The sequence below is a fragment of the Phocoena phocoena genome, chromosome 13 (genome assembly GCF_963924675.1).
Source record: "Phocoena phocoena chromosome 13, mPhoPho1.1, whole genome shotgun sequence".
Classification (NCBI taxonomy): Eukaryota; Metazoa; Chordata; class Mammalia; order Artiodactyla; family Phocoenidae; genus Phocoena; species Phocoena phocoena.
The window spans coordinates 70,442,514-70,583,590 of NC_089231.1; the positions used below are offsets into that span (position 1 = coordinate 70,442,514).

Here is a 141,077-nt window from a genome sequence, read left to right on the forward strand (position 1 = left end):
GAGGACTCAGGAGGTTTCTCTGTGTCTCCATCCATCCATTTCTCAAATACCTAAATCCCTATGACTTGCCAGTTTCTGAGCAAACAGCTGCATCTTTATCTTTTTGTGTGTGATGTCATTGACCCCTCACAAAGACCCATGAGGCAGCCATCAAGAGGAGCCCTTATTTGGTGGAAAGATAGGGCTTTTGGGTCAGACGCACTTGAGTTGGCTCGTGCACAAGCTGTGAAACCTTGGGCCAGCCCCTTCCCCTCTCTGGGCCTCAGTTTCCTCACCTGTAAAATGGGGATCATATTAGTGACCATGTCTTGAGTTCCTGGCACGATTATAGATAAGGTTATGTGGTGCCTGATGCGTAGACATGCTCAGTAATTCACAGCAATCAGGATTGTGTTGTTCACCCATTTTATAGATGAGGAAACTGAGACTCAGAGACGTTCAGGGACTCTCTCCACCGTATCTTGCTCCCTGGCTCTGTTCCTATTGATGTCCGGGCAAGTCTGCAGATTCAGATACTCTCCAACAAGGTCCCAGGCCCCCTCAGAGCCCCAAACCATTTTCCTTTAAGGAAAGGCCATTCACTCACTCTGAATCTGGCTTCCAGAAGTCAGTGGACTGTGAGGAGACGGTTCTCCTCATGGGTTCCTCCCTTTGATTTTTGAAGTGTTCTTGTTCTGAGCAGCTCTTGAAGCTCTTTGAAATTCTTTCTCTTCCACCTGCTTCAGGAGCACGTGAGAGGGAGGAGGGTCTCCCAGTCCTGGGCTGTGTTTGTCCAAGAGGGAAGCAGCAGGGCAGGTTGATGTCCCAGGAAACTAGATTCCCAGGGATGTGCTGCTTGCAAATTGTGCTCTTAAGACCCCCACCCAAATCCCACCCCTGTCCCCTGCTCAGATGCCCTAAAGATCACCTGGACGAAAGACCTGTCTTATCTGGGAACATTACATCAGCAAGTATTTATTATCCGCCTGCTTTGTTCTTGGTCAAGCCTTTCTACCTTTTTGGCTGTCTGCCACTGCAAAACCTCTACAACAAAGAAGTGCAATCAGAAAAGCCATAAACTACAATTAAGGGGCAGGGGAAGGGGGAAGTTAATCAAAGACTTTCTAAGCATGAAGTATCAGAGCAACTTTCTGATGTCTGGTAAGGATATTCTCTGGTTAGTTTTGCTTGAGGAAAACTCAGATCCACACCCTTGGGGCAGAAGTGAGAGTGGTTAGCTGGCTCCAGCCATCACTGTGAGTCTTCAAATAAGACTTTGGAAATCAATGTTGCTTAGATTGTCAAAACAAATTTTTTAAAAAGTCATGCTAGGGCCTGGGAGAAGACCACTTGAGTGCTAAGTGTGCAAAGGTCAAAAAGAGCCTGTTATGTGTCTGTATCAGTTGGCTTTGAGTGGTAAAATCCGAATTTAAAATAGTTAAGGTGAAAAATAAGGGCATTTATTGAGTCAGGTAAATGGTTAAGTCCAAAGGTAGACTGCCTTCAGGTACAGCTGTATCCAGGTACTCCACTGTCTCAGAGCGCTCTCTCTTTTACTCTCAGATGGGCTTTCTTCTGTGACGGCTTCTTTCTCAGGCGTGCTCTCCCCAGTAACATCTCCAGGCATACATCCTGCTAATTTAGCTATCTCAGCTATAAGAGAACTATTTCTCTAATAATTCTTGCAAATCCTGGGATTGATTCCGATTCATCCACCTGGAGTCTCTTACCCATCCATGAGCATCTGTACCCTCTTACTGACCAGACCTCAGCTGCTGGTCTTGGGCATGGGGTCAGCCCTACCCCAGTCACAAGGACAGATCCCAGAAGACTGGAGAATGCATTCTCAGCAGGCAGGTTGACAGATGCCCACACCAGTGGTGGAGCAACAATGAAAGGAAAAGGCAGGGTTTATGTCCTGGGGGAGAAAGTGGAAGCAGGCACCGCCCTTAATGGAGTATTTAATCTGCTCCAATATGGTATTAAAGCCTTTATGTGTATTTAGTTGCTCTCCTCTTTCACAGGTAAGAAAATGAGGCTCAGAGAGCTTAAGTGACTCACCTAAGGTCACAAAGCTGACAGGTGGAGAATTTAAACTCACCTCCATCTTCCTGCAAAACGCATTTTTTTTCACAGCTCCCTGATACCTGGGGAAACTTAGTAACCTGCAAAGTGAGCTCAAAAAATAAAATATGAATGCCTTTGGGTGGGCCAAGCTCTGTGTTAAGGTTGGGAAGAGAAACAAAAAAATTTTTAAGACTGCAGGACCCCTCAGTCCATGAGCTCCCGACATTCAAGGAGGTGCAAACAGCAGTTATCATAGAGAATGGTAAGGGGTAGACAATGGTAAGGGGACCGGGAGACATAGTGGAGTGCTTACTACAGGCTGGGTGTTCAGGGAAGATTTTCTGGAAAAGGTGATGCTTAAGCAAAGGCAACAACAAACAGGCCAAGGTAAGGATGAGGAGAGGGTACGTAGGTACCAGTTAGTTGGGGCTCTTGAGTAACAGAGACAGAAACCCAGTTTCCATGGAATTAAGCAAAAAAGTAAATTTATAGGCTCATGTAAAAAGTTGAGGGGTAGTGATGGCTTCAGGCATGGCTGGATCCAGGAGCCCAACTAATATCAGTGATTCATGTCTCTATCTCTCAGCACCACCTTCTTGGGTTGGCTTCAGTCTCAGGAAGGCTCTGAAGTGGTGACTAGAAATGGCCCTGGACCCTAATTGATTCGCCTCCCCAGAGGATCTTGCAAGAGTCTCTAGCCAACTGCCATTGACCTAGATTGAGTCATGTATCCATCCCTGAACCAGTACTGTGACCTGGGAGCAGAATGCTATCATTATCCAGGCCTGGGTCAGGTGTCTGCACCTGGAGTCTAAGGTAGACTCAGAATGTGGATAGGAAAATCAGGTGTGCGTGCCAGCCTCCGGGCTGATAGTAGTTCTGTTTGGCCAGAGCTCGGGGTCAGATGGTGAGGCCCCCATAAGCCATGTGAAGAATTACCTCCTGAAGGTAGTGGGGAGCCTTGGGGAGTCTGAGCAGTGTCGTACAAGCAGAAAGTGACAGGCCCGCTGTGTAGAGATGGGCAAGAGCTGGGGGCCAGGTTTGGGGTGCTGGACAGGGCTGAGTGGTGAGCTGGATCAGGCTCATGGAAGGGAAGGGGTTCACAGGGATCTTGTTCGACAGGGAGGCCTGGAAGGGAACCAAGGTCAGGAGATAACATGGTGAGTTGAGGTCGCCCTGGGAAGTTGGGTATTTCATGATTGCTGTGCAGAGAGGGGCCCGGAGAGGGGCCCACGGCGAGAATTCTGTTCAGTAAGTATTTAGTGCTAAGTATGGACTATGCTCCACTCTGGCGAGCAAAGCACTCAAGGACCCCAGACAGTTAAGTATGGGAAGTCGGTTACGGGCCGTGTTAGCTACTGGGAAGTGCTGGGGAGGAAAGACAAATGGTGCAGGTTAGGGGGGTCTGGGGTGCTGTGTTGTTGGGGGCAGGTTGCAGTGTGAAATGGGTGATGGGGCGGGGGCATGAACGAGGACAGGAAGGCCAAGTGGATGTCTGGGGAAAGGGCATCCGGGCAGTGTGCGTGTGTGTGTGCGCACACGTGTGTGTATGGAACAGCAAGGGGGCCGTGTGGCTGGCGGAGAGCGAGGCAGGGCAGGTGCGGAATGAGGACAGAAGGCAGTGGGCAGGGTTGAGCCTCCAGAGCCTGTGGGCCGTGTGGGGACTGGCTTCTCCCGCGTGAAGTGGGAGCCATGGGAAGATTCAGAGCAGAGGAGGGGCCGAGACCTGATTTCCATGTTCATCCAGTCACTGGCTGCTCACTGACAATGGACGGAGGAGACTAGGGCGGCATCAGCGAGGCCAGTTAGGAATTAGGCAGACAAGAGACCTGGGTACCTTGGTCCAGGGTGATGAGACATGGATACACAAAATACAAACGCCCAGCAAGTGTGAGTGATGCGGAGCAAGTGGGTTCTGGCTCTGGTTTGGTGGGGGGGGGGGGGGGGGTTCTCTTTTTTTATTGTGTTGGAATACGCACAACATAAAATTTATCATCTTAACCATCTTTAAATGTGCGGTTCAGTGGTATTAAATGTCTTCACATTGCTGTTCAACCATCACCACCATCCATCACCCAGTAACTCTTTCATCCATCTTGTAAACTGAAGCTCTGTACTCATCAAACACTCATTCCGCATCCTCCCTCCCCCAGCCCCTGGCAGCCACCATTCTGCTTTCCGTCTCTATGAATTTGGCTGCTCTAGGGACCTCATGTAAGTGGAATCATCCGGTATTTGTCTTTTTGTGGCTGGCTTATTTCATTTAGCATAATGTCCTCAAGCTTCATCCATGTTGTAACATGTATCAGGATTGCCTTCCTTTTTAATGCTGAATAATATTCCATTGTATGAACTACCACATTTTGTTGATATATTCACCTATCGATGGACACTTGGGTTACTTCCACATTTTAGCTATCGTAATACTGTGAGTAAAAATACCTCTTTGAGACCCTGCTTTTCAATTCTTTTGGGTAGATACCCAGCCCTGGAATCGCTGGATCATATGGTAATTATGTTTGTAATTTTTTGCGGACCCTCCATACTGTTTTTCACAGCGGCTGTACCACTTTACATCCCCACCAACAGTGCACAAGGGTTCCAGTTTTTCAACATCCTGACCAACTTGTTATCTTCTGTTTTTCTGGGTTTTGTTTGTTTTTAACACTAGCCATCCTGATCCGTGTGAGGTGGCATCTCATTGTAGTTTTGATTTGCGTTTCCCTGATGAGTAGTGATGCTGGGCATCTTTTCACGTGCTTTTTGGCCATTTGTATGTCTTCTTTGGAGAAATGTCCTTTCAAGTCTTTCAGCAGTTTTTGAATCGGGTTGCTTGGTTTTGGTTGTTGAGTTTTAGGAGTTCTCTATAGATTCTGGATGTGAATCCCTTATCAGTTGTGTGATTTGCAAATATTATTTTCCCGTTCTGTGGTTTGCCTTATTACTCGGTGGATAGTGTCTTTTGAAGCACAGAGCGTTCTCATTTTCATGAAGTCCAGTTTGTTTATTTCTTTTCTTTTATTACCTGTGCCTTTGATGTCAGATCCAAGAAATCATTGCCTGGCTCTGTTTTGAAGGTGCAGTTGACAGGATTGGCCGCAAGGTTGGGTTGGGTTGGAAGAGACAGAGAGGGGTCAGGCCTTCTTGCTGCCTCTGAGGCTTTTGGCCCCGGGCATAATGAGCTGCCCACAACTGGAGTGGAGTGAGTTAGGGGGAGAAACGAGAAGATTAGCTTTGGATACGTTAAGTTTGAAGTCCCAGCTCAACGCCAAGTGGAGGTGACGCGGAGTCAGTTGCTGGCCAGGTCTGGTGTCGAGGAGAGAGATTTGGGCTGGAGGTGACAACACAGGAGTCATCATCCTGTGGGGAGCAGAGGAAAGCCTGGCAGGAGGGAGGGAAGACGGTGGCAGACAAGTAGCAGAGTACGAAACCTTTCCTACCTGTGCCAGAATGACCGGGATTGGTCCAGCATAAGGAAAAAGCCTGAAAACTTTCTCGCACCAAGCGGGAGAGAGAGAGCAAAACAAGCAGACATCACCTCCTTGGCCCCTGATCAGAAGCCGCCCCGGCCTGGTGGTTCATTTTTTGCGTGTGGGTTTGGGGCGTATGTGTGCCAGGCACTGGGGTGTGAGTGGCAAAATCGGGGGCCGAGGCTCAATCCACTTTTCTGTCCCTGGCACCTGGCACCAAACCGGGCCCCGGGAGAGTGTCTGGCAGCCAGAGGTCCTTGAATGAATGAATGGAGTCCTGTGTGTTCCTCTGGAACAGACAGGAAAGGTGTGGGTGGGAGGATGCCCAGCTGCATTTGGCAAAGTGTGATTCTTTAAGGCTATTTTTATTGAAGTCAAGCAGACGTACAGAAATGTGCACACATCATAAGAGGACCGCTCGATGAATTTTCAAAAGATAAACATGCCCTTGTGTACCCAGATCAAGAAAAACACATGACCGGCACCCGCCCCCAAGACATCTGTGCCCCCTCCAGGCTCCACAAAGGGTGACCACCATCCCAAAGTCTCCTACTAGAGATTAATTTCACCTGTCTTTGTACTTTATTTACATACAAAGTGCTTTACATACATAAAAATGCTTTACATACATAAAAGCTTATGTTCTCTTTTGTACTGGCTTTTGGGGCTAATATCTCAGCATAATATCTGAGCGGTTTACCCATATTTTGTGAAGTTCTGGCTTGTTTTCTCTCCTGGCTGTTCAGTATGGATGGATTTATTTGTATTTGCTTATTTATCCATCCTCTTGTTAGTGAGCATTTGAGTGGTTTCCGGTTGAGGGCGGTTGCAAATAATGCTGCCAGGAACATGACATGTGCTCTGCGGTGAACAGTTAGATGCATTTCTGATGATATATCCTTAATGGTGGAATTGCTGGTCATAGGGAAGGTGCAAGGTCAGCTTTTGTCTCTTATGCCAAAGAGTATTTCCAAAGAGATTGTGCCAGGTTACTCTCCCACCCGTGGAACATGAAAGCTCTGATCGAATCACATCCTTGCTAACACTTGGTATTATCCTCTTTTTTTTCTTTTTTTAAACCATTCAGAGGTATAGTGGCCCCACGTTGTACTTTTATTTTGCATTTATTTCCCTGCTGGATAATGAGATTGAGCACCTTTTCACATGCTTATTAACTATATAGGTAACATCTTGGATGACGTGTCTCTTAAAATTTGCCCCTTTTCCTAATGGGTTGCCTTTCCTGTTCTTATTGATTTCCCAGAGTTCTTTATATATTCTGGATACAGATATCTTGTTTGCCATATATATTGCAAATATCTTCTTCCATGTGTAACTTCATTTGATCAGTAAGAGGTAGAACCAGGAGTTTTGAGCCTCCGAGTCACTGATTTGAACACAGGTCAAGCGCTCACCGGTCTGAGCCTCAGTTTCCCTCTCTCGACACTCTGCTAGGCTGGAGTGTTTAGCCTAGTGCTTGGTGTGTAAACAGAGCTGGGACTGTTATTAGCACCTTTGCAGGGATGAAAACCCTGAACTAAAACAGGCAAAACTGGCCCGATGGGGCTTTTCAGCATAAGTCATCCCTGTTTCTTGGGTCAGTTCTATAAATATTTATTAAGCATCTACTATATACCAGTCGCCGAGCTAGGGATTGACAGTATGGCAGTGAACAAGACCCAGTTCCTGCCCTCGGAGGAGGTTGCACCAGGGTGAGTGCGGGGGGCTGTGGGCGCCCAGAAGAACACTAACCGGGCTAGGGCATCATGGAAGGAAGGCTTCCCAGAGTAGGCGAGCTTCATAGTGGAGTATACTTGGGTAAGCCTCTTCTGTTTAGGTGCACGCTTGGGTGCCTTCTGTGTTCCAGGCACTGGTTTCCAGTCAGGAGTGATTGTGTCCCCAGGGGACACTTGGAGATAGTTTTGGCCGTCACCACTTGGGGAGGGGACGCTACTGGCATCTAGTAAGTAGAGGCCAGGGATGCTGCTATACAATGCACAGGACAGCCCCATAACAAGAATTACCTGGCCCAAATGTTGATAGTGGTGAGGTTGGGGAACCTCTAGATGGCCAATGCCGATGCCACGTGAAATTATTACAAGGGGGATTAGCAGAGGGACCGGGAATGTGATCTTGTGCAGTGGATGTCCGAGAGGGCTTGAAGTGCGGGATGCCGAGGAAGGACGCGGATGAAGGAAATGGAATTGGCAGGAAATGGGGGATGCCGAGGAAGAATGCGGATGAATCACGGTGATGGGAGCTCAGGGCATGCTTGGAGATTCCACTCGTGTCTAGGCCAGGCCTGGAAAGGAGGTGTGAGAGGGCTGTGGGGACCAGACAGTTAAGGACTGAACCTGTGTGTCTGCTTCGGGAGCCACAAGCCACGTGTGGCTGTTGAGCCCTCGAAAGTGGCTAATGCAGCTGAGGCACTGAATTTTCTATTAATATAATTTAAATTTAGATTTCAAAACAGATACTCCATTCCATTCTTGGCAAACTTTTAAATATGTGTAGAACTATTCGGGGATGTGGATGTACTTTTCCATCTGTGAATTTTATGAACTTTAGCTACAGATTGGGTATTTCTACTGACAAGTTGATCATCCAGATTGAGATGCATTGACGATAGAAGATACAGCCCCAATTCCAAAGAATTAGTACTAAGAAAGCAAGTAAATTGTCTCATTAATCATTTTTATATTGATTAATAATATTTTGGGGTATACTGGGTGAAATAAAATCTATTATGAAGTTTTTAAGTTCACCTTTTTCTTCTTACCTTTTTAATGTGGCTGCTGGAAAATTGACTTTCACAGTGTGGCTGACCTTGAACTTCTACTGGATGTTGCCGTTATAAACCGTGGGGAGGGGCTGCAGCGTCGTGCCGAGGCTGGGGGCTCATGGAAGGGTTTAGACAGGGGGGGACATGGTCAGGTTTCCATGGCAGCGACACCGTCTGGCCACAGTGGTGAGAGAAGATTCCAGATAACAGGTCAAGACCAGCCATAGGGAGGCCGAATAGCCTGGAAGGCCTGAGCTCTGGCTGCAGAGGGAAGCTGTGATGTCCCAGACAGGTAGTGTCCACTGCCAGTCCATGAACAGGTGGCCAGGCTGGGCCCCCAGGGAGGAGGAGTGTTTGGGGAGAAGCGGGCACGTCCTGGGACTGACCAGTCCTTCAAAGGGGCCTCACTGCTAAGAGCCGGTAGGAGAGACCTCGGCCGGTACAGGTCCACCTGTTCCTGGTGGCCACCGCTCCAGACACCCACCAGCCCCGGCCTGGCCTGCACCCCTACGCTGGCTGCTGCCTGCACCCCGCTCAGGTTGGATACCCCGCCTCTTGCTGCCTGGCCCTGCTCTCCACTGCTTACCAGTTGTGCGACCCTGAGCGGGTAGCTTTCCCTCCCAGCGGGCCACCAGCTCTGCCTGACCTCACCCACGTTGTACAGAGAGTACAGGAGAGATTATAGATGCTGACAGGTGACGGATCTTCCTGGGCTGGGTCTTTTGGGGATGACAGCATGGAGCCCGGGGGGAGGAACACCTTGTACGTTCTCCAGTTTGCAGGGGTTTCCCATCTCCGATCCCTGCACTACGTTCCCATTTCACAGCTTTGGCAGCTAAAGCTCGGAGAGGCGAAGCAGCTTGCCCCGTGTCACACGGCACAACAGAGGCAGGATTCTTATGAGGAGTCTGACCTATAAGGTCCACGGCCACCGCTCTCATGGCCATAGCTCAGTGTGTGATGAAGGGCAGGGTGCGGCACCTCTCTGAGCCTCCGCCTCCCCATCTGTCAAGTGGGGAGGATGGCGATGCTGAACACAGCCGACTGCCGTGTAGCGGTAGTAAGTTGAGTGCAGCACCGCAGTGCCAGCCCAAGGCAGGGCTCTGGATGGCGGCTACTATTTGGTGACTGATCTGCACGTAAGTCCTCTCGGCAGCTCTCCAAAGTGAGTGGCATGAGCCCATTTTTCAGGAGAGGAAACTGACGTGCAGCTAGTGAGAGCAAAGCTGGGGTCCCCACCAGCTCCTTGGCTCCAGAGCCCTTTCCTTCCCCCATCCTTGCCCTTATCCCAGAGTCCTGGCGTCACCTCCTGTGCATTAAAGGGCAGGTGGGCACCAGGATCCAGCTGGTCCTTTGTCCTGGATGACTGGACATGAATGGGCACAGGGCAGCCTCCCCAGTGGTATTTTCAGAAGCTCCCCTTCCCTCTACAGAGCTGCTCTCCCGCAGGATGTTTTCCTTTGCTAGGTAAGCAGCTTTGCTCTCTGAGGGCCAGAGTGCTTGGGAGGGAAGCTGGCATGGCACATGCCCAGGATGTGGCCAAATCCTAAAAGCCAGAGATGGCAGAGGCCTTAGAAGTCATCAGCCCCGGGGTTTGGTTGTCTAGCCTCAGTCTGCACATCTGGAAAATGGGAGGAATCGGCAAAAACAGTAACATCTGACAATACAGAGTTGGTGCAGACGGGGAAATTGCAGACCGTTGGCAGGAGGGTCTTTGGAAGGCAGGCACTTCTGCTGAAACGTAGAGGATGCCTGGCCCCCAAGCCAGCCAACTGCTTTTAGGTGGCTACTTAGAGTGGAGCCACGCTTCTCAAGTTTTAATGTGCGTGGGGATGCCTGGGGGCTGGGTAAAATGCAGACTCTAATCCTGTACCTCTGGAGTGGGACTAGCAAGCTTCCAGGGAACCCTGCTGATGCATTATCAAGGCCGTGGGGTGCCTCTCACTCACGAGCACAAGGAGGCATGTCCCTTTGTGATAGGGCATGTTGCGTCAAGATGGAAATAGCCTAAAGGTCCATCAGGAAGGCTTTGGCCAAATGAATGGTCAGCCATCCCTGCCGGGGATGCTCTGGAGCAATTAAAAAGAGGGAGGGAGACCCACTGGGGTCCTGCACATTGATGTGTCTTGTCTCCCGAGAGGATGGCCAGGGCTTTGCCTGTGTCATTAACTGATGTGGCCCCGTGCTAGAACAGGGCCTGGCGCACAGTAGGTGCTCAGGCAGTGTTTACTGAATGACAGAATCAGTATGCTGACATGGGAAGATCTCCCCAACCTGGTGTGGAGTGAACCGAGCCAGTTTCAGGTTACGTGTGATCCAGGACCTCTCAGCCCTAGTAGCATTACCGACATTTGGGGCTGGATGGTTCTTTGTGGTGGGTGCTGGGCATTGTAGCATCCCTGGCCTCTACCCATCAGATGATCCCTAGTTGTGACAGCCCAGACTGTCTCCGGACATCGCCAGTTGGCCCCAGAGGGGCAAAATCAGGCCCAGGTGAGATCTGCTGTGTGATAGGACAGTATGTGGCTAGAAGGAGGAAGGGTGAATGGAAGGACGAAAGGATGGGTGGCAGGGAGGGTGGGAGAGAGGCCTTATGTGATTTCCATTCAGATGTGATTTTGGCTGTAACTTCATAGAAAGCAGGTGTGGGGGGCTCCTCCCTAAGCTGATAGACAGCGGTTACCTCTTAGAAATGAGGCAAGAGGACAAGACTGGAGATTTTGCTGCAAGGAGACTTAAGCCTTTTCTATTATTTTTAAATATGGAGGTTATAAGTGTGACTTGAGTAATTAAATTTAAAAAGAGGGATGGTCCAGGGACCCACTTCTAGAGTGCAGGGATTTAGTGAGAGTACACACCTGAAGCGCTCAGCGCAGCGCCTGGCACCTAGCAGGAGCGCAGTCGGAGGAAACCGTCGTCGTTTTATTGTGTTGCATCCCTCTGGAACGCAGTCGGAGGAAACCGTCGTCGTTTTATTGTGTTGCATCCCTCTGGAACGCAGTCGGAGGAAACCGTGGTCGTTTTATTGTGTTGCATCCCTCTGGAACGCAGTCGGAGGAAACCGTGGTCGTTTTATTGTGTTGCATCCCTCTGGAACGCAGTCGGAGGAAACCGTCGTCGTTTTATTGTGTTGCATCCCTCTGGAACAGTCGGAGGAAACCGTCGTCGTTTTATTGTGTTGCATCCCTCTGGAACGCAGTCGGAGGAAACCGTGGTCGTTTTATTGTGTTGCATCCCTCTGGCAGCCCCTAAGCATACGAAGCAGTTAAGCTCTTCTTTCCATATGGGCAAACTTGAGCTCAGAGGATGGGAAGGGACTTTCCCAAGGTCACACAGCAAAGTAGGAACTAGGCTTGACTGAAAATCGGTCTTCATGGCTCTGATGTAGGGGCCACTTCTCCTCTGCCACCCTGTGTTCCCTGCCGGGCATCTGGACCTCCTGATCATCACATGTGAGGCTGTGTGGGCTGCTTCAAGTCCCCCAGCTTGTTGATCGCTTGATGTTCACCAGCCCAACTGGCACCCAGGAAGCGGGCAGGGCCGGAGGTGGCAGGGCTGTAGCCTGTGGCAGTTGCACTGTGGTTTGGCCCAGCAACTCTGGGAGGACTGCCAAGGATGTGGAGCCTGTGATGGAGGACCTTGGCGGAGACAGTCCCTGTCAGTGGGCGCTGGCTGCCAGCCCTGTGCAGCTGCAGAGTCATACTGCTCCTCTCCTGCTCAAACACCTGCCATGGCTCCCTAGTACCCAAGTCGAAATTTCCTTCCTGTCGAGTTAGCATTCCATGCCCTACAAAAGATTCTCTATGACATTGCTAGATTCCAAATACTAATACTGGTAGTAATAATAATAGTAATAATAATAATAATAATAATAGGGCCTAGAGTACCTACTGTTTGGTAGGCATGGTACAAAATGCTTTTCATGCATTATCTTATTTAACTCTTACAAAAGCCCTATGGCACTGCTGCAAGTCTGATTCTCATTGTACAGAGGAGGAAACTGATGCCCACAGAAGTTAAGCGTCTTGCCCAGGGTCACGTAGCTCATGGCCCCGCCAGGATCTGCAGCCTGGCTCCAGAGCCAGGCTCTTAACCAAGAGGCCAGCCTATCTCATCTTACTAGGAGAATGAACCAGCATGATGCCAGCAGGGAGGAGCCTGGGTCAGGGTGTCTGGAGAGCTGGGCCCAGGCCTGGCTGCCCCATGACCTTGCTGTGTGACCTTGGCCAGACTCTCTGGGCTTTCACCAGGCTTCCTCCAAGGCCAGCTCTACCTTCCGAGGCTTCAGGTCTCAATATTGTGCAACAAACCTAGAAATCACCCAATTTCTTTTTTCCATTCTTTTATTTTACATCACACCATTGATAAACATCCACTGTAGAATAGTTAGAAAATCCAGAGGGAAAAAAGGAGAAATTAGTGGAGCTCCAGTTAGCAGTTTAGGGTATACCTTTCTGGAGTATTTTCCCAACATAAATGTCTACCAGAGTGGAATCAGATAACCTTTTTATCACCTAACATCACATCCCAGATGACCCATAGGGTAATGAATCCTTTTTTTACGGTCGTATCCGTAAAAAATAACAGGTCTGTTATCGTTGTACCGTGGAATATTTAACTAGACACTAGGGTGTCTAGTTAGAGATGATGATAAATTAAGAGCTGACATTTACTGAAATCCTCCTGTCGGGTCCTGCCCTAAGCCCTTGCCTCAGTGGTCATCACAGCAACCCTCTGAGGTGGGCAGTTCAGCCCCATTTTACAGAGGAGGAAACTGAGGCTGTTGACGTTAACCAGGCCCAGGTCTCCTGGCCTGTCCTTGGCAGAGCCGGATGCGGCCCCAGCCCCTCCCGAGCCCTCCATGCAGGCCCTTAACCACTGGGCCTCCCTGCCATGTGCCTCACCTCCCGTGTTCTCAGATGCCCTGTGTCTTTGAGGTGGGTGCGCTGTGACTGTCCAAGGAAAGGGAATGAAGTGGCTGCCCACTGAGCCCAGTGTGTGGAGAGGTGACACATGACGGATACAGCCAGAGCTCAGTAAATGCTCATCTCAAAGCAGAAGTTGCAGTAGGATTTCTCAGGGCAGGTGGAGACAGAATCACTCCGGGAGGAGTGGGGCTTTGTGGGGACCCATTTCCACCACTCCATATGGATTTCCTCCAGGGACTCCCAGCAGCCTCTGCTGTCAAGGTCGGGAGTGTTTTGGGGGGTGTCCCAAGCTCCCCGGCTCCTGGGTACAGTGTGAACAGAACTGTGTACTCCATTTAGGGTTGCAGATACCCGGGTTTAGTCTGGAGGGATCCCAAGACCCAGAGCTGAGATTAGTAAGGGAGTGAGTGCCCCAAAGCTCAGCCATCGAGATAAATACTATTTTAATGCAAATTAAAAAAAATCAAAACCAGCGGGTGAACCTTGAAAACATTATGCTAAAGGAAAGAAGCGAAAGACCCTGTTTTATGTTATTCCGTTTATATGAAATGTTCAGAAGAGGCAAATCCATAGAGACAGAAAGTATTGGCTTGGCCATAAAGTTTGTTCGGGTTTTTCCCTAAAGTGTTATGAAAAAACTAGAACGAACTTTCTGGCCAACCCAATAGATTAGTGGTTGCCAAGGGCTGGGGGGAGGAGGGGAAGGGGGTGTAGCTTGAGTGCGGGGCTTCTCCGTGGGGTGTTGAAGATATTCTGAAACTCATCGTGGTGATGTTTGCACAGCTCTGTGAATGCACGAAAAACCGTTGAATTGTACACTTTAATTAGGTGAATTTACAATATATGAGTTAGAGCTCAGTAAAGCCGTTAGCAAAAAAAAAATCTAAATGATGAAAAAATATCCATGATGAACAATGTGTCCACATTTTAAACAAAGACAGGATCAGCATTACTGATTTGTTTCCCTCTTGCCTCGGGCTCTAATACAGCTTAGCATAGCGCCATTATTTATCCTATTTAAAAATGTGATGTTTTGTTCGTCATTGTTTTTGGGCATTCGTTTTTAAACGTTGCATTAAAATGTTATTGATCTTGATTACTGAGTTGGGGGCACCCCCTTAAATTTTGCGGTCAAAGCCTCATCATCCCGACCCTGCCAGGCAAACCTCTCGCTCTCCGTTGGGTGGCCAGGCGCTCCCTGGCCACTTTCCCCCTTCCGGCTCCCATTGGGCAGATGAGGCTGGTGAGGCCCATGGCAAGAAAGGCTGTGAGTTTGCCTGGCCTGAGGCTAGAGTGGGGTCTCTGTGTCACCTCCTCTGGCCCAGAGCATTTGGCCTCTTGGCCACCTTCTTCCCTCTGTCCTCCGTCTCCTCTCCTTTGAGGTGGTCCCTGGATCCCCCGGCACCTCTCACCTGGCCTCCAGCCCTCGTCTACTAAGCCATCCTACACTAGAAAAAGCCGTGTCCACCCCCAGAGCCCCAACCTCACCAGCGCTCACCACTTCCCACTGCCCCCAGGATAACGCCAAGCTCCTTACTTACAGCCTGGGCCCCGCCAACCTCCTTTGCCCACCCTCTTGCCCCCCCATTGCTGACTTCTGTCTCACATGTTCGTGTGGAACCCATATTTATCCAAGAGCTACAGCATCAGCCTCAGCCCTATGTGCTTTCTCACAGTTAAGCCTCCATCTCACTTAAATCCTCGCCGCAGCCTTGCTAGTAAGAGTTGGTGGACCCATTTTACAGATGAGGAAACTGAGGCCCAGGGAGAGGAGAGGACACTGCTAGGGGCCTGGAGCGGAGGCAGGTGTAGACCCGGGCCGACTGACCACATACCTGGGACTCTGTCCTCTGCTGGCAATGGAGGTGCACACGCCTTGTTCTGCTTCCCCTCAGGGCCCTGTGTGCAGTGTCTGAGGCCAAGGTCACCCCCACTCCGGTCCCTGATGTCCTCCACCCACTTCTGACTGGAGTTACTCTCCAAGGTCACGTGCTGGCGTGTGAGGCCAGCATGGGTGGATGTCACATGCCTTTCATAATAGTTCCATTGTCTCTGATTTTTATTTATTTATTTTAAATATTTATTTATTTATTTTTTGCCCGTGCCACACGGCATGTAGGATCTTAGTTCCCTGACCAGGGATCGAACCTGGGCCCCCTGCAGTGGAAGCGCAGAGTCTTAACCACTGGACCGCCAGGGAAGTGTCTTTTATCTTTTAAATAAAATCAAAACGGCTAAACCACACCCCAGAATATGCCATTGAGCTTTTCCTGGTACACACCCTTCCCATGCTCTCGTTTGATGGTGGAGCGAGGAAATGGGCAGGGTGAGGGAGGAATGGGACCCAGGGCCCTCCTGAGGCAGGGGTGCAGCTCTTGGCTCCCCGAGTCACAGTCTTTGTTTCCCAGGGGCCCGGGAATCTGGATAGGAAAAAAAAATGACATCTTTATTTATACTAATTAACATCTCCAGGCATCAGTGTAGGTGACAAATGGCAGTCATATAGTAGCAGCAGTAGTTGGGCCTTGGTCACCAACAGAAACCGTATGTATCTTCATATCATATTCCTGTTGCCGCAGACACCTCTACCCGTCACGACACGCAAATGACGGTCGTTACGAGGCCCACCGCTCGATCTGGTTATTCATGGCTCTAATCAAGCAGCGTATAGGTGACAGTATCACAGCGTCTTCATCAGTGTGTTCTTAGCCGGACTCGACTATAAATGGTTTCCTTTTACTCTTACGTAATTGATTCCATTTAAAAACACTCTTCTGGGAAGGGGTCCGTAGGTTTCACCAGATGGCTGACAGGGTCCATGGCAGCAGAAAGGTCAAAGACCCCATTGGGTGTGGGTTCGAGTCCTACCGCTGCCCGGCACCGCCCTGAGAGCATGTGCAGCTGCTTCCCTAGTCTGCATTTCTTATTTGTGCCCTGATCAGAGAGGTGCTTTCTCCCTGTGGGTTGTGGGAGAGTCAGTGATGGTGCTGGACGCTGCCCTGTGCGGGGTCCGTCCGGCTGACCGTTGGGTGTGGCCCTGGGAGCTCTAGCACCCGGATGTGCACGCTCCCTGTCCTGGGGTCCATCCCCCTCTGGGTGGCTTGTCTGTCTGTCCTGTGTCTGTTGCCCTGACACTCCTCACTGGCAGACCTGTGTCTCTCCTAAGAAACGATGTCACTTAAGCTCACGCTGTGTGCCAGCCTCACGACGGCCCACCAGGCGGGTGCGCTTTGCACTCTTATTCTGGAGAGGAGGCAAGTAAGACCCAGAAAGGAGAAGTCGCTGGCTCAGGGTCACACAGCTAGTGGGTGGGTGAGCCCAGATTGCACCTGGGCCTGTCCGGCTCTTGGCCTCCATGCTGGGACCACTGCAGTCCCCGAGCCTGGCCAGTACATAGCCCTCAAATGCTGAATTCAGTGCCCCACACAGTGTTTCATAGCTCAGGGGGAGGGGCAGCGCTCGGTAAATGCAGATCCCTGGGCTCCGTCGGGGAACTTCCAAATCAGAATATTTGGGGGCAGGACCCAGGAATCTGTCTTTTAAGAATTTCAGGTGATTCTGATGCGCGCAGAGGTTTCGAACCACCTTAAAGGGGAGAAATAACAGTGATACAGTAACAAAGCTCCGAGCGCCATCCGCTCGCGTTAGCACCCACAGATGAGAAAACTGAGGCACAGAGAAGTTAGGTAACATCGCTGTTTACCTCCCCTGCTCCAACCAAGGCTGCATTGCTGGTAACCACCAGAACCGGACTCCAAGCCCAGTGTGTACAGCTCCCACTACAGTGCTCGTCCCACCCCCCAACCCCTACTTCTGGAAGCTTCTAGACAGAGGAATGGAGACAGGTCGTGTGTGTGTGTGTGTGTGTGTGTTGTGTGGCGTGGGTGAAGGAAGCCCGGGCCTTGCAAGGTCACCCTGGCCTTTTCCTGTTTACACTCTTGATCAGGAGGGGCCCGTGTGTTCCCGAACAGGAAGCCCAGAGGGAGGGCTGCACCAGGCGCTGGGGGCAAGGCTGGGACGTGGGAGCCAAGAGGCTGAGCCGGTTACTGCCCCGGGGAGCTGCAGGACCTTGGACAGGCATCGCCCCCACCCGTGAGTTGGGCAGGGTAGAGGTTTGGGGCTGATGGTTAAAAGCTTGGCCTCTGGCATCAGACCGAGCTGGGTTCCACTTCAGGCTCAGACCGTTCCTATCTGTGTGACCTCGGGCTGCACGCTTCACCTCTCTGAGCCTCAGCTTCCGCCTCTGTCAAACGGGGCTAATAAGCGTGCCTCGCCCTACTCCCCGGGTTGTTAGAGGCAAAATGCACAGCAAAGTGCCAGGCACACACAAGTCTCTGCTTAAATCTTTACTTGGCAACAGGCCAGGCACCGGATGATTCTGTGTGCACACATGCATTTCTTTTTCTAAAAAATATCAAATATTTTCCCGAGTTGTCCATTTTTCTCACCAGAGGCCGGCTGCCTGAGTCCTCCCACTAGGCCTTCTGAGATTGGGCCCAGAACCCGAATATGCACCGGCTTCCACGGTCACTCACGACATTTGCATTTTGTGAGTTTGTCCTAGTTCCCCTGGGAGCTCATACGGAGCAGGGGCCTGGCCCGATGGCCTGAGGGACGCATCGAGGTTGCCGCCTGACTTCGTTAATAGTCTCGCTGGAATCCAGCCGTGTGTGTTACTGGATGTGCTGTTTCTGGCTGTTTTCACGGTGCAGAGGCAGAGTGGGTAGCTGTCACAGACCCTCTGACCCACGGGGCCAAAATCATCGGCTTCCTGGCCCTTCACAGAAGTTTGCCAACCCCGCCTCACCGGGCCACTGGCTTCTTCGTCTTCGGGTTCCTTCCAGTCTTCATCCACGTGCTGTGATGACAATTATCATAATACTCAGTGCTGACGTTTTTGCACGTCCGTGCTGGGCACAATGAAGTTGTGGAATTCCTCATGACTCTATTTGTCCCAAATGTTACTCCCATTTCTCAGATGGCAACACTGAGGCTTGGAGAGCTGGATTGACGCAGGACACCCAGCCTCTGAGTACAAGAGCCAAGAAGTAACCTCCGCCCTCATCACTCCCTACCCTGAGCTTGTGCCAACAGGGTGCTGAACTGGGCCTCTGAGAGGGAGGCAGGGTGGCACGTGGGGGTCCAGCTTTGATCATTTTAGGTTAAAAAAAAAAATGCAATGCTCATCAGGAAGGAGAGATCTAGGAGCATGGGCTATGGAGAGAGAGGAAGATTTGGGTTTTCCTTTCACTTCCCTGCTTACCAGCTGTGTGGCCTTGGGCAGGTGAACCTACTTCTCTGAGCCCCAGTAAAGAGATGGTTAATAAGGGGGCTTCCCTGGTGGCGCAGTGGTTGAGAGTCTGCCTGCCGATGCAGGGGACACGGGTTCGTGCCCCGGTCCGGGAAGATCCCACATGCCGTGGAGCGGCTGGGCCCGTGAGCCATGGCCGCTGAGCCTGCACATCCGGAGCCTGTGCTCCGCAGCGGGAGAGGCCACAGCAGTGAGAGGCCCACGTACCGCAAAAAAAAAAAAAAGATGGTTAATAAGGGAGAGTCAGATGGGATCATGGACAGGGTAGTGAGGACAAAATTCCATGATATATGTAAAACCCTTAGTTCAGTACCTGGTGCACAGAAAGTGCTTGGTAAGTATGAGCTAATATTTCTAAGGCCGCGCTCCAGCCTGGCTTTTCTTCTTTCCTCTTGAGCCACCCCATGGTGCTTCTTACGCTCAAGAGGTTCTTGGGAACCTCTTGATCTGCCGAGCTTGGAGAAATCATGCAGAATTGGAAAGTTCAAATGAGTCTGACCCCTTAGGGCATGTCTTCCCCTCCCACGGAGGACATTACACAATCACAGTCGGGATTATCTGATGTGCTGGTTTCCTGGATCCCCACTAGAACATCGTCTCCGTTAAGGGCAGAGGCCTTGGCGTGCCGCCCTTGAGGTGTTCCAGCATCTACTTCCAAGCATAGTACGTTATCAGTAAACATTCGGGGAATGAATGAATCCGGCCTAAGAGCATCTTGAAGACTGACCAGCCCCCCTCCCCTCCCCTTCCTTCCAGTGGCCATTCAGGGCAGCCCATGGGTCAGTGGGAAGGGAGCGAAGTCCTCTCCCATCCTCTCCTGCTGCCCCCATTTTATGAGCCACGTGACACGAGACAAAGGATGTTATTGTTAAGACAGAACCAGATTTGGAAACTGGGTTTCCCTCTTAGTAAGGCACACTTGCTATGTGCCAGGTTCTGTTCTAACACGTTCTAACATTTATACTTCCCAATACTCATATGAGGCTAGTCCCACATTTACACTGGCCACATTTCTAGTGCCCTGGGGCCGTACATGAGCCTCCTAGGAGGTATTGTTGTCATCTCCATTGTACAGAAGGAAACTGAGGCTCAGAGAGGTTAAGTGACTTGCCAAGATCACACAGCCAGTAGCTGGTGGAGCCAGGATTTGAGCCCAAGCAGTCTGACCCCCTACTATGGCTGGCATACAATTCAAAAATTACTAGCCATTTTATTATTATATAGATCAAGGTAATATAACAACACCATGTGTTCTTTTTTTTTGTTTTTTTTAAAAATAAATTTATTTATTTATTTATTTTTGGCTGCGTTGGGTTTTTGTTGCTGCGCAGGGGCTTTTCTCTAGTTGCTGTGAGCGGGGGCTACTCTTCGTTGCGGTGCGCGGGCTTCTCATTATGGTGGCTTCTCTTGTTGTGGAGCACGGGCTTTAGGTACGCAGGCTTCAGCAGGTGTGGTTCGCGGGCTCTAGAGCGCAGGCTCAGTAGTTGTGGCTCACGGGCTTAGTTGCTCTGCCGCATGTGGGATCTTCCCAGACCAGGGCTTGAACCCAGGTCTACTGCATTGGCAGGTGGATTCTTAACCACTGCGCCACCAGGGAAGCCCAACACCATGTGTTTTTAGGAGAAAAATATTATCACCTACCACCCCTGTGGCATTTTGAGTCTGTTCTCTTCTCATTTTTCGTACATGGGGTTTGTGTTTGCCGGTTGACTTGGTGGTTTTGCTTTTTGGCACAGTCGTGCTTACCCTGAACCCCCACGGGGCTTTGTCATCCGTAAATTGGAGAACCAAGGCGCCCCCTCCCCCCTCCGCCCTGCCATTGAGTTATTGTGAGGATAAAATGAGGTAGCGGTGTGGAACTCGCTTGGTCAGGTGTTAAATATGCAGTGGTGCTTAATAAATGCTGATGTTCCTCCTGCAAGAAAAGGAGGGCTCAGTGGCCCCTCCCCATGCCTCTCATGTGTCTTCCAAGTCTGCGTTGTCCAATAGAACTTTGTGTGAATGATGGGAATATTCTAGATCAGGGGCCTGAAAACTTTCTCTATAAATGACCAGATAGTAAATATTTCAGGTTTTGCGGAACACGTAGAATTTTTCTTATTGCTGCTGCTTCCCCCTCCCCCTCCCCCCAGCCCCGCCCCGCATCCTCTTCCTCCTCTTTCCCTTAAAAAAAAAAAAATATGTAAAAGTCATTCTTAGCTTGCAGGCCTTACAAAACAGGCTGAGGGGTGGATTTGGCCCAAGGGCCACCATGTGTTGACTCCATCCTAAATCTGCTCTGCCCAGTATGGTAGCCCCCAGGGGGCCACTGGGCTGTTGAATTGTGACCAGTGCCAATGAGGAGCTGGATTTTAAATTTTATTTAATTTTACTTTATTTATTTATTTTTAATCATTTTATTTTATTTTGGCTGCATTGGGTCTTCGTTGCTGTGTACCGGCTTTCTCTGGTTGCGGCGAGCGCGGGCTACTCTTCATTGAGGTGCATGGGCTTCTCATTGCGGTGGCTTCTCTTGTTGTGGAGCATGGGCTCTAGATGCGTGGGCTTCAGTAGTTGTGGCACGTGGGCTCAGTAGTTATGGCTCGCAGGCTCTTGAGTGCAGGCTCAGTAGTTGCGGCGCACGGGCTTAGTTGCTCCGTGGCATGTGGGATCTTCCTGGACCAGGGCTCGAACTCGTGTCCCCTGCATTGGAAGGTGGATTCTTAACCACTGCGCCACCAGGGAGGTCCCCATATTACTTAATTTAAATTTAAATACTGACCTGTGGCTAAAGCGTCATGTCGGAGTCTTGGCGTTGCAGCTCTGAGTGACTGAAGGCTCTGACAGCCCCGTTTCACCGCCCTGAAAGGGGCCGTGGGAGCTGCCTGCCTGGCAGGCCTCTTGAACTCTCTGGCATTTCAAGGGCTGCCTGAGGGCAGCTGGGCCTGAGCCATCTCGTCTCCGGAAAAGCTTCAAGGGCCCTGGTCCCTAATTGTGTTTGTTGTTGTTATTCCAAGAACCAGGCTTCTCTTCACTGGCCACCCATGTGCCCTGGGAATGCCAAGCCTGTGTATTCTGTAGCTGGGAGGAGGAGGAGGGTCTTGGAACCCTTCTCCTCCTGGGGTTAGATATACTAATCCCTGGTATTTCAGGGAGAGGAAAACAAACTGTATGGAGGCAAGGAGAGAGCGAATAGGAAGGGAAAGAGGACCCCAAAAATGGTCCTACGCCCAATGTATTTGCATCATGGCACAAATAAAATAATTGCTGAGAGTTTTGAGTATTTGCTATTGTCTTGTTTAAACCTCCCAATAGCCCATTTTACAGCATAGGAAAACCGAGGCTCGGAAGAACAACAATCTACCTAGTCAGGGAATCATCCAACTCCAGAGCTGCATCCTTAAACCCCCCACCCCACCTCTTGGGCTGGGACTAAGCAGAGGGAAGATGAGCCTCAGACTCTGTGAAGAGATTTTTGCTCCCAGACCTCAATTTTCACATCTGTAAAATGGGAGAAGGCGAGAAGTGGACTAAAAATCTGCCACCCACCCCCTCCCCCAGTAAATGGTAAGGACATAGTAGTGACATGTACACCAAAATCTCCTTGGTTCCACATCAGCCAGGCTTCATGCCAGACCCCATGAGTTCACGGCCCATTCCTTTAATGCAGTGGTTAAGAGCTGGGCGTCAGAGTCTCACAGATGTGGATGGCGATCCTGGTTCCCCGGGTCAGTTGCTCTTCCTCTGGTGTCATTTCCTCACCTGTAAAATTGGGAGTATCGTACTTTCCTCGTTGGGGGATTAAATGGCACAAGGCACTCACAGCAGGCATTTGGTCAGTGTTAGGTGGCAGTGGCGGCACGGCATTGTCCAACTCCAGGGGGCGCCATATTTGTCATAGGCTGGGTACGCAGTGCCCTTTGGAGTTGAGCAGTGCACAGCCTGTTCAACCATACCCAGCAATTCCAGATGGTGATTCGTGGTACAGTGGTGGTGGTTGTTGCTTCTTGTTATATTTACTCTTCCTGAAGCCCAAGGTCCCTGGGCCAAGAAGAAGGGAGAGCCCGGTTGTAAGAGACCCATTACTTCCTAAGGCAGCAGTGCCTTAGCTCAGGTTCTCAGCTGACATCCCTCTGCCTGAGAAGTGGGCCAGTTCACTCCCTGGCTGAGTCAGTGAATTTAGACCCCAGCTTCAACATCTTGGGCGGAGGTGGCCTGTCCCTGCCTTGCCGCTCGTCTCCCAGAGTCACTGTCGGGCACCCTTGGGAAGCCCAGCATCCCCTTCTGCCCCTCCGAGGGGGCCCAGCCCCTCTCCATAGCACCCACCCCTAATGCACCTAATGCAGCGTCTCTTCTGCCTCTGCAGGGCTCAACCCGTGGAGAGTCTTAGCAAGCAGCCACGAGGGCTAGATCCCAGGGATGAGAGTGTCCAGGGGAGGTAAGTGCTTCCCGAAGGTCCCCCAGAGACCCGGCTTCTCCAGGAACAGCCCCCAGCCTCCGGATTGGGCAGCCGAGCAAACTCCCCCAGGCAGCTCTCTCCTCTGTTAGAAATCCAGACAAAGCTGGATCCCAGCAGCGTGGAGAGGGCAGGCCTCTGTTCTTTCTCACCCCTTAGGAAAGTGATTCTCCTGGTGATGGGAGAAGGCTGAGTCCCCGAGCAGGCAGGACTTACCCGGCATTAGTGGGCAGATTCAAGCACGGCCAGAACCCAGCCCTCTGCGTGCCACCTTCCAGCCTCAGTGTTCTTGGCGTGCTTGCTTTGCCCTTCACACAAAAGCTCCCTGAACCTCATAATAGCTCCCTGAGAAAAGCTTCTTATCATCCCCCCTTATTTTGGAGAAGAAAACAGAAGCTCAGAGAGGCGAAGTCCCTTGTCCGGCTCTCCAGCTGGCAAGTGGCAGGGGCTGGATTTGAACCTGGGGCTGTAAGACTCCAAGTCTGAGGGTCTTAGCCACCATCCTCACTGCCAGGATGCCGGGACACCTCCCTCGACAGGGTCCAACAGGGTGGTGCGGACGGAGGGCAGGCCGGAGTCCCTGGGCTGGGCCCTCTGGCCCTTCCTGGAATGGGCGGAGTCTCTGATTCTGGGTGGTCAGGAGGCCACCTTCTGCTTCGTAGGCTCCCAGCTGCTTTCCCTCTGCCAAGTGGCCCTGCCTTTGCTTCTCAAGCCATCCTCCAGGTCTGTGCAGTCTCCTCCTCACGGCTGACTTGCCCGCTTTGAGCTGTTTTCTCCTGGCGACTGAGATGAGCCCTTCGCTGGGTGCTGTCCAAGGAAAGTGAACAGCTCAGCCTCAGCCTGGTCTGACCCAGGCCTGCCACTCCAGCCATGCCATCCATCTCGGGCAAGTTGCCTCTTCTCTCTGAGCTGCTTGCTGGGCAGGAGGCATCCCTACCCCAGAGGTGGCGGAGAGGATCCCGCTACGTGAGGCATGGAATAAGCTTTAGCAGAGGACGTGCTCAGTCAATGTAAAACTCATGAGTTGATAACATTAAAAAAAATTCTGTCTATCCCTTCTTCCAGGCCTTTTCCCCTGGTATTTAGTATCCAAGTCACTTCCAACCCCAAACAGAAGCTCGAAGAGTACGTAAACACACACACAACACATGCACACGCACACACACACACACACACACACGGGCAGGCACACTGTGTCTATCCTTTTTGGAAACCACTTTCCCAAATTATCCCCTTTTCTCCCTTTCTCTGCATCCCCCATCGCCATCTGTTCCCCAAAGCTTCAGTCTCTCACTCCCCACCAAGTGTCAGGAAGAAAGGGTGATTGTACTAATTCAAGCTAAAGTGTGATTGACAGTCCCCCAGGGTTTTGACACTGAAATAATAATCGTTGGCAGAATTCTACTCTCAGGTCTAAGGAGAGAATTTCAGTGAGCATTTAAAGAAGCCGAGAGCTCCATAGAGGGATTTCTGAGGGACTTTGTGTCCTGTCCAGCCTGCTTCCCCGCTGAAAGTAGCCCTGGAATTAGATTTCCCCTGCCAGACATGAATCCAGTGTACACATTAACTGCCAGCAGTTTCAGCAGCATATGACAGGCTCAGGTTTCTGGGGAGAGGGTCCCCAGCTATTTTCTGATGCTCAGAGAAGCCAGCAACCCCCGGATGAGACTCATCTTTGCTTTGTCAGTTGCTTCTAGAATCCTCACAGCAGCCTTTGAGGTCAGTGGACCCACCCGTCTTTGTAGCTGAGGAAACTGTGGCTTAGATGGAGGAAGTAACTCTCCCGAAGACACATGGCCAGGAAATGCCAGGGCCTCTTAGCAGTTTCGACCCCAGGCCCCGAGGCTGTGTGCTTCTTCAGCTTTGATGTTTATTTTCCACTTGCTATGGCCTGAGGGGCCCCAGGCAGCCCAGGCCCTCGTGGGTGGATTGGTCCAGCTGCCAACCGGGTCCTTTAGTGGTTTCCGGTGAACCTCCCATCCAAAGAAGAAAGCCGCCTCCCACTCCTTTCCCTTCAGACCCTGTCCCATTCGCCAAGCCACCTGAAGCCCCCCGGCATGCTGGGCTCTTTCCTGCCTGTTACTTTGCACTGGCTGTTCCCTTTGCCAGGAACTCCCTTCTCTCTCTTCTCCACCTGGCTGTTCAAAACTTCCCTGTCCACTGCTTAGAACTCGGCACAAGGGCTGCCTCCTACAGGAAACCTTCCCTCACCTACACAGGTCGAACCTGTCACCCCCTTCCTAGTGTGGGTCCACAGTATGAGTGGACTCGGGGGGCTGAGGCTGTGTCTCTTAACTCCATAGCCCAACTCCCGCACACAGTAGGAACTCATGAAATGTCGGGGTAAGTGAATAACCAGTCAGTGATCATGGCTAATATTCTTTCAAATGCTCCCAATGTGCCGGGCACATTCTTAAGTTCTTAAAGGGGGTCATTTAATGTTCATAATAGCCCTTTGAGGTGGACACTCTTAGACCCATTTTACAGATGAGGCTCAGAGAAGTGAAGTCTGTTGCCCAAGCTCACACAGCCACACAGGAAATGGCAGAGCTGGGATTTGAACCCAGGTCTGTCTGACTCCTTGAATGCCCAGAGACCTCAGGCCCTCACTTGGATTCTAGAAAGAGGTGAGAGAGGAAACGAAGGTTCTGAAACACAGCAGGGGTGAGGCAGAGAAGGGCTGGGTGGTCGGAGGTGGGCTGTCTGTCCAGCATCTGGGTCTGCACCTTTAGCGTTGGGCTGAGGTTGCGTAATCAAAGGGCCTTGAGGGTGAATTGGGGAGGAGGATAGATCTGACGTTTGAGTGACTAGAGAAGGGGTGGCTGGGCTGGTGGACCCCTACTCTTTGAAACCAGCCCCTACCTAAAGAATTGGCATTGAGGTCTCATCATCTTTATTAGTGACATTTGGGAGGGGTGAGGAGCTAGGCCCAGGGTCATAATTCATGTCCTAAGTCATCCCCTCCCCCTGTTCGCACGTCACCCCCCGAGTCTGAGCATCCCCAAGTCTCCGCAGGACACGGGCAGGAGCCTCCTGACTGACCTCCCCGCCTCCGTTCCCACCCCTGCAGGCCCTCTCCCCAGGGGCTGCCCGTAGAGTAAGTCCAGCTCCTTCCCCATCCCCTGAGGACCCCATCTTCCCCTTCCCTCCCCTCCAGCCCCAGAAGCCTGCTCTCAGGTTCTTGAACACACCAAACCCTCTCTCTCCCATCTTGGGGTTTTGCACTCTCCGTTCCCTCTGCCTGGAGCACCCTTCCCACACATTTTCACACCGCCAGCTCCCTCTCATCCAGGTCTCAGCTTGGACGTCACCTCCTCCTTAACCTCCCTCTTCCTTCCCCTTCTTGATCTCTCTCATGGTGTCCAGCTTATTTCTTTGCAAGCCATTATCACGGTCTGGCGGTAGCTTGTGTACCGTCCACATCCCCCACTCAGTGGTAAGCTCCTTGAGGCCAGAGGCCTGGCTGTCTCGTCCACCGTCCTGTCTCCAGCCTCGAGCAGGTGCCTGAAACCTTTTTATTGCTTCCGAGTGAAGGCTGAACGAACGGACGGCGATTCTGGAAGAAGCCCAGACCAGGATATTTTGCACCTTCTGAAAAGCCTCTCCTGCAGCGGCAGACTGTGGCCACTCAGAGCAGACACAGAGCCGGCTGGTGAGCCTGCTGGCCTGGGTCAAAATCATGGACCCTGGCTTGGCCGCTTTCCAGCTGGACAACGGTGAACAGTCGCTCTGTACCTTGGTTCCCTCCTCGCTGTACCATAATCATTTCCTAGCACTTACTCTGGGCCAGGCCCCGCTCGTTGGACCCAAGCACGTTCTGTAAATACTTGTTAAGCATCTACTAGGGGCCAGGCACCGTGCTAGGAGCTGGGGAGACGGCCGTGAACAAAACAGGCAAAACCCCTGTCTTTATCAAACGACTGTGCTGCTGAAATCTGAGGTGCTAGTGCTTTATTATTTTCACATGTCAAAGAATTTCACATAAATGTATTTCAAGAAAGTCCATTTTTGAAAGAATTATTACTCTTTCCATTTATCAGTTGGGGAAACTGAGGCATTGAGTGGTTAAGGAACTGGGCAAGATCTCACAGCTAGGGAGTAGCCAGGAGGGATTTGAACCCAGGCCATCGGGCCCCCTGAGGTAACAGTAGCAGCTACGCTTACGGTTGTTGGAGGATCTCATGAATTAAGATGGATGCAGTGCCCCGCAGCGTTCTGCTCTGCACGTCAGCACCCTCACACTTGCCGCTCTTGGGGTCTGGATGGTAAAGCACCTGCAGCCCGCAGGCCTCCCTGACCGCCCGTGTCCCTCTCTCTCCCCAGATGTGAGCCCGGCAGGGCTCCCGCCCACCTGTCGCTGAAGCGCGCCCCCCGCCCCGGGCCCAGCATGCGCCTGTCGGTGCGGAGGGCACTGCTGGCAGCCGGCTTCGCCCTGGCCCTGGTGCTGGCGGTCCAGCTGGGGCAGCAGGTGCTGGAGTGCCGGGTGGCACTGGGGGGCCCCCGGGGCCCCCGGCGGGCCATGCGGCCGGAGCAGGAGGACCTGGTGATGGTGGGCACGGACCACGTGGAGTACCGCTACGGCAAGGCCATGCCGCTCATCTTCGTGGGGGGCGTGCCCCGGAGTGGCACCACGCTCATGCGTGCGATGCTGGACGCCCACCCCGAGGTGCGCTGCGGGGAGGAGACCCGCATCATCCCCCGCGTGCTGGCCATGCGCCAGGCCTGGTCCAAGTCGGGCCGGGAGAAGCTGCGGCTGGACGAGGCGGGTGTGACAGACGAGGTGCTGGATGCCGCCATGCAGGCCTTCATTCTGGAGGTGATCGCCAAGCACGGAGAGCCGGCCCGCGTCCTCTGCAACAAAGACCCCTTCACGCTCAAGTCCTCTGTCTACCTGTCGCGCCTGTTCCCCAACTCCAAGTTCCTGCTGATGGTGCGGGACGGCCGGGCCTCCGTGCACTCCATGATCACCCGCAAGGTCACCATCGCCGGCTTCGACCTCAGCAGCTACCGTGACTGCCTCGCCAAGTGGAACAAGGCCATTGAGGTGATGTACGCCCAGTGCATGGAAGTGGGCGAGGACAAGTGCCTGCCCGTGTACTACGAGCAGCTGGTACTGCACCCCCGGCGCTCCCTCAAGCTCATCCTCGACTTCCTCGGCATCTCCTGGAGCGACGCCGTCCTGCACCATGAGGACCTCATCGGCAAGCCCGGCGGCGTCTCCCTGTCCAAGTGAGTGGAGCCCCCACCTTCCGCTCAGACCCCTGATCCCGGAGTCAGAGACGCTTAGTGGGAAGGTCGGCTCTGCCCCTCCAAGCTGTGTGGCCTTGAGCAAGTCACTGTGCCTCTCTGAGCCTCCTCTGTTGTACTGGAGAAGATCTGGGAAGAGAGTGGTTAAGAGCACAGCCTTGAACCAGATCTCCCACCTCATAGCTCTGTGGCATTGAATAAGTCACTGTACCTCCTGAATTTCGGCTTTATTATCCAAAAAATGGGGCAGTCACTCCTCTCCAAACTGTGAATATGCTTTGTAGTGAGCTGTAGCAGGTAAAGGTTGAGAGTATAGTTTCTGGAACCAGGCTGTCTGGGTTTGAATCCCAGGTCTGCCACTTTTTAGCTGTGTGACCTTGAGCAAGTAATTCTCCCTCTCTGTGCTTTCATTTCCTCATCTGTAGCATAGGGATAGAATCTACCTATGTTCACGTGTGAACATCAAATGGGTTAATACACGTTAGGTGGTTTATTCCCGTTATCATCGTTTCAGTGTTGATCTTGCTTTTATTGGAATACTCATCAGGCTCACCTTCGCTCTCGTTTATTGAGTGTCTGCTGTGTGGCCAGCACTGAGTGCAGCCACAAACAATCATTATTCCTTTAATCCCCACAGCCACCTAGAACATAGGAACTGCTCTTATCCCCATTTTACAGATGGAGAAACTGAGTCTCAGGAAAGTTACTGGCCTAAGGCCACACAGCTAGCAAAGGGTGGTGCCAGGATTTGAACGCAGGTCTGTTGGACTACAGTGCCTGTGTTCTCAAGCCCTCCGTGGCTGGGACCCATCCTCCCTCCCTTTCTGTCCCTCGCTGTCTGCCTTCCTCCTTTGAGGAGGCTGTCCCTTTCCTGAGACAGCGCAGCACCAGAGTGTGCCGTCCCCATGTCTCCATCCTGGTCGGTTGCAAGCATCTTCAACAGCCCAGTGGAAGGGCGGTCCTTCCTGGGACAACGCCTCCCATTTCTTTCATGGCTGGACCCTCCCAGGCTCTGCCCCCAAGAGCTCCTGATCCCTGAGCAGAGCGGAAGGCTCTCAGCAGCTCCTGGCAGCGAAGTGCCCGTGGGCTGGGTACCCCCACCAGTTGGTGCTGGAGCCGGGATTTTTGTAAATCATCATGACAAGACATCAGATGACCAAAGGAATACATCCTGATTGCAGGAAACTGGGAAAATCCATAAAACAGGAAAGAAAACCTACCTATAATCCCAACACCCAGATTTTGATTTGTGGCTTGCTCGTCCTTGATCAGGGTATATTGATAAAACTGGAGTCCTGCTGGTCATGTTCCTGTGTAACCTTTCTTCACCTCGTATCTGGGACGCTTGCCCATGGGCCCCAGCACTCTGCAGTGACATCATTTTGAATGGCTGCATAATATTCCACTACACGATCACCATATTCTATTTAACATCTATTTTTGGACACTTCGTTTATTGACTCGTATCAAGCCTGGCTCCTATCCAAGTTCTGGGATGTACCTGTGTGATTTCTGTCCTGGGAAGTCCTGGAGACACAAGGGTTGTGGCAAAGGCCAGGTACATGTTTGATCGTGTCTGGTATGTCCACTGTAAACATCTTTGCAGCAAGCGTTTTGTTATAAAAGGTGAAATCACTGGTTGACTGACCGTTCTGGTTTCATTACTCTAGGAAATGATAACGTATCAGTTTCTGCAAATACTTCACTGAGCACAGTTATCCCTCCCACCTGTCAAAACCAGAAGGTTACTGAGCTGTGGTTCATAGGAAAGGGACAGCTGCCTTCGAGAGCATTAATGATGATTCTTTAGCTAATTTAGATACACTTACTTTCTCCCTCCTGCCATCTTTGCCAGATTTATCACACAGTATTAGACATCGGAGGCCGTGTTCATAGCAGCACTGCTCACAGTAGCCAAGACATGGAAGTGGCCTGTGTCCATCGACAGATGAATGGATAAAGGAGACGTGGCGTATATACGATAGAATGGTACTCAGCCACAAAAAAGAATGAAATAACGCCATTTGCAGCCGCATGGATAGACCTAGAGATTATCATACTAAGTGAAGTAAGTCAGACGGAGAAAGGTAAATACCGTCTGATATCACTTACATGTGGAATCTAAACTATGACACAAATGAACTTAATTCATGAAAAAGAAACAAACTCACAGATGTAGAAAACAAACTTAGGGTTACCAAAGGGGAAAGGGTGTAGGGGAGGGATGGGTTGGGAGTTTGGGATGAATAGATACACACTACTGTATGTAAAATAGGTAAACAACAAGGACCTACAGCATAGCCCAGGTAACTATATTCAATATCCTGTACTAACCATAATGGAAAAGAATATGAAAAAGAATACACACACACACACACACACACACACACATACACACACACGTACGTATAACTGAATCACTTTGCTGTATACCAGAAACTAACACAACATTGTAAATACTTCAGTTAAAAAAAAAAGAGGCAAAAGAAGAACCAAGCTCCTCCTATCCCCTCAGAAAGGAATGGTTACTTGATCCCTGATGTGTCTTGAAAACGGTGAAAATTCTAACAGAATCTGGCTTAGAGTAGCTCACCGAAGGATTTGCAGAAACTGATATGTTATCACTTTCTCGTGTAATGTAGCTGTCAACCAGTGATTTTATCCCTTAGGGCAGAATGGCCTTATGGCCAATTGTGGGGTGAAACTGTTTGCAGTGAAGATGTTTATGGTGAAAATACCTAGAACCGTATTGGTGATTTTTTGACACACTGGCTAGAGTTGAGATTTAAATCCGGGTCTTCAGACTCCAGATCCATGCCCTCCCCACCAGTCCACACCCTCTCCCCTGCCCAGTTCCCCTCACCCCCCCTTCCCATCTTCCTTTTGCTCCATCTGTTTGCTTCTGTTCTTTGTTCCCAAGTTATCTCTTAGTTGGGATGGAAGCATCTAGAAATAGGTCCTCGATCCTAGGAGTTCCCCACCCTGTATCCTGTAAAGCCTCTGAACTATAATTGGTAAGATCATCATCATTCACACAGCTTGGTGACCCCGTTGTGTGGGAGAGCAAGGAAGCACATATAAGATGATGACTGTTTCATCCTAACAGCAAAATGAAAACAACGTAAATATCCATCTTTAGGGGAATGGAAAAAGAATGAGGTATTGAGAGAGCGGGGAAAAAAAAAACCCCCACCTACAAACCAGTACTATGTATAGAATATAATTTCTGTTTTTAAATCTGCAAGCAAAACCACAGATTTTCAGTGTGTACATGTGTGGGAGAGACAGAAAGAGAGAGCTAACACTGAGACCTTAAAATGTACCAGATACTCCTTTATTATTAACTCATTTACTCCCCAGAACAGCCCCGTGAGGTAAGTACTATTATGATTCCCATTTTACAGGTGAGGACACTGAGGCTCAGAGAGGTTCAGTCAGTCTCCCAAGGCCACACAGCCAGTGTTGGTAGAGCTGGCATCTGCACCCAGGCAGTCTGGCCCCTGAGTCTGCGCTTAGCCACTCCGTTTTTTAAAGTACAGAAAACAGATTGATAGGGTACGCTTCAGAGTGCTATGGTCAGGTCCCTGTAGGGAGCTGAAGGACTCAGAGTGGTGACCCCAGGCGCTATTCGCCTTACCATTTGTGTCTTAGAATTACTTCTCAAGAACAAAATACTCATCTTAGTCATATAAATAAAAAGTAATTTTTAAAAAGTCAGAGAGGTCAAGGAAGCAGAATTTCAACACCACTGAAGTGGTGTGCATTGTCTAGCCCTTTCTCCCAGCTTCCCACCCCATGCTTTTATCCCCATTGTACAGAGCAGGTATGATGAGGCCATATGACTTGCCCACATTCTTATACTTGATAAGCGCCGAGTGGGCCCTGGGGACCAGTCCCGCCAACCTTTCCTGCTGCCCCAGAGTCCCTGAGCAGGGAGCCCACCTGAGCACCACCTGGGTCTGCCCATGCGCCGTCCAGCCCGTCCTCTCTCCCCAGGATCGAGCGATCCACAGACCAGGTCATCAAGCCCGTGAACCTGGAAGCTCTCTCCAAGTGGACTGGCCACATCCCTGGAGATGTGTTGAGGGACATGGCCCAGATCGCCCCCATGCTGGCTCGGCTTGGCTATGACCCCTATGCAAACCCGCCCAACTACGGCAACCCCGATCCCATCGTCATCAACAACACACACCGGGTGAGTGCACGTGCACACGGGGAGATGCGTGCTCAGGCTGTGGTGGGGGCGGAGGCTCCAGCTACCCCAGAAAACAGTTTCTTGATTCCTATGCAGCTGGTCTGTTTCTGTCTCAGGGACACGGTGATTCGTACGGCTGCTTGTATTTCCATTTTTGCTTGGGCCACAAGGAAGCTCAAAACCAACTGGTAGCCTGCCTCTCACACTGTATAGCATCTCACGGCAGGCCCATTCATGCACTAATTCCATCCTATTTCTCTACTTTGATTTACCCTTTTCCCCCTGCTTCCCTGGCTGTTTGTTCGTCTGTTTGTAAAGCACTTCAAGTCTCTGTTGAGACTGGGTGTGAATAAATCAACGATGGGTCCCTTTATTGCCCCCATAAGGTTTAATTTTTAATTTTATTTATTTATTTTTGGCCCTGCCTCGAGGCCTGCGGGATCTTAATTCCCCAACCAGGGATCGAAACCGTGCCCCCTGCAGTGGAAGCACAGAGTCTTAACCACTGGACCGCCAGGGAAGTCCCTGACCCCATAAGGTTTAATATTTACTTCTCAGACAAATGTAAGTTTAGGGTGGTTTAAATTACTTTTTAAGTTCTCCTTAGTGTAGGTGGTCAAGGGGAAATGACTTTGAGAAGATGTTTTTGGAGCATAAAAGTAGGCTAATCCTGGGTGTGGGACAGTTACCAAGTCGATATTATTTACATGTCACTGTCACAGCTTCTCCTTCACTCTGGTTGCTGTGTTCTGACTTCCTCAGAGACACGAAGTTAATGAAAATATCTGAAAATGGGACCCAGGCCTGAGGAAGAGCCCTCCTACCCCTTATGTCATTGAGACCCAGAGTTTTAATTTAAGCTGAGTTTGGCATTTCTATTTTTCTCATTTTTTAAAAAATTAATTCTAAAGTCCTCTGATTCTACTTTCAGAGAACTACTTTGTGTTTGGTCTGTTGAACTAGAGAAGAAAGGGCACGCACCTTAAATTTATTTATTTAATTTATTTATTTTTGGCTGCATTGGGTCTTCATTGCTGCGCGCAGGCTTCCTCTAGTTGCAGTGAGCAGGGGATACTCTTCTTGCGGTGCACGGGCTTCTCATTGTGGTGGCTTCTCTCGTTGCGGAGCACGGGCTGTAGGCGCACGGGCTTCAGTAGTTGTGGCACATGGGCTTCAGTAGTTGTGGCTCACGGGCTTAGTTGCTCCGCGGCATGTGGGATCTTCCCGGACCAGGGCTCGAACCCGTGTCCTCTGCACTGGCAGGCGGATTCTTTACCACTGCGCCCCCAGGGAAGCCCGCGTTTGGCATTTCCGAGCACATGCTGATTTTAGAAAGTAAACAGTTCTTTTCTTTCTTTCTCTTATTGCCTTATAACTGACTTATTATATTATTGTAGTTTCAGGTGTCTGACAGAACAATTTGGTGTTTATGCACCTGGCAAAACGATCACTACGATTTGAGTCTAGTCACCCACTGTCTGTCACTGTGCAAATTTACAACATATGCAGTACAATATGACCGACTATAATCACCGTGCTGTACATTACAGCCCTGTGGCTTGTGGCTTGTTTATTTTATATTATCTCGACCCCCTGCACCCATTTCACCTCCCCCCCCAACCCAACAGTTCTTGTATTGAATCAGAAAGGGAGAGAGTCATTACTCTTTATTCTCCTTTAATTCTTCAGTGGACTCAAGGAGAAAGACTCCATTTGATGCCAACAAGTCCTTAACATGTGCAAGCTTTCTTTCTTTCTCTCTCTCTCTCTCTCTCTCTCTCTCTTTCTATTTTTTGGCCACGCCGTGCACCATGTGGGATCTTAGTTCCCTGATCAGGGCTCGAACCCGTGTCGCCTGCATTGGAAGTGCGGAGTCTTAACCACTGGACCACCAGGGAATTCCTGCAAGCTTTCTTTTTAACGGAGAGAATTTACTAACACTGAGCGTAGGCGGCTCTGCCCTTGTCCTTGAAATGCAAGCCCATCTGTAGGTCTCATTACTTCCTCTTGCCCTGACATCAGTTGATTTTGTAAACATCTACTTGTGGAAATACTCAGGGATCCAAGGTAGATACCCAGAGTGCATGGAGAGCGTAGGTGTTGGCAACCTGGATGTGGCTTATTTTTATGATTTTATTATTTTTGTTTTAAATATTTATTATTAATTTTAATGTTTACTATTTAATAATAGTTATCATTCTTTAAACTGTACTTAGGTGCTTTATATACTTTCCTGTATATATGCTATATTTCATAATAAAAAATTCATTAACGGGATTAGGGACTTCCCTGGTGGCGCAGTGGTTAAGAATCCACCTGCCAACGCAGGGGACACAGGCTTGAGCCCTGGTCCGGGAAGATCCCAAATGCTGCAGAGCAACTAAGCCCGTGCTCCACAACTACTGAGCCTGCGCTCTAGAGCCCGTGCGCCACAACTACTGAAGCCTGCGCGCCTAGAGCACGTGCTCCACGACAAGAGAAGCCACCGCAATGAGGAGCCCGCGCGCTGGAACGAAGAGAAGCCCCCTGCTCACTGCAACTAGAGGAAGCCCGCGCGCAGCAATGAAGACCCAACACAGCCAAAAATAAATAAATAAATATATTATTTTTAAAAATTCATTAACGGGATTAAAAAAGCAGCAGCAACTGGTGATGACCTTGAAATCCAGCCCCCAAATGCTTCTCAGAAGGGGTGGCTGGGGCAGGATGAGGGCATCAGAGAAAGCTGGCCTCTCCTTACCTGCTTTTTTAGCCAGGGGCCCAGCTCCTCTGAAGTCCCTCTAAAAGGCAGAGGCCCCTGGCAGGTCCTAGACTATGGGTCAGAAGCTCCCAGAGCAAGGCCTGACCTTGGGTGTTGTATAAAAAAAATTCTGATGAGCGGTGATGGGTAGGAACAGCTGTTTGGAGCTCTGTTGTTTATTTAAAACAGTAGATGTCTCTGGGTTTCTTCCAAAGAAGTTTACTCCCCAAAGAAAAACTCTGTTTTCTACTAACTTATTTAATGACACAAGTGTTAAGAGAACCACAATTCCCTGATTCACTTATTCTCATCCCTGTGAATTTTTGTGACAAATACACTTGTACTACTGAGAAGAAATATTTTGACACTTCATCTATCTATGCAAGTAGAGAATTGATAGGGTCACTTTCAAAAGTGATTTTTTTGCATTTCAAGTTTCTGGCTTAAATACCCAACGGTGCAGATTTTTACATTTGTAAGAACTAAATTTGGTTTAAAAAAAGCCAAAAACTTGCTCTAGTTTTGTGACCCTGTGTACTTTTAAAATAAAATCAAGAAAGCGAAAAAAGGAAAAACAAAAACAAAGCAAAAGAGCTTTACTCCTTGGGGGTTCCACAAGTTTTAGCAAGTGCCACACACCTTATTTAGTCTTTACAGTGGTTTTGCTGTAACTACAAAGATAAGTCCCCTCGTTGAAAGCCACAAGGGTGTGTGTGTGTGTGTGTGTGTGTGTGTGTGTGTGTGTGTGTGTGTGTACTGAAGGCACAGAATGTTCCTGTATTGGATCCTAGGCAGTACACTCAGTTCTGAAATGATCCCAGTGCTAATGAAACTGTCTGTACCTGTGCTGTTCATTGTAGCCACTAGGCTTGTGTGGCCAGTGAAATGTGATGAGTCCAAATTGAAAGCTGCCGTGTAAGTGTGAAACACACACTGGATTTTGAGGTCCTCGTACCCCCAAAAAGCATGTAAAACTTCTCCTTAATCATTTTTATATTGATTACATAGGGAAGGAAAACTTTTCCCTTTTTCCCTTCTAGGTTCTTTAGCTGGTCTGATAATGAAATTGATATAAGACAGATTAATAGGAGACAAAACAAATTTAATATCGTACATACAGGGGCTCGTAAAAATAGGAGATTCATAAGAAGGGGCCAAAGCAGGCATCTTTCATACCTTTTAGACGGAGAAAGAATACATTTGTGAAGTACTGATAAGACAAAGACATCTGGGCTTGGGGTAGTAAATTACTGAAGAAGTAACAAGGTTTGTGTACACAGCCCTTTTGGCCCTGATTTCTCCATCTCTGGTGATAAGGATGGCTCTCTACCTCCTGTTGCGGGGAGGGTACCTTTCACCTGGGAGATTTATTCCCTGCTCTCAAGGGCACAAAGGAGGGTCAGAGTGTCTTGGCACCGGCTGTTTCTTAAATAACTTTAATTCAAAATAATGAATATGCCAAAATGGTAGATTTGGGGGCGACCTGCCCTGAACCCCATCAATTACATGTTGAGGTATTAATATTTTAGCTATATCAGGTTAAATAAAAAATACCACTAGAGGGAATTCCCTGTAGGTCCAGTGGTTAGGACTCCATGCTTTCACTGCTGAGGGTCCAGGTTCCATCCCTGGTTGGGGAACTGAGATCCCACAAGCTGTGCGGTGTGGCCAAAAAAAAAAAAACCCACTAGAATTAATTTCACCTGTTTCACTTTTTTTTTTTAATGTGGCTACTAGAAAATTTTAAATTACAGACTAGGTTCCCATTATATTCTATTGGACAGTGCTGGTATATCCAGTGCCTTGTATTTCGAGAGATAGTGGAAAGGCCTGGAATTTTCTGGTTCCCACCTCAGGGCCTTTGTCTTGTCTGTGCCCTCTGGCTGGAATGCTTCTCCTTCAGAGCGTAGCCTGGCAGGATTTCCTCAGGTCTCAGCACAAAGGCCATGCGTTCCAAGGGGCCCTTTCTGACCACCCATTCAGAAGAAGCCCCCTGGCACTCCTAATCACATACTTTCCTTGTAGTACTTCCCATGGTTTGATATGTTCTTGTTTAATTGTGTTTGTTGTCACCTGTGGATTGTCTGGCCCTCCCCACTCCAGAACGGAAGCTCCAGGAGGATGGGACTTCCAATTGTCTGGGCAGTGTTGTAATGGCCCCCAAACCCCTCCCCACCCCCGAGCTTAGAATAATGCCGGAATAAGAGGAGCTTATTAATACATGTTTGTTGGATGGATACATGGATGAGCAGGTGGATAAGTGGATGGGTGGGTTGGGTGGATGGATGGATAGGTGTGTAGATGGGTGGGTAGGTGGACAGGAGGGTAGATGGGAGGCGTGGATGGGAGGGTGGATGGGGGGGTTGTGGGTGGATGGAGAGGTAGATGGATGGGAGGGTGGATGGATGGGTACCCGGATGGATGGGTGGGTGTGCAAATGATGGACTAAATTTTATTTTTTGATCATTTCTACAAGAGCGATAATTTTTTCTTTCCTAGGTCTTGAAAGGGGACTATAAAACACCAGCCAATCTGAAAGGCTATCTTCAGGTCAGAAACCCCAGGGGGAATTCTGCGTCACCACTAGCTTCCTCTGTGCCCTTGAACACTTCACTTCTCTCATATGGTTGATGGTTTGTCCATCAGAAAATTGGATGGGGGTGGGATTCCGGTCAGAGGCTCTCAAGTGTCTGATCCACCTGGAGCAACATCTCAGTAGCCCTTCAGCCTGAGCCCCTTCCTTGTCCCCTGGCTTGAAAGCAGTTGGAGGAACTTAGTGGGGACTTGCTGTCAAACCTTCTGCCTCTAGCCTTAAATTCAGCTTCATTTAAAGTGGCAGTTCCTGGGCTTCCCTGGAGATCCAGTGGTTAAGATTCCGTGTTTTCACTGCAGGGGTGTGGGTTTGATCCCTGGTCAGGGAAGTTCCGTGTGCCGCACCGTGTGGCCAAAATAAAAAAGTATGAAGTGGCAGTTCCCAGCCCAGCACAAAAATTTCATCAGTCTACCAAAAAATGAGGGTCATGTGATGCAGGTATGTGTGCAAATGTAGACATAATACAGTCCTGTGTCCCTGGCCTCCCATGCATCCTGGGCATGTCCATGGAGGCTGTCCCTGAATCTTGTCAAGAAGAACCGCTCCCAGGACTGACGTAGCATCCTCCTTTTGGTGCCAAAGTGCTCCTTTTTAAATGAAGGGTGGTGATGCTACAATCAGTAGTTTCAGTTTGTGTGTGTGTTTTATTTAACTTGGCCAGGAAAGGGTGGGGTCACCCTATGCTAATCCCCAGTTTAATCATCAAACTCACAAGACTCTGATGGGTCGGGCAATGAGATTTTGGTCCTTTGGGGATGAGTCCACACTCCCTTTGTGGGAATCAGAAACCCATCTCTTGCCACTGTGAAAAAATATTGCCAGAATTAATCGGCACTAATCTGTTATTTGTTTTAGCCCAAAGAGGATGTAACAAGAACAACAAACAGAAGTGGGGTAAGGGGAATTAGCCACAGTCTGAAACTCTTTTCATTTTTACATACAGTCTTTTTTTTTGCCCACCTGGATATCCATTTTTATGTTCCTTGCAATTCCATTGTATGAGCTGCTTTGTTTTACTTTCTTACTGTTTTTCCATCTTGGGGGTCTCACGTGGCCATTTCGGATGGCTACATAGTTTTCTCTGGAATCCATTATGTGCCACCAATTACTTAACTGTTGCCCTATGTAATTTTTGCAATATTTTGCAATATTTCAAATGATGTCACACACCTATCATCCTGATTTTCCCTCTCTTCTGTGGGGTGAGGGCGGGGGGGGGCCTCTATGGAATTGTTCCCTTCAAATACAATATTTTTATATAAATTTATTTATTTTTGGTTGCATTGGGTTTTCATTGCTGCGCATGGGCTTTCTCTAGTTGCAGCGAGCAGGGGCTACTCTTCGTTGCGGTGCGCGGGCTTCTCATTGCGGTGGCTTCTCTTGTTGCGGAGCACGGGCTCTAGGCTCACAGGCTTCAGTAGTTGTGGCACACGGGCTCCGTAGAGTTGTGGCTCACGGGCTGTAGAGCGCATGCTCAGTAGTTGTGGCACGCAGGCTTAGTTGCTCCGCGGCATGTGGGATTCTCCCAGACTAGGGCTCAAACCGGTGTCTCCTGCATTGGCAGGTGGATTCTTAACCACTGCACCACCAGGGAAGTCCCCAGATACATTTTTAAGGAGTGGAATCAGAGGATGGAAGCGTCTTTTTTTTTTGGCCGTGCGGCATGTGGGATCTTGGTCCCTGGACCAGGGATCATACCCGTGCCCCTTGCCGTGGAATCGTGGATTCTTAACCACCGGACCGCCGGGGAATTCCCCATGGGAGGGTCTTTTTTGAGACTCTTGAACTACAAGGTTAAAATTGCTTTACAGAAGAGTTGGACCCGTTTACACTCTCCTGCACTGTGTGGCGTATTCAAGCTGGCCTGGGACTATTTTTTGCTCTCTTAGGAGCAAAATGTAGAGAAATAGCATGTGCTCTGTCATCGTGAGCAGTCCCACCCTCTGGAGAGCTGACCCACAAATTACGTCAAACCCCTACTTTCTGCCCTTTTCTCCTCCACTGTCCCCCACTGTGCACGTGATCTCCTGCAGGATATTGCAAAACTTGGAAACAATCTTAGGACAACAGTTGAGTAATGCTGGTGTGTACATTGTATAGAATATTATGTAGCCATCCAAAAATGGTAATCGTGAAACCCCAAAAATAGGAAGATAGGAAGCAAGCAAAACAAAGCTGCTCACACGTTAGAATGGCAACTCATGCAAAAATGTATATTCAATCCCTAAACTCCAAACACCCTCTCCTTTCCAGGGCTTTGCTAATCCCTCTGCTGGGAATGCTTTTCTACCCACATCCGTGCATGGCCGGCTTCGTTTTCATCTTTTAGCTCTTTGCTTATGGGGTGTTTTCCAACACCAACAACTAATTCTCTGATTATCTGGACACCAACTAGGTGTTGCGTAATTCAGTTCAATTCTGACACTGATTTCCGGAGATAGCCTCTGACCCCACAGGTTAAGGGCCCAGTCCCACAAAACTGCCCCCACTTCAGATGCCCAGGCTGCGTACCTTTCTGCCCAGCCAACTACACATTTGCGGGGTCCCCGTGCCCCACCCCCGCTCAGGTTTGGTAATTCACTAGAACAACACACAGGACTCAGGAAAACACTTTACTTCCTAGATCACCAGCTTATCATAAAGGCTGTAACTCAGGAACAGCCCAGTGGAAGAGATGTGTAGGGCGAGGTATGGGGGAAGGGGCGTGGAGCTCCCATGCCCTCTCTGGGTGCACCACACTCCCGGCACCTCCCTGTGATCGCCCACCCCGACTCCCTGAACCCTATCACTTATGGATTTTTATGGAGGTTTCATTAAGTAGGCATGTTTGATTAAATCATTGGCTGTTGGTTATTAACCTCCAGCCTCCTCCCTTCCCCAGAGGTTGGGGTGGAGGGTGCTGAAATTTCCAGTCCTTTAATCATGCCTTAGCCTTTTTGGTAACCAAGCCCACATCCTGAAGCCAGGGGCCCCCAGCCATCAGTCATCTCATTTGCATACAAAAGATGCTTTTTCTCACTAGGGAGATTCCAAGGGTTCTAGGAGCTTGGTGCCAGGAACCCAAGGGCAAACACATGTAGGTTTTTCATTACACTCCACCTTAAATGTCATCCCCCTGTAGTGGCCTCTCCGAACCACTTTATCTGAAGGAGCCCCAATACCAGTCACTCATATCAGCCCATTGTATTGCCTGGACTTAATAGTGTCTTACGGATATGTTTGTTGAGCAGGCTCTCCCCACTAGAATGTGAGCTGGGTGGGGATAGGATAGGGTCTATCATGTTCACAGTAGCCCCAGCACCCGGCACATAGTAGGTGTACGGTAGCTACTCGGTGAGGGAGTGTGCCCGATTCAGTGATGCTGAGGGCTGAACCTCAGGGCAGTGAGGCCCTGGTGCCACCGCTTGGCTGTGACCCTTCCTCTGTGTGTTGTCTTCCTCCAGGTGAACCAGAATAGCACCTCTTCCCACCTAGGAAGCTCATGATTTCCAGGTAAGCCTGTGGACTTTGCCGGGACCTTCCGACACTTCTGAGCCCAGGAATCACTTTTCTGAAAAGCTTGTCCTTCCTGAGCCTCCCTGGGGAGGAGTGGCCACCAAGGTGGGCTGACCCAGCCCCATCAGGAGGTTTCCCTGGCCCCAGCCTGGGGAGCTACTTATAGAATGAAGGCTTAGTCTCCTAGCTCTGGATCAGGGGTGTGGGCAGGGATCAATGCTGAACCAGCCAGAAAAAGGTTTATCTGGCATTGGGGAGGGGGTACAGAGGACAGGTGTGATGGGGGGATTCTAGAACCATTTTGCACAGAATGCTGTCTGCCAACCCAGCTTCTATAAACAGCATCAGGTTGGCCCAAAGCAATTAATGTTGTAATAATAGTCGCAAGGAGTTCTGGTCTAAGAATAACCCCTACTGCACTGGGCTGAGTGCTCTTCCTGTGTTACTCCTTTAACCCTCAGCATCCCTGGGAGGCAGGTGACATGAATGTCCCATTTTATGGAGGAGAAAACCAAAGCCCAGAGAAGGGCGTTGACTGGCCTAAGGCCACAGGGCCACCAGAAGTCATCTCCCCCAGAGTTTGCTTTTAACAAACGATTTTAAGTGCATATTTACCCATCCATGTTTTGCCAGGGGGCAGGGAAACAGGTTCTGAACTTGGGAAGTCAAAGATTTCAGGACTCACTCGAGGTTCGACTCCTGTTGGCCTCTGTTTTCCCCATCTGGAGAATGGGGATTCATCACTGTTCGCCTCCAAGGGTGGTCGTGAGATGAAGTGAGCCGGCCCGGGTGGGAGCGCTGGGACCTCGCGGCAGACGTGGGCCCTGGAGTTAAGGCTCCAGCGAGTGAGCTCACTTCCTTATGCTCCCCAGCCTCTCTGATCAGGCTCAGGGAAACCTGGGGGAGTCAGAGAGGCCAGGACCAACTTGCCTGGGTATTTGGCCTATTCTTTTAAACCGTAAAAGAGCTTCTAGCCTCTAGTCGATTTTTAGTTCCCTTATCTTATTTTTAAATAATCAGCATATTTTTTTCATTTTTCTTGAAATCCACTTTGCACTAGCCCACAAGGCTGGAGACACGAAGTCACCCTGACTCTCAGCATGCCCATCTTGAGTTGTGCTAAGATCCAGGACTTCCGTTTAATTCCTAAGAAGTCTCACGTTGAAAGCAGTCTTTTTCCAAGTTTTTCCCCAACTCGATTTCCCTCTCTCTCTTTCTGCAGGTTCATTAGTAGAATCCTGAACCTTCTCGTTGACGAAAACCAGATCTATTTCTCGCTTTACGCTTTAGATGAGGGCCCAGAGACAGGGTACTTTAGCTAATCATTGCCATCTGCTCTTCATAAATCAGAAAAGTGATATCTTTGAGGTCAAGTGGCGACAGGTTGAGATGTGGGTAAGGACCCAAGAAACATTTTTAAAGGTAAATTCTCTCCAGCCATCTGGATGCTATAGAAAATCTCACATGCTTACATGAATGCATGAAGACCATCTGTCCTGCAATCACACATATAAATATACAAGATCTGTTTCAGAATTGCGACTCTGGGCCTAACACCCGTTTTCTCCCCTTTCAGATCTTTGCAAGTGGCTTTGTTGCCAGAAGAGAAGAAACTTTGCATTTGAGTGGAAATCGGACCTCAAATCCAAGCATATTGCTTGCTATTAATCGCCAAAACAGGACTGCTCACGAGGAATCTGTTTGCATATGGTTGCAAAAGCTGAATCATTGACAACTTAACCTTGAGACATTCTATCTTAGGATAGTCTGGGGTAGAGAACCAAAAGTGTGGAGGTAGTCCGGCTTTTGAAACTTAGGTATTTTATATTTTTCCCCTCGAGAAGTTTTTTTTAAGAAATGGATTTGCCATCCTCCTTAATTTGCAGGACTGCCTTGGTGGCTTTGTTTGCTGGGACAAGGCCCACCACCCGTGCCTCTCCAGTTGACCCTTACTTTTGAGTTCAAAGAATCTATTTAAGAATTTAATATATGAGACTTTCTTTGATTCCTCCTCAGTTCTACTCACAGAGAAAAAAATATATATATTATTTGAATAAACTGAACAGGGGCTCATTTGTCTGTGCCTTACTTTACAGAGTGAATAGATTTTTTTCTTCCATGTCGAGTGTTGTCAGGTGGATTGATGATGAACAAAGGCTGGAGAATAGGTCCACACAAGGGCACAGCTGAACGCCTGTGTCAGGGAGCCCCAAGGCCACCCTTGGGTTTGGCGATTTGCTACAAGGACTCACGGAACTCAGAAAACCTGGTGGACTCACAGTTACGGTTTATTACAGCGAAAGGATACGGATTAAAATCAGCAAGGGAAAAAGGCGCATAGGGCAGAGTCCAGGAGAGCCCAGGCACAAGCTCCCAGATGTCCTCTCCCACTGGAGTCTCACAGACACGCTTGATTCTCCCACCAACAATGTGTGACAACACGTATGAAGTATTGCCAGCCAGGAAGGCTCACCTGAGGCTTAGTGTCCAGCATTTTTTACTTGGCATCAGTCACAAAGGTATGCAGCAACTGACCATAGTTACTTGGTCTCCAGCCCTTCCAGGGGTCAAATGATACAGCGTGATCCAAGACCCCCCATAAATCACATTGTTAACATAGACTCTATGGCCTGTTGTGGTCCAGGGTCCTAGGTATTCGAAGGCACTCCTTCTAGCGAGGACATCCCAAGGGCTCAGAGGTGAGCTCCCAGGAGCTGGTCCAGGCTGGTCCTTTGTCACATGCAGGGTTTGTTGGAACTCTCCAAGCCTGCTGACTTCATCCTTGGCTGCTCAAATGCTTAGGGATCAACCAGGCCCAGAATAGTTTGTTATCCTTTAAGGGTTAACTGTTTTACCCACACTGCCTTGCCTTAGCTCTCATGACAGTAGTGAGGCTTTGGGAAGGTAGTGACTCACAGTGGCGTGGGGTATGGAGTATTGGAGTCAGGCCGAAGTACCAGCTGTGTGGTTTGCTCCCCTGTTTCTTCATCTGTAAAATGAGGAAGGTAGAACTTCCTGGGTTTATTGGGAGGGGCCGATGGGTGACGTGGGCTGTGGTGCCTGGTGTGTGATGAGCCCGCAGTGTGAGGCAGCTCTTGTCTCTCCTTGTCTTGAGACAGAGGTGGGCTGGGTAGTTGATGGAGTCATGGACACAGGAAGCTCATGATCACCCCTCAAGGGTTGGCAGAGGACATCCGGCCTCATTCACTGTTCTACACATCTATTGCTGCATGACTCAACAGCCCCCAGCTTCGTGTCTTAAAAGCATTTATTGTTGAATCTCTCAGTTCTAGGAGTTAACTAGAGTGAGCTCAGTGGTTCTCACAGTCAGATGGTGGCTGGGGCTTCTGTCCACTGAAGGCTCCTGCAGTCACATGTCTGGTGCCAGGGCTGGGGATGGTTGGAGGATTTGGAGGCGTCATTATCCTGTAGCCTCTCCACACGGCGAGCCTTGACTTCCTTGTAGCATGGTTAGGCAGACTCCTTATATGGCGGCTGGGCTCCCCCAGAGTAGATGCCACGCAGTTAAGGGATATGCCTGGAGCTGGTGCAGTGTCACTTCACCTCACCTGTGTCCTTTTGAGGACGCTTGCTTTACAGATAATGTCCCAGGCCTGCAGAACCTTGTCCCAGCTTGCTATCTAAGGATAGTGTTCACAAATTCTTGGAAGATAAGTAGGGTAGAAACCATCTGTAAGAAACACTTGAAAGGAAACCAAATTTGCTAATCTCAGTTGATCTGGATCTTCAATTCTGCCAAGTTCAGGACATGATATATATATTTTTTGAACAAAACTCAAAATAAGACTAAGCCATGTGCAACTGTAGAATGTCAATGTCCCAGAAAAGGTACTTGTGCTAGGCTTTAAATATATCATCTTTGAAATGCCACTTACAGATTGTTTCTATGGTACCAACCTATTTAAAGTTGTAACTGAGTGAGGATTCCCCCCCCCCAAATCTTTTGAAGGCAATATGGAAACAGTGCTGTGTGGTGTGAGCTGCCTAAGGGGTGATTAGGAGTGTGGATTCGGCTTAGAAACGACCTTGGAAGGTTGAGGAATCGAAGAGATGACATATGCAGAGGTCTTTGTGACCCTGAACAGACAGTAGTCACCCTATAAGTATTAGCTCAAGTAAGTGGACAGAAATGATGTGGGTGGGTGCCTGCACCGTGTAGCAAAGAAAGGACTGGTCTGACTGTGTCCTTCAGTCGTCTGTGTGGCCCTGGTACCTCCCCTGTGGCATGGCCTCCTCTGTTGCCTCTTCTGTGAGAAGGGAGGGCTGGACCAATGATTGTCCGAGAGCCCTGCCAGGCTTCTGCTGAGGGACCTTATTGCCTGGCAACCCCCTCCTGGGAAGGCTACATGTCTGAGCACCTCATTGGGAATCTAGACATGGGCCTGGATGTCCCTGGGTCCCAAATCAAGGGTTTATCTGGGCAGTGCCAGGAGACCAGGCTGGGTATGAGATCATGAAACTACACCTCTGGCCACCTCTCTCCTTTCTTTTCCTGAGGCTGTGCATTTGAGTCCAAAAATCTGGAAAAACCGCTATCTTTGAGGCTAGAGACCATCTATGCAGAGAGATGAGATTGGGTCTTTTAAATGAAAATAGCCACAACCATTTAAGAAGATCTTACTATGCCAGGGGCTTTACATGCATTAATTAGCCTTCCCCCTTTTTATTTTGGTCCTGGGAACAACCTTTTTAGAGCAGTGCTATCTTTATCTCCATTTTAGAGGTGGGAAAACTGAGGTGTAGAGAAGCAAAGCAACCTGCCCCAGGTCCCCTATGTAGGAAGCAGCAAAGTGGAGATTTGGAGCCCTAAAGTTTTACTCCAGAACCTTCACTTTTAAAAAATTCTAAGTACATAGAGAAAACATTATTTCTCTTAATCATTTGAGACTTAGTTGCCTATGTGATGCCCCTCTACCCTGCACCAAATACTTTAGTATTTCCAACAAACAGTGACATTCTCCATCGTAACCACAGGACAACCATCAAAATCAGGAAATGAACATGGGCACATCACTACCATGGAAACCTCAGCTTACCCCATTTAAGTTTTGACAGCTGCCCCAATAACTTCCTTTATAGCAAAAAGATCCAGTTCAGAGTCATGTGTTGCATTTAGTTGTCATGTCTCTTCAGTCGCCTTCAGTCTGGAACAGTTGTAGGGTCTTTCATTTTCATGACCTTGGCACTTCTGAAGATGACAGACTGGTGGTTTTGTAGAAGTCCCTTTAATGGGGTTTGCCTTCTGTATCCTCATGATTCCATTCAGGTTATGCAGCTTGGCAGGAAATCACAGGAGTGATGCTTCCATCTTCTCAGGACATCCTATCACGTGATTCCCATTTGCCCCATTCTAGGGGACACACACTTGATCAGAGCCTGTATTCTCAATGACCCCACAACCATCCAGAAGGTTTCCTTTTCCAGAAGCCACATGGTAGGGTCCATTTGGTGAAACAAATCCACTAGCATCCATCTGTCAAGAGCAAAGTAACTCAGATCCATAAAATCTGCTGTAGAGCTATGGACATAGCTACTGAGAAGCCAGGCTTATTTTTATTTTTGACTTTGACTTATAAATAGAAGCATACACATTTTCAGGCCCAGGCTCAACACGGTTTATCTTGTCTCCGTGTTTCCCTCACTCGGCTCCGTAGTAGACTTTTCAGTCTGTAAGACTCTCTCCCCCGCCTTCTCCTCTACTAAAACCTCACTTTCCAGATTCTTTCCTGAGTACATACTATGTAGTGTGTGTCTATGTGTAAGGCACATGGACTGGACCTGTCACTGGGATACAGAGACCATTAAGTCACGGTCCCTGTTCGCAAGAGGCTGGCATGTAATTGGCTTCATGTAGGTTCTCATTTAATTAATAACAACCATGGGAACTTAGACCCAAGTCTTTTGACTCCAAGTCCAGTGCTCTGTGTATACTCTAACAATGCCTCCTGGATCTTTTCATCTTAGAGAGAGAGTGAGAGAAAACAAAGCAAAAATTAGCAGCTAACACTCTCTAAGCACCTGTTACGTACCAGGTACAGTTTTAATTGCTTACATATTTTATCTCAACCGTTTGCAGAAGAGAAAACTGAGGCTTAAGATGTATGTATGTAATGCCTTGCCCGAGGTCCACAGTTGGTAAGTGGCAGAGCTGAGACCAGAACTCTGGAGTCTGTGTACCCACACAGAGTCCAGAGCTGGTGAGGGATTCCCTGGGAGTGCCTGGTGCCTCTTTGTTCCCTGGATCCCTGGAGCCTAGCACAGTGTAGGCCCTCAGTACATTTTTATTAAATCATTGAATGGATTTACTTACCAACCTGTTGGAAAGGAAGAGAATGGAAAGATTTTCTGGCGGGAATACTTGGGAATTCTAGAGTTTGCCCATTCATTCCTTCACTCCCTCAAACACCTGTATAAGGCAACTGATCTGTGCCAACGACAGTGCTTATACTGAGAGACCCAAAGATCCAGGAGACAGTTTTGACCTTCATTATTTCTATTTGAATGCCATGTCTCGTCCCCACCTCTAACTCGCCCCCCGCCCCCCGCCAATGTCTCACACACAGCTATCCCATGAGCTAGTCCTATATCCCCATTTTGCAGATTTAGAATCTCAGGCTGGCAAAGGAGTCTCCCTAGGCTAGGGTGGCTTGACGACGTCCACACCCGTCGTCACAGGCTGGGCGTCGCCCCGAAGCGGGCGCAACAGGGAAATCAGCCCTCCTCCATTCCGGTCCCTGAAAACCCTCCCTGGTAGCTCAGCCACTCTAGATCCAAAGCCGCCCTAGCGTTCCCTTGCTGCCATGGCAACCTGCGCGACATTTCCGCTGTCGAGAAATGTCATTTCCGGCGCGCCTGTCCCGGCACATCCGGGTTCCGGCCCCAAGCGGCGCGCTTCTAACCCGGCGCGGGCAGTTGTGTTTGATACGCTGAGCAGGAGAGAGGTGAGCGGCGCCCGGGAGTGGGCAGGGGACTCGGGGGATTCTGTGTCGGTGGGAGTGGGGGCTCCGGTTCGGGGGAGGTGGGCCTCGGCCTCGCCAGTTGGGCTTCCCTTTCGCAGACGGCTCTGCCGAGGCGGGGAGAGGGGCGGGCCGCGCGGGGTCACCGGGCAGTCGGGGCCTGGGCCGAGTTAGGCACCGAGTCTCCGCCGCGGGGCCTGGACAGCATGGCAGGGAGACACCCGAGCCCCGGCTTCAGGCCCACCTGGTTTCGAGCCCCGCCAGCCGTGGAACCTAGGGCAAATTATTGAACTTAGCCTCACTTTACTTAATCTGAAGCTTGAGGACGCTAGTAGTACCTTCCTCGTAGAAGTGTCTTGATTCCTATGTGAGATTATCGGCCTGAAGCGTCCAGCAAGTGCTTAGCACCCCCCGGGGGCTCTATTACTCGTGACAGCTATGTGGTTATCCCCATGCTCTGTGCCCAAGGAGGCAGCGGTGTTAGTGACTCCCATGTATCTGGGACTCCCCGCCTCCTCTGAGAATGTTTCCCTCTTTTGCGCTCCTGGATGAGGCTGGGACCGGCAGCACCCAACCAGTGCACCAGTGAGTAGAGTAAGCAGGGAAAGCTTTCAAACAGAGCTGACCAGAGTTTAACACCGCCTGGGGAAGTAGCCATCCCGCGTCCCTGAAGGCTGTTTGCAGCAACTGCTAGAGGCGAATCACAGTGCTGTCATATATTGAATGTATTGCTGTGTGGTGGCCCATGCGTGGCACTTCATCTGCATTTAATACTCATACACTGAGTACCTGGTAGAGTGGAGATTTGAACTCGGGCTGTGATTTTAGCAGCTGGTTTCACAGCCACTTTGCTCGGCTCATTCCCGAATCCAGTAATAGGAAGGGCTGTGAACCTAATCATGGAATTACCATAACAAGCTCTTCCTTGAGCACTTATTGTGAGCTAAGTGATTTTAAAGCACCATCTCGTTGAATCTGCCTTACAAGCAGGCTCTAAGGTTGGTACTGCAGTTAATCCACTTAAGAGACAGCTGAATCTCATCACCCAGCTACCCTGAGATGATATCTGTATTCCACTTCACAGCTGTGTACTGTTAAGGTCGTGTTCATAATTACTACTGCCTTCTGGCGCCTCAGAAGAGGTTCATGTTTTGTGAAGAAAACGAAGGCTCATTTGATGAGGCTTTCATCAAATAATGTGTTTCAGAAAGCGTCTTCGAAAAAAACTCACTGTGCTGCGACTGTCAGAGGTCCAGATGAAACTCTTTACTCGATAATAGAAAAAACTAATAAACTCTGGGGTCCAGGAAGATGTCTGCCTCATTTCTGAGGCAATATAATACATAGAACAACGTACTTCCTTAGTTGTTTTTATGAGGATTGTGTATGTGAGTGTGTGTGATGTTTTACGACATTGACAAGGAAATACATGCTTAAGAATCGCATGGACTGTTGTGACCGGTCTTTTGTTCCACCTGTTTTAGTACCTGTTGTTTTCTACAATATGTTTTTGGTTTGAAGTTTAGTTTGGAGGAAGTTCTGAAGGCAGCAAGGAGCGGGAACTCAGAGGGGAGCGTGCCGCCGCTCCCAGGACTTGTCACAGACTGTACCTTTTTTTATCCCTTCCTTTAGTGACAGGGCATGTCACTGTCCCACTTGTACCGGGACGGGGAAGGCCAAGGCCTCATGGATGACGAGGATGAGCGGGAGAACTTTGAGATCACCGACTGGGATCTCCAGAATGAATTCAACCCCAACCGGCAGCGCCACTGGCAGACCAAGGAAGAGGCCACCTACGGAGTGTGGGCAGAGCGAGACTCGGATGAAGAGAGGCCCAGCTTTGGAGGCAAACGGTATGGCTGGCACGGGCTGCTTCCCTAGGAATTGGGGAGCTACCCCGCTATGTAAATTTCTCTCCCAGCCTCACTGAGTCCCTTAGCTGCGGCATCAGCTCGGGAGCCCAGTTCCGCTTTAGGTTAGAGCGCTGCTCCCTGACTGGTTGATCATCAGTTGGTGTTAAGTGAGCAGTTATGTATAGTAAGCCTTGTGCTGTCGACCCAGTCCTTGCTTTCCAGGAGCCCAGACTCTAGTGGATGGAGACAGGCTCACACAATGGAAGGGTGTAACTGATTTAGGACCTGAGGGGAAACACGTTTTAGGGAGTATGACCTATTCTGGGAGGTCAGGGAAGATTGGCCGGTAGGGGAGGCACAAGTAAGCAAAGGCCCTTGATGGGAGGCAGCACGAGGATATGAGAGGTTTTGTGGGCTGAAGCGGGGAGAGAGTGGGGAGTATAGTTTGAGAAGAGGCCGTGGGTTTGTGTAGAGAGGGTATGACCTGGGGAGAAGGGGAGAAGACCCTTTTGCTCATGTGCAGAGTTGGCGGGGAGGAGCCACAGTGGAAGAGGGGGCTCTGTGAGGAGGCCCAGGCAGTGGTCCTGGCAGAGGTGCGGGAGACCTGGGCTAAGATGGCAGCACAGGGATGAGGATTCAGGCTGAAAGCCTCCTCCTTGGTGTGCAGTCGTGTGTGTGTTGGCTGCGACTCACTTGACCAGAGTGGGTAGTAGATTTGGGCTTGTCTCCCTGTCCCCACCTGAGGCTTGGAGGCTCCAGCCCATTGATATTGTACATTTTTCACAAAAGAAACTGGGGAGAAAGAGCAGAGATCAGTTCAACCTTTTTTCTTCTGGCAAGAAATCTTAACAGCAGACGATGAGTAGATCAGGGGTCAAGAATTGCAAGATCATAAGATAATAATAGCAGCCAAAATCTTTGGGTTCTTAACAGGCCTGGTCTCATTGACCTTATGAGAATGGTACCATTATTTTTTAAATAAATAAATTTATTTATTTTTGGCTGAATTGGGTCTTCGTTGCTGCATGCGGGCTTTCTCTAGTTGCAGCGAGTGGGGGCTACTCTTCGTTGCGGCGCACGGGCTTCTCATTGCAGTGGCTTCTCTTGTTGCGGAGCTCGGGCTCTAGGCACGTGGGCTTCAGTAGTTGTGGCACACGGGCTCAGTAGTTGTGGCTCGCGAGGTCTAGAGCGCAGGCTCAGTAGTTGTGGTGCACAGACTTAGTTGCTCCGCAGCATGTGGGATCGTCCCGGACCAGGGCTTGAACCTGTGTCCCCTGCATTTGGCAGGTGGATTCTTAACCACTGCACCACCGGGGAAGTCCGAGAAAGGTACCGTTATTATCACCCCATTTTACAGATTAAGAAACAGCAGCCAAAAGTCACGCGGCTAAGCTGAGAATCTGGGCCTGTCTGACTCTAGAGTTGGGCTCTTACATTGCATCTCTTAGGAAAAAATTCTCTGAATTTTATTGCTGCCGTGGGGATGTTTATTTACTACGTTAGTCATTTTGTAAAGCATCGCCTTATTTTGCTGTATTCCCGGGGCTTTTCTTTGGAATCTTTTCTCTCCCTTTAACTACATAATAGAAAGCTATCAGCTCCAGTTCATACAGAAGGGAACTGTTGCTAATGACTTATTGTAACTACTGTTCTTGAGGCATTCAGGGTTAAAATCAATACTTTCCATCTCACAGAGTTAATTTCCTAGGTATTTTATTCATTTATTTATTTAATATTTTATTTTTATTTATTTATTTATTTGGCTGCGCTGGGTCTTAGTTGCGGCACGCAGGATCTTTTTAGTTGTGGCATGTGGGGTATTTTAGTTGTGGCATGTGGGATCTTTATTGCAGTGTGCGAACTCTTAGTTGCAGCATGTGGGATCTAGTTCCCTGACCAGGGATCCAACCTGGGCCCCATGCGTTGGGAGCACGGAGTCTTAGCCACTGGACCACCAGGGAAGTCCCTCTTAGGTATTTTAATTTTCATAAACAAATTTAATGGACATGAGATTTTCTAAGAATCTGATTGATATAATTGCTAATGTAATTTACATTCATATAATCTCTCTTAATATATTTTATTTATTTATGATTTTTATTTATGAGAATGTCTTTCTTGTTTGATTTTTCTACTTGAAATAGTGTCTGAAACAAATGCTTTTTCTTTTTTCAGATTCTTTTCCCATATAGGTCATTACAGAATATTGAGTAGAGTTCTCTGTGCTACACAGTAGGTCCTTATTAGTTATCTATTTTATATACAGTAGTGTGTATATGTTAATCCCAGTCTCCTAATTTATCCCTTCCCCCCACGTTTCCCCTTTGGTAACCATAAGTTTGATTTCCAGATCTGTGTGTCTGTTTCTGTTTTGGAAATAAGTTCATTTGTGTCATTTTTTAAATTAGATTCCACATATAAGTGATATCATATGATATTTGTCTTTCTCTGTCTGACTTAGTTCACTTAGTATGATAATCTCTAGGTCCATCCATGTTGCTGCAAATGGCATTATTTCATTATTTTTTATGGCCGAGTAATATTCCATTGTATATAGGTACCACATCTTTTTTTTTTAACATCTTTATTGGAGTATAATTGCTTTACAATGGTGTGTTAGTTTCTGCTTTATAACAAAGTGAATCAGTTATACATATACATATATCCCCATATCTCCTCCCTCTTGCGTCTCCCTCCCTCCCATCCTCCCTATACCACCCCTCTAGGTGGTCACAAAGCACCGAGCTGATCTTCCTGTGCGATGCAGCTGCTTCCCACTAGCTATCTGTTTTACGTTTGGTAGTGTATATATGTCAATGCTACTCTCTCACTTCGTCCCAGCTTACCCTTCCCCTCCCCACGTCCTGAAGTCCATTCTCTACGTCTGCATCTTTATCCTGCCCCTAGGTTCATCAGAGCCTTTTTTTTTTTTTAAGATTCCATATATATGTGTTAGCATACAGTATTTTTCTCTTTCTGACTTACTTCACTCTGTATGACGGTCTCTGGGTCCACCCACCGCACTACAAATAACTCAATTTCGTTCCTTTTTATGGCTGAGTAATATTCCATTGTATAGATGTGCCACATCTTTATCCATTCATCTGTTGATGGCACTTAGGTTGCTTCCGTGTCCTGGCTGTTGTAAATAGAGATGCAGTGAACATTGTGTGTACCACATCTTTATGCATTCATCTGTCAATGGACATTTAGGTTGCTTCCATGTCTTGGCTATTGTAAATAGTGCTTCAGTGAACATTGGGGTACATGTATCTTTTTGAGTTATGGTTTTCCCCAGATATATGCCCAGGAGTGGGATTGCTGGATCATATGATGGCTCTATTTTTAATTTTTTAAGGAACCTCCATACTCTTCTCCAAAGTGGCTGTACCAATTTACATTCCCACCAACAGTGTAGGAGGATTCCCTTTTCTCCACACCCTCTCCAGTATTTACTGTTTGTAGATTTTTTGATAATGGCCATTCTGATTGGTATGAGGTGATATCTCATTGTAGTTTTGATTTGCATTTCTCTAATAATTAGCGATGGTGGGCACCTTTTCAGTTGCCTCTTGGCCATGTATATGTCTTCCTTGGAGAAGTGTCTGTTTAGGTCCTCTGTCCATTTTTTGATTTTTTTTTTTTTTTGATATTGAGCTGCATGAACTGTTTGTAGATTTTGGAGATTAATCTCGTCAGTCACATCGTTTGCAAATATTTTCTCCCATTCTGTGGGTTGTCGTTTTGTTTATGGTTTCCTTTGCTGTGCAGAAGCTTTTGAGTTTAATTGGGTCCCATTTGTTTATTTTATTTTTATTTCCATTACTCAAGGAGACAGATCGAAAAAGATATTGCTGCGATTTATGTCAGAGAGCGTTCTGCCTATGTTTTCCTCTAAGAGTTTTATAGTATCAGGTCTTACATTTAGGTCTTTAATCCATTTTGAGTTTATTTTTGTGTATGATGTTAAAGAATGTTCTAATTTCATTCTTTTACATGTAGCTGCCCAGTTTTCCAAGCACCATTTATTGAAGAGACTCTTTTTTCCATTGTAGAGTCTTGCCTCCTTTGTTGTAGATTAACTGACCATAGGTGTGTGGGTTTATTTCTGGATTTTCTATCCTGTTCCATTGATATGTATTTCTGGTTTTGTGCCAGTACCATACTCTTGATGGCTGTAGCTTTGTAGTGTAGTCTGAAGTCAGGGAGCCTGATTCCTCCAGCTCCAATTTTCTTTCTCAAGATTGCTTTGGCTATTTGGGGTCTTTTGTGTCTCCGTACAAATTTAAAAATTTTTTGTTCTAGTTCTGTGAAAAATGCCATTGGTAATTTGATAGGGATTGCATTGAATCTGTAGATTGCCTTGGGTAGGATATTCATTTTGACAATACTGATTCTTCCAGTGCAGGATCATGGTATATCTTTCCATCTGTTTGTGTCATATTCAGTTTCTTTCACCAGCATCTTAAAGTTTTCGGAGTACAGGTCTTTTGGTAGGTTTATTCCTAGGTATTTTATTCTTTTTGATGATGGTAAATGGGGTTGTTTCTTTAATTTCTCTTTCTGATCTTTTGTTAGTGTACAGGAATGCAACAGATTTCTGTGTATTTTTGTATCTTGTAACTTTACTAGATTCATTGATGAGCTCTAGTAGTTTTCTAGGATCTTCTATGTATGGTATCATGTCATCTGCAAACAGTGACAGTTTTACTTCTTCTTTTCCAATTTGTATTCCTTTTATTTCTTTTTCTCCTCTGATTGCCATGGCTAGGACTTCCAAAACTATGTTGAATAAAAGTGGCAAGAGTGGACATCCTTGTCTTGTTCCTGATCTTAGAGGAAATGCTTTCAGCTTTTCACCGTTGAGTATGATGTTAGCTGTAGGTTTGTCATATGTGGCCTTTATTATGTTGAGGTATGTTCCCTCTATGCCCACTTTCTGGAGAGTTCTTTTTTTTTTTTTTAATCATAAATGGGTGTTGAATTTTGTCAAAACCTTCTTCTGCATCTATTGAGATTATCATATGGTTTTTATTCTTCAGTTTGTTGATGTGTTTCACACTGATTGATTTGCAGATATTAAAGAATCCTTGCATCCCTGGGATGAGTGCCCCTTGATCATAGTGTATGATCCTTTTAATGTATTGTTCGATTTGGTTTCCTAGTATTTTGTAGAGGATTTTGCGTCTATGTTCATCAGTGAAACTAGCCTGTAATTTTCTTTCTTTTTCTTTTTTTTTTTTGTGATATCTTTGTCTAGTTTTGATAATCAGAGTGATGGTGGCCTCATAGAGTGAGTTTGGGAATGTTAACTTCCTCTGCAAGTTTGTGGAATAGTTTTAGAAGAACAGATGTTAACTCTTCTCTAAATGTTTGATGTAGTTTGCCTGTGAAGCCATCTGGTCCTGGATGGCTTTTGTTTGTTGGCAATTTTTATTCAGTTTCAATTTCAGTACTTGCAATTGGTCTGTTCATATTTTCTATTCCTTCCTGGTTCAGTGTTGGGAGATTGTACCTTTCTAAGAATTTGTCCATTTCTTCTAGGTTGTTCATTTTATTGAATTGTAGTTGCTTGTAGTAATCTCTTATCCTTTGTATTTATGTGGTTTCCATTGTAACTTCTCCTTTTTCATTTCTAATTTTGTTGATTTGAGCCCTCTCCTTATTTTTCTTGATAGTCTGGCTAAAGGTTTTTCAGTTTTATCTTTTCAGACAACCAGCTTTTAGTTTCATGGATCTTTTCTGTTGTTTTCTTTGTCTCTATTTAATTTAGTTGTGCTCTGATCTTTATGATTTCTTTCCTTCTGCTAACTTTGGGTTTTTTTTGTCCTTCTTTCTCTAGTTGCTTTAGGTGTAAGGTTAGGTTGTTTGAGATTTTTGTTGTTTCCTGAGGTAAGATTGTATTGCTATAAACTTTCCTCTTAGGACTGCTTTTGCTGTGTCCCATAGGTTTTGGATTGTGTTTTTGTTGTCATTTGTCTCTAGGTGTTGTGTGATTTCCTCTCTGATTTCTTTAGTGATCCGTTGGTTGTTGAGTAGCATATTGTTCAGCCTCTATGTGTTTGTGTTTTTTACAGTTTTTTTCTTGTAGTTGATTTCTAATCTCATAGCATTGTGGTCAGAAAAGTTGCTTGATATGATTTCAGTTTTCTTAAGTTTACTGAGGCTCGCTTTGTGGCCCAGCATGTGATCAATCCTGGAGAATATTCCATGTGTACTTGAGAAGAATGTGTATTCTGCTGCTTTTGGATGGAATGCTCTATAAATATCAGTTAAGTCCATCTTGTTTAGTGTGTCATTTAAGGCCTGTGTTTCCTTATTGATTTTCTGTCTGGATGATCTGTCCATTGATAAAAGTGGGCTGTAAAATCGATTTCTCCTTTTATGGCTGTTAGCATTTGCCTTACGTATTGAGGTGCTCCTATGTTGGGTGCATAAATATTTACAATTGTTATATCTTCTTCTTGGATTGATCCCTTGATCGTTATGTAGTGTCCTTCCTTGTCTCTTGTAACAGTGTTTAAAGTCTCTTTTATCTGATACGAGTATTGCTACCCCAGCTTTCTTTTGATTTCCATTTGCATGGAATACCTTTTTCCATTCCCTCACTTTCAGTCTCTATGTGTCCTTAGATCTGAAGTGGGTCTCTTGTAGACAGCATATTTACGGGTCTTGTTTTTGTATCCATTCAGCCAGTGTTTGGTTGGAGTATTTAATCCATTTACAGTTAAGGTAATTATCAATATGTATGTTCTTACTGCCATTTTCTTAATTGTTTCAGGTTTGTTTTTGTAGGTCTTTTTCCTTTTGTTTTCTTCTCTTGTGCTTTGATGACTGTTTTTAATGTTGTGTTCAGATTGCTTTGGATTGTGTGTGGATCTATTGTAGTTTTTTGGTTTGCAGTTTCCATGAGGTTTTGATATGGCAGCCTACACACACACACACACACACACACACACACAAGGATATTTTAAGTTGCTGGTCTCTTAATTTAGATGCATTTCCCATTTCTTGCCTTTGTACTATCCTCTTCTCATGGTTGCTTGTTTTGATATCATATTTGTGTGTGGATGATTTCTTTCCTTTACTGTATGTTTTCCTTTACCGGTGAGCTTTCCCATTCATAATTTTCTTGTTTCTGTTTGTGGCCTTTTCTGCCTCGAGAAGTTCTTTAGCATTTGTTGTAAAGCTGGTTTGGTGGTGCTGAATTCTCTTAGCTTTTGCTTATCTGTAAAGCTTTTGATTTCTCCCTCAAATCTGAATGGGAGCCTTGCTGGGTAGAGTATTCTTTTTTTAAAAAATTAATTAATTTGTTTGTTTATTTGGTGGTGCTGGGTCTTAGTTGTGGCAGGCAGGCTCCTTAGTTGCAGCTTGAGGGCTCCCTAGTTGAGCCTTGCTGGCTCCTTAGTTGTGGCATGTGAAGTCTTAGTTCTGCTTGCATGGGGGATCTAGTTCCCTGACCAGGCATCAAACCCAGGCCCCCTGCATTGGGAGCGCAGAGTCTTCACCACTGCACTACCAGGGATGTCCCGGGTAGAGTATTCTTGGTTGTAGGTTTTTTTTCCCTTTTGTCACTTTAAATATAGCGTGCCAGTCCCTTCTGGCCTGCAGAGTTTCTGCTGAAAAATCAGCTGATAACCTTATGGGGATTCTCTTGTTATTTGTTGCTTTTCCCTTGTTGCTTTTAATATTTTTTCTTTGTATTTGTCAGTTTGATTGACATGTGTCTCAGTGGGTTCCTCCTTGGGTTTATCCTGTATGGGACTCTCTACACTTCCTGGAGTTGACTGTTTCCTTTCTCATGTTAGGGAAGTTTTTGGCTATCATCTCTTCAGATATTTTCTCAGGCCCTTTCTCTCTCTTGTCTCCTTCTGGGACCCCTATAATGCAAATGTTGGTGTGTTTAATGTTATCCCAGAGGTCTCTGAGATTGTCCTCATTTCTTTTCATTCTTTTTTCTTTATTCTGTTCCACAGCAGTGAATTCCACCACTCTGTCTTCCAGCTCACTTATTTGTTCTTCTGCCTCAGTTATTCTGCTATTGATCCCTTCTACTGTATCTTTTTTATATTTATTTATTTATTGGCTGCATTGGGCCTTAGTTGCACGCGGGCTTTTCGTTGTGATGTGGGCTTCTCTCTGCGTGGGCTTCTCTCTAGTTGTAGTGTGCGGGTTTTCTCTCTCTAGTTTTGGCGCATGGGCTCCAGAGTGCGTGGGCTCTGTAGTTTGCGGCACGTGGGCTCTCTCGTTGAGGCACGCAGGCTCAGTAGTTAGAGCGCACAGGCTTAGTTGCCCTGCAGCATGAGGGATCTTAGTTCCCTGACCAGGGATCGAACCTGTGTACCCTGCATTGGTAGGCGGATTCTTTACCACTGGACCATCAGGGAAGTCCCCCTTCTAGTGTATTTTTCATTTTAGTTGTATCTTCTTCATTTAGTTGTTCTTGTGGGTTTTATCTTGTTCCTTCATCTGAAACATATTTCTCTGTCATCTCATTTTGTCCTTCTGTGTTTGTGGTCTCCGATTGTAGTTCCTCTTTATTCTGGTGTCTGCCCCCTAGTGGGTGAGGCTGGTCCAGGGACTTATGCAGCCTTCCTGGTGGGAGGGAGTGATGCCTGCCCTGTGGTGGGTGGAGCTGGGTGTTTTCCCTCTGGTGGGGAGGGCTGTGTGAAGAGGTGGCTTTAAGCTCAGTACTTTAGGCAGCCTCTCTGCTGTGTTCTTATCTGGCTGGTTGTTCGGACTGAGGCGTTCCAGCACTGGAGCCTGCAGGTTGTTGGGTGGGGGCAGGTCTTGGTGCCAAAATGGGGACCTCCAGGAGAGCTCACACTGACCACTGTTCCCTGGGGCCTCTGCCACCAGTGTCCTTGCCCCCCCAGTGAGCCATAGCTGACCCCTGCCTCCCCAGGAGACCCTCTAAGACCTGTAAGTAGGTCTAGCCCAGGTTCCTGTGGAGGTACTGCTTTGTGCTGGGTCCCAGTGCATGTGAGACCTTGTGTGTGCCGTTCAAAAGTGTGCCGTTCAAAAGTGGAGTCTCTGTTTCCCCAGCCCTGTGGAACTCCTGCACTCAAGCCCCACTAGCCTTCAAAGCTAAATGCCCTGGGGGTTCCTCCTCCTGACGCCAGGCCCTCAGACTGTCTTGGAAGGCAGTTTTTTTTCAATATTTATTTCATTTATTATTTATTTTTGGCTGTGTTGGGTCTTAGTTGCGGCACACGTGGGATCTTCGTTGTGGCGCACGGGCTCTTTGTTGTGGTGCGTGGGCTTCTCTCTAGTTGTGGGTGTGGGTTTTCTCTCTCTTGTTGTGGTGCACGGGTTCCAGAGGGCTGGGCTCTGTAGTTTGCAGCATGCGGGCTCTGGTTGAGGTGTGTGAGCTCAGTGGTTGAGGCGTGCAGGCTTAGTTGCCCCACAGCATGTGGGATCTTAGATCCCCGACCAGGGATCAAACCCACATCCCTGGATTGTGAGGTGGATTCTTTATCACTGGGCCACCAGGGAAGTCCCTGGAAGGCTCTTTTTAAGTGGGGATGTCCCTGTGTAGCCTGCGTGGGTTTAATATGTTTTTAGTGCAAGTGTTGCCTTTAGTATGGATGTCTGCCACCTCTTTCCTCAGTGCTGGCCGTTATCCCTTCGATAGGTGGTGTGACTGATGTTGTGACCAGAGCCTACACTGGCTGTCGAGTGAGGCCTCCTCTTTGCTCTGTGGTTATCACTGCCGTGTCAGGGGCAGTGTCTGCTCCCTAGCTGTTGGAGTAGAAGCCCCCAGATCTGTTTCTGAGCTGTTTCTGATCTGCGGTGCAAGGTAGGTGGGATTGGAGCACTCCCACTGGGAGAGAAGCCACTGAGTATTCCTCCATGGGAGCTTTCACCTGTGAATGTGCTCTGTTGTGTCACTCTTCCCCCGCTGCGTGGGCTTACAAAGTACGCTGTTGTTGGCACTGGTCCCACCTTAACTATGGTAAGCCGGCAGTTGGCCCCGGTGACGCTCAGGCGTTGTTTTCACCAGGCCAGCAGTGCACATGCACTGAACAGGTCCCAGGACCGCAGCAGTGCTGCACCTGGACCTGCTGCGGGGGCAGCTCCGACTCTGGCCTGGCCCCGCCCCGCCCTGCGTGTATGTGCCCACGGAGCCCTCGGCTGCTGAAGCCAGGCCTGTTTCAGCCGAGGGGGCACTTGTCCTCTCGGATGTCTTCTTGGACGTTCAGCAGGAGCTGAGTTTATAAAGCCCCCAGCAGAGGTGTAAATCGAGTTCGCGCAGCCGCAACGAGAGACTTCAGCTCTTCTTCCGTAGTTTCAGGGCCCCTGGGGCTCAGCTGTGGCTTCAGCCCCACCTCTGCGTGCGGGCCACCCACGGGCATCTGCTCCCGAGGCTGCTGGAGCGCACGAGCCGGCTCAGGTGAGCGGGCTGCCTCGACAGGAGCCCCTCCCAGAGCCCAGGGAGGCAGGGGCCGTGCGTGGGGGAAGAGGCTGCGGTGGTGGCCCTGCGCTTTGTGTGCCTCTTAAAAATGGCACTTCACTTCTGTGGCGGCCTGGGCTGCTTTAACCAGCATTCCTGGTTGCAGAGCTCTGTACTCCCACCCCTACAGCCCGTCTCTGCACAGCCAGCAGCAGGCCTCTTCCCGGGTCTGTTCTTTAAACCCCACTTTCGGGCACGCAGCCCCTGCCCGTCCCAGCGGGCACAGGCCTCAGGCTGGGGTGTGTAGGGCTGTGGCACAGACCGTCCGCCTAGTTCTCACTCTGTCCTGCCTGTCACGGACCAGTTGCTGCGTTCTCCTCTGAGCCTCCGAAACTCCCTTTCTGTCCCGGCTGATCTCTCCGCCCGTGACGAGACCTCCCCTCCCAGGGGTGCAGGTCCTGTCCTGCTGCATTTTTTTTTTTTGTCTTTCTTTGTCCTCCCTGGTTCCGCGGAGCTCCTTCTTGTCCTTTCTGGTGTCCGAGGTCCTTTGCTGGTTTCCAGCAGGTGTTCTCTGAGAGCCGCTCCATTTGTACATGTGCTCCTGGCGTCTTGGGGGGAATGCCATCTCGACTCAATGTCACAAATGCTTTTGAAGTAAGTTAATTTTTTAAAAACGTAAAAGGAAGGTGGACAGTCACATCATATTTACAATTTTAAGGCAACTCTGTTATTGGTAACTCTTAAGCCACGGAGTTGACTTGAACACATCAGGCAAAAACGTGATTACTGGGGCCCTTTTGATACGAGTCAATGGGTTGGTCTTTAAAGTGGATCCCACGAGGTCCGCCCTAAGGAAGTTCTCTGGCCAGCAAAGCTGCTCCAAGAGGATGCCTGCAGAGAGTTCTCATGGACCCCGTGGGGCCTTGTGTTTGCCCACAGGGCCCGCGACTACTCGGCACCAGTCAACTTCATCAGCGCGGGGCTCAAGAAAGGGGCGGCAGAAGAGCCAGAGCTGGACGGCTCCGACGATGAGGAGAAACCTGTTAAGCAGGATGAATTTCCTAAGGATTTCGGACCAAAGAAGTTAAAAACGGTAGCATTTTTATTGAAGGACTGTGACCTTAGTAATACCCCTGGAAGATCACTTTGGCCCAAGCATCTGCTGGGGGAGGGGTTCAGCTGGAGGCCGCTTGTGTGGGTCTCTCCCTGTGAGGTAGGTTTCCCTGAGGGGTGATATGTGCAGTGCAGTCTTGTCTCTTTCCTGAGACACATCACAGCTATGTTTGGTTTGTACAACAATGCTCTGTGACTGCCAGCCATGTTCCCATCAGCCAACCTTTCTTCCTTAGATTTTTCCTTCTTTTGATTTTTCTTCCTCTTTTCAGGGTGGCAATTTTAAACCCAGCCAGAAAGGTTTTGCAGGAGGAACCAAGTCTTTCATGGATTTTGGCAGCTGGGAAAGACACACAAAAGGAATTGGACAGAAGCTTCTTCAGAAGATGGGCTATGTCCCTGGAAGAGGCCTCGGGAAGAACGCACAAGGTGTGGTACCCCCACTCCACCGTCTCACACGAGGGCGGCCAGGCAAAGGCCGGAAGAGCAGCTGGGGCGTGGTTTGCCTCTTCTCTGCCTTTTCGCTTTTCTGGCAGCACGTGACAGTTGTGCTCCAAGCCACTGCACTTATCAGAACTCAAGTCACATAAAATACACTTATTTTAGCAGGAGGGAGAGGTTAGGGTTCAAATAGGCTGCAGGCTGACAGGCTGAAAACAGGCCTCTTTCTGGCCCGCCCATTGTTTCTAAAAAAATCAAAACTGGTTGCCAGTATTTAAAAATCTGAATTCTAGATTTGCTTGGCGGTGAGTGGTTTCGCTGAATCTTCCTGCCCCGGGTAGCAGCCACGGCCTTATTCTGGAAGCCTTCTCCACACCCCAGCCCACTTTCCTTGTTCCTGTTAATGTTTCTGGGCCCTGAAGGCATAGGAGTCTGTGGTCCCTGCTCACAAAGGGGCAGGACAGGCAACTGTTAGCTGTATGAAAAATCCATGGACTTGAGTGAAGATGGAAAAGGTGACCTGGAATGCATGAGGGATGTTCTAACGTGGCATTTCCACGGTACTAGCTGGAAGGGGTGTGGTGGGAAGTTTGGGGTGAGGGCAGTTCTTCACTGAAATGTTGTAGTCCTGTTTGTAAACTTTTTTACAGGAAAGACACATTTATTTCCAAGGCTTAAACATGTTATAGAACAAGTTAAGCATGGGAGACATGAAGTACTGAGTAAAATAGACGGAGTTTCATATTAAACGGCAGATTCACCTCACTTTAATCAGAATTAATATTATCTGAATTTCTGCCCTTTCTGTATTAATAGGCTTCCAAATTAACGAAGTGTAGACTCTAGTATGCCAGAGTTTCCAGTTATAAATGAATATTCCCATCCACTAAAACAATGAATCCAAGTGGAAATGGAAATCTGTGTTCAGGACATATGTACGGTGATATCCGCACCCTGCTCTGTGGCAGCATAAATGCACAGACACTTCCGGTCACCCGGGAGCGGAACAGTGTCATGAGGGCAGAAGTGCACTCTCCTTCCTGGGTGGTGCGTCCTCTTGAGTAAGGACCCAGGAGTGTGGTCCCCCTGAGTGGCTCACACACATGGCAACTGCCGTGACCTGAAGTCTCTGTCTTTTGCTGAAATTTGTCAGGTATCATCAACCCAATCGAAGCCAAGCAGAGAAAGGGGAAGGGCGCCGTGGGGGCTTACGGTTCGGAGCGCACCACTCAGCCCCTGCAAGACTTCCCCATGGCTGACTCCGAAGAAGAAGCCGAGGAGGTGAGTCAGGAGACGGGCCGGGTGCTGTCTGTGCCCCTTTCAACTGGTGTTTGTTCATCTGCTCGCTCACTCACCGTGCTGGAGGCTGGTGTCCCACGCTGAACGGGTGTGGAGCCTGGTGGACAGGGACGCGGTCGACAAGTAACCGCAGTGTGGTTGCAGGAAGCCCTGGGGAGAACTTAAGGTTGGGTGTGTGGGGAAGGTAAGGGCGGGGAGCGGGCGTCAAGCAGTGTCCTTGGCTGGGTTGTGTTAACACAGACGGTCCTCAGCACAGAACCTTGTGAAAGTCTCACCGACCCCACCTGTGGTAAAAAGTGGCCCTTCCTTCTTGTGATGGACTGTATCCCTCTGACTCAGGAATTTCAGAAGGAGCTGAGCCAGTGGAGGAAAGACCCCAGTGGAGGCAAGAAGAAGCCCAGATACTCTTACAAGACAGTGGAAGAGTTGAAAGCCAAGGGCAGGATTAGCAAGAAGCTCGCTGCTCCCCAGAAGGAGCTTTCTCAGGTCAAGGTATGGGGCCCGTGGATGCCTGGTCCAGGGTGGGGGCTTGGAAGACACACAGTTATCCCACACACCGGAGCAGTCACCGAACATTTGCTCGTAAGGTTCCCGCGGGCCTTCCATCCCGGCTGTGTGTGTGCTGCATCTGTGGCGTGAAGCAGCCTGTGCCCACTCCCCACTCACGCTCATCGCCGTCCCACCCCTGTGCCAAGCGCTCCTTGTGGCGTGAGAGTGCTAAATCGAACAATGTCCCCAGCTTTCTGGAGCTTGCTGTCAGTGAATTTCATGATGCTGTCATTCTGTTGCTAGACCTTTAACATTTCTGGTTTGGTTCGGGGCAGGTTAGTTTGTGTATAAAGGCTTGTCTTTGTTTTACAGCTGTTAAGGATAGAGTCCTAGAAGTGCAGTCACAGGTTAAAGTCATCAAGGCTCTTAAATCATGGGAAGGTTGCACTAACTCACTTCTCGAGCAGGAGTGGGCCCTCAGGGCGTCCCAGCATCGCATTTAAGATGATTACCACTGTCCTGTACGGATAGTCTCTGAGCTTTTCCATTACTGTCCCTAGTGGCCAGAGAACATTGGTGACAGATGTCTCTTGTACGGGACGTAGCGTAGGAGATACAGTGTGTGGGTATTACAGAAAGTCGAGTGGGGTTCTCAAAGGTCAGGGTGTTGTGTATCAGGTTACTTGGGGACCTGGTGAGAAGCGCAGATGTCCAGGTCACAGCTGGAGATTTTGAGGCTGTAGATCTAGATGGGGCCTGAGGCCTCGTGCTCCGTTATTTTCCCCCAGGTATTTGTAATACAGGTGGTTCAGAGATTACACTCTCACCACCACGTTCTCGTTTCTTCAGTCTCCTTCAGACACTGAAGTTAGCTCATTTCCTCGGTTGCCTTTTGTATGTTTCATGTTGTTTTTAAATTTAAAAAACTATTACTACAGAGCAGTATGCAGTACATTTTAGACAATTAGGAAATAACTTTCCTTTCCCATAAATGACTGGTTTTCACACCTGTGATGTACATCCTTCCAGGTGTTTTTGTCTAAATATGCATTTTTTTCTGCTTTGATCAGTACAGCCTCTACTTTCCATGAAAATAGATTTTCATCTCAACTAAATAGTCCACATTCATATTTCATCAGTTTTGCTAAAAAGTCTTCTCCATCCGGTTGGCCCAGAGGGACCGAATCAACAACCGGTTGGTTGTTTTGTCCCTGGAGTCTCTTCCAATCTAGCGCAGCCCAGGCCCCACTTGGAGAAACACCGCCCTTCTCCAGCTCTGCTGAACGGTGTGGTTTTGACACGTTCCCACTAGCGTTGTGCCTTCCCCGGGCTCAGGTGTGTGTCTAACAGGGCAGCAGTGGGAGCATTAACCCACGTGCCCTCTGCCGCCTTCTCCAAGGTCATAGACATGACGGGCCGGGAGCAGAAGGTCTACTACAGCTACAGCCAGATCAGCCACAAGCACAGCGTCCCCGACGACGGGCTCCCGCTGCAGTCACAGCAGCCGCCCCAGCCCGGCAAGGAGGCCAAGGCCCCCGGCTTTGCACTGCCAGAGCTGGAGCACAACCTGCAGCTGCTCATCGACCTCACAGAGCAGGAGATCATCCAGAACGACCGGCAGCTGCAGTATGAGCGAGACATGGTGGTCAACCTGTCCCACGAGCTGGAAAAGGTGTCGGAGGTCCTGGAGCACGAGGAACGGGCCATCTCCAACCTGAGCAAGGTCCTGGGGCTCGTGGAGGAGTGCGAGCGGCGCCTGCAGCCCGGCTGCGGTGACCCCCTCACCCTGGATGAGTGCGCCCGCATCTTCGAGACCCTGCAGGACAAGTACTATGAGGAGTACAGGATGTCCGACCGCGTGGACCTGGCCGTGGCCATCGTCTACCCGCTCATGAAGGACTACTTCAAGGAGTGGGACCCCCTCAAGGTGAGTGGGCGGGGAGTCCGCCGCGCTGCCTCTCCTCCGGGGCAGGCCCGGGGGCAAGGGGGCCATCAGCCGGCTGCCTCTCAGCTGCTGTGTTTCTCCTCAGGACTGTACGTATGGCACCGAGATCATCTCCAAGTGGAAAAGCCTCCTGGAGAACGACCAGCTGTTGTCCCACGGCGGGCAGGACCTCTCTGCAGATGCCTTCCACAGGTGCTCCTCGCGGGGGGACGGGGGGGGGGGGGCAATGCCTGTATGAGCCCTGGCCACGAATTCATTCATTAGTTCACCGCACACCTGTCAAGTGGCCGTTGACGATCTGCCTGTGCTCCGTGCTGCCTTACCCTGGGAGTGAAGAGACGGCCTGTCTCCAGTGAGGGGAAAAGGCAGGTGGTAACCAAGGAAGTGGACAGATAAATCCAGGCTGCCACCTGGGTCCAGCAGTAGAGAATGACAAGGGTGCACACCTGTGGGGGGGGGCACAGGTCTCTCGGGGGAGGTGACGTTGAAGCTGTGACCCTAAAGCACGAGGGGCGTTGGCTGTGCAGATAGAGCTCCAGCTGGGGAAGCACACAACGCTTGGGGGGCGGGACCCGGCAGGTGCTACTGAGGAGACAGGCAGCAGGAGAGCGGGGTTGAGGCAGGCGCACGTCTGGCCAACACATGGGCCAGTCCGGTGGTTTTCTGTGACTGGATTGCCCCGCTGTTGCACACGTGGAAACCAGTCAGTGCTTTTAGGCAGCCGCCCCCTGCCTTTCTCGCGTAGGCTGATATGGGAAGTCTGGATGCCGTTTGTTCGAAATATCGTCACTCACTGGCAACCGAGGAACTGTGACCCGATGGTGGACTTTCTGGATAGCTGGGTGCACATCATTCCCGTGTGGATCCTGGATAACATTCTGGACCAGCTCGTCTTCCCCAAGCTGCAGAAGGAGGTGAGGCCGGGTGTGGGAAACGGTTGTCATCAGGAAGCACGGGGGCTCGTTTCGCATTTCTCTTCATCCTCTCACTGCTGCCTTTCCCCCACTCCTCCTGCAGGTGGAAAACTGGAACCCGCTCACAGACACCGTCCCCATCCACTCGTGGATCCACCCGTGGCTGCCTCTCATGCAGGCGCGCCTGGAGCCGCTCTACTCCCCCATCCGCAGCAAGCTGGCCAGCGCCCTGCAGAAGTGGCACCCCAGTGACTCCTCGGCCAAGCTCATCCTCCAGCCCTGGAAAGATGTCTTCACCCCCGGCTCCTGGGAAGCATTCATGGTCAAGAACATAGTGCCCAAACTGGGTAAGGAAACTGGGAGATGCATCCAAGTCGAGCAGCTTCGGTGCCTGGTTTCTGTGGCTGGCGGTAATGACGGTGCTGCTTGAAAACATGGCCTTTGAGCTCTGAGCGCATATTTCTCAGTATAAGAGGTGGCGTTTTGTGCGCTGAGGCCGAATATAAATGTTAACCAGGTCCCTTTCTGCACTAACCACATCAGATTGGTCCGGTTCGGGCCTTTTCTGACAGTATAGCCACAGGTATTCTGAAATTTTTGTCGTACTGGATTCTAAAAATAGAGCTATTTCTGGATTAGAGAAGAAAAGCCACAGGAGCTTAAACTTGACCTTTAAAAGCAGATCGAAAGCCGACATTGTCTGGTGTTGCCACTGCTATGCGGCTTTGCCTTAGAGCCTGGGTTTCTCTTCCAGGGATGTGCCTCGGGGAGTTGGTCATCAACCCCCACCAGCAGCACATGGATGCTTTTTATTGGGTCATCGACTGGGAAGGGATGATCTCTGTCTCCAGCCTGGTGGGGCTTCTTGAAAAGCACTTCTTCCCCAAGTGGCTTCAGGTACGCTTTGTTTCGCTTTGTTGGGGTGCGTTGGGGACAGGGAGGGAGTCACTGGAGCCTTGGGTGGCAGTGCTGTGGCCACACAATGAAGGTAAACTCCACGGCAAGGTAAGAATGAGGCGGGCAGGAACATTTGCCATGTGCCCGATGCTGTTCTAAGCACTTGGTCTGATTACCACCCCCTCCTCAACAGCCCTGTAAGGTGGGGACTGGTATCGCGTGTGTAGGTGAGAGGCCGAGATGCAGTTTACAGGCAGGGCACTTAGCTACCGAGCTGAGCCCCTGCAGGTATCATCAGCTTGTAGGAGCAGGACCCAAACAAAACAGGTGGCCCCTTTGGAAGTTCTGCTCCCCTTCGTTGCCACTGTGGATGCAGGTTTCATATTTGTTCCCTTTTGGCAGGTGCTGTGCTCCTGGCTCAGTAACAGCCCAAATTACGAGGAGATCACCAAGTGGTACCTGGGTTGGAAGTCCATGTTCTCAGACCAAGTGCTGGCGCACCCATCCGTCAAGGACAAATTTAACGAGGCACTTGATATCATGAACAGGGCGGTGTCCTCCAATGTCGGTGAGTGAGGGTTCCATTTTATGGAGATCCTGGGCCAGCTCCACGTTTCTGAGCATGGAAACGACAGGGTTTTCAGGTACCAGTGGGCTCACCGTCGCCTGCAGGGCACACAGACTCTTGCCACAAGACCCATCACATTACTTAGTTAGCTAGCGGCCACTCCCCCACCTCCTGGGGCTGGGAGGGGCGTTCTTCCTGAATGGGCACTCACTTAAGCTCCATCTGGGCTCTTCGGCGTGTCTGCCCGGCCGGCATTTTGTGGCCACTCCAGTGTAACAGCTCATGGTGTGGAGCTGGGTGACAGTCCAACACTTAGTAGCTGCTTAACTAACTTCTTTAGCCCATTTTCTTTACCTGTAAAGCAGTAGTGAGGACCCACTTCCAGGTTTTTACTAAGCACCTAGGGGGACCAAGGTACGTACTGTTCGTGGATGGCACTCAGTAGATGGGTGTCTTTGGTGTGTCAGAAGTAGGCAGCTGGTTCGTTTACTATCTATTCCCGAACTACTCAGTTCTAGGCAAGTCCCTCTGCCTGGGAGCCACTCAGCCAATCGTCTGTGAAGAGTGTGCTCACGTCTCAAAGCAAAGGCCAATGGAGCACCTAGTCTAGCCGTGTTTCACAGAGAAGGTCAAGAGCTCATTCAAGGTCACAGAACTACAGAGTGGCAGCTGGGATTGTAATTTCTATTTCCCGAGGCGAGGCTTTAATTCTTTCTACTTAGCCTATTACATGAAAACAGAGTTAGAATTCAGACACATACTGTATTTAATGAGGCAAATATGGTCCTGTATTATCCCTTCATCTGTGAAGCTGAAACATCTGTGTTTCAGCTCCCCGGATATAAAGTTCTTCCAGGGCTAGGGGCCTGTATGGGTAAGTTAAATGTATAGGCCATATGTCTTCAGGGTTCTAAAAGCTGCCCTGGGGGAAGTGTGGAGTGAAACCTCTATAGCAAGAAGGGAACAGAACAGTGGCTAATGACTGTCAAGGTTTCTGGCCCATAAGAATAAATCCCTTGCTGATGCTTCTTTATTATGTGGAATATTTAATAATCTCTGGTTGCAGCCAGCTGGCCACATTTCCCCCAAGGTGCTTGATCATCTGGTTTATTTTAAACCTGTGCTCTGAGGCACCAGGAGGCCTTAGGAGACGGTGCCTGTGGCATACCCAGCCCTAGGCCAAGTCGGCGTCTCCATTTCTGTCATGTTGGGACCTGTCCCTCATCCGCCTCTATCTGCCAGGTGCCTACATGCAGCCCGGAGCACGGGAGAACATCGCCTACCTCACCCACACGGAGCGGAGGAAGGATTTCCAGTACGAGGCCATGCAGGAACGACGAGAGGCTGAGAACATGGCCCAGAGAGGCATCGGCGTGGCTGCCAGCTCCGTGCCCATGAACTTTAAAGACCTCATTGAGACCAAGGCCGAGGAGCACAACATCGTCTTCATGCCCGTCATCGGGAAGCGACACGAAGGGAAGCAGCTGTACACCTTCGGCCGCATCGTCATCTACATCGATAGGGGCGTGGTGTTCGTGCAGGGGGAGAAGACCTGGGTGCCCACCTCCCTGCAGAGCCTGATTGACATGGCCAAGTAGACCGCAGCACCTGCCACGGACAGACTGGTGAATAAACAAACAGTATTTTAAATCACAGTTGACGTACTTCCTGCCCTGTCTGAATGGGGACTCACTGCAGTCCCTCTGTGGCGACTGCCTCTGCCTCTGCAGACACATCACAGCGGGTTCAAGTCAGTGGCTGAAGGGTCTTCTGTCTTGTTCCTGATGATCTCGAGACCCTCACAGTCCTGGTAATCCGGTTCTTCCCGGAAGGCCCAGGTGTCCGTGGAGAGTTGTGTTAGCTTTTGTACAGGAAACCAGTGGACGGAGGTGTCATTAAATACGTCCGTGTACTGTGAAGTCTGAGGGAATGCCAGCTCCTCCCGTCCTTTCAAAATCTGAGCGGGAAAATTCGAAAGTAAAACAAAACCTTGAGAGTCCCAGTAAGGCCCACCCTCCTGGGTTAGTCCCGTTTTACTATTCACCCCCACCTCCCTCTTTTTTTAAAAAATAAGGAGTAAGGTATTTTAAGTGCTTTGTGCAATGAGTTGGAAGCCCCAAGGGCAGTGCCTACTGCAGACCAGATACTAAGAATAGAGGAAATAATTAAGAAAAAATGAAGCGATGCACTAAAACGTCCTAGCTTTCTGGAACACAGACCCCTCGCGAGAGCTGACGGTGCTGTAACCTCGCTGTGCCTTCGGTTAGCCCCTCGGGAGCTCCCGCTGCTACAGGTGAAGGCAGAATTCTCCAGGGTAATGGAGAGGTATGTATGATGTCCCACCCCAGCCCCTTCACTCAGGCAGATACCTTTGCAACATACGGATAATGTTTCTGCAGAATCCTTGTCAACAACCTAGAACAAAAATTTTTTTAAAAATCTGATTAGGTGGTTTGAAAGTGGTTTCAGAGTGGTTTCATTCAACTTAAGACACAGAAGGGCAAGGTGACTGAAATAGATCAAAAAATCTTTTAAAAATGTGGGATGCAGAGTAGGTTAAATATTTAGTAGAAGGTGTGAACGCCCCAGTCACTGCCCATTTCATCAGGGAAAAATGACAGCAGACACCGAGGCATCGTGAAGCAGGAGGAGGATGAAGAGCAATCAAATGTTTTTTCCCCCATTTTAAAAAGCCGTTTCTGCCTAAGGGAAGGGAGGAATTATTGGCAGAAAGACTCCTTAACTTGCTTCCCAGCTTGACTCAGGGCTGACATCTCCCAGCTCCAACCCCCTGTCCAGGTTCCCATGGAAGAGCCTTTCCACCAAGTGTGAAATGTTTGCTGCTTGCAGGTCAGTCTGAGGAATGGGTTCACCTCAGGGCCTGGTGGCACCTTGGCGTTCCCAGGCTTACCTTTCCTCGAGTCCTCTGAAACTGTTTCCAACGATGACCATCTTGGAAAGGGCATCTATGGACCAGTTCCTCCATAGAAGGTTGTTGTAGAGCGCCGTCCCACAGTGGAGCATGTAAAAGACGGTGGGCTCACCGTACACACTCCGTTTTCCTTCCTGGGGTACAACGTGCACAGGTGTAAACACACTTCTTACAACAAGGTGAGGGAGAGGGAAGGGCAGAGTGATAACGAGCTGTGAGTTCTCACCACCAAAAAATGAAGGTAATTAATTCTGCGTGGTGCTGAAGGATGCGTTAGCTCGCTTGCAATCATCTTACAAAAAAATGCATCAAATCAACTAGTGCACGTTCAACTTACACGTTACGTGTCACCACAGGTCAATGTAGCTGAACAAATGATGAGCTGAGGGGAAGGCGAACTGAAGCATCAAATGGAAAAAAACTACTACATTATCTTGTGGAATAGTTACATAAGCAGTGCACGTGAAATCTATAGGATTATACGGGACTAAAAGTCAAGAAATCATGAAGTCCAGAAAGAACTCGCGTTTACTTAACAAATGCGTGTCCCATGAACGCAGAAGGCTCTGGACTAATGAAGGGGCAGCTTGGGTCCGTGACAGCAGGGCAGGAGGGACAGAGGTCACTGTCCCTCAGGTACTCGTGTTTTCCTGAGTCACTTTCTGCAGATCCCTATCGTAACTCAGTCCTTTTCAAACGTGCCCTGGGGGTCCAGTCACCGCCTCTGGAGAACCTCTGCTCTATGCCATCTCTGCCACCTCTCTGGCGGGAACAAGCCCCCTGGCCCTTGCTGTCTGGCGCCGGCGACCCTAGGCCTCTCTTCTCTCCCTGCAGCTTCCCCAGCCCATAACACACTGGCCGTGGTTCCTGAGCAGCGCCTCCGCCCAGGCTGCCTGCAGTCCTGGCTCTCAGCAAACTCCCGGGAGACCTTCACATCCCAGCTCAGACCCAGGAAGCCTTCCTGGACCCCCGGAAGAGCACAGGTGTCCTCCGTCTCAGTTCCCAGGCGTGGCTCTGCTCGCTGTCCACTCGTCATGCGCCTGTTCACAGCCACGTGCCCTGCAGTGGCGGAGAGCAGCGCCCACCGCCCTCGGGCTCCCCAGAGCTCCCTGCCTCGCACAGAGCAGGCACTCAGAGCTCGGGATGACCTGAGCTGAACCACAGTGTTTTAGGACCCCGCCAACATCAGAGACTGCCTCTCCTCTCAGCTGGGCCTAATTTTCATGTTTCATAATAAAGCAATGAGATGGCGGTTTCAGAACCGAGAGGAACAAAATGATGATTCTGTGATCCTCAAGACAATGCCCGACTAAATGTAGGGGTACCTGCATAGAGTCGCTCCAGCCCTTGGCTTCTGCAGTGATGTTTTTTCCAGAGGTCTCAGAAATCTGAATCCCAGCCTTTTTAGGGGTGCAGGGTAGGCCAAGGACTTAGCCGTAACTCTCAGCCAGGTGCTATGCGTGTGACTGGTCTACGGCTTCCCTCCCCCAGGACAAGGCACGTTCCAACCGGAAGGACCTCGTTTGAGGTGCGGAGACTGTGCCCTCTATTCTCCTGCAGCAACAGTAAATACCAACTAAGCATAAAATTGGGACACAATTCTTAACGAGAATTTTGCACACCTAACGTGTTTGTGCCATTGTGTGATTTTTTTCTTCTGACAGGCACAACATAGGTCCAAACGGGGTAACAGACCAGCCACACACGGACGCCCTGGGGAGGAGGCACCGCTAGTCACAGAGCCTGGCGCCCCGGGACAGGGCCCGGGGTCAGCTTGGTGAGCAGCTGCCCAGCCCTCCCTGCTCCCCTCTCTTACACCACGTACCTCGTTCTCACTGAGAACAACCACACCAAGGGTGCTAAGAACCGCAATTTCCAGCTGGCTAAACAGAGGGTCATACACCCAGCAGTGACTTCTGGGGATCTGCAGAGGGCAAATGGGTGTCTTAGTCAACATCTGTGTGCACAAGACCAAGGAAGGAGACAATAAAGAAGGGTACCAAAATTTACCTGGCACTTCTCCAGAAAGAGAAGCAAAAATGCCAGCTGGTTTCTAGCTATGACGCAGGTGGCGAAGTTCCCAACGCCGTAACACACACACTTCAAACGGCAGGATCCTGTGACAGGGGTCTCTTCTGGGACGGGGCCAGGGGCCACATCTGACTCACCTGGTGATGAGTCGAGATGCAGGTTTCCAAGGGCTTCTGAAAGAGGCCCCACAGGGGCCTTCAGCTGTTCCAGATATTTCCTAAGACACCTGTTGATGGTTTCTGAAAGAGCAGGCCCAGTACAGTCAGAGGGCATGCTCTGACCCTGAGAACCAAATCCTCCATGGACCCAGGGAGAAGAGGAGCAGGCTTGAAAAGGCCAGCTCCTCAGAGAAAAGGGCTGCTGGCCTCGCTCCCAAACGTGCCCGGGACATGCTGCCACGTCCACCCAGAACTGATGGCTGTCAGCTCCCTGGCTACCCACAGCCTACAACTGAAAAGACTTGTTTCCAGCAAAAATCAGGTTTCATTCATGGGCACGGTTTCCATCTAACGCTCATTGTCAACTCATTCTAATTTAATAAGAGGCAGCCAGGTAAATGCAAGTGATGGTCTGAAATACCTACTTTTTTTTTTTACAATAAAAAAGAATAGAGGAGCAGAGCTCTCAAAATGACACTATAAATAACTGGGAATAAGAATATTTAATGTGTAAAAAACTAAAAGAAAAAAAGGTAGGCTGGGGCTTCTAGACAATGAAAAATACTCTGTCTAAATCGTTTCACAGAGTGGTGAGTTCTCGTCTCTCCTCTTATACTGGTACTGAATTTAGCAGAACAAATCTGTACGTAGAACAAAACAAAAAGCAAACAGCCCTATATTCCCATAATAAGATACCAGTTTTGACTTATCAGCAAAGATACATTTAAGTAAGACCCAGGCTAGGAAAGGTTGCACGAAAAGCTGGCTCTTTTCATCCATGCTGGTCAAAGAATCAGTAAAAGCTTTTTTTGGAAAACAACTTGACAGTGGATATCAAGTTGATCACTTCCACCTCTGGGAATATATACTAAGAAGATTACCCTAAATTTGGTAAAAACTTTATGCATAAGGGTGCTCATTGAAAATTTATGTATATTGGGAATTCCCTGGTGGTCCAGTGGTTAAGACTCTGCACTTCCACCGCAGGGGGCAGGGGTTTGATCCCTGGTTGGGGAACTGAGATCCCACATGCTGCATGGTGCGGCTAAAAAAATTCTTTTAATTAAAAACAAATTTTTAAGTTTTGATTACTGTTTAAAAAAAGAAAAATTATGTACAATAAATTTTAAAAAAACAACAAAAAAGGAAACTAAGTGTCCCTCAATAAAAATTACAACTATGGTATATTCACATTGTGTATTATTATTTATGTTGCCACAGATTATGTTTAGGAAGAGAGTATAACAGCAGGGGGTGGGGTCTACAATGTAAAGTCAAGGGGAAGAGCAGGATAAATATAAATTTCAACAACACTGATAATGACAACGAACATTTACTGCCTCCTGTGCAGCAGGCACACACTGTCGTAAGCACTTTACTGAATGCCTCATTTAATATTCAAAATTACACTACAGGATATGCACATTTTCATGTCCATTCCACAGATGAAGAAACTGAGGACCAGAGTTAAGTGCCAAAAGACACACAGTTGTAAGGGGGAAGTCAGAATTAGAACCCAGCATGCACACCACTCTGAAGCAAAACCTCATCCAATGAGAGCTGGATTCCTTGCTTTGCCCACATCCAGGCCCTCCTCCCACCCTGACTGCCTCCAGCCTGAGCCAGATGGTACCCACCTAGTGCTGAACTCCAGAAATCAGAGATAAGCAGGTCCTCCCTGTTGAGAAAAAATGGCGTGGTCATCTCTCATCCCTTTCAGGGCTGCCCTAACAGGGACCTTCCTCCTGGCTGGGATGTGAGGACGGTGGAGCACCCTCAGACACAGAGTCCACCTGTGAGACTGGAGGAGGGTACCAGGTGAATATGGCCAGAGCAGAGCTGCTGGGGCTCAGAGATGGCAGGAGAGAGGGCTTCCTGGAGGAGGCCCCTGACCCCCGGGGACACGTTGGTCTGGGTCTTGGCACACAGGTGCAGCTCCACAATTGGTGGTTAGATGCAGAGATTTAGCCTCTCTGAACTTTAGTTTCCTCATCTCTAAAATAGGGATAAGAACCGCACCCATCACAGAGGGTTACGGTAGGAGTGAAATGGGTTAACACTCAACACGGTGCCTCGTACAGAGCAGGTACTCAATAAATGGCCTTTGTTACTGCAAATAATTCCAAGGTGAAAGTAAAAGGGACAAAACCAAGTGTCTAGGCACAAACCAGAGCAAAACACAGTCAATAATTAATTTAAATGAAATGAATGAATTCTCCAATCAAAAGACATAGAGTTGGTAAATGGATTAAAACACAGGACCCATACCTACAAGAGAATCATTTCTGACATAAGGACACACAGACTGAAAATGAAGGGCTAGGAAAAGATATTCCATGCAAACAAACCAAAAGAAAGCGGGAGAGCTATACTTCTATTAGACAAGATAGACTTTAAAACAGAGACATACAAAAATTTATGGGATGCAGCAAAAGCTATTCTAAGAAGGATGTTCATAGTGATAAGTGGCTTCCTCAAGAAACAAGAAAAGTCTTGGGACTTCCCTGGTGGTGCAGTGATTAAGAATCCGCCTGCCAACGCAGGGGACACGGGTTTGAGCCCTGGTCTGGGAAGATCCGACATGCCACGGAGCAACTAAGCCCGTGTGCCACAACTACTGAGCCTGTGCTCTAGAGCCCACGGGCCACAACTACTGAAGCCCGCACGCCTAGAGCCTGTGCCCCACAGCAAAGAGTAGCTCCCCCTCATTGCAACTAGAGAAAGCCCACGTGCAGCAGCTAAGACCTAATGCAGGCAAAAATTAAATGAATAAATACATTAAAAAAAAAAAAAAAGAATCCACTTGCCAATGCAGGGGATACAGGTTCAAGCCCTGGTCCGGGAAGATCCCACGTGCCACAGAGCAACTAAGCCTGTGTGCCACAACTACTGAGCCCACGTGCCACAACTACTGAGCCCACGCGCCACAACTACTGAAGCCCACATGCATAGAGCCCGTGCTTCGCAGCAAGAGAAGCCACCGCAATGAGAAGCCTGCACACCACAACGAAGAGTAGCCCCTGCTGTCCGCGACTAGAGAAAGCCCGCACGCAGCAACAAATACCCAGTGCAGCCAAAAATAAATAAATGAAATAAATTTATATTAAAAAAAAAAGATCAGAGCAGAAATGAAGGAAATAAAGACTAAAAAGACAATAGAGAAGATCAATAAAACCAAGAGCTGGTTGGTTTTTTTTTTGCGGTACGCGGGCCTCTCATTGTTGTGGCCTCTCCCGTTGCGGAGCACAGGCTCCGGATGCACAGGCTCAGCGGCCATGGCTCACAGGCCTAGCCACTCCGCAGCATGTGGGATCTTCCCGGACCAGGGCACGAATCCGTGTCCCCTGCATCAGCAGGTGGACCCTCAACCACTGTGCCACCAGGGAAGCCCAAGAGCTGGTTCTTTGAAAAGATAAAAATTGACATACTGTTAGCTAGACTCACCAAGAAAAAAAAAAAACAGGGCTGGTCCAGGAAGATCGTGAAAGAGACATAACAACTGATACCATAGAAATGAAAGAGAAGACGTATAACAACTGATACCATAGAAATATAAAGGATCATAAAGACCACTCGGAACAATTACATGCCAACAAACTGGACGACCCAGAAGAAATGGATAAATTCCTAGAAATATATAACCTTCCAAGACTGAATCATGAAGAAATAGAAAACCTGAACAGACTGATTACTAGTAAGGAGGTTGAATCAGTAATCAAAAAACTCCCGGGCTTCCCTGGTGGCGCAGTGGTTGAGAGTCAGCCTGCTGATGCAGGGGACACGGGTTCGTGCCCCGGTCCGGGAGGATCCCACATGCCGCGGAGGGACTGGGCCCGTGGGCTGTGGCCGCTGGGCCTGCACGTCCGGAGCCTGTGTTCCGCAACGGGAGAGGCCACAGCAGTGAGAGAGACCTGCATACCGCAAAAAAAAAAAAAAAAAAAACTCCCAACAAACAAAAGTCCAGGACCAAATAGCTTCACTGGTGAATTCTACCAAATATTCAAAGAAGAATTAATACTGATCTTTCTCAAGCTCTTCTAAAAATAGAGGAGGAGGGAACACTTCCAAACTCATTTTATAAGGCTAGCATAACCCTAGCAAAACCAGACAAGGATGCCATAAGGAAAGGAAATTACAGGCCAATACCCCTGACGAACACAGATACAAAAATGCTCATCAAAAATATTAGCAAACCAGGGACTTCCCTGGTGGTCCAGTGATAGGGAATCCGCCTTACAAGGCAGGGGACACATTCCCTGGTCAAGGAACTAAGATCCCACATGCCGCGGCGCAACTGGGCCCGTGCGCCACAACTACTGAACTGGCACACCTCAACTAGAGCCCGCGTGCTGCAAACTACAGAGCCCCTGTGCTTTGGAGCCCGCAGCCACAACTAGAGAGACAAAACCCACACACAACGAAGGGCCTGCACACCACAAAGAAAGGTCCTGCATGTCTTAATGAAGATCCTGTGTGCCGCAACTAAGACCCAATGCAGCCAAAAAATAAATTAATAAATCTTTTAAAAAACTTAGCAAACCGCATTCAAAAAGACATTAAAAGGATCATACACCACGATTAAGTGCGATCCAATATTCCAGGGATGCAAGGTTGGCTCAACATCTGCATATCAGTCAGCGTAACGCATCACATTAACAAAATGAAGGATCAAAATCACATGGTCATATCAATAGATGCAGAAAAAGCATTTGACAAAATTCAACCTCCATTTATGATAAACACTCTGAACACGGCAGGTATAGAGGGAACATAACATGATAAAGGCTATATACATATGGCTTTTTCACTGGAGAGCAAGCCTTTGTTATGAAGAATGCTCTGGATGTATTTTAAATGGTTAGTTTTCCCCTCCCTCTGCCAGAGGCACCAGGTGATTTTTCTTGGCTCTTCACTGTAAGACCCTGGTTGGGTTCCTGCAGGTAAAGCCCAGGTAAGTTTGGGGGTGCTCCTAGGACTGAAGCCCCCAGAAGTCTCTCAGAGACTCTCACACTAGTCCTCACTCAGCTTCCAGGAATTCATCAAAATGATCATTGAAGTGTCCTCACCAGTTTATGGCTCTAGTGGCTTCTGCTTCAGAAGTATGACACAGTGGGACAGCTTTCCCAATCAACAGGAGAACACTGATAGCTGTTCAGAATTTGTGAAGTCTGATGCTTGCTCAGTGGCAGCTTTGCTTCCTCTGAATCCTAAAAATGGCCTTGCCCTTCAAGAGAAACTAAGTCTTTCAAAGCTGCATTGATTGCCCTTTATCTCCTTGTGTTTGCAGTTCTTGTACCTATCATCAGAATAGTGGCAGGAGATGAGTAAGTTAAAGGAGCATATGTATAATGCATAAGCAGAAATTATGTCTCTGGGGGGAAAAAGTGCATTTGGAACAGGAAATAAAAGGAGAAGTGAAACTACTGAATAATATCACTAATGATTTCAGGCTAAAAGATTGGGAACATTCTCAGACATTGAAAAATATCACTTTAATTCAAGGTCCTCCTGGACCCTCAGGTGAAAAAGGAGAGAGAGGTCTCACTAGAGGTGGTGGTCCACGAGGCATTCCAGGTCCAATAGGTCCACAAGGTCCTAAAGGTGACTGGAGACCAACTGGCTTTCCTGGAAGTTGAGGATTCCCAGGACCAATGGGGAAGACAGGGAGGCCAGTGCCCTTTTAAGATCAGGTGGGTTGGCAACTACTGAAGCCCGCGTGCCTAGAGCCCGTGCTCCACAACAAGAGAAGCCACTGCAATGAGAAGCCCGCGCACCGCAACGAAGAGTAGCCCCCGCTCGCCGCAACTAGGGAAAGCCCGCACGCAGCAATGAAGACCAAACACAGTACACACACACAAAAAAATACATCTACGTGAGGAATAATTCTCACAGAATACCTACTGAATGCTGGCAGAAGACCTCAGACTGCTAAAAGAGAAAGAAAATCTCCACGTAACCAGGTAGGATGAAAGGGAAAAAAAAGAAAGTGAGAACGGAATCAGGACAGAACCTGTGCCCCTGGGAAGGAGCTGTGAATGAGGAAAGGTTTCTACAACCTGGGAAGCCCCCTCACCGGTCGGGAGATTGGCCAGGACAGACAGAGAGCTTCAGAGCCTTGGGGAGAACACAGCAGCTGGTTTGTGGCAGACAGAGGACTTCACAGACGGTCAGTGCCGTTGCCCTGCACTCCCCAGCCTGAGATGTGCATCTGCCGGCAGAGGCAAGGGCTGGGTGCTGGAACCTGGGCTTCAATCAGACCCTGAGAGAGGGCTGGGGGTGGCTGTGTGGAAAAAAGCTCGGGGCGGGGGCGTGAGGGGCTGGAATCTGTGTGACCACAACTGAGGGTGTATGCAGAGGAAGCCCAGACCACCTTAGAGGCCAGGTGACATTGTTTGGGGGGTGTGACAGGGGAGGGGCGGGACCCACCACTGTAGCCTTTTTCCCTGTGTGCGCGTTCGCAGAGGGCAGGACACTGCATGGGTTCCGGGGGCAGTCGTGAGCTGCCGCTGCCACCCACCCAGACGCCAGGAGCGGTTGAGAGCCGCCTCCGCTCCCACTGTGTGCTCGGGGGGTGCGCCTAAGCCAACACTGCCACCAAGAACCCCAGGACCGGGCATCAGCCACCACACATCTGCACACCCCTATCAAGGGGACAATGCCTAGCACACGCCGAAGAAAGAGGCGACAAGCATCCATACTAAAAACAACCCTTGCACCAAACATATGAACACCCCACAAGCTACACAGGGACGCCTCCACATATAAATAGCCCTCCGAGACCACAGTAGACAACTGCTTCTCCTAAACTCACAGAGTAAGAGAAATGTAAGTAAAATGAAGAAGCAGAGGAACAACTCCCAGTTAAAAGACCAAGAGAATTCCCCTGAGAGAACAATGAAGCAGACCTCTTCAGTCTAACAGACACCTATTCCAAAAATGGGATAATGAAAATACGGAAGGAATTAAGAAAGGCTATTGACAGAAATGCAGAGTACTGTAAAACTATAAAGAGGAACCAAGAAAAATTAGAAAACTCATTTACAGATATGAAAGCTGACAGAAAGGCAATGAACAGCAGAATAAATAATGCAGAAGAACGAATAAGTGACCTTGAAGATAGAATAATGGAAATCACCCAATCAGCACAACAGACAGAAAGCCAAATGAAAAAAAAGAAAGCAACATAAGAGACCTACAGGATAATATACAGCATGCATAACAGGGATTCCAGAAGGGGAAGAAAGAGACAAGGGGATCGAAAATGAATTCGAAGAAATTATGGCTGAAAACTTCCCAAACCTAAAGAAGGAAACAGGGGCTTCCCTGGTGGCGCAGTGGTTAAGAATCCGCCTGCCAATGCAGGGGACACAGGTTCGAGCCCTGGTCCAGGAAGATCCCACATGCCGTGGAGCAGCTAAGCCCATGCACCACAACTACTGAGCCTGCGCTCTAGAGCCTGCAAGCCACAGCTGCTGAGCCCACGTGCCACGACTACTAAGCCTGTGCCTAGAGCCCGTGCTCTGCAACAAGAGAAGCCATGACAATGAGAAGCCCGTGCACCACAACTAGAGAAAGCCCACCCACACGCAGCGACGAAGACCCAACACAGCCAAAAATAAATAAATTAAATAAATAAATTTAAAAAAACAAAGAAGGAAACAGATATCCAGGTACAGGAAGCACAGAGGGTCCCAAACAAGACAAACCCAAACAGACCTACACCAAGACATATAATAAAAATGGAAAAAAGTTAAAGAGAAAGAGAGGATTCTAAAGGCAGCAAGAGAAAAACAAAGAGTTAATTACAAGGGAACACTACTATAAGGCTATCAGTCAATTTCTCTACATAAATGTTGCAGGCCAGAAGGAAGTGGCAAGATATATTCAAAGTCCTGAAAGGGAAAAATCTGCAACCTAGGATACTCCACCCAGCAAGATTATCATTTAGAACAGAAGGAGAGATACAGAATTTCTCAGACAAGCAAAAACTAAAAGAATACTAAACCTATCCTAAAGGAAATATTGAAAGGTCTTCCCTAAATAGAAAAGAAGTAAGAATATATAGGAAAGAAAAAATCACAATGGGAAAGTAAATCACTTAAATAAGCCAGTACACAGATTAAAAAAAAAAATCAAAAAATTTCTGTGACAGTGATGATAACCACAGTGAACAGCAAAAGGATGAACGTGAAGATGTAACAGAGGACATCAAAATCATAAAATGCGGGGAAGAAGAGTAAGAAAATGCTGATTTTTTTTCCTTAGAAAGTGTTTGAGCCTATATGAGTACCAGTCTAAGACAAGTAGATATAGGAAGGGGGTAACATACATGAAAAACAGGGTAACCACAAATCAAAAACATACAATAGATTCACAAAAACCAAAAAGAAGAGAACATAAACATAATACAAAAGAAAATCATCAAGCCACAAAAGGAAAAATGAAAAGGACAAAGAAGAAACATAAAATCAATGGGAAAACAAGGTTTAAAATGGCAATAAATACATATCTATCGATAATTATCTTAAATGTCAATGGACTAAATGCTCCAATCAAAAGACAGAGTGGCAGACTGGATTTTTTTTTTAAAAAAGAGCCTATAATATGCTGCCTACAAGAGAGACCCACTTAGGGCAAAGGACACACACCGGTTGAAAAGCAGAGGTTGCAATACTCATATCACACAAAATAGACTTTAAAACAAAGGCCATAAAGAAAGATAAAGAAGGACACTATATAATGATAAAAGGATCAATACAAGAAAAGGATTTTAAACTCATCAACATATATGCACCTAACATAGGCACACCCAAATACATAAAACAAATACTAACAGACATAAAGGGAGAAACTGACAGTAATACAATAATAGTAGGAGACTTTAACACCTCACTCACATCAATGGACAGATCTTCTACACAGAAAATCAAGGCAAGAGAGATCCTAAACACAGAAAATGTTAGACTTAATTGATATTTTTAGGACATTACATCCAAAAAAAACCCCAGAATACACATTCTTTTCAATTGCACATGGAACATTCTCTAGGATTGACCACATACTAGGGCACAAAACAAGCCTCAACAAATTTAATGGTGCAGAAATTATGTCAAGCATCTTTTCTGACCACAAAAGCATGAAACTGGAAATTAACCACAGAAAAAGAAATGAGAATAAAATGATTACATGGAGACGAAACAACGTACTACTAAAAAAACAAGCGGTCAATGATGAAATCAAAGAAGAGATTTAAAAATACCTTGAGACAAATGAAAATGAAAACACAACCATACAAAATCTATGTGATGCAGCAAAAGCAGTTCTTAGAGGGAAGTTCATAGAGATACAGGCCTTCCTCAAAAAACAAGAAAAATCTCAAACAACCTAACCTACAACCTAAAAGACTTATAAAAAGAACAAACAAAACCTAAAATCAGCAGAAGGAAGGAAATAATAAAGATCAGAGAGGAAATAAATAAAATAGAGATTAGAAAAACTCAGTAAAACCAAGAGCTGGTTCTTTGAAAGGATAAACAAGACTGACAAACCTCTGGCCAGGCTCAACAAGAAGAAAAGAGAGAGAACACAAATCAACAAAATAAGAAATGAAAAACAAGACATAACAACTGCTATGGCAGAAATACAAAAAACCATAAGGGAATACTATGAACAATTATATGCCGACAAATTCGACAACCTAAAGAAATGGATAAGTTTCCAGAAACATAGAGCCCACCAGAACTGAATCAAGAAGAAATAGATAATTTGAACAGACTGATCACTAGATGTGAAATAGAATCTGTAATTTTAAAACTCCCTACAAACAAAATGCAGGACCACATGGCTTCACAGGTGAATTCTACCAAACATACAAAGAAGAACTTATACCAGTCCTTCTCAAACTCTTCCAAAAAAAATGAAGAGGAGGGAAAACTCCCAAAGACATTTGATGAAGCCACCATCACTCTGATACCAAAACCAGACAAAGACACCACCAAAAAAAAGAAAATGACAGACCAATATCTTTGATGAATATAGATGCAAAAATTCTCAACAAAATATTAGCAAACTGAATCCAACAACACATAAAAAAGATGGGCTTCACTGGTGGCGCAGTGGTTAAGAATCCGCCTGCCAATGCGGGGGACACGGGTTCGAGCCCTGGTCCGGGAAGATCCCACATGCCGTGGAGCAATTAAACCCGTGCACCACAACTACTGAGCCTGCGCTCTAGAGCTCACGAGCCACAACTACTGAAGCCCACGCGCCTAGAGCCTGTGCTCTGCAACAAGAGAAGCCACCGCAATGAGAAGCCAGCACACCACAACGAAGAGTAGTCCCCGCTTGCCGTAACGAGAGAAAGCCCGCGCGCAGCAACGAAGATCCAACGCAGCCGTAAATAAATAAATAAATAAATTTATAAAAAAAAAAAAAAAAAAAAAAAAAAAAAAGATGGGCTTCACTGGTGGCGCAGTGGTTAAGAATCCGCCTGCCAAGGCAGGGGACATGGGTTCAAGCCCTGGTCTGGGAAGATCCCACATGCTGCAGAGCAACCAAGCCCATGTGCCACAACTACTGAGCCTGTGCTTTAGAGCCTTCAAGCCACAACTACTGAGCCCACGAGCCACAACTACTGAAGCCCGCGTGCCGAGAGCCCGTGCTCTGCAACAAGAGAAGCCACCGCAATGAGAAGCCCACGCACTGCAACGAAGAGTAGCTCCTGTTCGCCGCAACTAAAGAAAGCCCGCGTGCAGCAACAAAGACCCAACACAGCCAATAAATAAATAAATAAAATTAATTTAAAAGAAGATCATACACCACAACCGAGGTTCATCCCAAGTTCACGAGGATGGTTCAACATATGCAAATCAATCAGTGTGATACACCACATCACCAAAAAGAAAAGATAAAAACCACATGATCATCTCAATAGACACAGAAAAAGCATTTGACAAAATTCAACATCCATTCATGAAAAAAACTCTTACTGAAGTTGTTATGTATAGAGGGGAACACATCTCAATATAATAAAAGCTAGTTATGACAAACCCCCAGCCAATATAATATTAAATGGTGAAACGCTGAAAGCCTTCCAGCTAAAATCTGGAAGAAGACAAGGATGCCCACTCTCACCTTTTCTATTTAACACAGTATTGTAAGTCCTGGTCACAGGAATCAGACATGAAAAAGAAATGAAAGGTATCCAAATTGGAAAGGAAGAGGTAAAATTGTCATTATATGCAGATGATATGACACTATATATAGAAAACCCTAAAGACTCCATAGAGAAACTACGAGACCTGATAAACGAATTCAACAAGGTAGCAGGATACGTGATTAACATACAGAAACTGGCTGCATCTCTTTACACCAACAATGAAATTCAGAAAGGGAATGAAAAAAAAAAACACCTTGTAAAATCGCACCCCCAAAAATAAAATACTTAGGAATAAACCTGACCAAGGAGGTAAAAGACTTATACGCCAAGAACAATAAAACATTAATAAAGGAAACTGAAGATGACTCAAAGAAATGGAAAGATATCCCATGCTCTTGGATTGGAAGAATATTGCTAAAATGGCCATACTACCCAAAGCAATCTACAGATTTAATGCATCCCTATCAAATTACCCATGATATTTTTTCACAGAACTAGATCAAATAATCCTGAAATTCATATGGAACCATAAAAGACCCAGAATTGCCACAGCAATCCTGAAGAAAAAGAACAAAGCAGAAGGCATAACCTTCCCAGAGTTCAGACAATACTGAAAAGTTACAGTAATCAAAACAGACCTATGGATCAATGGACCAGAATAGAGAACCCAGAAATAAACCCACATACCTACGGGCAACTAATATTTGACAAAGGAGGCAACAATATACAATGGGAAAAGGCAGTCTCTTCAGCAAATGGTGTTGGGAAAGTTGGACAGCCGCATGTAAATCAATGTAGTTAGAACACACCCTCTCACCATAAACAAAAATAAACTCAAAATGGCTTAAAGACTTAAATATAAGACATGACACCATAAAACTCCCAGAAAATATCACAGGCAAAACATTCTCTGACATAAATTGTACCAATGTTTTCTTAGGTCAGTCTGCCAAGACAACAGAAACAAAAGCAAAAATAAACAAATGGGACCTAATCAAACTTATAAGCTTTTGCATAGCAAAGGAGACGATAAACAAAATGAAAATACAACCTACAGAATGGGAGAAAATATTTGCAAACAATGCAACCAACAAGGTCTTAATTTCCAAAATATATAAGCAGCTCATACAACTCAACAACAAAAAACCAAACAACCCAATCAAAAAATGGGCAGAAGACCTAAACAGACATTTCTCCAAAGAAGAAATACAGATGGCCAACAGGCACATGAAAAGATGCTCATCATTGCTAATTATTAGAGAAATGCAAATCAAAACTAGAATGAGGTACCACCTCACAGCGGTCAGAATGGCCATCATTAAAAAGTCTACAAATAATAAATGCTGGAGAGGATGTGGAGAAAAGGCAACCCTCCTACACTGTGGGTGTGTTGGTGGTAAGTAAGTTGGTGCAGCCACTGTGGAAAACAGTATGGAGGTTCCTCAGAAAACTTAAAATATAATTACCATATGAGCCAGCAATCCCACTCCTGGGCATATATCCGGACAAAACTCTAATTCAAAAAGATACATGTGGGGGCTTCCCCGGTGGCGCAGTGGTTAAGAGTGTGCCTGCCAATGCAGGGGACAAGGGTTCAAGCCCTGGTCCGGGAAGATCCCACATGCCATGGAGCAACTAAGCCCATGCACCACAACTACTGAGCCTGCGCGCCACAACTACTGAAGCCTGCACGCCTAGAGCCCGTGCTCTGCAACAAGAGAAGCCACCGCAATGAGAAGCCCGTGAACTGCAACGAAGAGTGGCCCCTGCTCTCCACAACCAGAGAAAAGCCCGTGTGCAGCAACGAAGACCCAACACAGCCAAAAATAAAATACATAAATTTATAAAAAACAAAACCAAAAAGATACACGCACCTCTATGTTCATAGCAGCACTATGTACAATAGCCAAGACATGGAAACAACCTAAATGTCCATCGACAGATGAATGGATAAAGAAGATGTGGTGCGTATATACAATGGAATACTCCTCAGCCATAAAAAAGAATGAAATAATGCCATTTGCAGCAACATGGATGCAACTAGAGATTATCATACTAAGTGAAGCAAGTCAGAAAGAGAAGGACAAATACCATATGATATCACTTATATGTGGAATCTAAAATATGACACAAATGAACCTACCTATAAAACAGAAACAGACTCATGGACATAGAGAACAGACTGGTGGTTGCCAAGGGGACGAGGGTTGGGAGAGGGCTGGAGTGGGAGGTTGGGGTTAGCAGATGTAAGCTTTTATATATAGAATGGATAAACACCAAGTTCCTACTGTATAGCACAGGGAACTATATTCAATATCTTATGATAAACCATAATGGAAAAGAATATTTAAAAAAAGAATGTGTGTATATGTATAACTGAATCATTTTGCTGTACAGCAGAAACTAATACAACATTGTAAATCAACTATACTTCAATAAAAAATATTTATCAGAAAAAAAAGAAAACAATCTCATGTACAATTGCATCAAAAAGAATAAAGTACCTAAGAATATATTTAGCTAAGGAGGTGAAAGACCTGTATACTGAAAATTACAAGACATTAAGAAACTGAAGAAGACACAAATAAATGGAAAGCTATCCCTGCTCAGGGATTGGAATTAATATTGTTAAAATGTCCATACTACCCAAAGCAATTTACAGATTCAATGCAATCCCTATCAAAATTCCAATGGCATTTTTAATGAAATAGGACAATCCTAAAATTTGTATGGAACCACAAAAGACCTCAAATGGCCAAAGTAATCCTGAGAAAGAAGAACAAAGCTGGAGGCATCATATTCTCTAATTTCAAATTCTATTACAAAGCTATATTAATTAAAACAGTATGGTTCTGGCTTAAAAACAGACACACAGATCAATGGAACAGAATGGAGAGCAGAGATAAAAACCCATGCATCTATGGTCAATTAATTTATGACAAAGGAGCCAAGAATATACAAAGGAAAAGACAGTCTCTTTAATAAATAGCGTTTGGAAAAATCAACAGCCACATATACCACTATCTTACACCATACACAAAACTTAACTCAAAATGGATTTAAGACTTAAATATAAGACCTGAAACCATAAAACTCTTAGAAGAAAACACAGGCAGTAAACTCCTTGACATAGGTATTGGCGATGATTTTTTATTTTTTATTTTAGTTTTATTTTTTTGGCGATGATTTTTAAAAATCTGACACCAAAAGTAAAAGCAACAAAAGCAAGAATAAACAAGTGGAACCACATCAAACTAAAAAGCTTCTGCACAGCAAATGTAATCATTGACAAAATGAAAAGGTAACATACTGAATGGGAGAAAATATTTGCAAATCATATACCTGATAAGGGGTTAATATCCAAAACATAAAGAATTCACACAACTCAATACCAAAAAACCCCAAACAATCCAATTAAAATATGGGCAGAAGATCTGAATACACATTTTTCTGAAGAAGACATATAGATTGCCAACAGGTTCATGAAAACATGCTCAACATAATTAATCAGTAGGGAAGTGCAAATCAAAACCACCATGAGTTACCACCTCATACCTGTTAGAACGGCTGTATCAAAAAGACAAGAAATAGTAAGTGTTGGTGAGGATGTGGAGGAAAGGGGAACCCTGGTGCCCCACTGGTGGAAATGTCAATTGGTGCAGCTACTATAGAGAACAGTACGAGGTTCCTCACAAAGTTAAAAACAGAACTACCATTTGAGCCAGCAATTCCACTTCTGGGTATTTATCCAAAGAAAATGAAAACACTGACTTGAAAATATACATGCACCCCCATGTTCACTGCAGCACTATTTATAATAGCCAAGATGTGGAAACCACCTTTGTGTTCATCACGGATGAATGGATAAAGAAACCGTGATATATATATATATATATATATATATATATATATGTATATCACACACATACTATACTTATATATATGTAGTGGAATATTATTCATTCATAAAAGAATGAAATCTTGCCATTTGTGACAACATGGATGGACCTTGAGGGCATTATGCTAAGTGAAATAAGTCAGAGAAAGGCAAATACTGTATCCCACTTATATGAGGAATATAACAAACACACACGAAGCTCACAGATGCAGAGAATAGACTGGTGGTTGCTAAGAGTGGGGGGGAGGGGGGTGGCGCTGTGAAACAGGTGAAGGGGGTCCCAAAGGTACAAACTTCTAGTTATAAAATAAATCAGTCATGGGGATGTAATGCACAGCACTGTGACTTCAGTTAAAAATACTGTATGGTGTACTTGAGAGTTGCTAAGACAGATCTTAAGCTCTCATCACAAAAAAAAAAATTGAAAGAAAAAAAAAAACTGAACTTGTTGGATTTGAACCGACAAGCCAGAAGCCAGTGTTCAGGGGACTCAGAGAGGAGACAGAATTGAAGAGGCTGCCCTCAGGTTCTGCCCAGAGGGTAAAGGAGGGCTGTAACGTACAGGGAGTGCTTTGTAAACTGGTGAGTGTGTGCACAGGAGAACAGCGTGTAAAGTGCTGGGCTCTTCTCTACTCAGGGCAATGGGGACTGCACCACACCTGGGGCTACAGGGAGAAGCAGGGAGTTCCAGGGGATACTGAAGAAGCTGAAGAGGAATAACAGTGTCAGGACACCTCTTAAGATATCTCCAAGCCCCGAGGCACACTCACTCTCAATGGCATCACCTGAGATCCTAGAAAAAGTCACTGATGCTTTTTTTTTCAGGCTCAGTCACCACTGACTCTAGGCCCTAATTCTGGGGGAGGGGAATACATAAAATTAGTCTCATTTCTCTCAGTTGTGAAGGTCCTTCAGCTGTTGATCCGAAGAAGCACTAACAAAAGCTATTATTGATTGAGCCCTTAAAGGACTGAAAATAAAGGGACAATGCTGAATAACGAAAGTAGGTAACATTTATTGAGTGCTTCCTGGGTGTCAGGCACTGTTCTAAGTGCTATTGATGGGGTTCAGGGCAGGCTGATCCCCAATATGCCACCGTGGCATGTTGATTATCTGGAATTATAGTTACTTGAGAAACATTCACTGCAAGAACACTTTGACCCTACTTTGTTCCCCTGAAGGCAGGAAATAAATCTCCCATATGAAAGGATCCTCAAATACCAGGAGAATAGAAGGCATCTTTATCGCCAGAGATACATGAGTCAAGGCTAAGGACGCTTTATAAACACACTTTGTTACTTCATGAACTTGCTACCCTAAGTCCAAGCCCCTCTGTTTTCTCACAAATAATTTTTTCCTTGTCTGAAAGATATAAAAGGTGCCTGATTTGGCCACTTTCTTGGGTGCCATGTTATTATGGGACTCCTGCACATTCCTGATGAAATTTGGTTTTCCCTCCTGTTAACCTGTCTTGTGTCAATTTTCTTATTAGACCAGCCAAAAGAACCTAGAAGGGTAGAGGAAAAACTTTTCCTCCCCAACACTATGTAAGGTACACAGCAAGGCACGGAGCGACGATGGCGGGAGGGGTGGGATAAACCAGAATAACGGAGAGCTTTTAAGCACAGGTTTTGAAGTTACCGAAGACATGGGTTTGAAACCTGGTTCCACACATTACCTACTATGTTTCTCTGAGAATGGGCGCCCTGCCAGGATCCTAGCGTGGCTGAGATGTTCATTCTGACAAAAAGTGTGTAGAGAGCTCAAGCCAGAGCCAGGCACGGAGCAGCTCCTCAATTAACGCGTGATGATAATGGTGAAGATGACAATCACGTGTGCAGGCTGCGGCCACGGTGTGAGCAAAACCGCTAATAACCAACATTAACATAATATTAACACCAAACACTGGTACTGCGCGTACCACACGCCAGACACTGTTGGGGATGGTAAACCATTGACTAATTCACTGAATCCTCAAAACAAGCCTATATAGGTACTATTTCCACGTCCATCTCACAAATGAGAAAACTGAGGCACAAAGATTACATACCTTGCCCAAGGTCACGCAGCTACAACTGCAATAAGAGGAATGACAAACTTTACTGAGCGCTTACTATGCTCCAGTCTGTAATGAGCTCTTTACCTCCGTTAAATCCTACCATAACCCTTAAAGAGTTTGTAGTTATTCCCACTTTACAGATGGCGAGACTGGGGCTTGGGGAAGTTCCCACGGACGTGAAGATTCGGACCCAGGACCTAGCCCGTACTCACCTGGCTTCCTGGATGCGACGAAGCACGTCTCCGCCGTCCACCTCGGCCTGGGCTCCCGGGTCCCGGGCCGCCGCCGCCGCCGCCACCGCCTCCCTACGCCGCGGACGCATAGCCGCCGAGCGCCTTCTCCGACGAGACGCCGCCTGCCAGGCTTCCAGCGCCGCCGCCGCCGCCGCCGCCGCCATTGGTCTCTGACGTCATCGGCGCGCGCCAGCTCTGCGGGAACTTTAGGGGGCGGTAAGCGCAGGTGGCGCGTGACCCTGGGGCCTCTCCGCCGCGCGCGTAGGTATCGAGCGGGAGTCGCTGGGACCTCAGGGTACCGAGTCCCGAGCCTTGATCCCGTATCCCCGGGCTGCCTGGCTACTCCGGCGGGTGGGCGGCGCCCGGGGGCGCGGGGACACCAAAGGGCGGAACCCCGGCCGAGAGCGCCTTTTGGCGGCCCCTCCGCGCTGCGCCGCGGCCCCGATTGATCCCCGCACCTTTGCCCACCAGTCCCAGCCCCCTGGAGCTGAGGCCAGACACTTCCCACTGCTGCCGGCGGTTACCGATCGCTTTCATTAGCGCCCCTTTTCCTGCTCTGCTGACACACTGAGGCCACTTCCTACACCATCACCACCACCCACAGGCCTCTGCCGGCCACGTCTCGACTCCCCCGATCGTTACTGCCACTTCCCAGGCCAGAGCCTTCTCTGGCCACATCCCAACACTTGCCCTGTCCCCGACGGACCATTAGCGGCTTCTTCTGGACCTTTCAGAGTTAAGCGAGTGAACCCTGGCAGTGTAGGGCCCAGTCCTATGGGAAGAAGGGATGGGCGTTTCAGATTGCAGTCCTTGGTTCCACGGGCTTAGATGCCGCCTCCACAGGCACCCGAATATGAATATGACCCTAGGGAGGCCCACCCCAAGGTATCCAGAGCTGAGAAAAGACAGAGGTTTTACAGGCCATCAAAGATTCGGTGGTGTCCTCTCTAGGGACTTCCCTCTACGAGAGGAGCTTAAAAAACCTCTCTTGTGTTCCCAGGAGGATGGCAGATGGTGAGCAAGCTTTCGAAACCATGTTGCTGGGGACATTAAGCTTGGAGAAAGTGACAGTAGGGATACAGTTTTGAAGTGACCAAAGGGTTGACTTGTGGAAGGATGAGACCTTGTTTTGTTTTCCTGGAGAGTGTGTGGAGGTTACTGCGAGGCCAGTTTCAGCTTGGTGGAAGGATAAATTGAACACTGAGAACTGCCTGTCTCTGGAGGGAGTAAGCAGGAGCCAGTCCAGGTAGTTTTTGAAGGAGAGTAAGGATTAGAGTGTGTGATGCCAGCGTCCCTTCTGAGCCTGAAATTTCTTGATACTCTGAGTTCTCTTTCCTCTTGTGGGAGTTTGAAAGCCGCTTGTTAAATTCTCTTTTTGACTTTTGGAAACTTGCCCAGCTCTGGGATTCTACATGTTAAGATTAATTTTGGGCTGTCAAGGTGACAGTTCCTTAATTTGAGTTCCATTATTACTACACCAACCGCCTTATTTGTACAGCTGTCCTTGACACCCAGAGCTTTTTCACACCGGTTATTTAATTCTATCTTCTGTGTGATATCTCTCTTCACATTAACTCTGGGACTTACTCTGAAGTTTTGCTCCCCTCACTTTTGGATTTTGAAGCACACTTTTCAGCTTTCTGGAAAACTCTTTTGAAGCGTTACCATTTGCTTAACCCTGCTGGGTCACATGCTCACCCATGGGATTCTGAAATAATCTATTCCTTGTGTTTATTTTAGGGTCAGGGGACTGATGTTTGAACGGAAAGCTTCAAAACTTTTTAAAGAAACCTTCAGAATGGCTTTGAACCCGACAAGCTAGACATCGCTTCAGAGCACCGCCTTCAGCATGCATCTGCCCTGTCGGGCTTCCCTGGCAAAGGGGTCGTTCTTTGAAGGGGTCGTTCTGCAGAGGGCCAGGGAAACGAGGCTCACGGAACCAGATTGGTGGATTTGACTTTCTGGTAGAATTCTCTTGCTTTATTGATTTTTTCCCAGAGCTCTGAGAGGTCCCCTTGATGGGACCGAAGGGCCTGGAAGGAAGGGAAGAAGCACTTTCATGCTGAATGAGAACTAGACAAGTGACTGTTGGAGACTGAAAACACCTAAACGTCCCACATCCGGATTCAGCGGAGGAACTGTCACTGCTGGGGAGAAAGAAGCCAGACTGGAAAAGAAAACCCAAATAAAGAGAATGAGGGCCACCAAAGAGTAAATGGCCACCTCCACCTCGACAGAGACCGCGTCAGCCTCCTGGTGAGTAGCAGGGCCTGCAGGGGGTTAGTTCCTGCAGGCTGCTGCACGGATGTTTTGGGTGAACTGAGAATCCCCAGCCAGACTGTCTTGATTTTATTAAGAAAAAAAAAAAAAATACCATTTTCCTCAGAGCAGCGAATCAAGGGCCATTTCTCTCCAAAGCTGATGTGTACTGTAACCACACGAGCCTCTTGCAGGGTTTGACGAGTCCAGCATTGCTGGTAGAAGGTAGAAAAGAGAGCCACGGCTGGATCCCGCAGCCGGCCTTGATAATGCCGTGGGCACTGAAGTCTTCACTTTTGAGAGACAAGAAGCTGTGGCGGTGCAGAATTACACCACGAGAAGAGGTTTGGCCAGACTGGCTCTTCAAGGGTATTATACAATGTCTGCCTGAAACTCAGTTCCCTTCTCGACCGCAAATGGGTTAAGCGTGTCTTAATTTGGCTCAGCAGACATTTATGAAGGAGAGGAAAGTGAGAGGCGTGGTTTCAATAGAACGAACAGGATTTATGACTGATTATATGTATGCAGTTGAACACGACACTCAGGTTCTCTTTTGTGTGCCTGTAAGAGTGGGGCCACTTTCACCCAGGTAACATAGGAAACGGTAGAATGGGGCCCAGCAGTGGGGTTTCATTCATTCATTCAATTATTCATCTATCTATCTAGCTTCCAGTTTTAGTGACATATAGTTGACATACAGCACTGCAACACACGTAATCATGAAAAGATCACCACAAGTTTAGTGAACATCTATCATCTCATATAGATATAAAAGGAAAAAAAATGTTTTCCTTGTAATGAGAACTCAGGATTTACTCTTAAAAACTTTCATATATAACATACAGAAGTGTTAATTACATTTATCATGTTGTACATTACATCCCTAGTACTTATTTATTTTGTAACTGGAAGATTGTACCTTTTGACTACTTTTGTGTGTGTGTGTGTGTGTGTGTGTGTGTGTATGTGTGTGTGTGTGTGGTACGCGGGCCTCTCACTGTTGTGGCCTCTCCCGCTGCGGAGCACAGGCTCCGGACGCACAGGCCCAGCGGCCATGGCTCACGGGCCCAGCCGCTCCGCGGCATGTGGGATCTACCTGGACCTGGGCACAAACCCGTGTCCCCTGCATCGGCAGGCGGAGTCTCAACCACTGCGCCACCAGGGAAGCCCTGACTACCTTTATCCGATCCCCCTTCCCCCACCTCCTGCCTCTGATGACTGCAAGTCTGAACTCTTTTCCTATGAGTTTGTTTCAAGTATAATTGACCTATTACACTGTGCCCAACACAGTGACTTGCTATTTCTATGCATTACAGTACGCTCCCCACCTGGCAGTGGGGTTTCCAAGCTGGGTTTGAAACATTCTTTGAGGTTCTTTGATCTGTCCGGGCCCTGCAGCCAGCTGCACGTTGGGACCTAGAACTCGGGAAAGTGGATTGTGCTAACTAAACAGAGTTAGTGCTTGTCACAGGAAGATAAGGTGGGAGCCGGGGAGGGCGTAGATCAGGGGAGAAGAGTGCAGGTGACAGAGTAGTCACTGCTCTGGCCTGATGGGTGTGCTTTCGGAGACCGAGAGGTTAAAACCCAGGTCCAGCCTGGGTAGTCTGCTTTGCGGTCTTAAAGAAGTAATTGTAGTTACACCAGAGAGGAGACCCCGAGTCTTTAGGGAGGAGCAGAGGGTTATGGGTATTGAGGAGAGAGCTTCCTCTGCAGGGAGGGAATCAGAAGTTTGATGAGGGATTGTGTTAAAGGAGGGGTGTGGTGCCTCTCTGAGCTCTCAGATGTCCCCGCTTTTCCCGTTATAGACTCGCTGCCCTGCGGGCAAACTGCATGTTTCCTGTTTCCCTTTCCTCGCGATGGCCCCCAAGGCTGGCACATGCAGCGCACACCGCAGGCCCTCAGCAAATGTGTGTTAAATGAATTCCTGGTAGAAGGGCAATTTCCAGAGACCTCATGCCCAGCAGTCATGAAGACAACTAAGACATTCCTAACTTATTTCATTATCAGAGCCTTAAAAGACAGTTGACCAAACCACATGGTTATAGAGTTAAGGTTCAGTGTCTCAAATAAGAGGCATCACTGTGGGTGCCCTGTCTTTCCTTAGCTGCTCTGTCTTTTGGGGCAGATGGTCTGATGGCTGGATAGAGGCGTATTTTTAGTTTGACTTGGCTGCACTTATGAAATGGTTTTATCTCTTTGTAGCTCTTGGGTCCCTTCTCCTCTGGGGCCACCAGAGGGCTTTTTAAATGCCGAATCATGAGCCCCTCTCCGGCTGGGCAAAAGGAAGCTGTGTTTTACAAGGCCCTGCTCACCGGATGGAAGGAAACACAGGTCCCTTCTGTTCTCTTGACAGGTGGAATTATTTTTTCCTTTATGATGGTTCCAAGGTGAAGGGAGAAGGAGATCCAACCAGAGCTGCCATCTGTTACTTTTTCCCCCCTCAGGTAAGCCACACAGCATTTTCTTGTTTGGTGGGGATCCCACTGCCTCAAAGTGGTGACTTTTCCAAAGGTCTGGGGAGGGTTACATGTGGACGGTTTTCTCTGCGTAGTCCAGGCATTCGCCACTTCTACTCTCTTATTCTTAGTTGTATTATTTGTTGTTGTTCTGGTGTTGAAGTGCCCAGGCAGCCCAGTACTTCTGCCTTCTCTAGCTCTCTGTTACCGTCATGATTTTCTGTCTGCCCCGCTGGATTAAAAACTTTTCTCCAAACATATACCAAAGTAAAGAGGAGAGAATCATCGGCCCTCACGTGCCCATCATCAGCTTCAACAATAATCAACACTTGACCAATGTGATATGAGCTATCCTAACTCCTCCCCACTCTTTTTTTCCTGGAGTATTTTTTTTAAATAAATGTATTTATTTATTTTTGGCTGCATTGGGTCTTCGTTGCTGCACGTGGGTTTTCTCTAGTTGCGGTGAGTGGGGGCCCCTCTTTGCGGTGCACGGGCTGCTCATTGCAGTGGCTTCTCTTGTTGCAGAGCACGGGCTCTAGGCGCGGGGGCTTCAGTAGCTGTGGCAGGCTGGCTCAGTAGTTGTGGCTCGCAGGCTTTAGAGCACAGGCTCAGTAGTTGTGGCGCACGGGCTTAGTTGCCCCGCAGCGTGTGAGATCTTCCTAAACCAGGGCTCAAACCCGTGTCCCCTGCGTTGGCAGGCGGATTCTTAAGCACTGCGCCACCAGGGAAGTCCGTTCCTGATGTATTTTGAAGCAAATCCTAGACATGGTGTCATCTCACCAGTATCAAGTAACATCTCTAACTGAAAAGGGTGTATTTTGTTAACATCCCATGCAGCAAAATTTACAATAATTAGTAACAATAATATCATCTGATACAGTCTATATTCAAATTTTGCCTTTATTATCTTAGATGTTACTTAGTCCTTCCTTCCTTCCCCCTGCCTCTCTCTCCCTCCCTCCCTCCCTCCCTCTCCTAATCAGCATCCAAGCAAGGTCCACATACCCCATTCGGTTATTTTGTGTTTCAAGTCCCTTTTATCATATAACACTCCTCACCCCTCCCCCCATCCTTTCTTCCCCGTGCCACTGAATTATTGAAGAAACCAGGTCTCTTATGCAGTAGAATGTCAGCACGTCCCCCACTCTGCATTGGGCTGATTACTTCCTCACGATGGTATCATTTAATGCTTTCTACCCAGTGCATTTCCTTTAAACTAGTAGTAAGATCTAGAGCCTTGATTCGGTTCAAGTTCAGCTCTTTTAGTCAAGAGTTCTCTGTTTTCCGTTGCATCACATGATGTCTGTCTGCCCCACAGTTTAGTTAACGTGAAGATCAATTAGGAGGCCTGTGTATTCACTCATGTGATCACACTTGACTTGGAGAGTGAGGATTAGTCTAGGCTGCTCTGGCCACTCTGCAGGGGATTTGAATGGGGACAAAGGCTCACTCTTCTACCCGTGCACAGGCCTATAATCCTAGGAACAAAAACGTAGTTCTCATGCATTCACTGTGGGTGTTTTGTGACAATTCAGGCAGGGTTCAGCAAACTGTGTCTCAAAAGGGCCAATGTGGAAATGTTTTGGTCTCTGCAAGCCGTGTAAGGTCTCTATCACGTATTCTTCTTTGTTGTTATTTTGACAACCCTTAAAAACATGTAAAAACCATCATTAGTTCCCGGATTATATAAAAACAGGCAGCAGAGTCGATCTGGCCTCCAGGCTATAGTTAGCCAACCCCTGCTCTAAGGAATGACACAGGAGTTCGGGAACTTCAACGTAATGTCTGGAATTGGCTCTTTTCCCTAGACCCTGCTTGACCAACAGGAGCTGCTCTGTGGACAGATCGCCGGGGTTGTCCACTGCATTTCTGACATTTCCGGCTCTCCTCCCACCATCGTCCGTCTGCGGAAACTTAAGTTCGCCATAAAGGTTGACGGCGATTACCTTTGGGTAAGTTTACCAGGCCGAACCAGTGCCTGCAGGGTAGCCTCTACCAAGAGTCTTTTGTCTTTGTGAGAAGTATTGCGATGCTAGGGTTTAGAAATAATGCTTGCCATGGATCTTGAGCCTAGAACCTCCTCCTCTCCCCGCGTGTGCTGCCCCCCACCCCCGGTCATCTGCGATTCTCGTGTCACTTTCTGCAGGTGCCCATCAGAACTGAGTGCTCCCTCCAGAACACTGCTGACACATCCTGCACTGCACACGCCTGCTTTCTCCTCTCTTTTGGTCATCCTCTGGAAATGCTCTTTGCTCTGTGATGCAAATTGAGTTTTTAATCTCCATCTTTTCTTGTTTCTACTCTCTATACTCTCCACGCTTACTGGGGAAGGGAGCCAGAAACTTGAAGACACTGGTGCATATATGTTAGGTTTCAAAGAACCATTAAGAAAAAAAAAGAACAATTTACAGCTAGTAGTACTATAGACTCTAAAGCACTGTTGTCTCATGCCTCCTCTTACTTTAAATGTATTCCTGAGGGGATGGGATGCTTAAGGGTGAGGAAGTATCTTCACCTTCGTAGGTATTATTTCCAACATTTTGTTATGAAAATTTTCTAACATACTGAACAGTTGAGAGAATTTTACAGTGAATACTCACATACCTCCTAGGTTCTACAGAACACTTCGTTCTAGTTGCTTTATCACACATTTATATATTCATCCCTTCGCGCTCTATTTTAACACCTGTGGGATCGCCCACGTTGCTGCCTGTACCGGCGGTTCATCCCGATTTATTGCTGAGTGGTATTCCATAGTCTGAATGTGTCACAGTCTACTTGTTCATCCTCCTTTTTGTGGACACATGAACTGTGTCCAGTTTGGGGCACTCAAGAATAAGGCTCTAGAGGGACTTCCCTGGTTGTCCAGCAGTCAAGACTCCCTGCTCCCAAAGCAGGGGGTCCGGGGTCAACCCCTGGTCAAGGAACTAGATCCCACACGCCACAGCAAAGATCCTGCAGGCCACAACTAAGACCTGGTGCAGCCAAATAAATAAATAAATACATTGAAAAAAAAAAAAAGAATTAGGCTCTAGAGAAATACAAATCAAATCTACAATGAGGTACTACCTCACACCAGTGAGAATGGCCATCATCAAAAAGTCTACCAACAATGGGACTTTTTTGGTGGCACAGTGGTTAAGAATGCGCCTGCCAGTGCAGGGGACGTGGGTTCGAGCCCTGGTCGGGGAAGATCCCACACACCACGGAGCAACTAAGCCTGTGCACCACAACTACTGAGCCTGCGCTCTAGAGCCCTTGAGCCACAGCTACTGAGCCCGTGTGCCACAACTACTGAAGCCTGTGCTCTAGAGCCCTTGAGCCACAGCTACTGAGCCCACGAGCCACAACTACTGAAGCCTGTGCGCCTAGAGACCATGCCCCGCAACAAGAGAAGCCACCGCAATGAGGAGCCCACGTACCGCAAGGAAGAGTAGCCCCTGCTCGCCGCAACTAGAGAAAGCCCACACGCAGCAACGAAGACCCAACGCAGCCAAAAAATAAATAAATTAATTATTTTTTTTAAAAAAGTCTACCAATAATAAGTGCTGGAGAGGGTGTGGAGAAAAGGGAACCCTCCTACGTTGTTGGTGGGAATGTAAGTTGGTGCAGCCACTATGGAGAACAGTATGGAGGTTCCTTAAAAAACTAAAAATAGAATTATCATATGACCCAGCAATCCCACTCCTGGGCATATATCTGGACAAAACTCTTAATTCAAAAAGATACACGCACCCCTGTGTTCACAGCACCACTATTTACAATAACCAAGACGTGGAAACAACCTATATGCCCATCGACAGATGAATGGATAAAGAAGGTGTGGTACATATGTACAATGGAATACTACTCAGCCATAAAAGAATGAAATAATGCCATCTGCAGCAACATGGATCGAACTAGAGATTATCATAGTAAGTTAAGTAAGTCAGAAAGTGAAGTAAGTCAGAAAGAGAAAGACAAATACCATATATCACTTATGTGTGGAATCTAAAATATGACGCAAATGAACAGAAACAGACTCACAGAAACAGACTCACAGACATAGAGAACGGAGTTTCAGATAACGAGGGGGATAGAGGAAGGGAAGGATTGAGAGTTTGGGATTAACCGATGCAAACTATTATACAGAGAATGGAGAAACAACAAGGTCCTACTGTATAGCACAGGGAACTATATTCAATATCCTATGACAAACCATAATGGAAAAGAATCTGAAAAAGAATGTGTATGTATGTATAACTGAATCACTTTGCTGTACAGCAGAAATTAATACGACATTGTAAATCAACAGTACTTCAAGAAAATAAAATTTAAAAAAGGAATAAGGCTCTAGAAACATTCCTATACAAGTCTTTTTGTGGACATATGTTTTCATTTCTCATAGGTAAATATCTAGGCATGGAATTGCTGGGTCGTAGGGTAGGTGTGTGTTGATTTTACAAGAAACTGCTAGACTTTAGCCCAGAGTGGTTGTACCAGTTTACGTTCCCACCAGCAGTGTATGAGAATTCCAGATACTGCCACATCTCCATCAGCAGTAATGTGGCCAGTTCGTTTAATTTTAGCCATTTTGCTGGATGTGAAGCGGTATCTCGTTGTGGTTTCAATTTGCATTTCCCCAATGACTAGTGATATTAAGGCTTTTTCGTGTGCTTCATGGCCATTTGTATATCTTCCTTCGCCGAGTATTTGTCCAAAGCTCTTGCCCATTTTTTAAACTGGGTTTTCTTTTTTTCTTGAGTTACAGGTTTCTTCATACATCCTGGATACCAGTTCTTTGTCAGATATACATTTAAAAAATATCTTCTCCCAGTTTGTGCTGTGCCTACTTTCTTAATAATGTCTTTTGATGGGAAGTTTTTAGTTTAGTTTTTTTTTAAATAAATTTATTTTATTTATTTTTGGCTGCGTTGGGTCTTTGTCGCTGCACACAGGCTTTCTCTAGTTGCGGTGAGCGGGGGGCTACTCTTCGTTGCAGCGCGCGGGCTTCTCACTGCGGTGGCTTCTCTTGTTGCGGAGCATGGGCTCCAGGTGGGCGGGCTTCAGTAGTTGTGGCACGTGGGCTCAGTAGTTGTGGCACGTGGGCTCAGTAGTTGTGGCTCGTGGGCTCTAGAGCTCAGGCTCAGTAGTTTTGGTGCATGGGCTTAGTTGCTCCGTGGCATGTGGGATCTTCCTGGACCAGGGCTCAAACCCATGTCCCCTGCATTGGCACGCGGATTCTTAACCACTGCACCGCCAGGGAAGCCCTAGTTTTAAGGAAGTCTAATTTATCAGTGTTATCTTTTATGGTTATTGCTTTCTGTATTCTGTCTAAAACCATTGCCTACCCCATTGGAGAAGACATTCTCCAATTTTTGGTTTTGTAAGTTTCACAGTTTTAGCTTTTAAATTTAGGTCTGTAATCCACCTTGGATATATCTTTGTGTATGGTGCAAAGTAGAGGTCAAGGGTCCTTTTCTCCATATGGGTGTCCAGTTAATGCAGCACCATTGTTGAAAACTTTCCTTTTCCTATTAGATTCCTGTGGCTCCTTTGTTGAAGATCAAACGACCATTTAAGTGTGGCTCTACTTCTGGGCTCACTATTCTTTCCCATTGATCTTTCTGAAGATTCTATACAAGTACTACTCTGTCTTGATGTCTGTAGCTTTATAATAAGTCTTAAAATCAGATGGTGGAAGTCCTCCAAACTTATTCTTCTCCAAGACAGCTTTGGATATTTTAGGTCCTTTGTATTTCTGTCGTAGAATCAGTTTGTCAGTTTCTAAAGAAAAGCTGGTAGGATTATTAGGATTTCATTCCCTCTGTAGATTAATTAGGGGAGACATAAGCACCTACTGGGTGCCAGACTGTTGTCACTTGGATTACATCAGTGAACAAAATGCAGATCCTTGCCTCGGTGGAGCTTACATTCAGAGAGCATTTTTGTTTGTTTGTTTATTTGTTTTCTTTCAGGGTTGCTTTGTTTAAGTTTCTGATGAGTCCCTTAGGAAAGACTCCTACAGGCAGAATTACTGAGTCAAAGAATACGAAGGTTTTTCAGGCGCTTTAAACATAGGCCCAGATTATTTCCTAACTAAGCAAGTGTTTATCTTTTGTGGCTGGCGCGATGATGCAGTCGGTCCCCGTTCTGGAAGTACTCCATCCAGCTGGAGAGACGGGATGGCCATTCATGAAACAGTCTGGGTCCAGTGTTTGCTGTGAAACCCAAGTGAAACATCCAGTGTCCAAATAACAGTGCTAACAATACAAGGGATCAGGAAACAGGTCGGCATTGTCTGGAGTGATGAAAACAGGCATCCTGCGGGGGCTGGCATCTGGGGGGCGGGCACGGGGTCGGGGGGAAGGCAGCGGGGGAGTCCCAGGCAAATGAACAAGAATGGGAGGCGGGGGGATTTCAGCTTGGGCAACATGAGTAGGTACAAAAGTATCTGTTTCCTGTGGAGACCAGCGAGGCTGGCGGAGGGTGTGGGGTCACACAGCAGAAGATGGATTTTGATGGGCCAGTGGAGTCCAGCTTCAGTGAGCCCTGGATGCCAGGATTCTGAGCTTGGCCTCAGAGAAAAGGAAGATGCCTGTCCTCCTTTACAGGTGCTGGGCTGTGCTGTTGAGCTCCCTGATGTCAGCTGCAAGCAGCTTCTGGATCAGCTCATCGGCTTCTTTAATTTTTACAATGGGCCTGTTTCTCTGGCCTACAAGGTATGGTGTTGAGGAGTCTTAAGTGGAACCTCCTTAGCAAAATCGATATCGGCAGAACACAGCGTTCACCCAGGGGTCTGGTACACTTGACAGAAACACATCGTGTCAGCGACAAGGTCATGGGCCCTGGGAGCCCCTCTCAGATGCCTTTCTTCCCTGGTGGCCTGAGTCCCATTCACCCAAATGTTTATGCCCGTTCCCTCCTTCCTAGGATGGCTGGGAAGAGCAGGGCCTGGTCACGCCCTCCCCCCACTCCCTGCCCCGAGGGGCCCTGGTCTGTGGGGGGCAGGTTATCAGGGGCATGGGGTGAGGCCTCGCCTGGATGGGAAGCTCAGAACAGGCCCTCCCTTCTGGCCAGTTTTTCGTGTAGGAACAGTTTTGTTGGTGGTTGGAATCCTTGCCGAAGAGTGTGTCTCTTGGAATCTTGGGTGTTGACCTCCAGCTGTTCTGTTTCAGAGCTGCTCTCGGGAAGAACTGAGCGGAGAGTGGGACACCTTCATTGACCAGATCCTGAGAAACACCGGTGACCTGCATAAGATATTCAACTCCCTCTGGAACCTGGACCGAACGAAAGTAACAGGCTCAGCCCCCTGCTCATTGCATGGATAGGAATAGGGCTTCTGGACACGTTTTCCCCCTTGAATGAGGTGTATCTCAGTGCGCATAGTTGTTGAGACCTGTACTCAGATTCCATGCAGCCCTCACGAGCCGTGTGGGCTTGGACAAGTAAAATGGCTTGGCCCGTAAAATGGCCACAGCATAAGACTTGCCTCCCAGAGCTGTTCTGATGATGAAATGGGACAGTACGTAAATGACCGGAAGCAGATACTCAGTAAAGGGTGTTACTGTTTTGCTAATGCCCAGGGGTGTTGAACTCAGTAATCTGAAGGGCCCCTTCTCGATAGTACCATTATGTGATTTAATTATTCTCGACATCCGAAAAGGCCCAGGGCTGACATTTTCAAACCAGGGTTGCCATATCTGGGACTGCGGGGCTGGGAGGTGTTCTGTCCCTGAGCTGTCGCTGTTGCCGTTGGCACGCGGTGACAGGAGGCCACCTGCGTGGCTGGCCCGGCCGCCTGCACTGCCCCTTGCTCAGTGGCCTTGATCTGGCTGAGCATCACATCCTCACAGTCAGGTAGCCAAAGGGAGGTGCAAGGCACTGCCCCTCGAGAACCGCCGGCCCGTGCCCTGAGCATCTCGGGGGACGGGAGCCTTCCACTATGTGTGGGCTGGCTCTCGCTGCTGTCATTGACTGTGTCCCTTTAACAGGGATGTGGCACTGGGATGCTGCTAGAAACAGGGACGGGTTTCCCGCTCCTGTTTGGAGGGCTTCTTGGAGTTGGCCCAGAGCTTTCCAGACTGGCTGGCTGGGCCTGGGCGCGTCTTGAGGGCGTGAAAGAATGAACTGCATGCTTGGCTCTTTGGCACTGGGTTCTAACCGCTGCCCAGCAGGAAGCAGGAAGAGGCTTTTGGTTATTGCTGGCCATTCTTGACCAGGCTCAGGTCCTTTTCTGGTCTTTTTCGGGACTTTTTACAAGGACCGTGGACTGAGGCATATACTCCTGAGTGAAAGGCCATGATGTTATCATTTTCTGTTACGCAACAGAGTTACGGGATCTGGTCAGACATCAAGCCAGCTGCGTCACAGGGGTGCCTGGGCTTCAGGGCGACGGTGGAGGACGGGTGGGTGGGTTCACCGACACCGTGACCTGAATTTGAGAGGTAGGTTCTCCTCTCCTGCTGCCTTCTGGTCTCAGCGTTGATCGTCAGGGTCTCCTTGGCCATCTGCACTGTCGCCTGTGAAGAGCCATATGCCATATCTGCTTTACCTTCCAGCTTCCAGAGAGGCCTCCTTGTCCCCAGAATTTGGCATTTGTGGTGGCAGCCGTTCTGGGTGTCAGAGGCGTGACATAGCTGTCACTGTGCGGCACACTTTCCCTGCAGGCTTGGGCTCTGAGCTGTCCATCTGCTCTCCAGAGCCCCCTTCCTGTTCCTCCTTCGCTGATGGTAAGCGTGTTGACTTCGTGGCATGCTTCTTGCCCGGCACAGGTGGAGCCCCTGCTGTTGCTGAAGGCGGCCCTCATTCTGCAGACCTGCCAGCGCTCGCCCCATGTTCTAGCCGGCTGCATCCTCTATAAGGGGCTGTGAGTAATGCCGGGTCCTGCCCCTCCAGCCCTGCCCCTGCTGCAGAACTGACCACCCCGATCGGGGGCGGGGAGCTCTGTGTGTGGCCAGTTCCAGGTGGTCTTGTTGGGCAACTAGCGGGTAGTTTAGATTTGATATAGGGTCCCTGCCTGTCTTTGGGCAGAGCTGGGAAATTGCAAACTGTTGTGTCCAGAAAAGAGTTGGGGATATAAAAGGCAGCTTTGAAGAGATCCGTGAAATTCTCAGATAGGGCATGGAGGAGGCCCACAGCACCTTCCCCTGCTGCCCAGGGCCCTGGTGTGCTGGCCATAGCTTCAGCTCAGGCTCCTGCAGCCTCTTGGCTGCGTCCATCTCCAGTTGGCCTCTGAGGTCTCACTGCAGCTCTTCACACAGCTGGAGGGCCTCTTAGTGAGCTTGAGCACCTAAGAGCCCTCCATGGGGGCTCTCCCAGTTGAAACTCCCACCAGCTGTGTCCCCCGAGATCCTCGCCACCACAGGGTGTCAGGAATGTTTCCAATTCAGAGTCCTGAGTGTGTTTCTTCTCACGGTGTCCTTGTTCCTGTGTCTGACCCCCCAGGATCGTTAGCACCCAGCTCCCACCCTCTGTCACAGCCAAGGTTCTGCTTCATCGAGCTGTACGTCGGGACCAGGTATCGCAAAGCCCACCCCGCTGGCTGGGATGGTTCATCCGGCGAGTCTGTCTTTATATCGGGCAAGGCTGATCCCCAGTGCTAGATGGATGGGGGCAGCTGCTGCTGCCTTGTCCTTCTCAGGACCCCAGGTCCATCTGTGTGGTTTCCTTCGAGTGAGGTCACCGGCAAAGCCGAAAGAAAATATTGTCTTCTGCGTGGTAGACTTGGTTGGATTTTCTTCGATCCAAGTGGAGCTATGAGAATTTGACTTCCCTCGAGGATGGGCTTTATGTCAAAGAGATGCTGGATTTTTCAGAGAGAGAGAGAGACTGTAAAAGATGGCTTAGGACAACAGAAACTTTAAAAATACTTCCTTCTTATATTTACTTAACTGTTTTTATAATGAAGGAAAAGTCATATGTGCTCATGGGAAATAAAACTGCCCACAACTGGACTGCTAGCATCTGGCATATTTCCTTCGAGTTCTTTTTTCTTTTGTTTTACTAGTTGATTCTTACTGTGCGAGACTCTGGTTTTAAATGTGTCATCAGGCTACCTTCTTACACTTATTAAATCAGTAGACATTTAAAACGCGTGTGTGGCTCTAGCCGGCTCCTTCCCACCGTGATGCAGGGGTCCTTAGAACAGCCTTCCTAGTAAACTATTTGATAATGAGAGGCTTGAGGATGCCCTTTCCTTTTTCCTCATTATTCAGCACTATGAATCCATACTAAGGAAATCATCTGACTGCTGAAGAAGGTTTATACTCAAAATTTATCGCAACGGGATTTACGACAGTGAAAAATCAGATATAACTTAAATGTCTACGGTAGGAGCTGGCAGACCGTGGGCTGTGGGCCAGTCGCCTACTGACAGAATTTTCTTGGCCTGCTTCTGAGCCACATCTGCAGGTTGAGCAGTTGGACAGAGACTGTATGGCCGCAAAGCCGAAAATATTCACTATTTTCGGAAACGATGAATTCTCCTGCACCACTGTAAACGTCATAAGATTGTGGTCAGCGGTTGCAAATGGCCAAAGATGCCTTCATGACAGAAATTGTGTGTCACTCTTTCAAGCAGAAAAGAAAGCTTTACGTAATGTGGCCTCAGAGTATAAAAAAAATGCATAGACTTAAAGGAAAATGTGCCCAATGTTAACAGGATTAGCTTGCGGGTGAGGGAATTACATGTGATATTTTGGAAAAGAATTTTTGTCTAGAGTTAGTTTATGTAAAGAAAAAAAGAAAGCCACAACACTTCTTAGGAGTGAAAGTCATTTTGGTGAGAAGAGCAGTTTTTGTTTTGTTTTGGTGGGTCCTTTTGGAACCTTTAGGTGGAGATGGCTGGAAAGCTCTTTTGAGGAGATTCCTGGGTTTCTCACCTTGATTGTAAATCAGAACCAGAGATCTGACCTCACATCTGGTTTAGGTTGAATCCTTCCCTTGTGAGGGTCACAGGCCCTTCACACTTTTGTTATAATGGGATCCGTGTGAGCTCTAGGCCAGGGCTGTGGTAGATGTGGCTTTACTCCAGGAGATGGCTTCCCTGGAGGTCTGAGAGGTAACATGAATGAATGCTTGCTGTTATTCCCAGAGAGGAGAAACTGAGAAATCAGAACGGGAAGAAGCCTGGTGTGAGCCTGGGTGGTGTGGCCGCCCCAGCCAGCGTGGGCCCGGCTCTTGGCTGACCCCAGCCACGGCGGGGGGCAGGCAGCTTGGGGGAGCTTCTGTTCCATCTGCTTTGCTGTTGGCATGCGGCTGGGACCAGCATCCTGGGCCTGGCTACATTTCATGAACAGATGGCACCGCGCGGTCCTGATGGTTAGGTGGCGGGGAGAACGGGTGCCCAGCACCAACTTCTCTGTGTGTTTATTTTCAGAGAAAACCTCTAGGAGGGGATGCCCTGCAGGAACATGGTAAGCGATCAGGTGCCTTGTTACATCTTGGGAATGGTCTTTAAGCTGCCTGGCCCTATCCAAGTCACGTGAAAGGCCGAGTAGTCCTATGTGGTAATTCCATCAGCTCGTGAGATTAGGAAAATATATAGAGCTTCAAGGACAAAGTTACCCCTCAAAATCCCAGGTGTAAAGCTCGTGATTTTAGGCACACCTCTTAAATCCCCGTTTCCAGATCCTCCTTAACTCCCCATTATGAGACTACTCAGACGAGTTCCAGAAGGTCGCGATTAGGAATGGTTGCCATCGGCGGCCCCTGCCAGGAAGACCTTTTGCAGCAGTGCAGGTGCCCCCAAGAGGGGGATTTGTTTTATTTTGCATCATAAGTCAGGGCAGACCCGTTTGGTCAGGTGGAAGTGCTTTTTTCCAGCTTCTGTCTTTTTTTTAAGTGCCACTAAACTTTCTTCCACCAAACGTCACCCTGGGTGCAGAGTTGCCCACACGGGCTTTTCCCCGCTGATGGCTGACGTTGTAGCTGCAGTTTTGTGGCTTTTGTTCTGGGTTGAGGAACGAAGCCCAGAGCTGCTCTCTGAGCCCGCCTGTGGGTTGGATGCGTCACCCCAAGAACAGTCCCTGCCCCTCTGTCTTCTCTGGCCCAGGGGAGGGCCCTGGCCACACCGCTTTGCAATTCTAGGAGCAGCACTCCCTCCAAACGTCCAGATTGTGCCTGTTTTCCTGACCGAAGAGGAAGCTGTCAGTCTCCGTGAGTTCCCCCGGGAGCCCACGACCAGGTAAGGGAGCTCACAGGGGTTCCTCTTAACCCATGCATTGGGCACTCCCTCCCAAGGATTTATCCAGGTGAGCCCCTGGCATTTGATAACTGATGCTCTGCCTTCAGCATAGAGATCAGAGGTGTCTGGCAGAGTGAGATAAGCGTAGGTTTCAAACCCCAGAACTGCGGCTCATCAGCTGTGTGACCTTGAGCAAGTCCATTCCCTGCCTGAGCCTCAGTGTTTGCAACTGTAAAATGGACCCAGTAACGTCTACTTCACGGGTTCCTTGCGAAAGTTGGGAATAGTATGTGTGTAGCACCCAGTATAGGGCCTGACTCACAGTCGGCCTCCAAACGTGGGTGTCCCTGGTTCAGTGGGCTCTGCTGTTTCCTGTAGGTGATCCCAGTGTCACTGTGTGAAGCCCCGAGGGCTAGGCGTTGCCCTAGGTTTCCTCCCGTGCTTTGACCGTGACCTCTTAGGCTCTGTGGCCTCAGCACCCACTTGTCACCAATGCCCACGCTTTTTAGGGAAGCACTGCTTTAGTCTCCCCCAGGGCAGGACCCTTGCCCACGCTCAGTCGCCTGCCCTTCCTCATGCCCGCCTTGTTCGCCAGCACTCTGGCATCTCCAGCCAGACTCCCGGAGCCCCCAGCCCAGCGCCCTCCAAAGGGTTTGAACACATCTGCCCCGAAAGAAAACGCCCCCAGACACGTGGAATCCACGGCTCGGATCTCAGCAACCAGCCCTGAGCCCACGTCTCCTGACGTCACCTGGCCAAATGGCAGGGGGGAAAACGGACACTGGTCAGGCTGTGATCTGAAGAGCACCAAGCCCCCAACACCGCACCACGCCGCCGGGGGCCGGGGGCCTGGGCTCGGCCTCTCCCTGGTGAAGGAAACCGGTTTGTCCAGGGGGGAAGAGGAACTGGACTTGTCTGAAATCCACGTTCCAGAAGCTCAGGACACGGGAGCATCCTTGGGTTATTCTGCCTCTGATGGCGGGCCTCCTGGCTGCAGGGCATCTGTCAGTGACTCTGGCAACCCCGGAAGCCAGCCACCCGAGGCCCTGCCTGTGGGCACAGCTGTGGGCGGCCCCCTCCCTCCCTCCACTGCTGAGATGCTCACCCAGAATGGAGCCCTGGAACGGCCCAGAGACCTTCCTGGCAACAGCAGCCAAGCCCCCGTCCCCAGGGACCACCTCCTCAGCCCGAGGAGCGGGCCGTTGCCGTCGCCTTGCTTGGATTCGAGGCAGACGGGGTCTCAGCTGCCCGTGGGGGAACAAGGCGAGGGCCGCTCAGCCTCCAGCCCGGAACGCGCCTCGGGCTCGGCAGACCCCCCAGGCGACGGCCCCTCCGCAGACAGAACCGGATCCAGGGCGACCCCCGTGTCCCTCGCGCGGCTCGTGCGGATGAACCTCTACACTCACAGCGTCAGAGCCCTGGCACTGTTGCTGCTGGCCGAGGAGCCGCTGCTGGGAGATGGCGCGGCCGTCGAGGACGTGGTGAGTGTGCAGACCCCCCGGCCCCTGGCAGCCCGCCCCCGCCTCCTCGGAGTGGGGACAGGCAGGGGCGCTCGGCCAGCAGCTGTGTGACCTCGTGCCAAACATCCCTGTCCGTGCAGCGGGGTGCCGGTGGTGCCCACCTCCTCGGCTGTTTGTGGGGGGCGAGTGAGCATCAGTGCCGAGCACAGAGCCAAACGCAAAGGCATCCACAAGCGTTGCCCTTTCCAGCTTCTTCCATTTTCTCAGCGCCTCTGGTTCGCCATCAGCAGTGTGGGGTGCAGTGCAGCCATGCAGGCCATGACCACACACGGCCTCACTCCCTAGCCCGGCAGCTCTAGGCTCTGTGTGGCCGGAGTCTGTGCATGTCACCGCCTGGATTGGGAGTTTTCCGCCAGCCCTGACTTTCCGTCCATCTGGAGCTCCTTCCTAGAAGGCCCTGGACGTCTGAAATGCTAACTGGATCCAGAAGGCTCCTCTCAAACCCTTGCAGCCCCTTCCCCACTTCGAGTGGTAAGCTGACCTTCTCTGGAGCCTGGGCCCACGCTGGATCCAGTTGCCATAGTAACAGCCTTGCTTTAGTTGGCCGGGCAACGGCAGCGATAAAAACAGAAGGTTAAAATTGCTGCAGGGTGAACGGTGTCCTGGGGCTTGCCTTGTTTCTGTTCTTAAATCTATATTATTCTAAGCCCATCGTATCAGCAGGCAGGCCCGTGGCCCTCCGTACATGAGCGGGTCCCCTGGAACGCAGTGGAGGAGGGCGGCGGGTCCTCCGCACGGAGCCTGGAGACAGAGCCTGTGCCTCTCGCACCCGCCTGGCTCCTCTCCCCTTTCCACAGGCCCCGCAGCACCCTCCCCGAGTGGCGGCTTCCCGCCACCTCCTTCCTCAAGGCTCTGAGCGACATCGCTACCTCCTCCTCCTTATAACAGCTCAGGGACCCAGGGCTGCAGTCCTGTGCACCCATCTCCCGGCCGATGCCTTAGTTTCATGGTCCGTCCTGCTGAGCACCGAGCTTAGATGCGGCATTTTGCAGGCCCGGTGTTGGCATGCAGTACGGTGGATACCACCCCTCTTTTTTTTACTTTCCCCCCCAAAAAGAAAAAGAATAGTGCAGGCTGCTCGGGGAGAAGAAGGTAAATTAAGATATATTCTGCATTTGCTGTATGTAAATACTTTACATCTGCTACTTTAGCCAAGCCTTGGAACAGCTAGCTCTGGGGGCAGGCACGGTAACTCCCATTTTGCCCTTAAGAAAACGACCTCTTTGAGATCAAGACCTAACGCACATGGTGGGGCCCAGGATTTCTGCCTGTTTCTTGTCTCCCACCCTCAACCCTCTGTCCCCCGCGGATCTGACCCTGGCATGGTAGGTGGGAAGGTGAAGGAGTAAAGGCCCTGCCTTCTGTGGCCCTTGATACTCGGACATGGGACTTGGTCTGTCACAGCCCATCCTTGTTGTCAGGGCAACGACCTCCCTGGGCTTTCATGGAAAGTAGGGTTTGGTGTTGGGCAGGAAAGAGAACGCAATTTTATGGAAAAAGAAAACTAGTCTTTTCTGAGAAGAGTAGGGCGTTAACGAACTTTGATCAGCTTGCTGGTTTGTGAGTGGAGTCGGTTGATCAGACCCGAAGGCCGTCTATTTTATAATCAGCAGAGAGCTTTCATTGCCTTTCTGTCCCGGTTCTGCACACAAAACGGTCGACCTGATTTCCCTCCAGACCCTCTGCTGCTTGCTGTCTAGAAAAAGCCAACCCACTGGTTCAGAGGAGCAGAGTAGGCTCACGCCAGGGGGCAGCAGAGAGCCGCCGATAGTTTCCTGCTCAAAACCCAAGGTAATCCTCTCACTGACCTTCGATTATTCATCGTTACAGTAGGACACGGAGCTGTGGCTACAGCAGTGTGTTAGCGTAAAATCCAAAAAGCACCCCTCTCCCGTGAAACTGGGCTTCTGAGTAAATGTGAGTTCCTGCATCGTTTCTTCTGCGTGTGTGGGGACACACTGACGTTGAGCCGCTTGCTTTGCTGTGGGCTAGAAGGCGGAGGATCCAGGAACAGCCCCGGCTCCGTGTCTCCTAGGGCTGCTGTGAGGCTCTCGTATGTGGTAGTGTGTCTTGGGTTGGCAAACTTTAATGTAAAGGAACACATAGCAGGTGTTTTCTGCTTTGTTACAACTCCTCGAATCTGCTGTTGTAGTACAAAAACAACCATAAACAATATGTAAATAAACGGCGTGGCTGTGTTCCAGTACATTGTTTATGGACACAAAAATTGAAGCTTGCTATAATTTTCACATAACAATATTATTCTTTTGAGTTTTTTTTCCCTAACCATACAAAAATATAAAAACCATTCTCAGCTCTCAGGCTATCTAAAACAGTGTCAGTAGGCTGGATTTGGTCCACAGGCCATGGTTTGCTGACCCCTCGTATATATGAAAGCACTTGCTTACCAGTAGAAAATTGCCCACGTGTCATCTGGTATAGCGTCTTGTGATTTAACTGCGTTGATGGTTAAGTGATTTTATCCTGAGGACAAGTTAGGCAGAAGATTCCAGAAGTGGCTCGGTGCCTACAGAGAAAGCTCAAGGTTTGGCATGGCTCATTCTGTCCCCGTTTTCCCTTTCCCTGGGCACCCGCTGGGGATGGAGGGATGACTGTTGCAGATTCCTGAGATCCAGAAACTTTCAGCGAGGCTGTGGTTTGACTTCGTGGTAAATCCTGTACACACACACACACACACAGCCTCATCTGCCTCTGTTAATTGCGTTGGTGAGGCTGTTCCAGGGATCTGAGCAAGGGACAGTGTGCTTGTCCTCCTGTTCCGTTACTGTGGACCCTCGACTCAGCCCGCACAGCTCGTGGTGGACGGTGCCTGGTGTCGGTCACACTCGCTGTCCAGTCACCCAGTGGCTGTTGACTGGCACCTCCTGGGAGCCAGGCTCGCTGCTGGGCCCTGGGGACGCAGAGATGAGGGTGTCACGTAAACCCTGGTGCCAAACCTAATGGCTTTAAGTACCATTTCTACGACATGGGCTAGAAATGCTAATTTAAGTCCAGGACACTCCCCAAAATAACACTTGAGTTTCATGACATTCACCTCAGAACATTCTCTATACATCTCTGGTCCTTTTATGTGAGCTTATTTTTTTACACAGCTGTCGTGAAATAAGTCAACCCACAGACAAGTCGTATTAGTCCAGGGACGAGTGCTCATGGAAGAGGTCCCACTTCTTTAATAACGACAGTTTTCATATTCTTGACTTTAAGAAAATGCCTTCGCTCCCGGCACTTCAGAGCGGACAGAATGGATAGATGCTATTTGACCTCAGCCACTCAACAGCCCTGTAGTATCCCTATTTCACAGATGAAAAAAAGCGAGGCGCAGAAAAGCCAGTAACTTGCCCCGGGTCATCTAGTCGGGAAGAGGCTGAGCCAGGAGGTCCTTCACCCGGGCGCCAGCTGCTGCCCAGGGCCCGCGGCCTCCTTGTGGCTTTAGCAGCCCGGGGCAGCCCCAGGAGGCCCCGTTTCAGGCTGAGTCCATCTGGACGTGACGGACGTACTTGGCGGGGCCCAAGATGGAGTTCAGCCGTTCGAAGATGACGTTGCGGGAAAATAGTTCACGGATGAAGGACGAAGTTCATGCTGTATCGTGAGGTCACAGAACTAGCATCAGTCGTTATTTATGGTCTGACTCCATCTTTAGTTTATAAACAACAAACGTACAAAATGGGACAGTCCAGTGTTCCCAACTGCACCTGCAGGTGACATCCCCTGGGAGGTGTTTTAAAATACAGGTGTTTGGGCCTCACTTCCCGGACTGGGTTCCTCCTCTGAGCCAGAGAGCACAGAAAACCATTTCACCCACACTTCTCAGTCCTTCGAGAACAGTGGCTGGTACTATTCTAGGTACACGGGAGGGAGGTGGCCTCGCTGCAGACAGTCAAGAAGCACGGGGTGGGGGAGGAGCGGGGCACAAACGCCAGCCCTGGTTATAGGAGATGCACCAGGGCGCCACCAGTGGCTCTGCCTGGATGGTGAGATTCTGGGCCAGTTTTCCTTGCTTTTTTTTTTTTCTTTTATTTTTCTGCTCCTCCCTATTTTCTGATTTTTCTACAAGTTTGAAATGCATTAGGACATAAGGGCCGAAGTCAGGACTTCTCCAACAACAGGTCAAAGCACTGGTCAGAGTCCTTCTTGCTAAGTCAGGCAGCCACGCAGATATCCCTTGGGTGGCTTGCTCAGTGGTGGCCTGTCCCCTCCCTGCCCCGCAGTACCACGGCAGCCTGGCGTCCCTCAATGGGCTGGAGGTGCACCTGAACGAGACGCTGCCCCGGGACCAGGCGGCCCCCACGGCCAGAACCTATGGCTTCGCGCACTATGACCGCGTCCAGAACGTGCTGGCGGGTAAGGGGCGCCTCCAGTGGGTGGGAGTGGGAACCGGGGCCCAGCGCACGGGGTGAGTGCCCTGCAGTCAGGATGCTGCTTTCTCACTTGGAGCCCAGCTCCCACGGGGTTTAAATTCTCTTGGCAAACACTTCTTTTCTCGTTTATCTTATTTTGGCCGTTTCTCCAACATTTTGAGAGAAGCACACACGTTCAAATGTCTGTGATGAGGTCACCTCCCGATTCGGACCTTCGTGTGCAGAGACCGGTGTTGCCCACCATCGGGGGCGGCGTGTGCTCCGTGGCGGGGCGCAGCTGGAGGGCCCAGCACCCCGGCCTCTGTCCCACTGCCCCTGGGCACCCGTACTCCAGGCCGGGGCCTCACCCTGTCCCAGTTTATGGTTCTGGGTTTGGGGGATGTTGCTGGAGGGGGGCGGTCTGCCACTCACGACTTCTGTGTCCTCTTCTGGAAGCCAACCTGCCACAGGTGGCCACAGCCCAGGACCGCCGCTTCCTCCAGGCCGTCAGCCTGATGCATTCCGACTTCGCCCGGCTGCCCGCGCTGTACGAAGTAACCATCAGGTGAGCGTCCCCAGCTCACTGACAGCCCTGCGCCAGGAGCCGCCTTCCCGGGTCCGGGCAGAGCCTCCTTCATAACCAAATGAAGGACAGTCCAGGAACCAGTCAGGGCTTTCTTTGATCTGCTCCGGTGGCTGCTGTCATCTGCCCCCATGCTTCCCATGTCATGTATTTGCTGGGTCCCATCCTGGGGTTCGGACTGCTTTACACACTGGGGTACAGCAGGGAGGAGACCTAAGGCCCTCACCACCTCAGTGCTTCCATCCGTCGCTGGGGAGGGAGGAGGGGCCTCGGTCTCTGCCATAAACGATGCTGAAGTGCTGTCTTCCATCCGCTAACTTAACAAGCCCCAAGTGCTCATGACCAAGTCTCCCAAGTCAAATGCTGCCCTCCCCTCGCCGGCAATATGGCCCAAAGACACCCACAGTTAATAGTTTGGTGTACGTTACTCCAGGTTTCGTTGGTTTTCCTTTTTATTTTTTGCATATAAAAGAGGATTAGCATTTTTGACTGTTTAATGGTCTTTCTTCTAGAAAGCTGGAGCATACTAACGTGGTGTACAGGTTTCCTTTTTTCACCGTGTTGCATGTCCTGAACGCTGCTGTACCAGCAGATCTAGATTATTGTTATTATTGCCATTTACAGTCTTTAACCAACCGAATTTCTACTTTTTCTCTCTACACGCTTCCCTTATGAAACCGGTAGCAGAAAAGAAGGCAAGTTAGAGGGTCAGAAGGGGGGTGCCTGCTCTGTGTATATCATTCAGTTAAGTCCTTGGAATGATTTGGTCCAGCGCATTCTTTTGAACCTCATTTTACGGACGAGGAAATTGAAGCACAGACAGAATGGACGACTCGCCCCAGGGTCGCATTCTTACTCAGAGGCTGAGTCAGGATTTGAGCCCAGGTGTCTCAGCTCGAAGCACATGCCCCGGCCGCACACCTTTCCAGTTCCGGGGACAGTGTGGCTGAGAAGGAGGCGTGTGGGCTCTGGGCTCGGCTCTGGTGCTGACCAGGTTCTAATGCCTGTCACCGGCCACACAGGAATGCGGACACTTCTGCCCAGCGCCATCTCCAGCCAATATTTCTGTATATCTTTCCGTAATAAATGTGTCTCCTCTGGCTTTAAGTCACAGCTGCCCCACGCTGGCAACCTAGATCCATCACCCACCTTGTGGCCCTGTAGTATTTCATCTTCCTTGGAGCTGAGAGGGTTTTAGCGTTGGGATACGTAGCTCATTTGAATAATAGAAACGGAACAAACAGGCTCCAGTTCTTAACCGCTCACCATGGGCTAAGGAATTTGTATATATTCCTACTCATTTACTCTCTATAAAATCTCAGCGAGGGAATTTACTGTTGTCATATTCATTTTACTGACGAGAAAGCTGGAGCAGCTTAGCCAAGGGCACACAGCCAGGAAGTCGCAGGGGTGGGATGAGCACCGAGGTCTGTGTGACTCCAGATCCATGCTCGTTACCTGAAGGCCAAGGTGCCCCCTCTCCAAGGCCGTAGTGACTGGTCCATGACTCGTCCTGCCGGGTCACTGACAGCACCTCTGCGGGTCTCCGAGCTCTGAAGGCTCACAGGCAGCGTCGGACTGTGGTCTCCTTTCTTCCTCCAACAGGAATGCCTCCACGGCTGTGTACGCCTGCTGCAGCCCCGTCCAGGAAACCTATTTCCAGCAGCTGGCGCCGGCGGGGCGGAGCTCCGGCTTCCCGAGTGCGCAGGACAGCACCTTCAGCCTCCCGGGCAAAGCCAAGCAGAAGCTGCTGAAGCACGGGGTGAACTTACTTTGAACCGTGGGTTCATGACCCCAGCAGATGACTCTCACATCGAATCCCAGCAAAGGAAGCTCTGCCTTGTTAAATGGAAAAGTCCCGCTATTTTGTTTTCCTTGGAGCAGCCCCTTGTTTTTAGGAATGTAATGATATTTAAGTGTTTGTTGCCCCTTCTGCAGATTGGCGTTGGAGGAGGTAGCTCTCCGGGTCAGCAGACCTAGAGCACGAGGTAAAGAACTTGATGATGTGGGCAGCACTGCGGCCAGACTGGGTGCCTTGGTCCTTACACCCAAGGGGCACAGGGCCAGTGAGCCCCCCGTCACACTGAGCCCCGGGCGCCTGACATTTTTTGCTGCTGTTCCACCCCAGCCTTAACTAGGACCACAAAATCCCAGTTTGGCATCTTTTCTAGAACCTGGTTGGCCCTGTCTGGAGTATTTGTCCAGCCCTGTCTCCAGGGGGCCGGTCTGAGGTGTGAGTGCCCAGCCAGGAGGCGGATTTGTCAGCGAGCAGACCAGAGCTCCCACTTCTCAGGTTACCTTGAGGGCAGTCCTTCTGGGAGGGCGGGACGCCTCGTGCAGTGAAGCAGTCAGGGATGCTGAAACCACCTTGTTTGGATCTTCTGGAACTATATTCAAAACGAGCAGCCTGTTCTTCGGCTCACCCGCAGTGGGGGCAGATCTCAATGACGTGGAAGGGAGTCTGGGGTGCCGGGACCGAGAGCTGGGTGATGACAGGCCAGACTGGGCCCCCTGGGTGGAAGTGGGTTGTGCTGCTGGTTCCTCCCGAGTGAGTGTCCCAAACGGGAGTTTCTAAAAGGTTTTGGCGCAAAAGCAGGACTGTGCTTTTCAGCGGTGGCTGCATGAAAGGGAACAGCATTCGTTTGTGTGTTTCTGGGCTGGAGTAGTACTAGAACATCAGTTCTATTACATTACCGCCTGACATTTTATGATGATATGATGCAGGTCACAGGATGAAAATATTTCGCAAAATCCTAACCAGATGTTTACTGAAGTACCTGAGATTCCATTTGAAAATTGTGATGTTAATAACTTCATGTCAGTGAACCATTATCTCATGTTTCTGACATGGTGTCTTTTTCTTGAAACAAGTTTCTAAGGGCTAAAAATAAAAATAGCCAAAAACACTAATGAGTTCTGAGTAACAGTAACATCTCTAGTGACAAAGTAAGGATGAAGGTATGTATGTACATATGTGTGTATTTCACGTGGTCACGTTTCTCTTTGCCCTGCCTGATCCAGCCTGGCCAGGTGAGGAAGAGCGCATGTCAGAACGGTCCGTGCGAGGGTGGCGCGCTGTTCCAGGGAGCACCAGCTTCAGCGTGGCTGGACCGCACACCAGGCCCATGTCACCCTTTCTGTCACCTCTCTGGGGTCCCTCCTGCCACTGGCTGGCCTAAGAGGTGAGCTTCCCAGATGGAGGAGGACCACACCTCAAGCTAGGAGAAATGTACAGTGTCCTACTTCTCTGCCTGATACTCCAAGGAAAAGTCCCTTGCAAATCCCGGGGCCAAGCTCTCACGGAACATTCCCGTGACTGCCTTACACAGAACGTGTTCCCTTTCTGTCCTGAGGTATTTTCAAGCATCCACACTTTTTTCCTCTTGCCACTGATGCTCCAGAATTGTGAGATCTCCAAGTCCTGAGTTTGGTGAAATTCTGACCTGTTACGTGTTGACACAGGGACAGAACTTGGAGCCCCTGAGCCCATTTTCATCTGCGCCCCCGGTACCTCAGCTAACTACCTGGGCTCAAGGACTCTTCTAAACAAGATCTGCTTCACAAGGAAATCTCCTTCCTGTCTCTGAGCCCTTTCCTGCCTGTCAGGCCATTGGCGGAGCTTAATCTCCTCTGTTTTGCTTTCAGAAACCTCTCTTCCCATCTCATTTCCCAGGGCCGCTGCTGAGCCTACAATGTGTGTAATACAAAATGCTTGTTCCTGAGAATCAGTGCTCGAGGCAGCCCGGTGCTTCCCTCTGAGCGATCACAGGTATGAGGTCCTGTGATCTCGGGTCCGCACAGCAGAATGTGAGACCTGCATGCGACGGCCATTTTAAAATAAGTCCACAGTTTCTTTGCTACAAATTAGGGACCTGATTCTCCCCCTTGAGTGTGGGCTGTACTTAGTGATTCGTTTTTAATGACTCGAATGTGGCCAAAATGACAGTGTGACTTCTGAGAGTAGGTTATGAAACATCACAGCTGCCACCTCTCTCTCAGTTCACCTGTTTTGGGGAGAAGCTGACATCCGGGCAGCCCTATGGAGAAGCCCTCGTGGTGAGGGTCTCCTGCCCACGGCCACGTGAGTGAGCCTTCTTGGAAGCAGGTCCCCCAGCCTGGTTGCCTTCAGAGGACTGCAGCCCCTGCCGACATGTGACTCAACCTCGTAAGAAACAGCCAGAACCATCAAGCCGAACCACTTCTGAACTCCTAGCCCTCAGGAAGTGTGGGAGATAATAAATGTGTGTTGTTTTAAGCCACTCCTGGGGTGATCTGTTACAGCAATAGACAGTACACTCGCAAGCCCACATCTTAGCCCCCGACCAGGTTCCCTGCAGCTTTGGCCCGGGGACCCTTCAGCCTCGGTCCGTATCCAGCCACCAGCACCCACCGGGCCACACCACTAAGGAAGGAACCGAGCGCTCCCTCCCCTTTCTTCCTGCCAGTTCCAGAGTCCAATCCTTCCCATGGGGGCGAGCCCCACTCCTCTGCACCGGTGCCCCTCAGGGACGGCGGTGTCTGCAGGACGCCCTGGTTTACGGCACACCGCCCCCCCCCCCCCCGCCCATCCAGGACAACTGCCTCCCGCCAGTGAGCGGGGAACACGGGAGGACGGAGAGAAGTGAGAGGCTCTGTGGACCTCGGGAAAAAGGTCCCATGGTGTGATTAACAGTGGCAATCAATCAGACTCCTGCCGGGAAAGGCGCTCTGGTCCCCGGACGGATGTTAAGCCTAATCAAACTGCCTCCCGCTGGAGGGAGGCATCTGGGCCTATGGCTCTTGTCACCTCGACAGGATAGCCAGTGGGGACTGGCTCTTGGTTGCAGTCACCCTCTCCTGAGCGTCGAAGCCCCATGGTGGGCCTTTCTCATGTGGCCGAGACGCTCTGCACACTGCCCCAGTTACTGCGTTCCTCACACCCATCCTGCAGGAAGTGGGGTGCGGCTGCTCCCCGCTGAGTGTGCGTCCTCACACCGGACCACAGGCCCCGTGTCGTGGGCCCAGCAGTGGCCCCCGAAGATACCAACCAGGTCCTGTGAGCGTTACGTCGTGTGGTCAGGGTCGCTCAGGTGTGATTAAGGATCTTGAGATGCAGGTCATCCGAGTGCCCTCACAAGTGTGCTTGTCAGAGAGGCAGAAGCAGGTGATTCACGGAAGAGAAGGAGAAGTGAGGACGGAGGCAGAGGTTGAGTGACGCGGCCACAAGATGCAGAAGGGGCAAAGGATGGACTCTACCCCAGAGAGCAGGATTCTGTCAACACACTGACTTAGGCCCAGCGAAACCGATTCTGGACTTTGGCCTCCAGGAGCATGAGCGAACAAGTTCGGTTGTTTTAAGCCACCAGGTTCATAGTAGTTTGTTAGAGCAGCCATGGGAAACTAACGCGCCCACCCTGCAAACCTGATGTGTCTGTCCTTCTGGCCATTCCAAGCCTCTGTCTTTCAACAGTGCGGTGCCACGGAGCGCGGGCCGGGAGCAAGGGCTCGCACCGTGAAGGCCCTTGCGAGGTGGCCGAGACACTGGGCGAAGGGGAGCCTTTAAGCAGGGCAGTGACTCAATTTGGTTCCCGTTGGAAACGTCACTGGCTCTCAGATGGGCGAGAAGCAGGGCAGGAGTGGAACCACCAGGAGGCTGCGGCTGTCCAGGTGGGAAGGGTTAGTGGCGCGGAGCAGGGAGGTGACATGACTGAGAGAGATGGGCAGGTTTGGGGACTACTTGGGAGATTGGAAGCGCCTCCCTTGGGGCAGATGGAGGGATGTGCCTGCTTTATGATAGGCACTGTCTCCAGACAGAGGAAGCCACGAGGGAGAGAGGGAGACCCCTACTAATAAGGGGTCCACGGGGGTAAGCAGGGAACCGATGGCTGACGCTCTCGAACTGCGTGCAACGCTAGCATCTGTTCAACCCCTCCCGCCTTACACACACACACCCCCCCTTCACTGTGGATTGTCCTGGGAAAAGAGCAGCGGGAGGGGAAGTACCCTGTCCCCTCCCCCTGGGGAGGGCGGGGTGTAAGGTCCACACTCGGCATGGTAGCTCAGGAAGAACAGGCACGCTGGACCTCTTCTCGGTACATCCACTGAATCTGGGAAGCTTACGGTGAAGATTCCAAGGGCTTCAAGGCTGAAAAAGGACACTTCCTCTCTGTTTATTTTCAATGTCTTAACTGGAAACTAGCTGTGTTTCTCTGGGGAACAAAACCCAGAGTGCCTTTTGAATCCTGTCAAGCGCCAAGAAGAGGCCATGTCACGAGAGCCTGAGTGCGCTCGGGTCCAAGCTGAGTGCTAGCCCTCCTCTGCCCTGCCCTCCTACTCGGCGGGGCTGAGGGATCCCCGGGAAGGGCGCGGGGCACGGGGGCGGTGAGACGAGCCCTCTCCCCACTCCATCTCCCGTGTGCTCAGAGGGTGCGTCCTTGCTCTCCAACCAGCCCCAACTGGTTCCTGGGGCAGTGGGAGCACGATCGCAGCTCTACCACTTAGCGCTTTGGAAACTCTCAGTACCTTCTTTAAAATGCAGAGGAAAGGCGATGTACGTAAAAGTGTGGCATGTCGCGGACCCACAGAAAGTGGGGCTCAGTGTCCTGAGAAGGCAAACGGCCTCCCCACGGGGGTCCCTCTGCCCGCCGTGGAGAGAGAGGCCTGAACACATGACCAGAGTTCAAAAGCCTGGGGATGATGAGCCGTGAGCTAGGACACCTGGCTTCTGTTTCCGGCTCGCCCTCCAGCGGCACCACGGCCTTGTGCTCGCCCACTGCCCCGAGCCTACGTTTTCTCGTGTTAAGTGTGCATAACTGTCCCAGCACCCACCCCCCGCGGGGCCACAAGCATTATGGGATAATAATGTATACAATAGAATCTTCCAGAGGGAACAGTGCTGTCTGTACTCGAGGACGAAACACACTCACCTTGAATCCGGGGTGGCTAACGCGGCGGAAGTGGGAAACATGGGGAAGGGTAGGTGATCCGAAGTTAGGACCAACGTGTGTGCCTGGGAAGGAGGCGGAAAGTCAATCAGTCTCTGTGTGTGTTGCCTCCTGCCACCCAATGCTACAGTCTGCTTGAGTATTTTCACTGCCATCTGTCAGCAGCTCTGAAGTATATAGGCTTATTCTCTCCTGTTCCCTGTGTTTACATCTGGTTAGCAAGATTCAGCCGGGGACACACATGTCGCAGGGAGGCGGCTGCCAGGAGGGCATGATGGCCCTTAAAAACGGCATTTTGTACTTAGCCTCTGCTTCTCATATTTACATTTTAAAAACATGTAAGAAGCACTTCCCACCCACCCACAACTTGCCGTAATCTTATCTTATTCAGACCTCACTTTAAGCCTATGAGAGGAAGCACTGGGCACATTTTCGAGATGAAGCTCACAGAGTGGATTTGGACATTTGGTAGCAACAGACAGAAACCACAACTCAGACTTAAGAGTTAAAAGGGAGTTTATTGGCTCATGTGCGGAAAAGTCCAGAGGTAGGGCTGGTTCCAGGCAAAGCTATATTAGGACTCATGATCTCCACAAGATGAGAGACCTGCTCTCCTCTGTGGGTTTCACTCTCAGATTTTCTTACACTGGATCCCCCACTCCCATCCCTCGAAAAGTAGCCTCTCTTTCTCAATGGTCCCAGGAGAGCACTTGGATCATGTGCCCAGCCCTTAGTACCCAGGAGTCTGGAAGGCTCTGGTGACTGGTCAGGTGTGGGTCATGTGCCTAGCCCTGCAGCTGGGGCTGGGTCAGGTCCTGGAAATCCAAGGACTGAGAAAGGGGAATGTGACGGTCTTGCAAGAGGCTCGTCCGAGTACTGCTGGAGGAGAGTGTTGAAACAGTGACCATCCCCTAGAGGCCAAGGTTAGGTGGCCTATCCCAGTATCACACAGGGGCACAGCTGAGCCTTGAACCTCCAGCTGGCTGATTTCAAAGGCCTTGCCATTTTTGCTGCTCAGGGCATCGACCCTCAGCTCCAGCTACACATTAGAGTCAGCCCAGGAAATGAGTTGAAACAAATACGGAGACCTGGCCAAAGAACTGAGATGCCTTGGGGGCAGGGTGTGAGCGTCAGTATTTCTCAAAAGCTCCCTGGGTGACTGTACTGTGCAGGCGAAGTCCAGAGCCAGTGGGTGAGGACTACCCTTCTCCTCCCCCCACACGCTGCAGGGCACCACTCAATGCTGCAAGGGTGGCTGCTGTCGGCAAAGCAGGACTCAGAACCAGACAATCTAGGCGACTTCGGGGGATGATGAGCAGGTGCCTGGCAGACCTGGGAGGGGACCTTGTCAAACTGAGTCACCGATCCGGCCTTGCAGCCGAGGCAGGCTGCCTCTGGGTGGAAGGCAGGGCTTCCCGTTCGAAGCTGGGCAGGCATGCTGCCTCCCTTCTCTCACCTTGGGCATCCCCGGCTGCAACATGTGAATGACTTTGGCAGTTGCCTAGCTGGCAACACGCGCTTCAGGAGAGCGAGAAATATCGTGGCCCAGCGCGCACGGTGCTCCTCCCTCCCACCTGCTGTGGCAGCCTGGCCAGCTTTGCTATGAAAACACCTGGCAGCCAGGCATCGCCTGGGGCTCCAGGCCACCAGAACTCCCTGTCCTTCTTCTAAGACAAGGGGAAACGTTCAAAACAGAGCCACCAAGGGCCCTGCTTCTTTCTCCCCGAGGTTAGACACAGACCACAGAAAGAAGCCGCAGCTCCCCGGCCGCCTCTACCACCGATCCGGTGGGTTCGTCCATCTCTTCCTCACCCATCCTTCCTCCTCACCTGTTTGTCTGTAACTGCTTAGAACCACTGCTATGTCAGGAAGGGAACCAACCTCGCTGCTTCACGTGCCAGGCACTGTCTCTACAGTGAAGGAAACTGAGGCTCCCAGAGGCTCCATGACTTGCGCAAGGTGACGTGGGAGCAAGTTCCTGGCACCGAGTCCCGAATCCTCAGCTCTCCTGAAGCCCGGTCCTTGTTCTTTGTCCAGAGTGACACCTGCAGTTCCAGAACCTTCCATGGACCTGCTCCTTTTCCCCACTCCATGCCCATTACTGAGAACTACCTCTTGCTTCATTCCCAGTACGTGACGACCATTAGGGGCCAGCCTGTCTCTGTGACACGATCCAGAAACCAAGAGCCTGCAACGAGTGGCCCTCTCGGAGCCTCTGCCCAAGTCCCACGTCACCTCTCCAACAGACCGCTTTACCACTTCACTCTGGTTTTCAGCAAGATCTTTTATTTACCCCCTGCTCCCCAACCGCGTCACGTGAGCACAGGTAGCCAGGGACCTGTGTGGGCTGCTGGCTTTGTAAACGTAGAGCAGTCAGTACGTACAGGAATCATGCACCTCGGTGATTCTTTATAAGAAACTTAACAAGTAAAAAGACTTCAGGTGTGTTTGACATTTCTGCCCTTTCCTGCATTCTAATCGCTGAAAACTATCTGTGTGGAAATCGTACTCAAATGTAGACACGGTTTCTTTGCACACTTGCTAGTAACTACCTAGTGCGTTTCAGATCGCGTTTACTTCTGACGGTTGTTCCTCCCAGAAGCTGCTGGTTTCCGTTCGGATAGAAACGCTGGACCCAGACGGGGGACAGGCAGTATGTTCCGTACCGCCCCAAGGCTTTATAAACCTGACTCTGCCGTAATACGTTATTCAAAAAAGGCGTCTCTAGTGCGACTGGAGGAGACTCCTTCACACATCGGCTCACGGGGGGCTATTTCTAGACTTAGTGCCTCCAACTGGCCACGTCCTTCACAGGGGACCCAGCGCCGCGACCGCGGGTGCTTTGGGTATGTAGGTCCCCCCAGTGTCCTCACGCGCACACACTGGCTTAGGTGGCCCTCACCACACCCGTGTGCACTGACAGAGACACATGGCCGACTCTGCCACGATCTCTGAGCCCAGCGTTTGAACACTTATGTGCAGACAAATGGGAAATCATAGGAAACAGAACTCCAAAGCAAAACAGACACTTTGGGCGGATCTACGATTCCAGTTTTGCCAGAGAAAGGCTTTTCCAGAACGTCACCGGATGAGTGAGGTCTTATCCCACCTCGGCGCCCATCAGCCAGCCTGGCGGTCTGAACGCTCATCACCTTGGACTCCAGACAGCTCGAATGGGGAATTCTCCAGGCCCGGCTTGGCAGTAGGGCTTCTGTAGGCAGTGAGGTAATCGAATCACATGTTCAGCTACTGAACCGAGGGAGCCCCAGCTTGGCTCTCGAAGACACCAGCCTCAGCTCTGTCGGAAAGCAACGTCTACAGAAAAGCCTCCACTGCCACCAGCCCGATGCTCTTGCCATCAGGGACCCGACTGGGTTCAGGGTGAGGTGAGCAATGGTGAGTCCGCCTCGCCCTGACTGGGCCACCCTGCCGAGGAAGCCAGCAGGGGACAGCTGGGGATGCGGACCGCGGGCTCCCCCCACCCGGGCGTCTGAGGCCTAGGGTAACCGTGACAGCAGCAGAGGCCACGTCCTCCAGCTCTCTGATCTGCAGTGTTTTGTTTTGTTTTTGTTTTTTTCTTTTAAGATGACAGGAAGATTTACGTCATTACATCCAGACAAGTAACCATTTGGCGACCCTATTTCAGAGCACTGACGAAACCAGGTAGCAGCGTGACACAGACGACAGGGACCCCGAGCCTCTGGTCACAGAGCAAAGTAATGCGCTTTTAGGCAGAAAGGAATCGCAGAAGCAAATGATTGGAAGGGAAAAAAAATCTAAGGAAATACAAGCTGAAAATTTCCTCCTTTCAATTACCGAAGGAAAGAGGGACCCAACACGACCTAAAAACCAAATCCCAAATGAGAGCATTCTGTCGAGGCATGGAATTGGAACAGGGGCAGGGGCCGGGCCGCACCCGCCTGCCCGGGCGGACCGCGGCCACTCTCGGCGACTGCAGCACGACCAATGTTCTCATCGTCCCGGGGCAAAGATGAAATCCAGGGCCTGCCGTTCGGCCGCTGCGACGTTGGGATGCCACAGATCCACCATGAAAACCACCCGTGGGCCGTCCTCCGCCGAACCTGGGGGAGGGCGGCGAGAGAGGAGAGGTTCAAACCGCCCGGAGCCAGGACCCGGGCAGAGCCAGACCCACGCGGTCAGCCTTCGGGCAGGGACCCCCGCTGACCCCGGCACAGATCGCAAGCTCTCCTTCTCTCAGATCAGCAACGTTATGAGAAGACCCCAGAAGGCTGTCAGCAGAGTGCACGCAAGGAAACGGGCAGAGGGAGGGAAGGGCGAAAACGCGGTAGGTGGAACGCGGAGGATTTTCAGGGCAGGGAGGTTACTCCGTGCGATCCTGTCATGGTGGACGCGTGACATCACACGTTTGTCCAGACCCACAGAGTGTACAACAGCAAGAGTGAACCTTCATGTAAACTACGGACCTGAGTTACTGATGATGTGTCAAAATTGGCGTGGCCATTGTAACCAGCGTGTCCCACTATTACAAGGTGCTAAGAGATGGGAAATTTATGGGGGTCACGGCAGGGAGCACACTCTGTACTTCCTGCTCAGTTTTTCTGGGAACCAAAAACTGCTCTAAAGAGAAAGTTTAAAGATACATGTAAATATATATATTTATATTTTTAAAGGCGGCCACGGGGCACACAAGACACTCACCTTCATGGAACGCGGCGTGCAGGAAAGAATCATCGAAGAGGAGGCAGCGGCCTTCTGCCCAGCACTGGGGCTCCCCGCCCACCACCAGCTCACAGCCACTCGGAGTTTTCAGACCTGGGGGCAAAGCAGAGAAAAGAAAATGAAGGCAGGCAAGGCCAGGGACGCCGGAAGGCGGGAGTGGCAGGCTTTGGAGGGAGCTCTCGACCTCCAAAGCCCCGACCCTGCGCCTCACCCCTCGGGAGCCCCGCTTGGTGGGTGGGTGGAGGCAGTCCGTTAGGACAGGTGCAGGCCGTGCACCTGCACCCTCACTGTGCTCCCTGGAGAAACTCATTCCTCTGGCGGCTTAATCTGTTCTGGGCCAGGGACTACTCTGATTAAAGCACGGACCAAGGTTTGCGCTCCATGTGTGAGACTCCTGAAGCCCAGTCGTGGGGCCCCGGAAACCGAGGGAGGCCAGGTTCAGAACCCTGCCTGCCCAATAGGCAAAGGCTGCTTCCGTCGAGATTAAAGACTCGGAGACTCACACAGTGCCCTCCTCTTTAGGGTCCAACGTTTAAATCCACTGTGAGGCCTGAGGATGGCATGTTCACAGTCCAAGTTTCCCCAGCCTCATTCTGGGAAAATGGTGACACCCCTAAAGAAACACCTGCGCTTTCAGAGGAAACGGACTGCCACCCTCGTAGGGAGCCATATGTTCAAAATGCAGGTGGGGGACCCGAGCTCGGGTATATAACCCCGGAAAGGGGGGTCTTCTTCAAACGCTGCCGTGCATGCACTTTCACACCCCCATTTCCAACTCAAGGGTCTGAAGGAACGCTTGACCCCTGGCACTACCTGGTCATCTGTGGATGAAGGCACCGGCACAGCCACCTAACTGACTCAGAGGAGGCTGGGTAGGCCCTGAGCCGGGAGGAAGTGGGCCCTGCAAGAGGGCCTGGGATCATGGCGTTCTGTCTGTCTTCAGTGACCCACCCTGACAATCACGACCCTGGGCCAGTCAGCATCCCCGCTCTGATTTAATGTCCCTACGACACACATGAAACACCGTACTCGAGGATTTAACACAGCCTCTGAACCAGAAGTGGATGGCGCCAGGAGGCACATATGGAGTAAGAATTCAAACAAAGAGGCCACGTGGAGCAATGGGCAGGAGAGAGGACTTCAGGTCAGACGACCACCCTTACGTGCTGGGTGACTCTGAGCAAGTCACTCAACCTCTCTGAGCTATAGCCTCCTCATCTGTAAAGAGAGGCCATGAGCACACTTGCCTTCCAGGCTGTGTGACCACTGTCCTTGCTACCAATCACTGAAGACTTACTGTGAGCAGCTTTGTGTTAAATAAACACTTTACGGACATCACTTCACACACTTTCCAGATGGAGCAACTGAGCTTCAGAGAAGTTAAGTGACTTGCTGGAAGTCACTATTTAGTCCTGGCTCCATGGAACAGGCTCTTACAACACTGGACAGTAGGATATAAATGCTAGTTGTTACATCGGTAGCAGTGAGGCTAAGTGGTTGTCAACTTCCCTGTAGTTAATATGTTTCAACTATCAATAGTACATTTCACTGAATCAGCTGACACTGTCCCTTCTGCCTCTGGAGCCAGGATCTCCCACTACTGTTAACAACTGCTGGGGGAGGTTAGGGCTGTAAAGGAGCTCCGCCTGCCGCTCACTGGCCTGGATGGAGAGAGCCCCACACACCACATCTTTCCATGCGTGCCCTCACCACTTGGTTCAGTGGAGAAGGCCTTTAGGGATAGGTGGTTCTCTGCAGGGAGAGAACACCCCAGGATTCCAAAAAGAAGCTCCCCTTTTTCTGGGCCACGAAATGATTCATCACCACCCCAATGGCACAACAGAAAAACAGCCTGGCTTGCCGGCTTCCCAGCCCCTGCTCACCCGCCTCCGCCTCCCCTCACTGCGCCCCAGCCTTCCAGCGGCCCACCACCCCCGCCTACTGCCATAAACCAGCCTGGCTGGCAGATATGATCAACACTCGCCCAAACAGAGCATTCGGGCGGCTCCTGGGGACAGACAGGCCCCACGCATGGCCTCGGCCAGTCCCATATCCCCAGGCCCCCTCTGGCTTAGGGCTCACTGCTTTGTCCCCAATGCCCATGGACAGAGGCGCAAGACGGGTGGAGAAAGGGCTCTGTCCACCACTTCAGGAGGCTGGCGGCTGGCACTCAGGGTGGGCAAGGCAGACAGGAGCTGACCAGCTTGTATCACCCAGCCGGACGGCCGAGAAATCCAACAATACACTCATGAAAGGAAAATGAGAGCCTAACGGGCTTTTGTAGCGAGAATCTGGATACGCTCACACACTTTCATCTACCCTTTCCTGAGGATCTGCCACTGGACCGGTATCTGCCTCCTGGCTAACACCTGCCTCATTAGTTTCAGAGGTTGTTCCCTGGAGGTTCGTAACAGTGGGTGGGGACCTCGCAGCCCCGTACAGGATGCTGGGTGACGGCTGGGCCGCATGGATGGGGTGCTGAGCGATGCCACCTCTAGCGGAAGCTCGGAGCAGGCTCGGCAAACGTATGCCATCCGGAGGCGCTGACGGCTGAAGAGCGGCGGCTGGGACGACGCCCCCGGCCCCCACTCAAGACGGAAGGCGGAAAGGGAGGCTGCGGGGCACTTCAAGGACACAGTTCTGGAACGCAGGTGCCTCCCCACGTCTGCCAGGTAACTGGTGGAGGTGTGGCTGCTGGCACGTACCAGGCCCTTCCTGCCTCTGACCTCATTCTCCGGACACCCCCTATGTCAACACACGAGGTCACGTGAGTCTCACACCCCTCTCTTTCCTTCCTGGGTGGAAGGACAGAGGAGAGGAGGAAACGGAGCAAACCCAACCCTGGCGCTCACCCTTGTCATGGGGACAGCCCACGCTAGTGGGACGCCTTCCAACACCGCCTGCTGTCCAGGGTGACACGGATGACCCAGTTTTTCTGGTGGCAAGTGACTCTCTGGGCTGGGAGGGGAATGACGGGTCATAAAGAGGCCCATGTGGGCACGTTACACACACACACACACACACACACACACACATACAAAACAGGCATGAACACCCAGGAGGCAGGTCCACCAGCCCTTCCTACTCAACACACCTGCCTGGAATTCTACCACACCCAGCTCAAGTGCCCTTCCCTACACGTCCTTCTGAAGCTTTTAGAAAACTTACAAGGGAAACCTTTAAAAAGAATAGCATTGCTCCCCGACGCCCACAGCCTGGCAGGGAGGCCCCCTGCGGTTTGCTCCCACTGAGCTGGTCAAGCTCAGCCCCACCAGCGGGCTCCCCAGCTAGCCCAGATACGGCGCCCCAGCCCCAGGGGAAGCCTCCTGCTTTGCTCCACCCCGGCGGTCCCAGCGGTCCTGCAGGGTCAGACCCCCTTCCCGGAGCAGCCCACAGGCAGCCCCTGCGTCCCCTGAGCTCAGAGTGTGCCCTGGTGCCTCACACAGAGATTTTATTACAATAATCATCACTAAGACGATCATCTCATTTCTTAGATCAACCAGAGCCCCCTTTAACTGACTGCCCTCTACCTGCCAAGCACTTCACACACAGGACATCTAATCTTCCAAACAGCCCTCCAGGTAGGTGTTACGCCCATTTCAGAGAGGAGAATTTGGAGGCTCAGTTTCAGAGCCTGCCCAGGGTCACCCGGCAAACGGGGCTAAGCCGGGATCTGAGTCCAGGTATGTTTGCTTCCAGAGTCTGTGCATTTTCCACTGTTTCCCAGGGGCAGGGACTATGTCTTATGGGTCATTTTTCACACTGCCCGACACAGTGTTTGATCATAAAAGCTACTAGCTACGATTTATCGAATGCCGTCGCATGCCAGGAGCCGTGTCAAGTAGCCATGGCAGATATGACTTCATTGAAAGCTCTCAACATTCCTGTGAGTAAGTACTATCTCCTCATTTTACAGATGTGGAAACTGAGGCCGAGAGAGACGTGGTTATTTCCCAAAGTCTCACAGCCGGCCACGAAGCCAGGCCACTCCCTCCAGAGCCCCTACCCTGTCCTGCTTTTACTCTTGAAATACTCAAAACGATGTCAATTGCTCGAATCTAGTTCCTTCTGTTTTTTTAAAGCAGTGAAGCCCTCTGTCCAGTCCCCACAGAGAGAGCGGGAGAAGCAGAGGGCTCTGGGTGAAGAGGGGCTGGAGGGCCCGGGGCATCGGGCTCAGGTCCCCCAGGCAGCCCCGAGGCTGCCCTGTGGACCATGGTTATGAACCCCCTTCTCCAGGCTATACTGGGGCTCCTCCGTGCGCCTCTCGTCCCTCCAACACAAAGCCGGGGCGGACTTCCAAAGCGGGACCTTGCTCAGGCTCTCGGCAGCTCCTCTAGTCTGGGATGCTAACCAGTGGTGCCACTGCCCTGGTAACCAATATGTTATCATGACTCACTAGGAAGGAGGCATTCTGGAGAACTAACATCCCTCTTCACCGAGTAGTTTTTGAGCCTGCTTTTATTAAGTACTCCCTATCAGGCTCTGCTTGAACAAATGCTTCACGACGCGCGTTATCACACCAGAGCCTCGACATAACTCTGTAAAAGATGATCTTTTTATAATACCTCCACTTCCCAAATGAGGAAGCTGAGGCCCAGAGAGGTGGACTGACTTGCCCAAAGTAACACAGCCAGCTCATGGTGGGGCGAGGACGCAAACACGGGCAATCTGACTCCAGACCCTGTTCTCAAAACCACTGCTACACACACTACGCGTATGACCAACCTCCCTAGAAGGCGAATAAAATCAACTTCACACAAAGCGTCACTTCGTCCTTGGAGATTCGGAAGGCACTTGGGTATCGCCCAGAGCCCTCTGCTTCTCTTGCTCTCTCTGTGGGGACTGGACAGAGGGCTTCACTGCTTTAAAACCACCCCAATAGCCTCTGGCTCTAGAACTACTCTGTCCAATACAGTAGCCAAGTGTCATATTTTAAAATTTGGATTCAAGTAAAAATTGAGCTCCTTAGTTGCACTGGCCACATTTCAGGCACTCAAGTTACGTGCAGCTGGTGGTTCCTGCACTGGACAGCGTAGATGGAGACCATTCCCATCTCGGCAGACAGTTCCTGTGGACAGAGTTCCTGTCACAAGTTAGGCTTATACTGACCGCACGTTTCTTTTTCGACTCAGTTCTCTGCAGCCAACACTGCTCACACGTGACCCATCCATCTTTGATCAGGCTACAGTGAGGCATGTGAAAACGCCCAATCCTGGCCACTGACTACAGCTCGTGGTGTCTGGACTCCCGGCCGGCAGACGGGCTGGCATGTATCTACTAGAACAGTGCGTGCCGGGAGGCCCTGTCCCCGCCACGTACCTAAATGGCAGCGGAGGCGGATGTTCGTGGGTCCGTAGTGCTCCGTTATCACGGTGCCGGGGCTCAGCACGGAGATGCACGCGTTCCCAAAAACATTGTTCCCAATACAGGTCCGAAGGCTTCCAAGCAAGCGGTACGTCCGTGGGCACTTCCTGCAGTTCCGGGGGACGCAGACCCCCTGATTGACCAAGTAAAAGGTGACCCACTCCCCACTGGGGGTGCTGTTCATTTTCCAGCCCTGTGGGAGGCTGCAGTTCGAAAAAGCTTTGTACAGGGCCTCAAACTCGCACAGGATGGTCTGGAAGTTGCGCTCCAGCAGCTCCACATCGTGCTTCTGCGCGTCCCGGGCGAAGTAGGGCGAGGTGGGGAGGTCGGGCAGGAAGAAGACCTCGGGCTTCTGGATGGAGGGCCGGCTGCTGAGGTAGCGGCCCTGCTCGCGGATGCCCTTGTGGATGCGGCCCATGCCGGACCAGGAGTAGCGCTTGGCGTACTCCTGCAGGTTGTGGTAGAGCTTCTGGTTGAGACCCTCACTGTGGCTGCAGCGCACGCACTCGGGGGACTGGCAGTACACGAACCCGTTCTGCAGCCCCGTGGCGTCGGGGCCCTGCATCAGGGCGTTGACCGAGACGTAGGGCCGGGGCTGCTCCCTGCCCACGTGGTAACAGTACCACACGAACAGGACCAGCAGGCAGGCCACGGTGACCGCGGCCGTGGTGTCGCAGTCCCGCACGGACTGCATGCCGGTGGCGATGCAGTCCCTCAGGCCGTCCAGCGACCAGCTCCAGGCCACCAGCCACTCGAGCGACATTTTGGGGGAGCTGCTGGGGATCCGAAGCGAGGTCAGCTGGTCAGTCCTCGGGAGTCCCGAGGGCATGCATACCATGCGGGTCAGCGTAGGGGGTGAGGGGCGGCTGGGGCAGGCGGAGGCATGGCTGCCACGGTTCCTCGGGTCCTGCCAAGGGCGGCATGGACAGACATCTGTGCCCAGCCCCCAGCTCCTGGCAAAAGTCACTGCGGGTGGGGGCAAAGGAGTAGCTTTAGGTCACGTCGGCAAGTGGGGCTGGTCACCGTGAAATGACTTTTTTAGGCAGTCCAAACCTGAGATGAAAAAAATAATAATAAACCGGCATAAATTTTTACCCCTGGAAAAGTCCTCAGGTGAAACGCAAAGCCCCAGCTCGTTTTGTCAGGTCTCTGTTGGAAGGGGACACGCTTCTCAATCCTGTACTTTCTCCTTCCATTTTATCACCACCCCCTTTCCCAAAAGGCCAGTAGTGTTTAATCTGCATCAAGTACTGTTTGATCATTACAGTAGTCCCATCTGTTCTGTGTCATCCTTAGGAGGTGCTGTGATCCCCATTTTATGGATGAGGAAACTGAGGCTCAGAGAGGTCCTATAACTCACCCCAGTTCATGCAGCCGGGGCAGGGACACAGAGCCCATCTCACTTCAAAGCCGTATCTATCCATTTTGCTATGCTCTTGCATAGTAGGTATGTAATAAATGCTTATTCTCCTTAAATCTCTGTACCTTTTATTAAAGAGAAATCTGGATTCAAAAGCATCTTACAAATGGTAAAGGAATTTGGAACTGCGTATTCTCCATTTTACTTGCTCTTTTCACAGCACTTCATCATTCTTATTTAATCTCTCTTGCCCTTCTGACATAGGTTGGGCTTAAATCAAGCTGGAAAAGGAAGTGGGCTGCCCGGGGTCACATCTGTGGCGGACACCAGGCATTTTCTGTCTACTCGCTTGGGAGGCTATCTACTGGCCTCACCCATGAGATTATGAAAGTGAAATGATGGCTAGAATGAAAATAGAAGCCCTTTCCGGTCTGTCTCCAAAACACACAGAAGTGCTGTGCTTTGCCACGTATCCTGCCGATGGTTTGGGCCAGTGTCCGGCATGTTGATTATCTAACAACCTAAAAGATGATCGAAGCCCAGCTGTCTCATTGCCTGTGTCTATAGAACCCCGGCCGTGTTCCCCAGGTGAAACTCTCTGTCCATCCTGCTCTAATTGGATGAAAACAGCCAGGTCCATGTTCGACTACATGTGTAATACATTCCCTCACCTCGAGGAGCAGAATAATTCAGAAATTTCGCTTGGTACCATGCTCTCCCTTGTCTCACAGGAATGTGAGAAGGCAACTAACAAAAACAGGAAAGCTGTACCCTCCCCCTTCTCCGGGGACTAAATTTGGCCCCAACATTCTTGCAACGTAGCAGAGACGTTAAGAACCCAAACTGGGCAGGTCACTCCCCTCTCGAAGTCTCAGTTTGCCCGTCTGTTAAGACGGGGTAACGCTCCTCTCATTGGATCAAGGGGAATGATGGGTTGAAAGCGCTGATGATCACATCACGGTGACAGCTCAGAATGTGCTAGTGACCGCTGTGACATGTGGATTCCCATCTCTAGTAGCCAGCGAACCACAGGTGGGCCATCAGGGAAAGGTATCTCAGGTCTGAGAATTCCAACAGCCAAAGGTAAACTCTTGTTGCCACACATCTCAAGGAATCTCTTGGGGGGGGGGGCGGGTCCCCAGACGTGCAAAGCTATTAAAATTAAAGGGAAACCTTAGATTGTCCTTAACTCCCTACTTATATCTTCCCAGCTCAGGTTGAATAAAGAACCACTTGACTGTAATATTCAGTCAGAAACGCATATGCTGAAATATTCACGGACATTTTTATGTTTCTAGGAAAAATACAAGAGTTGGGAGGTTAGAAGCTAAATTTTTTCCTCATACGTTCTCCATGTCTTCACAGATTTGGGAGAAGAGGGAAAGGCTGGGCCCCCTGGATGGAAACGGGCCCCCTCCCCCACTCACCCCGGGGCCCGGTTCTCGACTAGTCCTCCCATAACTGGCAGCTGTTTCCTCTTGAGGAAAAGGGAAGGAAAATCATGACAAAAGGTATTTTGTTTGCAAGCCATCTGCCAAACAGAACCCCAGGATTCTGGAAATTCAGTGTGAAACTAACATCTGTATGATAACAAGCACTTTTACTAAAAGGATTTCCCCCACCACTGAGCTGAAGCCCTAACTGGAACTTTGAAAACCCAGTCTCTCGGGAAGAGAGGTTTCTCTTAAATGTTCTAAGAGTGACACGATGATCAGTTAACAAACACCTGTTAAGTTTCAGTTCCCATCAGCCCTGCTTGAAGTTTAAGTCAATCAAAATGAAGACGCGGAGTACCGGGTAGATGTCGAGGGAAACTCTCCATTGGACAGTCACACCACTTACCCTCTCCCCAGGGAAGCCTCATTCTGTACAACACCGGCCATGAACGCTCCCTAAGCTGAGCTATAATCAAAACGCAGAAGATCCTCAGGCCCTGGACACCAGCTTCAGACCCTGCTCACAAGATCACAAACAGCACTGAGAGCTCAAGTAAGGACTTCTCACATCTGCCACTTACTCTTACCCAAACTACGCTGGCAGGACCCTGAGCCCGGAGGTGGATTAACAAGCTCACAGCTGAAACGTGACACTAAATTAAACCTTTACCTTTACAGGGTGATTGCCAGTTTATCAAGTACTGGTTCAAACATCTGCCCCTCATAGACCCCAGCTCTGCAGCTGCGAGGGCATGAATTCCACCCCCCCCACTCCCCCCCACCCCACCAGCTCTTGTCTCTGTGACCACAGTAACTTCCAGCTTCCTTTACACATCTGTTTCCATTTCTTGTCCTCATCAGGGATGCGGACACCTCATTGCAGTTCTGCACTTTAATAATACGCAACTCCAGATCTTCAAAGTCAGCCAGCTCTGGGGAATAGGGTCCGAATTCATGGCCACTTTTTGGTGAGCAAGTCCAATCAAATATAACTTCTGATACAATGAACACCTAGGGAGAGAGACACTCGGCTCAAACCTGGCTAATCCGGTTCACATTACCAGTCCGAGAGGCTGCCCAGTGCCAGACAGCTTCTGCTCACTCTCAGGGTACCCTAGAAGCCCCCCAAGGAGCAGGGCAAGGAGTGTGATGCATGCACCCAGGAGCTTGAGAGCTGCCCTGGGGCCAGCCCTCTGCTGCGGGGAACCGGAGACCTCTCCTTCTCACTTTCTTGTCCAGCTTTTTCAGTATCCACCCACTCAGGAGAGTGGGGGGAAAAGGGGAGTGCACAGAATAGGTTAATACAGATGGTGACCACCAGGAGGTCGGGGCGGGAGTGGGGGTGGGGTGGGGGGAATGGGACGATGGAAAGGTACTGACAATAAAAGTGGGCGATTAGGGAAGGAGGCTCATGGAACAGGGGAGGAGGGTCACCACGGGAAATAAGGGAAATGGGTGATGCACAGGGATGGGGGGGAGGGGAAGAGCAACAAGAGAAGGGACCAAGGAGGATGGTGACCGAGAAGGTGATGGTGATGGGGCATGTTAACACGATGAACAGAGTCGCGAGGGAGCAAGGGGACAAGGAGGGTGATGCCCGGCCCGGGCCGCGTACACTGCCAAGGCGGCGGCGCTCAGCACGTAGCGAGCGCTGGGCGGCGGGGGCCCCTCGTACGGGCCGAGATGCGGGGCGCTGAGCACCCTCCGCGGCCGCGCCGCCGGGCGTGGGGACCGAGGGCCTGCAGCCGCCCGGCCCCTGCCTCCTCCCCCTCTCTCAGGGTCGGTCCCGTTGAGCCGCCGTCCTGCCCCGCAGCCCCCGGAGAAGCCGCTTACCTGCGCCCGAGCGCGCGGGCGGCGGGGGCGGCCGCTGGGGCCGGGGCGACGCCGCCGCCCGAGGGCGCGGACGCTCGGACGCCCCCTGCCCACGCCACGGAGCCACCGCCCCGCTGCTGCCCGGCCCACGCCGCTGGAGCCCGACCCAGAGCCGAGCCGGTTCCCAGCCGGTGCCGACGCCGTGCTGCGCTCCGCGGGGCCGCGGGGACCACAACTCCCACAATGCCGCGCGCGGCCGGGAGGCTCGAAGAGGGGATGCGGGCGCGGGCGGGGCGGGGCCAGCGCCGGCGGCCTGAGGGGCGGGGCCGAGACCCCCAGCGGCCAGCGGCGCTGCTCGCACGCGGGGTGACCCGGGGCCAGGATCGCGCCGCCCGCTCGCGTGGCTTTTGCGGGCGCGGCCGTGGGCCCGAGCGGGGAGACGCATTGCCCGCCCAGTCCCAGGGCGCGCGCAGGCGGGCGGGCGTTGGGTAGTTCATGAAGTCCGGCGGGCGTTAATTCACCCGCTCCTGGTTCTGCCTCTGTGCCTCTGTCTGTTCTCCCTCCCTTGGTCTCTCTCTTTTCTCTGGTTCTCCCTCCTACATTTCCTCCTTTCCTTCTCTTTCACTTTCCCTCCCTTTTCTTTCCTCCCTCACTTCCTCTTGCCCTGACACCCTGTTTATTGATTCATTCATCTACTTGAGGCCTCGTAGGCACTTCGAATGAAACCGCAAATCAAACAGGATCCTTAAGTTTCATGGAAGAAAAACTCATTCGCTTGATACAAATGATTATTGGGCAACCTCTCTGGGGCTGGCCCTGCGCTTTCTGGCGAGCAGTCCAGACGTGGCCCCTGCCCGCAGGGAGTCACCGGCTAGCCAGGAGTAGGCCGTGCCCAAGTAATCACAGGTACACATCTACAGTCACCTACCAGGCAGAGTGGTTACCAAGAGAAAGGACAGGACAGGATGAGAATGTGTAACAGGGGGGCCTAATGCGGGGTTGGAGTCTCCAGGGAGGCCTCTCTGAGCAAGTGATGTTCGAACGAAGGCTTGTGGGAGACAAATAACAGGGGCCATGGGTCGTGTTGTGGGCTCCGGGGGAACTATGCATGAGTGGGTTTTGGGAACACGGAGTGGGAGGACCAGCCCACAGTCCATCTGTTCTGTCCCAGAATCCACCTTGCCCCTTCGCAGACCCCACCTCCCACCACACCCACACCCAGAACCTACCTCTATCGTGTCCCAGAACCCACCTTGCCCCTTCCCAGAATCCACCTCTCACCCCCCCCGACCCAGAATCCACCTCTCCCTGATCCAGAATCCACCTTGCCCCTTCCCAGAACCCACCTCGTCCCTGTCCCAGAACTCACCTCTTCCATGCCCCAGAATCCACCTCACCTTTGTCCCAGAGCCTACCTCTAGGATGTCCCAGAGCCTAGCTCTAGGATGTCCCAGAATCCACCTTGTCTCTCTCAGAAACCACCTCTACCATCTCTATTATTGCTCAGAATCCACATCTACTGTGGCCCAGAATCTACCTTTACCATGTCTTAAAATCCACTTCATCCCTGTCATCTCCCCCCTTTTCTAAGTCCAAAGGAGGAAGAACTTTTCTTTTTTTCTCTTTTATTCCGGATGCATACATTGGGAAACCATAAAATGCATATGGATTTGCTCCAAGTGTGGGTAATCGACACAGGCATCAGATTTAGAAACATTAAACATGTTGTATCTTTTCACTGCCAGCCTCGGAATGGTTGAGCCTGGGTAGGGTGGAGAAGATGGGAGGGTATTTGGTGCATCTCACATTCAGAAAGTTGCTCAAATTTAGACATCTCCAAAGACACATATGCTCAGTCACTGCATCACACTGACAGGGATGAAAAAGAAAAATATTCTTCATACAGTTGTAAATGTGTGTTCCATTGCCGGACCACACCATCTGTAGTACATTATGAATTAATATTGTCTATAAATCTTGTAATTATCTTTGACCAGTGCAATTATATCGCTCTGTATTTGTTAAGAGCATTTATTTGTTCAATGGCAAAATTACCATACACACATTTTGCTAACCCTGCTTGCCATTCTTTCCTCTGGGGGACCCTGGGAGGTGAATTCCCCCCAGAAAAGGGTATCTGGGCCTTCCAGAGGGGGCTTTTGGGTGAAAGCTCATGATAAATGTTCATTGTGCTAATGGAGTAGTTGAGATAAGGGCCAAGTGCTTATAAATTGCCTGGCTTCAGCTTGGCTGTTACCCGCGTCCTCCTCCTCTCCCCGCTGTCTCTAGGGCAGTCATTCCCGACCCACTCTGAGGCTGCACAGCCTATCATTACGCCATCTCGTACACTCGTGGGGTCCACCCAACTCCCTCCTCCTACAGATGGAGTCACTAGGGGTCCAGAGAGAAAACATGCCCTGCTCAATCAAGGTCACAGCAAGTCAGAAGGGGAATGTGTAAACCCTCGACAAAATACTTGTTTGGTGGGTGAAAGAAACTGGTATAGTCACTTTATAGAGCAATTTGGTAGTATTTGCTAAAATAACAACAACAAAAAATCTGTTTCTCCTAAGAACCAATAATTTCACTACTCTATATCTGCCCTAGAGAAATTCTAGGGTAGATAAAGTAATAGTAACATCTTCATGTTATATAATACTGGGCAGCTATTAAAAAGGAAGAGCTAGATGTATGTACAACAATATAAAGCTCCTGAACAAATGATAAAGCAAAAAAAAAAAAAAAAAAGCAGAATTCCACATGCAGTATAATTTCATTTACATGATATGCACATATACACAAAACGTTACTCTATGGTTTCTGTGGATGTATACACATATTTATGTAAAAGCAGGAGAAAAGCACTGGCAGAATACCCTAGTATGTCCTCCTTTTTAAAACTTAAAGTAATACAATGTTTGTAAATATAAAGACTATCCCTCAGAGAAAGCAACTTAGAGGGACGTCAAGAAGGAATGAGAATTGGACACAGTGGACAAAAGGAATTCCAGCATTTTCTGTAATGTTTTCACTTCATTTAATATTTTCAAAAGGATTTAAATGCTCCTGGAACAAAAAGCAAAAAGGACAAATGACTTATTAGGACTACCCTTCTTCCCTCTCCCTCAACCACCCAGTTCCCTTTCCTTGAGAAAATCATTATAACCAATTTCTTACCCATTTTTCCAGGAAAATGCTATGCATTTGCAAATATACAGAAGTATTTTAACTTTAAAAAGAGGAAAAGACACGGATGGTCACTCTCACCACACCTACCCAACATTGTACTGGGCCTTCTCACCAGTGCAATAAGGCAAGAAAAAGAAATAGGAGGCATTTGGAAGAGTAATTGAAAAAAAAAATTCATAGTAGCAACAAAACAAAACTGTAAAGAACTCAGGAATGAATTTAACTAAAATGGGAAAGACGGGGGGAAAAAAGTGAAATAAAAATATTGAAGGGCACAGAATAAATTGTGAATAATGACAATGTATGCAAAAACTCCCAAAGAGACAACATCACAAAAATGTCAGTTTCCCCAACTGACCTATAAAATTTAAATCAATTTTTATGACAGTCCCAATGTTTTTCATGCAATGAGATAAACTGATCTTAAAATTTATAGAGAAAAGCAAAGGGCCAAGAAAGCTAAAGACAAAATAAAATTATCTAATAAAAACGAGCCAAGGATAAGAGCAGGCAAGTCACACAAGAGGAAACACAAATGGCCAGTAAACAACTAGGAAGGTGCCGTGCCCATTGCTCATCATGGAAAGGCAAACTAAAACCACAGTGAGATGCTGTTTTGCTTTCATCCTCTTGGCAAAAATGGAAAGGCCAGTTGACGCCAAGTACTGGTAAGGCTGTGGAGCAACAGGTGCTCTTGTACACTGCTGGTGGAGTGTAAATTTGCACAACTACTTTGGCCCTCTTTTGTAAAGTTTGAAGGTGTGCGCACCCCCCAATCCTGCCATGCTACTTCCTGGTATATGCTCCAGGGCACTGATTTTCAAACTGGGGGTTCCACTGATGGTTGTAGAATTGACAGAGTGAGTCATGACCACGATTTGCAACAACGAAATAGACAACAGACAATCAAAAATTACAAAGAGTGTTTCTGAAAGTGTCCTAAGAGTACTGTGTGTTTGTGTTGCACTGGGTCCTAGTGTAAAATGCATTTCTGATAGTGGGTGGCAGTCAGGTCAATTTGAAAGCCTTTGCCCTAGAGAAGTTTGCAGAGTGCGACGCATACAAGGATATACATCGCAACATTTCGTGAAAAATTGGAGGCAACAAACATTATCAAGAGGAAAATGCACCCATAAATTCATACAAAGGAATATGATATAGCAGGTAAAGTGCTTGAGACAGAGCTAAATGTTTCAACATAGATAAATCTCCAAAATATAATGTCGAGCTGGAAAAGGAAACAACAGATTGGTATTATAGCATAATATTGATATTAAGTGTGAACTCATGCAAAGAATACAATATGCTGTTTGGGGAATATGTATGTAATATTATATGTTACATATGTGTACATATACACATATATACATTCAGGAAAAATGCATATATTAATATATGTATTAATAGTAAAAATCTTGCATGGGGACAATTAACGCAAATTCAGGATAGTGGTTATTTCTAGGGAGGGAGCATACAGGAGAGGGAGTAGGATTGGGGAAGGGTACGTGGTGGGGGGGGCTTCAACAATATTTTAAATATTTTATTCCTTTCAAAAACCAAAGCAACAAAGCAAAATGTTAAGTTTGCAAAGGAAAGTGGTAGGTACATAAATGTTTGTCCTGCTATCCCTATGAATGTTTGAACTATTACACAATTATAAATTATAAGGAGGCAATTTTTTTTTTTTTTTTTTTTTTGCGGTACGCGGGCCTCTCACTGTTGTGGCCTCTCCCGTTGCGGAGCACAGGCTCCGGACATGCAGGCTCAGTGGCCATGGCTCACGGGCCCAGCCGCTCCGCGTCATGTCGGATCTTCCCGGACCGGGGCACAAACCCGTGTCCCCTGCATCGGCAGGCGGACCGTCAACCACTGCGCCACCAGGGAAGCCCAAGGAGGCAATTTGATTAGGTAAAATGAACTTTGTTTTTAAAGGTCTGGGTTACAGGTTTCCAATATGACTTGAGCTACTTGGAGATTTTCCAGAACAGCTGCTTCAACTGTGTTCCAACTTTGAGGTTCCTAGTAGCCCTGGTAGGGGCAACAAGAGAAAGGGGATGAAGATAGTGGGGTGACAGGCACACTCCCAGGGTCTCTTAGTTGCTTGCCTCTGAGCAGCTGAGTTTTCATTGGCTTCTGTACTTGTATTTTAGTTCCTAAAACTAAAATAAGTTTGTATACCATTGCCCTAGGCTACCCCAAATAAAAACTAGGAAGCTTTGGGGGGAGTGGGGGAGGGAAGAATTGGGAGTTTGGGATTAGCAGATGCAAACTATTACATTTAGGATGGAGAAACAACAAGGTCCTACTGTATAGCACAGGGAACTATACTCAATATCCTGTGATAAAC

At 49.5% G+C, this 141,077-nt stretch overlaps 5 protein-coding genes across 6 annotated transcripts; 3 read left to right on the forward strand and 2 right to left on the reverse strand.

Annotated features, from left to right (window-relative positions):
• Nucleotides 1–22,901: 22,901 nt before the first annotated feature.
• On the forward strand, nt 22,902–43,317 carry TPST2 (tyrosylprotein sulfotransferase 2). Its single transcript, XM_065889865.1, has 6 exons — nt 22,902–22,954; nt 27,296–28,201; nt 32,216–32,414; nt 37,654–37,704; nt 41,191–41,239; nt 42,819–43,317. Exons 2-5 carry the CDS (start codon nt 27,360–27,362, stop codon nt 41,230–41,232), a joined length of 1,134 nt encoding a protein of 377 aa, XP_065745937.1. The 5' UTR covers nt 22,902–22,954; nt 27,296–27,359; the 3' UTR covers nt 41,233–41,239; nt 42,819–43,317.
• A 4,859-nt stretch (nt 43,318–48,176) lies between these two features.
• On the forward strand, nt 48,177–69,783 carry TFIP11 (tuftelin interacting protein 11). Of its 2 annotated transcripts, none has more exons than XM_065889348.1 (13): nt 48,177–48,204; nt 49,852–50,072; nt 61,405–61,558; nt 61,851–62,007; nt 63,173–63,300; nt 63,658–63,810; nt 65,207–65,734; nt 65,838–65,944; nt 66,498–66,666; nt 66,770–67,013; nt 67,421–67,563; nt 67,966–68,131; nt 69,374–69,783. In XM_065889348.1, exons 2-13 carry the CDS (start codon nt 49,861–49,863, stop codon nt 69,727–69,729), a joined length of 2,517 nt encoding a protein of 838 aa, XP_065745420.1. In that variant the 5' UTR covers nt 48,177–48,204; nt 49,852–49,860; the 3' UTR covers nt 69,730–69,783. The 2 variants fall into 2 exon arrangements, with proteins under 2 accessions (XP_065745420.1, XP_065745419.1); XM_065889347.1 differs by lacking the exon at nt 48,177–48,204 and adding an exon at nt 49,153–49,217.
• Nucleotides 69,784–69,866: 83 nt separating this feature from the next.
• On the reverse strand, nt 69,867–90,764 carry SRRD (SRR1 domain containing). The gene is made up of 7 exons (XM_065889511.1): nt 90,580–90,764; nt 74,890–74,930; nt 73,074–73,333; nt 72,889–72,987; nt 71,043–71,197; nt 70,501–70,546; nt 69,867–70,088 (listed from the first exon to the last, which is right to left on the reverse strand). Exons 1-7 carry the CDS (start codon nt 90,762–90,764, stop codon nt 69,867–69,869), a joined length of 1,008 nt encoding a protein of 335 aa, XP_065745583.1.
• Nucleotides 90,765–92,815: 2,051 nt separating this feature from the next.
• Nucleotides 92,816–115,722, forward strand: HPS4 (HPS4 biogenesis of lysosomal organelles complex 3 subunit 2). The gene is made up of 13 exons (XM_065889980.1): nt 92,816–92,856; nt 95,213–95,303; nt 97,127–97,270; nt 101,912–102,019; nt 102,476–102,592; nt 104,072–104,166; nt 104,745–104,817; nt 106,678–106,714; nt 107,388–107,484; nt 108,080–108,965; nt 113,234–113,366; nt 113,819–113,927; nt 115,551–115,722. The coding sequence occupies exons 1-13, from the start codon at nt 92,816–92,818 to the stop codon at nt 115,720–115,722; spliced, it is 2,103 nt and encodes a 700-aa protein (XP_065746052.1).
• A 9,118-nt stretch (nt 115,723–124,840) lies between these two features.
• Nucleotides 124,841–131,771, reverse strand: ASPHD2 (aspartate beta-hydroxylase domain containing 2). Its single transcript, XM_065890226.1, has 3 exons — nt 130,889–131,771; nt 125,549–125,662; nt 124,841–124,950 (listed from the first exon to the last, which is right to left on the reverse strand). Exons 1-3 carry the CDS (start codon nt 131,769–131,771, stop codon nt 124,841–124,843), a joined length of 1,107 nt encoding a protein of 368 aa, XP_065746298.1.
• Between the last annotated feature and the right edge of the window lie 9,306 nt (nt 131,772–141,077).

Bases quoted from the DNA above. Each gene is read 5' to 3' on its own strand.
- TPST2 (XM_065889865.1), top strand. From the start codon at position 27,360: ATGCGCCTGTCGGTGCGGAGGGCACTGCTGGCAGCCGGCTTCGCCCTG. The intron at 32,415-37,653 runs GTGAGTGCACGT...TTTCTTTCCTAG, and splicing joins TCATCAACAACACACACCGG to GTCTTGAAAGGGGACTATAA. The intron at 37,705-41,190 runs GTCAGAAACCCC...GTCTTCCTCCAG, and splicing joins ATCTGAAAGGCTATCTTCAG to GTGAACCAGAATAGCACCTC.
- TFIP11 (XM_065889348.1), top strand. From the start codon at position 49,861: ATGTCACTGTCCCACTTGTACCGGGACGGGGAAGGCCAAGGCCTCATG. The intron at 63,301-63,657 runs GTGAGTCAGGAG...CCTCTGACTCAG, and splicing joins CCGAAGAAGAAGCCGAGGAG to GAATTTCAGAAGGAGCTGAG. The intron at 67,564-67,965 runs GTACGCTTTGTT...CCCTTTTGGCAG, and splicing joins TCTTCCCCAAGTGGCTTCAG to GTGCTGTGCTCCTGGCTCAG.
- SRRD (XM_065889511.1), bottom strand. From the start codon at position 90,764: ATGGCGGCGGCGGCGGCGGCGGCGGCGCTGGAAGCCTGGCAGGCGGCG. The intron at 70,547-71,042 runs GTAAGCCTGGGA...TTTTTGTTCTAG, and splicing joins TTCAGAGGACTCGAGGAAAG to GTTGTTGACAAGGATTCTGC. The intron at 70,089-70,500 runs GTATCTGCCTGA...TTTCCCGCTCAG, and splicing joins ATTATCCGTATGTTGCAAAG to ATTTTGAAAGGACGGGAGGA.
- HPS4 (XM_065889980.1), top strand. From the start codon at position 92,816: ATGGCCACCTCCACCTCGACAGAGACCGCGTCAGCCTCCTG. The intron at 106,715-107,387 runs GTAAGCGATCAG...TTGCAATTCTAG, and splicing joins GGATGCCCTGCAGGAACATG to GAGCAGCACTCCCTCCAAAC. The intron at 108,966-113,233 runs GTGAGTGTGCAG...CCTGCCCCGCAG, and splicing joins GCGCGGCCGTCGAGGACGTG to TACCACGGCAGCCTGGCGTC.
- ASPHD2 (XM_065890226.1), bottom strand. From the start codon at position 131,771: ATGGTATGCATGCCCTCGGGACTCCCGAGGACTGACCAGCTGACCTCG. The intron at 125,663-130,888 runs GTACGTGGCGGG...CTTTGCCCCCAG, and splicing joins CCGCCTCCGCTGCCATTTAG to GTCTGAAAACTCCGAGTGGC. The intron at 124,951-125,548 runs GTGAGTGTCTTG...GCCCTCCCCCAG, and splicing joins GCACGCCGCGTTCCATGAAG to GTTCGGCGGAGGACGGCCCA.